General features: G+C 47.0%; 2 protein-coding genes across 6 annotated transcripts; one reads left to right on the top strand and one right to left on the bottom strand.

The window, feature by feature from the left end:
• Window positions 1-31975: 31975 nt before the first annotated feature.
• Window positions 31976-34009, bottom strand: LOC138772165 (E3 ubiquitin/ISG15 ligase TRIM25-like). The gene has a single exon (XM_069952361.1). It carries the CDS (start codon window positions 34004-34006, stop codon window positions 32420-32422), a length of 1587 nt encoding a protein of 528 aa, XP_069808462.1. The 5' UTR covers window positions 34007-34009; the 3' UTR covers window positions 31976-32419.
• A 13768-nt stretch (window positions 34010-47777) lies between these two features.
• LOC138789091 (DENN domain-containing protein 5B-like) lies at window positions 47778-136368 on the top strand. Of its 5 annotated transcripts, XM_069967654.1 has the most exons (27): window positions 47778-47966; window positions 65169-65234; window positions 69243-69352; window positions 71616-72282; window positions 74856-75043; window positions 79932-80468; window positions 81433-81664; window positions 83564-83714; window positions 85772-85865; window positions 94582-94713; window positions 96241-96393; window positions 97033-97111; window positions 97650-97731; window positions 101211-101339; window positions 102786-102907; window positions 103245-103390; window positions 105218-105336; window positions 106953-107140; window positions 108711-108793; window positions 109288-109414; window positions 113855-114029; window positions 114307-114403; window positions 133104-133255; window positions 133591-133690; window positions 133897-134017; window positions 134703-134853; window positions 135219-136368. In XM_069967654.1, exons 1-27 carry the CDS (start codon window positions 47852-47854, stop codon window positions 135334-135336), a joined length of 4434 nt encoding a protein of 1477 aa, XP_069823755.1. In that variant the 5' UTR covers window positions 47778-47851; the 3' UTR covers window positions 135337-136368. The 5 variants fall into 5 exon arrangements, 3 of the variants coding, with proteins under 3 accessions (XP_069823755.1, XP_069823764.1, XP_069823784.1); XM_069967663.1 differs by lacking the exon at window positions 65169-65234; XR_011362695.1 differs by lacking the exons at window positions 114307-114403; window positions 133104-133255; window positions 133591-133690; ... (1 more) ...; window positions 134703-134853; window positions 135219-136368 and adding an exon at window positions 111095-111183 and having other exon boundaries at window positions 113855-113939.
• Window positions 136369-144179: the final 7811 nt, after the last annotated feature.

The raw sequence follows: 144179 nt of genomic DNA, 5'->3' as shown, positions 1-144179 counted from the left end.
CCTCCGGTGGGAGACCGCGGCATGGAGGCGGAGGGAGACGGCGTAGCGGACACAGGCAGGCAAGGAGCCGAGGAATGAGGATGGTGACGGGAAGTGGTGATTCGGGAGGTCCCCGGAGCTCCACGGACGGAGCTCCACGGACGGCGCGGCTTTTGGAGATTACTCCGCGGCACTGACGACAAAAGGCCCTCCTCCTCTTGCATAAGTGTAGTGGCCTGCTGAGACGCCACAGATGAACAGCGCGCGCTTACAACCCACATGTTTTTCAACTCAATAAGCTCCTGACTTACGGGGGGGCATATGAATGGGCGAACGGAATTTCGAGGTTCCCTGAACATCGCTCCGACACTGCTGCACTAACACCGGTAGAGGATATCAGCCACCAGAGAAATCACTTAAGAAAGAGTAAGACCACCACAGAGTTAACATGGGCCCTAAAGCTCAACAACGGAGGTCTGGAGGGAACTCAGACCATAACCAACCACAAAAAATTAAGTACTTAAATTCACCATTGCCTAATGCTAAAAATCGTACAAATAGGAGCCCGGTTGCAGGACTTGGTAAAGAGCAACATAAGGGGGCCAGATATGTAACCCAGGAGCAAGATGATTGTGTAATTGAGGAGGAGGGTGAAGAAGAGGGTCCATCTAAGCTGGTCTTGGACCAAATTCTGTTGGAGGTTAAAAAATGTAACGCCGGGCTCCTTGAGGTTAAAACACAAGTGGGGGGGCTGGCAACAGATATGTCACTTATCCGGGAGGATCTCAATAAGATACGGAGCAGGATTAAGGAGATTGAAACGAGAGTTCCTCAAATACAATCTTATATTAAGGAGTCCACAGGCACAACTGAGCTGCTCCAAAAGCAGATAGTGGAGCTGCAGAACAGAATGACGGACTTTGAGGACCGTTCACGAAGGTCCAACATTAGAGTAGTTGGCCTCCCCAAAGGGTTCGGAAGGGGATAATCCTTCAAAGTTTTCCTCTGAGTGGCTTAGGGAGGTGGTGGGAGTAGAAAATCTTTCCCCTTTGTTTGATGTGGAACGTGCCCATCGGGTACCGTTTAAAAAGCCACAACCTGGTGCCCCGCCTAGAACATTCTTACTGAAGACTACACTCTCAAGGGACCGGGATGTAATTTTAGCTAAGGCAAGGGAAAAAAAGGATTTAAAATATAATGGAGAAAGAGTAGCCCTTTTTCCGGATTATTCTAAAACCACTAAGAGGAAAAGAGAGAGTCGTTCAGAGAGGTCAAAAAACGAATGTATAACTTGAATATTTCTTTTTCTTTGCTGTTTCCCTCTAAGATGAGAGTGATGTATGATAATATAGTTTGGTTTTTTAATTCTGCACAAGAAGTAACGGTCTGGTTGGACAATAAGGGAATGTAATGTTAAAATAAATTAGGTAACCATTATACAAGTTGACAGTAAGTACACCGATCGCGGCTAATCTTGCTGCCACCCATGTATAGGGTTGGACGTGCTTATTCGCAATCGGTTTCGAATGTGGTGGCCTTTCGGGAAGGAAGACATGGGGGGGGGGTGGATGGGAGTTTGTGGGAAGGAAGAGTCTGGAGCAGGGAAGGTTAACCCTTTTTCAGACAAATGATGGGGATAAGGGGAGGGGGGGTTTGGGGAGGGGGGAAGGGGTCAAGTGGACTGACTTTAGGTGTTTTTTTTGTTTTTGTTTTTTTTCTCTTTAAAATATGACAAAACTTTCTAGTTTGGAATGTGAGAGGAACTGGAGACAGAGCGAAGCGGAAAGCAATTTTTGATTTAGTTACTCGCCATCTCCCTGCTATAGTATGTATTTTGGAAACTCATACAACTTTAGAAACTTACGGACGCTTAAGTAGATCTTGGGTAATACAAGAATTTCATGTTGGTAACTCAGTATACAGTGGAGGGGTATCGATCTTAATTCATCGCCAGATTAAGTTCATCCTGAAAAGTAAGAGATTGGATCAAAGGGGTAGATTCATATTCTTGTACTGCAATATTTGTGAAGAAGATATTGTTTTGGCAGTGGTATATGTGCCTCCACCCTTCACATTAGATGTTCTGGTTGAATTAGTGGACTTTGTAAAAGACAAACAAGGAGTCCAGATTATGGTAATGGGTGATTTTAATACAACTATGGATGCTGAACAGGATAGAGCTGGTTGTGTTGGAAGAGCCTCCTCCCAACCCTCCTCCCTAGCGAGTTTTGCTTGGGAGTTGGGTTGGGAGGATGTCTGGCGGTCACTATACGGGTCGAGAAAGGCTTACTCCTGTTTTAGCTCCTCATATCCTACCGCTTCTAGAATTGATCTAATTTTGTGTGATAGGTTAGGTGATAAAAATGAAATATGAACCCCTAGCAATATCGGATCATACGCCAATGTTTTTATCTCTCAGATGTGGTGGGGAGCAATTATCGGGGGAAAATTTTAACTGCAGTATGAAAATTAACGCACACTGGTTGACTATTATGGACCCGGACAACAAAATAGCAAAAGAAATAGACTCATTTTGGCAAATTAATAAGGGCTCAGCATCTATTCAAATAGTCTGGGATACGCTGAAAGCATATACTAGAGGATTAATTATAAAAGAAATAGCGCTTCTTAAAAAAATGTTCTGTCAGAAAGAAGCGGAATGTAAAGAGAACAGTGGAAAAATGGGAGGTAATTTTTGGTGCTTCTCAATGTTCTGGGAATCTAAAAGATCTCAGAGAGGCACAAGATAAGTATTCGGCATATCTAATAGAGAAAGCACAGCATAAATTATTTTTTCAAAAACAGAAGTATTTTTGTGAAGGGGGTAGATCTGGGAAACTTCTGGCCGCCATAATTAGAGCGCAAGACGGTAAGAGAGATATTTCGGCTCTCAGAAAGAGAGACGGTAAAGTGATTAATGATGCAAGGGGAATAGAGAGTATGATGGTGGAGTATTTTTCTGAACTATATAAGACAGAAGGTACAGCACCAATGAGTCAGATAACCGAGTTTTTAAGTTCAATTAATTTGCCAAGGATAGACGATGAAAGGAAGAGTGAACTTGAGGTGCCCTTTACAATGGAAGAGCTAAAAGTGATTTTTAAATCACTGCCAAATAATTCGACACCGGGTCTGGACGGACTGCCGTTCGAATTTTATAAAAAGTATGCCAGTGTATTGCTTCCTAAAATAATGGAAGTTATTAATGAATCCTGTGCCGCTGGAATATTGCCCCGATCCATGTCAGAGGCCTCTATTATTATTATTCCTAAGAAAAACAAGGACCCTCTAGATATTTCATCATACCGTCCTATATCACTCCTAAATTCAGATACAAAAATCTTCTCTAAATTAGTGGCAAATAGAATTAAACTGAATATTACATCTGTAGTTGGCATTGACCAGAACGGCTTTGTGCCGGGACGCTCCACATTTACTAATATAGAGCGCGTATTTACCAACATGCAGCTCGAGAATGGGGTCCCCCGTTCCATCCTGTCGATTGACGCAACAAAGGCCTTCGACAGGGTGGAATGGGGATACCTCTGGCAGGTATTAAGGGCATTTGGATTTGGGGACTCTCTGATTAGCTGGATTAAAATGTTGTATGCTAACCCTAATGCTAGGGTGGTAATTAATGGGAAAGCCTCTAGAGAGTTTGGGTTGTCAAGGGGTACACAACAGGGTTGCCCGTTGTCCCCTCTTCTATTCGCCTTGTATGTGGAACCACTAGCCCGTATGGTAAAAGAGGATAGGGCAATTAATGGGTTCGGGATGAGAGGCAAAGAAGATAAAATAGCACTTTATGCGGACGATGTCCTATTGTTTGTCCGGGATCCAGAAATAGGAGTCCCTAGAATTATGGATAGGTTGGACTACTTTGGAAAGTTAACTGGTTTTAGGATAAACTGGACAAAATCTATTATATTTCCATTGGAGTCACAGGGGGAAAGTCTAGTGGATTTTGGACTTAAAAGGGAAGATCAAGCCTTTGAATATCTGGGGATTAAGATAACTGGAAATCCGGAGAAATATATAGAGTACAATATTAAACCCTTATTGGCCAAAATAAAAAAAAAGATTAACATCTGGAATAGGCTGCCTATTACTATGGCAGACAGAGCAGCACTGACAAAGATGGTGGTATATCCACAAGTGGCTTATTATTTAGCAGCATCACCGGTCTGGATCCCGGATAAATATTTTAAAGAATTAGAGAGGATGATGAATAACTTAGTGTGGGGAAATAAAAAGCCAAGGACTAGCTATAAGACCTATACACCGTGTAGGGTAGATGGTGGGCTTGCACTGCCTGACTTTAGGGTTTATTTTTTTGCATTAACCCTATTACAGATTAGGGATCCAAACTCACTGGTGGGGGAGTATATATTAAAACACAGTAACACAAAGTTAGATTCACTAATGGAATTAATGGAGATAGCAGTAAGACCACTGCACGGGAGGATAAATATTTCAAAAATGAAGCAATGGACTAACACATGGAATAAAGTCAAAGGTTTATGTGATATACATTATAGCACTAAGTTCACGCCATTGTGGGGTAATCACAAATTTGATGAAAGGAAACACTTAGATTATAGTTTTTGGACCCGTAAAGGATTGAAGCTAGTATCGCAGATGTTCTATGGGGGACAGCTTGTCTCCCTGGAACGGTTATGTGCGGACTATAACATTGGAAGAGGGTCCGACTTTTATTATGCCCAGCTTAGTCAAGCGGTGAAGCACACTGATAATAAGGATTTGTTTCATGTGGAAAAATATGTAATAATGGAAACGTTAGATAAGTGCACAGATAGAAAGAGGGGAGAGCTAAGAAAAATATATCACTGTTTATTAAAACACTGAGAGATTCTAGAAATAGGAAAAAACACATTTGGGAGAAAGATATAGGTAGGATCACTGATGAAGAATGGGACAATGTGTTAGAGAATATGTCTCAGGCTTCGGTTAATAAAATTCACCAGTTAATTCAATTTAGAATAAATAATAGATTACACTACCCCCCATCTATTCTTTTTAAAATGGGATATTGGGATAATGATAGATGTCCTAAATGCAGGCAGAATGGAGCGGATTATATCCATATGCTCTGGCGGTGTAAATATTCGCAAGAGTTCTGGTATAGGGTCCTGAGGACAATGTCTGAGAGATTAAACATATGTGTGCCATATAATGGACTATATGTAATATTGGGGTGTACACTGGCTTTTGGAAAATATACATCCATCGTGAGTAGATTACTGCTGCTGGCTAAAGTAGTGATTCTTCGCAACTGGATAAATGTAAATCCCCCTCCATTTGGGAACTGGGAACAACTGGTAGTTAAAGTGCAAAATTACGAGAAAATATATTTTGCTAATAGTCCTAATGGGACGAAAAAATATAAAAAGATATGGGGGTACTGGAAAATTGATTAATTGTCATTTAATTAATGGTTTTTGTTTTTTTTTTGTTTTTTGTTCCAATGGAAGTCAGTCCACTCGATTGGGGGGGAGGGGGTTGGAGGGGCTGTGGGTTATGAGGGAGGGGGGTAGGTAGGGGGTTATGGGGAGAGTTTCTGTTTATTGAATTATGATAGCATACTGGAATGTGACTCCTGTGACATTATTTCTAATACTGTGAATTATATAAGTATGTTATGGTTGTTATATGTACTTTTTGCTTTTTAAAAGGAAGAAAAAAAAAAAAAAAAAAGATGCCCAAAGGTCCATGCCAACCTCGTTGAGGTGCATCCCATCACTGTCCATGAATCCCCAGCCGGGAACTTCAAACTCACGGTGCCGGACCACAATCCCCCCGTTGCGCACCACAAAGCGCGACACTTCCCTATTGACCCACCCCCTAGCACTATTGATCCGGTCAACAGAGCGGGCGTGCCGCCAAACAAAGCGGGCTGCAATCTCGGACCACACCACTATGATCCCGGGAAACAGCGACCAGAGCCGGAGCAAATCAAATTTAATATCACGGATCAGGTCCCTGGAGGAACGGACTCCCATGTCATTCCCACCCACATGCAATACTAAAATATCCGGGGCCCGATCCAACCTTGTATAAAAATGAAGCTCAGGCAGCACCCCACTCCACAGCATGCCCGGCACCCCGATCCACCGTATATGCACCGAGCTCCGTGGAAAGCCCAATTGCCGTCCCTCAGCTCTAACTTCCGCTCGCCGGGCGCCCTGACGGACATATGAGTCCCGAAAATCCAAACCAAGCAAGCCCCACCTAGGAAAACAAAAACACAAACAAAACAAAAGGGGTAAAACAGTTACAGCAAGCCCAAACGCACGTATGAACGGAACCGTGCGGATTCCCATCTCCCAATCTGACGCACCACACCCTCATCCAAGCCACATCTAACGGCCTCAGTAGCCTCCCCGATCCGAAAGGAATGGGAAGCAAACTCACGGGGCGGCAAACCCAAACGCTCCAGGCCTTTGCGGAACACCGCTATGAACTGAAAGCAGGACAACGCCCTCCCATCCTGATGGACAGGATGGAAGGAATTGCCCCGCCCCTCAGGCCTCAACACCAAGTAGTCACCCACACACCTCACCGGGCAAGCTGGAGAGCCAGCGACCGTGTACAACACCACACTCTTTTCCCTCCCCAGCCGGTCAGTCTTCGACCAGCGTAGCAAGCAAGACACCCGATCAACCGACCAACACACATCCCCGCACAACATACCATCATCAGACAAACAAGACCGACTAATGAGCTTGCTAATTCTAAAGGCTCCAAAGAAGGCCAAAGAAAAAGCAGCTTCAAAACCATCCGTACACAAACCGTCCAACACTCCCAACAGTCTTGACAATATCCCAAAAGACACCGTCCGGCAACCATCCTTGGATACTCTCGACTTCCTGTATCCCGCAACAGACTGACGAACCAAAAACTCTTTCGTGGCATCATGCACACCCAGCATTCGCAACCAGTAAGAGATCCCGGCCAATTTCCTAACCAACCCAGCTGCCGAAACACCACCATTAAAAGCATCCCCCACAAACAGAAGCAGAAGCGGAGCGAGGTCCCCACTTAAACCATCCGACCCTACATTACCACAGAAGCACAACCACTCCTGCCAAGCAGCCGCCCGACCTCTCCAAGTAGAGCTGTTCACAGCACCCTCCATCAGGCGGAAGGCAGTTCAGAGACCAGGTTCCACAGACTGGCCGGGCAGGTCCTCCCTTGCTGATCCGCTTCCGGGGCCAACTCTCGAAAACGATCCCACTGTAAACGAGAAAGCGAATCAGCAATGGAGTTCCGAACACCCGGCAGGTGACGTGCAGACAGCCACGCATTCAGCTCAAGCCCACGCAAAACAAGGTGTCGTAGCAAATTAACGACCAGGGGAGGAAGCAGACAAGCTGTTAATCGCCTGCACTACCGATAGGTTGTCGCAGCAAAAGCGCACCTTCTTACAGCGAAACCGGGACCCCCACACCTTCACAGCCCCCACTATGGGGAAAAGCTCAAGCAACGTCAAATTCCGCACCAGGCCATTCACCCGCCAACATTCCGGACACTCCCCTGCAAACCATTCACCTGCAAAATACGCACCAAAACCGACAGACCCTGAAGCTCGAAAACCGTAAACAGCTCGATGTCCACGTTCTCCACTCAATCCTCTAGCCACAGTGACTGGCCATTATACCGACCCAGGAACTCGGCCCACACCCTAAGGTCAGCCCGATGTTCAGCGGTCAGCCAGATGAAATGAAGAGGGGAACGGACGCCCGCCGTCGCGGAAGCCAGGCGACGACAAAAAAATTTGCCCCATCGGCATGATGCGGCAGGCAAAATTAAATTTGCCCAACAATGACTGAAGCTGGCGCAGCCGCACCTTGCGTAAACCCAAAAAACAACCCACCAACGACCGTAAATCCTGCAACTTGTCCAGGGGGAGACGGCATTCCATTGCCACCGAATCGATGGCCAAGAAGCGAACTAACGTCGCCGGGCCCTCCGTCTTCTCCGGTGCCAACGGAATGCCGAGCCTATCCGCCACCCGTTCAACCGTATGCAACAGAACAGAACAGCAGACCTTGCTGGGCCAACACACAAGAAATCATCCAGGTAGTGCAGAATCGACTGCAAACCTGATTCCTCGCGCACGACCCACTCGATAAATGTGCTAAATGTTTCAAAATAGGCACATGAAATCGAGCAGCCCATGGGCAAGCAACAGTCCACATAATACTGCCCATCCCACATACAGCCCAACAAATGGAAACACTCCGGGTGTACTGGTAGCAACCGAAAGGCCGCCTCGATGTCCGTCTTGGCCATCAGCGCCCCCGGTCCACATCTCCGAACCCAGGCAACCGCCCGATCAAAGGACACGTATGAAACCGAACAAGTCTCAGGATCAATGCCATCATTAACAGACTCACCAGCCGGGTAGGACAGATGATGGATCAACCGAAATTTGTTGGGTTCCTTTTTGGGGACCAAACCCAGAGGAGAGACCCGCAGGTGAGGCCACGGTGGGTCCGCAAAGGGGCCCGCCATGCGCCCCAGAGCCACCTCCCTCCCCAATTTCTCGCCAACCAACTCGGGTCGAACCCTGGCCGACTTCAGATTAGGTGGGCGAAATATTGGGGCCTCGGGGGAAAAAGGAATATGGAAGCCGAACTGAAAACCCTTACGCAAGAGACGGGCCGCCTCTTGATCAGGGTACCTACTTAGGAGAGGCAACATCGCCTCGAGTTTCACCGGTGTCCGGCCCTTTGCGTGAAGACTCAGCGGGGCGTCCCTTTGACTTCCTGAAGCAGCGAGATTGGGGGTGAGTGCCGCTGCAGGTGCTGCACTCGTGCTTAAATTTGCAATCCGAGCCGAATCGGCAGCGTCTCTCATTGAACTGCCAACAACACCCGGGGCGCTGGGAGGCCGAGTTCCCGGCCGATGTAGCCAATCCCCCGACCCCGAGCGAAACGGCTGCGACGGCGCTCGTGCCGCTGCCATCCGCATCCATAAAGCAATGTCTTTATGGTCCCAGCGCAGCGACGGTCTCAAAGCCTTTCGCTGCCGAAATTGCTCATCATACCTGAGCCAAGCAGTACCTTCATAGACTCGATAGGCCTCGCCTATCGAGTCCATGTAACAGAAAAGGGCCGAGCAATTCTGAGGGGCCCTTTCACCAACAACACTGGCAAGGATGGCGAAAGCCTGTAACCAATTAGAGAACGTGCGGGGTATCAGCCGATACCGCCGCTTCTCCTCCTTTTTGCTTTCATCAACCTTGCCCTTGTCGATGTTAAATTTTTCCAGCGGCAGGAGGGAGAATATCTCGACGTATTCGTCGCGCCAGATCTTATCACGCACTTCCTGCTTCAAATGGGCTCCCAATGGGCCATCGAAGCAGACGTACACTTCACCCCTGGCTGAATCATCCAGCCGGACCGAAGCGTCCCCCACTGTAGCACCAGCTGTAGGAGCAGCTGAAACTACCGGAGCCTGCACCGCGCGACTCCCCAGCCATGCAGCAACCGGCAAAACCTGACCCACCTGCGCACCCGAACCCACCAATGCCTGCACAACAGACCCTAGAACTGCCTGCACACCAGCACTCGGCTGCAAACCGGGAACCTGCTGCGCACCTGCACTCGCTTGCCCACCAGAACTCGCTTGCACACCGGAACTCGCCTGCACACCAAAACTCGCCTGCACACCAGAACTCGCCTGCACACCAGAACTCGCCTGCACACCAGAACTCGCTTGCACACCAGAACCCGCCTGTACACCAGAACCCGCCTGCACACCAGAACTCACCTGAGACACCAAATCATGCATGCATGCTAAGAACTGCACAACAGCCTCACCCACACCAGGCAACACCGCATGCCCCATAACACTCCGACCACTCACAACATCCCCAGCACTCATACCGGAAACAGGAGCAAGCAAGACAGAGGGGGACACAGACACAGAAGAGGACTTACCAGGCTGACTCTGGGCGGACGCCGGAACAGCCGTGACTGCAGAATCCAGTAGTGGAGCAGGTATAGCTGGGATTTCACCCTCTTCTGGGCTCCCTGAAGCATCCTCGTCCGAATAGGGCCCCACGATGTCCTCGTTGTCAAGCGCGCCAAGGGAAGGAGGAGAGCTCCCCCCTTGCGCCTGTACCACTGCTGGGCGCACGTCGTCATTAGGGCAGGCTGCATCGGGCTGACTGCGGTCTGTCTGGGATGTAGCCCGCCGAGCCCCCCCTCGAGCAGGACCAGCTGATAAGGGCAGGGTAGAAGCCCCCCTGGAGACAGATGCCAGCACAGGGGAGCCAGCAGCAGCAGGAGTCCGGCCCCTACCCCATCTCCCCTGCCTGTGCTGCTTCCGGGAGCCCGCCTCCCTGCGAGTCACATGACGGGCTGCCCCCTGGTGGTGCCGACGGGAGGGGCCAGCCGTTACAGGTCCGGAAGGAGAAGCCGGCTCAGAAGAGGAGGGGGGAGCAGAGAGAGCCTCCTCCTGCAGTCCGGAGCCCGGACGCGCTGCAGGATTCCTCCCAGCTCTCCCTAGTGACCCAGGAGCTGCAGGTCGGGCAGAGGAGGCTGGACGGTCCTGCTGAGGGCTCCCTACACGCCGGGCGCGGCGGGGCACTTCTGGGCTGAGCCGCTCCAGCGGGTGGCGGCGGCATGCGGGAGGACGGCTCCCCGGGGGTCCCGAGCCTCCCCCCGCTTCCCTAATCACCTTACTGAGCTGCTCCTGCAGCCAGTCGGCCCCATGGCGCGCCGCAGCATCCCTGAGGGAAGCCATGAGGGTATGTTCCGCGTCGGACGGCCGTGACATGCTCTCTGCTTCTCGTCAGACGCTGGAGAATGAGGTAAGCCCTCCCCCTAGCCTTTTCTACTAATTGCTGGCCACCCCCCCCCCCCCCCCACGCTCCAACTGCCCCTTCTATTGGCCCAGTGCTCCCGCCTGAAATCCCTAACATACCGCCCCCAGCCTAGCTAATTAACCCCTTACTGCCCCCTGTCATGTATGGGCTGCACTAGCTGCGCCCGTTTCGCCCTCCCTGAATAGTAGCAGCACAGGGAACTGCAGCCTCTTCTCCTATAGAATAGAAGTTGTGGCTGCAGTATCTGGCATCTCCGCTACTTAGCGTATGGAGCCAACTGCTTCTGGTTCTGTACTCTGTGTAGTGCGAGGGGATAGGTGCTAATCTCCTTTTTGGGCACATATAATATATTTGCCGTGGGCCACAGCGCAGGTTGCAGGTGTTGTGTGTGCAGCTGGGCTCTGGTGTTTTGGGGCAAGGAGTGCCAGGAGAGCCAATACCCACCCCCAGGGCCGGATTAAGGTTGGTGGAGGCCCCGGGCGACAATTTTGTTGGAGGCTCCCCCCCCCCCCCCCAAAAAAACCCAACAATATCACAATCTATATAGATGTCAGCTTACTGTAGGCGACTTAACACAGATCCCTCCTCGCTCCTGGCTGTATGGCTCAGCATCCTCCTCTGTTGTGCACGTGATGGTCACTAGAGGCTGCAGTGCAGAGGAAGATGCACAGCCCTAGAGACAGGTGCAGGAAGGGGTGAGTATCAGGGTGTGTTCTCACATTGTGTTTGTGTTAATAACGCAATGTGAGAACCCAGCACTTTCTGTGTGCTCTTAGCCACTGTGTTAGTGCCATATTACATAGTCTGATATCCTGGGTAAGCAGCGCCGTTCTGCTAGATTGGCGCTCACTTACAGAGCCTATGATAAGGCTAGATCAGCCATCAGCCGCACATCACTTCTAAACGTAGCGATGCATGGCCGGTGGCCAATGATTTTTGCTAGCGAGAAGCAGTGATGGTATTATGGCTTAGAGCAATATAGCCTAACTTTTTTTTTTTTTTTAATAAACTCGAGGCACCCCTACCGAATAATGTTCTAAAAAATACAAAAGAAATGTCATCCAGTGACTTACAGGTGATGTCTTCTTTGATCTGAGGCATCACTTTCCGTTTCCTCTCCATCCGGCCCGGATCACCAGGAAGATTTCTTGACCTGCCAGACAAACATCTTAGGCTCCGCACTTTTACAACAACTTCCCTCCCTTTTTCCAACCCATAAGGTCCCAAACAGTATTAATTCCACTTTTTGGTGTGATTTCCAGTAAAGTGAGTAGATATGTGGGTTGCCCCCTGTATGTCCCTTGCTGTTCCCCAAATAGTTTTAAAGTCCCTATGTCCCCATATAGTAATAATGTCCCCTGCTATGTCCACATATATAAATAATGTCCCTGCTGTACACCCCATATAGTAATAATGCTTCCTGTTGTGCCTCTATATAGTAATAATGCCTCCTGCTGTGTTCCCATATAGTACTATTGCTCCCTGCTGTGCCTCCATATAGTAATAATGTCCCCTGCTGTGCCCTCCATATAGTAATGTCCCCTGCTGTGCCCCCATATAGTAATAATGCCCCTGGTGGCTGTAGTCAACCCCTAGTGGTGCCCTGGTAGCTGTAATTGCCCTCCCCCCATCCCCAGTGGTGTCCTGGTAGCTGTAGTTCTCCGCGGGACCCTGCCATAGATGCAGGCCATATTTAGAATTCATGCTGCCCTAGGCACTTTACATGCTGAGGCGAACCCCCCCCCCCCCCCCCCCGGCACCCCAGCGTGGTGTATGCATGGTGTATACCCCGACACGGCTGGCACCCCAGCACCGAATACTCAGCACCCAGTACTACTGAGCGCCCACCCCCCCGCCCCCCCCCCCGGCTCTCAGTAGTGCTGGGTACTGTGGTGCCGCTCTGCTTGATGCCCGCTCTTCTCATCAAACAGACGTGAAGAAGGAAGGAAGGTGGCCGGGGACGTCTTAGTTTGGGGTCCGCTTCTGTCTAGTATCGGACTGGGGTACCTGGGGCCCACCAGAGGAAATGATCCTTGGTGCCCACCAATATAGAACCAGTGAGACACGACAGGCCGCTGTAGGTCCAGCAATACATCTGTCCACACTGTACTACAACTCCCAGCATATCCTGAGGGCTGCAGACTGTCAGTACATGCTGGGAGTTTTAGCGTCTGCAGCTGTTGTATTTGGGTCCTAGGTGCATTATACAGTGAATGCTTTCTGGAATATAGGAATACATAGATCTGTGGGGGCTCAGTGTAGGGAAATGACCCCAGAACATCACTAATAAGGGATAGGGGGAGATGTTTTGTTCTATCCCCTATTAGTGATGTTCTGGGGTCACTTCCCTGCACTGAGCCCCCACAGATCTATGTATTCTTATATGTCACAAAGCATCCAGTGTATAATGCACCTAGGACCCAACTACAACAGCTTCAGGCACTACAACTCCCAGCATGTACTGACAGTCTGCAGCCCTCAGGATATGCTGGGAGTTGTAGTGCCTGCAGCTGTTGTAGTTGGGTCCTAGGTGCATTATACACTGGATGCTTTGTGGCATATAAGAATACATAGATCTGTGGGGGCTCAGTGTAGGGAAGTGACCCCAGAACATCACTAATAGGGGATAGAACAAAAACATCTCCCCTTATCCCTATTAGTGATGTTCTGGGGTCACTTCCCTGCACTGAGCCCCCACAGATCTATGTTTTCTGATCTCCCACAAAGCACCCAGTGTATAGGACCCAACTACAAGAGCTGCAGGCACTATAACTCCCAGCATATCCTGAGGGCTGCAGACTGTCAGTACATGCTGGGAGTTGTAGTGCCTGCAGCTCTTGTAGTTGGGTCCTAGGTGCATTATACACTGGAGGCTTTGTGGGGGATCAGAATACAGAGATCTGTGGGGGATCAGTGTAGGGAAGTGACCCCAGAACAGCACTAATAGGGGATAGAACAAATACATCTCCCCCTATCCCCTATTAGTGATGTTCTGGGGTCACGTCCCTGCACTGAGCCCCCACAGATCTATGTATTCTGATCTCCCACAACGCCTCCAGGACCCAACTACAACAGCTGCAGGCACTACAACTCCCAGAACAGTCTGCAGCCCTCAGGATATGCTGGGAGTTGTAGTGCCTGCAGCTGCTGTAGTTGGGTCCTAGGTGCATTATACACTGGATGCTTTGTGACATATAAGAATACATAGATCTGTGGGGGCTCAGTGTAGGGAAGTGACCCCAGAACATCACTAATAGGGGATAGAACAAAAACATCTACCCCTATCCCCTATTAGTGGTGTTCTGGGGTCACTTCCCTACACTGAGCCCCCACAAATCTATGTATTCTTATATGCCACAAAGCATCCAGTGTATAATGCACCTAGGACCCAACTACAATAGCTGCAGGCACTACAACTCCCAGCATTTACTGACAGTCTGCAGCCCTCAGGATATGCTGGGAGTTGTAGTGCCTGCAGCTGTTGTAGTTGGATTCTAGTTTAAAAGTTTGCGCGAGTGTACTGTGACCGCGGGGCTGTGTTAGTACACTACTGCAAACCATTCACTGACCTATTTAGACCCCAATGGTACACAGGCTCTGCACACTATAGAAGTGATTACAGTGCAGTTACTAATGACTCACGGGTGACGTCTTCTCCCATTGCTGTCGCTCACTCTTTGCTTTCATCTGGCGCAGCCATCATGAAGACTTCTCCGACCACAACTCAACGGCAGAGGGGTGGGCTGGCTGGCAGGGAGAGAAGCTGGGGGGCAGGGAGAGAAGCTGGGGGGGGGGGGCAGGGGGAGAAGCTGATGGGAGCAGGGGGATTGACAGAGGGGCGGGCTGGCTGGCAGGGAGAGAAGCTGGGGGGCAGGGGGATCGGCAGAGGGGCGGGCTGGCAGAGAGAGAAGCTGGGGGGCATAGAGAGAAGCTGGGGGACAGGGAGAGAGGCTGGGGGGCAGGGGGATCACCGAGGGGCGGGCTGGCAGGGAGAGAAGCTGGGGGGAAGAGGGATCGGCAGGGAGAGAAGCTGGGGGGGCAGAGAGAGAAGCTGATGGGGGCAGGGGGGAACGTCAGAGGGGCGGGCTGGCAGGGAGAGAAGCTGGGGGGTAGGGGGATCGGCAGAGGAGCGGGCTGGCTGGCAGGGAGAGAAGCTTGGGGGCTGGGAGAGAAGCTGGGGGGCGGGCTGGCAGGGAGAGAAGCTGGGGGGCAGGAAGAGAAGCTGATGGGGGCAGGGGAATCAGCAGAGGGGCGGGCTGGCTGGCAGGGAGAGAAGCTGGGGGGCAGGGGGATCGGCAGAGGGGTGAGCTGGCAGGGAGAGAAGCTGGGGGGCAGGGAGAGAAGCTGGGGGCAGGGAGAAAAGCTGGGGGGCAGGGGAATCGGCAGAGGGGCGGCCTGGCTGGCAGGGAGAGAAGCTGGGGGGCAGGGAGAGAAGCTGGGGGCCAGAGAGAGAAGCTGGGGGGCGGGCTAGCAGGGAGAGAAGCTGGGGGGCAGGGAGAGAAGCTGAGGGGGCAGGGAGAGAGGCTGATGGGGGCAGGGGGATCAGCAGAGGGGCAGGCTGGCTGGCAGGGAGAGAAGCTGGGGAGCAGGGAGAGAAGGTGGGGGGCAGGGGGATTGACCGAGGGGTGGGCTGGCAGGGAGAGAAGCTGGGGGGCAGGGAGAGAAGCTGGGGGGCAGGGGGATCGGCCTGAGGGGCGGCCTGGCAGGGAGAGAAGCTGGGGGAGCAGGAAGAGAAGCTGGGGGACAGGGGGATCAGCCGAGGGGCTGGAGGGGCAGGCTGGTCAGGCTCCGGATCCCCCCACCCCCCGTTCACTTGCCGGCCAGGTGAGCTTCCAGCAGACAGCCTGTTACACACAGGCACGGAAGCTCACCGCAGCAGGCCGCGGTGGCCGAACTTCCTGCTCGGCGCGATGACGTCACTGTGCGCCGCTGCCGAACAGGAAGTCCGGGAACTGCGGGCTGCTGCTGTGAGCTTCCGTGCCTGTGTGTAACAGGCTGTCTGCTGGAAGCTCACCTGGCCCCGAAGGTGACACCGCTACCAACCCCCCCCCCCCCGGCCGCAGACATAACCGGTGGGGGGCGGCAGAGGGGGGTTGAAGAAAAAAAATGCACCAACCTGAACCCGGAACCCTGCTTCCGGGTTCGGGTTGGTGGGGGCCCCTTTGTGGTGGGGGCCCCGGGGCACGTGCCCCGGGTGTCCACTCTTTAATCCGGCCCTGCCCACCCCCAGACCAGCAGGCACCGGACCTTGGTAGAACTGGTGTAAGGTGCAGGGTGCGGCGCAAAAGATGACAGAGTTCAGCACATAAACAGGAGTTAAAGGGATTATCCAGCACTACAAAACCATGGCCACTTTTCCCCCTACTGTTGTCTCCAGTTCAGGTGCAGTTTGCAATTAAAGGGGTATTCCCCCCAAAATCTTTTTTACACTATGTAAAAGCCCACCCCCAGCTTAACATATGGGCCAATACAAGTTATTATGTGTTCTGTGTCCTTTTGCTGCTTTCTCTGCCTACTCACCCCCCTGGCATGCAGAGAATGAGCTCAGTCCAGTCCACCCCGACACGCTCCCTCTCCTGGCCCCCACCCTCGGAGTCGGCTGTCACGTTTCCTCCCTCCCTTCAATAGGCTGAAGTGAGGACACCTGACAGCCCCTGCTGCAAAGTCTGTCTCCACCTCCCTCAGTCTTCTCACTGTGTCGCCTGGTCTGGTCTTGTGCTGATCCCGTTCCCTGGCAGCTGTCACTCCCTCCACTGTTTCTTTAGTCTCCTCACTGTGTGTAGCTCCGTCCTCAGCAGCTCTCCCCCTCCTCCCCCCATGCTAATAACTTTCTTCCTCACTGTGAAGCTCGGTCCCGGGCAGCTCCCCCCCCTCCCCCTGGCTTTTATCTCTCATTCTTTAAGCTCAATTTACTTCAATGGAACTGAGTTTCAAAACCCCACCCAAACTGAAGACAACAGTAGGGGAAGAGTGGCTATGTTTTTGTAGCGCTGAATAACCCCTTTAAGGTTTACTTGGAATAACCTCAGTGCAATACACAGTATATAAAAAAAAATGCTCACAGGTGCTAGTGCAAAAAATACGGACTTTAGTTAAACTTTTGCGGTAGACTTTCTGGAGATGGTTGAAAGAAGGAAAAGACTGTTGTGCGAGGGTAGGGTAGGGGCCGATAGGAGACCTTGCCTAATTAGAAACAGTACTTTGCTGGGATGTGAGTTGAAGGATACTTAAAGAAGAACTTCTCGTACTCATGTATATATATATTCATATATGTTCATATATGCCTTCTACCTACACAAGTTCTAAAACCGCCATGTGAGTTAGTACGAGTCCTAGGTCTTTGTCTCTAGGTCGAGCTCCCACTGAAGGTTTCCTGAAGTGGATGAGCATGCGTCAGTAAGGTGCTTCGGCCTGTAGCATCTTTGCCTTACTGGGGATCAGTCCCTCTGCCTTTCCTTAGTCGGTGACAGTCCTGACTGAAGAATCCTCGGTATAGGAAAGGGTTGGTCCTAGTCTTCCAGTTATGCCACATCTGAAGCTAAGCACTGCATAGTAGCTACAAGTCTAGCCTAGACTGAACACTCCTCTCCTTTCTCTGGCTAGGCTACTGGAGAGTAAGAGAGTCCAAGCAGAGTAGAATGGGAGCACCTATGATTGGTCAAACATAGCTAAACCTTATAAGACTGCAGCTTTGCACAGGGGAGAGTGAGACAGCTAGTGGCTGGATTGCAAAACACAGCTGCCAGCACTTTATGTGTGATAAGGCCAGGATATGCAATTTTACCTACCTGCACCGTACCTATATGACTACACATATATATAGGCCTCTTGCTCAGAAGCTCCAGTACATTAGAGAGTCCCTGATAGGGTTAACTTATAGTTGGACCATTTCTTACCTTGGAAAACTTCTGATATGACACTAGAAAGAATGTTTTGTCTCAAGAACTATTTCCCTCAGAGACATGTTTATCAGCGTTCAAGGACAGAGGAAAGTTGACTGTCTGTTACAGTGGGAATAATGTGAAAGTATCATTGCAAAGAATGTATTGTTCTAACCTTTTTGAATAATAATAATGAATACTAATATAGATGCCATTGCGCATGACTGAATATCTAAATCACTAGCACCGCCTCATCTATGCCTTATTAGCATTTGTTACCACCCTATATTTTATCTGTCTATAAAATGTGATTACCATAATAAAACTTGGGCCATTTTCTCCAGGCTTATAATCATGATACATTGTCTTATCTGTGTCCATGACGTATAAGTAACGAGCTGGTAATACTGCAGGATTCCAACTCTAGATATAATTATAAAACCATCCTTTACCTGGGTTTTTGGCTTCTCTCCATAGAGAGAGGTCAACATATAAATTTAACCTTAACAATGTGACACCAGAGAGTTATGCTGTGTTTACACGGAACGATTATCGTGCGAATTCGCACGATAACGATTGAATTCGGACGATGATCGTACGTGTAAACGCTGCGAACGATCAAACGACGAACGAGAAATCGTTCATTTTGATCTTACATGTTCTAAAATCGCCGTTCGTCGTTCGCAAAAAATTCGCAGATTGTTCCGTGTAAACAGTTGTTTGCCGATTTAACCAATGTGTGAGATACGCTTAAGTGATCACAAAAGGATCGCAAAACGAATTTCCGTACGATATATCGTACCATCTAAACGCTGATCGTTATGAAAAAAAAAATCGTTACTCCGGCATCGTTAATCGTACGATCGGGCCAATTATTGTTTCGTGTAAACGCAGCATAACATTCTGACAAGTGGTAAAAAGCTTAGTGACCCATGTACTGGGACACTAAATTTTGACTGACATTTATTAACCCCTTAACGGCATTCACCATACATGTACAGGGGATGTATGCTCTAGAGGTTTTAAAGCAAGCTCAGGAACTGAGCTCGCTTCATACTCAGTGAGCTACTATCAGCAGCCACTGACCTGTCTGGGAGGTGTAACGATTGGGGATGTGGATCCCCTGGACCACAGCATGCAATGGAGTAAGTCACGCCAGGGAGTGGAGTCTAGGTGGCCGCTGGTCTTTACCAGAGCCCATCACAAGACAGGATCATTATGCTGGGGCAGGCAACCCCCAGGTCGCTAACCCAGGTTAGGCTTGCTTGCGGTGGCAGGCAAGATTAAACAGGAAGCAACATAGGCAGGACACACTTTCTTGGGACAGGGACGCAGGCTAAGACCACTATGCTAGGGTAAACACACAGAGGCTCAAACAAAGGAGCCATGACTTAACAGGCTTATATACATCTTCTTCTTTCTGGCTTATATAGGCAGAAGCGGCAGATTGCAGCCAACTACAGCTGGACTGGCTCTTTAAATAATTAATATTATTTATTTATAAAGCACCCTTAATTCCAGAGCGCTATACAAGCGATACGGGTTAACAAACAGAAACATTACAATATCAAAACACATTACATTAAAAAGTAAATGGCAGACTGGTACATGGGGAAAGAGGTCCCTGCCCGCTTACAATCTATAAGGGGTAGGGAAAGAGACATACGGTAAAGTGCAGCCAGTCAAAGTGTGATGCAGAATTGTTATAGGTTGTAGCCTAGTTTAAAGAGATGGGTTTTCAGGTTACTTTTGAAGGACTTGATGGTGGATGAGAGCCGGATGTGTCGGGGTTCCAGAGTATGGGGAAGGCTCGGGCTAAGTCTTGGAGGTTGTTGTGTGAGGTAGGAACAAGGGGGGAGCGCAGACGGAGGTCACTGGAGGATCGGAGGGTGTGTGAGGGACGGTAGCAGGATATCAGGTCAGAGATATATGGAGGGTCAGTTTAAAATAAATGCTTTGGGCAATGGGGAGCCAGTGGAGGGACTGGCAGAGGGGAGAGGCAGAGCAAGGGGAGAAGTGAATTAGTCTTGCAGCAGAGTTAAGTATAAACTGGAGGGGAGCAAGGGTGTTAGATGGAAGGCCAGAGAGGAGGATGGTGCAGTAGTCTAAGGGTCCTATTCCACGGGCCGAGGAGGGCCCGATCAACGATGTAAACAAGCGGTGATCTGCTAGATCGCCGCTCGTTTACTGGGCCTATTCCACGGCCCGATGATCGTTGAGCGAGGGCTGCAAGGACATTGTTACCGATGTCCTTGCAGCCCTTGCAGCATCATACATTACGTGGCTGCAGGGCTTGTCCTCCGCTCCGTCTCCTCCCCGGGTCCCCGGCGCTCTATCTTCTGAATGGCCGGTCAGCTGACAGGCCACACTCAGCCAATCACAGGCCGCGGCGGTCCTGGCCTGTGATTGGCTGAGTGCTCCGTCAGCTGACTGGCCATTCAGAAGATAGAACGCGCGGGACCCGGGGATGAAGACAGCGCAGAGAAGAAGCCCTGCAGCCAGGTAATGTATGATGATGCTGCTGCTGTTTCTTCTCAAATCGTCGGTCGCCCGCCGCGCACCACTAATCAACCGTATCGATGCGCGGTGGGGGAACGATGATTTTAGGTCTGGCCCTAAATGAACGATCAGCCGATGACACAATCATCGGCTGATCGTTCTCTCTATTTCACCGAACGATAATCGGCCGAATCGGCCCAAATGGGCCCGATCCGGCCGATTATCGTTACTGTGGAATAGGGCCCTAAGGGTCCATTTACACAGAAAGATTATCTCACAGATTATCTGCCAAAGATTTGAAGCCAAAGCCAGGAACAGACTATAAACAGATCAGGTCATAAAGTAAAGCCTAAGATTTTTCCTCTTTTCAAATCCATTTCTGGCATTGGCTTCAAATCTTTGGCAGATAATCTGTCAGATAATCTTTCCGTGTAAATGGACCCTAATGCTGGGTTTACACGGAGCGATAATTCACCCGATCGTACGATTAACGATTTCGAAGTAACAATTTTTTTTTTATAACGATCAGCGTTTAGACGGTACGATATATCGCACAGAAAATTCGTTTTGCGATCACTTAAGCCTATCTCACACATAGGTAAAATCAGTGAACGACTGTTTACACGGAACGATTTTTTGCGAACGACGAACGACGATTTAAGAACATGTTAAAAGATCAAAATTAACGATTTTTCGATCGTTCGCCGCGTTTACACGTACGATTATCATTCGAATTCGATCGTTATCGCGAAAATTCGCCCGATAATCGTTCCGTGTAAACCCAGCATAAGCGAGAGATAATAAGAGCATGTACCAGCAGTTTTGTGGAGTCAAGGGTGGGATTCTGGAAATGTTTTTGAGGTGAAGGTGGCAGGATGGGGTCAGGGTCTGAAGGTGCATTTTAAAAGTAAGGGTAGAGTCAAGGGTGACCCCAAGGCAGTGGACCTTAGGGACAAGGGACAGAGTGCAGCCATTGATTGTTATTGAGAGATTAGATGGAGGGGTGGAGCAAGATGGGATAAAGTTCTGTTTTGTCCGTGTTGAGTTTTAGAAGGCGGGAGGAGAAGGAAGAAAGATATGGCTGATAGACACTCTGGGACTCTGGATAGCAGAGAGTTGACATCCAGACTGGAGAGGTACATCTGAGTGTCATCAGCGTAGAGGTGGTACTTAAAGGGAACCTGTCACCCCCCGTACCGGGGTGACAGGCTCCCGACCCCCGTTAGAGACCCCTATACTTACCTCATCCCGCCGGGTCCCGCTTCTGGATTCGGTCGGGTCCCGGAGATCTCAGCCGCTGCAGCCCGGCGCGCGCGCTGAGAGATGAGTCCAACACCCATAGAGAATGACAGGAGAGTCCAGCGCTCCGTCATTCTCTATGGGTGTTGGACTCATCTCTCAGCGCGCGCGCCGGGCTGCAGCGGCTGAGATCTCCGGGACCCGACCGAATCCAGAAGCGGGACCCGGCGGGATGAGGTAAGTATAGGGGTCTCTAACGGGGTGTCGGGAGCCTGTCACCCCGGCACGGGGGGTGACAGGTTCCCTTTAAAGCCATGGGATTCTATGATGTGTCCCAGGCCAAAGGTATAGATGGAAAAGAGAAGAGGCCTGAGTACAGAGCCTTGTGGGATACCAACAGTGAGGGGACAAGGGAGAGGGAGAGGAGTGGCAGGAGGGAGTCAGAGAGTGTGTAAATGTTAAGGTGTTAAAGGTTTCTGCGCGGGTATGGAAGACTCTGGACTGGGGGGGGGGGGGGGGGGGGGGGGGGCATTGGAAGAAAAGATAGATGAGAATGTTAAGAGGTTGTGTTCAGAGATGTGTAGAGGTGTGCTAGTGAGGTCAGATATGGGACAGAGACGGTGTGTGACCCGTTATGTGAGTGGCCATTAAGGACCACTGTGTGAGGCCAAAGGAGGAGGTTAGTGATAGGAGTTTGGAGGCAGCTCTCAAGGAAAGTGTGTATACCTATATGTGATCCAAATATATAAACAGGTCCTCTTGCAAACCCTATATACCAAACCAAAAAGAAGGTGCAATGATACCACCAAAAAACAAATGCAGGACCAAATGTAGGAAAATACATAATTTATCTTTTATTCACATATATGTAGAAAAATAATATACAAAATACTTTAAAAACAGTATAGGAGCTGATACATGAACAGATTCCCAGGAATTGGTAGTAGTAGATATACAAACACAATAAATATCCACAATACAAAAATGTATAAAGTAAATGGTGTTATTAATCTACATAAACAGAGCACTGGGCATTGGGCATATAGCTAAGTAATGTTATATGAAGTGATATGCAAAACAAATACAAATACAAAACCAATATCCCAAACCATAAAAACTACCCATAGAAGTTGTCCTTAGTGCAATGACCACCATACCACTCACCCGACACACGTTTTGCGTATTAGCTTTATCGAGGGTGATGTCACAAGTGGCAAGCTCTCCTTATTTATATCACAGTCAACCAATCATGTACATACCCCACATGTGTTATATATAGATATAATCAATCACCATTATGTGTCTGCCTTGGCAACCCACGTCTGCAGACTCTCCTTCATCCTGCAGACGCGGCGGGGAGCAGCAGGAGGAAGTGGCTAAGGAGCTGATGAGCGAGCCGCGGGCAGAACAGCAGATGCGTGCGGCTGCGGGGGGACACATACAGGAAGAGCTCCGGGCCGGCGGGGGGGACGTGGAGTGTCAGGTTAGTGCGGCCGGCTTCAGGGCGTCCCCCAGTGAGAGGCAGGAGCGGGCGGCTATTTAAACTTGCCGCCGTGCTCCTGCTCCTCTCAGCTGCCGGGGACACCCTGTAAAGAAGTGGGGAACCCAATCATAATGAGGGGAATCCCCGCTTCTTTACAGGGTGTCCCCCGCAGCTGATTGGAGCAGGAGCACGGCGAACACCTCTAACTGTCAGCTGAACATCAGTTCAGCTGACAGTTATCCCCCTGGTTTTGTTCGGATACCGAGCAATGATCGGATACCGAGCAAAACATCAGGGGGAAATTTAGTTCGAAAACCGAATTGTTCGAATACCAAGGTGTTCGGAAACCGAGGTTCTACTGTATTATATATAATATTTTGCACTATGAGGCTAGGTTCACACTAAGTAAAAATGACAGCTGTCTTTCATAACAGCAGCAATTGTGCAAATAACATCCATTATTTTAAAAATAACATGTTATTTGCGAAATGACGGCCGTTGTTATAAAAGTCAGATGTTTACATAATGTGAACCTAGCATCACTCTGTACCAGTGTACCTGGCAGGCAGAGAATGGGTTACAGGCTGTTACACACACAAACACCTCACTGCTTAGGAAACAGTGCCACCTACTGACTTACTTACATTACTGCTGCTGTTGGACATTACAGCAAAATTCCCAGGAAGTCAGTTGAGTTGGGTATGGGTATGTGCAGTCAGTTGAGTTAGGGTATGTGCACACTGAGGAAATTTGACGGAAAATCCATTGCAAAATTTGCCGATCGTGGACTGTGGCGGGGGCACGTCTCCACCCGTGTCATAGACTCCATTCTATGCACGAGCAGATTCTGTCTTCCGTCCAAAGAATGAACTTTGAAGTCCAAAGAAGGCAGAATCCGCCAGTGCATAGAATGGAGTCTAGGACACGGGCGGAGACGTGCGCCCCCCCCCCCCCCCCCCCCCCGCAGTCCGCTAGCGGTTAATTCCACAACGAATTTTCCGTCAAATTTCCTCAGTGTGCACATGCCCATACAGAGGTGTGACTGAGGGGAGAACAGCTAGAGGTGAGTCAGAAGAGAGAGATATCAACTACATCTCTACAGGGGAATAGGCCATAGTAACATTTGAACAGTAGTCGAGGCCCTGAGATGACAGGCGTGGGCTTTTCCGTCAGTTGAGATAACCTAGCCTCATTTCCTTATCCTTCCCGTTACTGCTGTCTGTGGCTACAGCTCTGGTTCCAGCCATGAGTCCTGCTATGATCCTGTTTGCCTACGTGTCTCCAGCTGCACCTCGCCTACCGCGCTAGCAAGCCAGACCAGGGGTAATAATCTGCAGGTTGCCTGCCACAGCAAGTCCAACCCACCTTGTGGTGGGTTCTGGTAAAAGCCTGTGGCCCCTTCATCCAGCCATCTTGTTAGCCCAGAGCTCCAGTATTGTTGCCAGCTCTCGCTCCTGTTTCCTCACTCTGTTCACGTTACTGCTTTTCTGCTCCCTCACACATTTACCATAGTCAGTACCACCAACCACCATAGGTGTCACTGCTGAACACAGTCATATACATGAGATTGAATTAGATTCTCCAGATCTCCTGGTTCATATAGTTCATAGGTCACCAAGTAAGCTAGACTCTCCTGATTCAATCTCCTGGCATATAGTTTAGTAGGTCACTGATCTGCTACCTCATACATTCACTATGGGTCAGTACCTGTAACTACCACATGTATCACTGCTGAGCTCAGTCATATATATGTTATTGAATCTCCTGGCTCATAAAGTTCATAACTTATTGAGTGAATTAGATTCTTCTGTAGAACACTACTTCATAGGTAACATGATGATCTGTGGTGACCCAGGTGGACTTAGCTAGAGCAAGATGGTGGCGTACTACTGAGACACTTGTCAAAGTGGCCAGGAGCGGTATGCACCCACCCCTGGGTATATCAACACACACTTTTTGGATAGAACAGTCTGTAGGTGTAATGTGGGGAACTACAGAGTCCAGCAATCTCTTAAACAAAGGCAAAACTGGCAGCAGAGTTCCCTACTATAACTGTACATATCTGACTGCTGACTCTTGTAGTACCTCCTGCAGACTCCTGATAGGGTTTCATAGAGAACAATCTGATAGCCCCCCAGTGTGGAATAGGTGTTCCCCTATCTCTTGGTGGCCTCACTAAGTGTTTTCTAGCCAGGCATGGCTAGCTATGGAACTCTTTTCACATAGCAAATTGACTACCTCGCTGACTAGCCTATACTCTCCTCCTTCTCCTCAGGCTAGATTCTACTACACTGGTTTTACCTCACCACTTAAGGAGCTCTGTGATTGGAGGAAACACACCCTGTGACACAAAATAAGGCCACTGATAGGCTGGGAGCTGAAGGAGAGCTTTGCATGAGGTATCCTCAACAGGGATTGGTCTCAGTCTGCTTACAAACCACAACATCCGATTGGATAACACATGCAGTCAATCAAAGAAACAGTTAACCCTTTGTAAAGAATATCCTTTGGCTGTGCCATCCAGTACATAAGATACAGTAAGACATCTGGTGGTGGGAGTGCAGAATACACTGTTACAAGCCACAGAATGCTTTAATAGCAGATACCTTTGTGCTGAACTACATATAACATAGCAATGGCACAACTGTTCTGGGACATTCCATGATCCATCACCCTTAAAGGGAACCAATCACCGGAAAAACGCAGATAGAGCTTTTGAAATGTGCTGTTAGAGCACACAGCACACTTGCCACACGTGTTTCCATAGCCTCCGTGCCTTCCCCGTGTAAGCCGCAAAGTAACTTTATAAAACTGGCGCCCTGTATGCTAATTACCTGAGGTAGTCACCTGGGCGGTGTTCGGCTAGCAGGTAGTCACGGTCCCCTGGGCGTTCTACCGCTGTAATCACGCCCCTCTGGGCGTGATTCAAATGGCCGAGCAGCTGTGACATTCTGATGCCGGACGCCGCCGCACATGCGCAGTGCAGCCGCTTCCATTCCGGCGGTACTGCGCCTGTGCAGAATAGCCTCGAATAGCCTGTTAGCCGGAGTTCGAGGCTATTCTGCACAGGCGCAGTCCAACCGGAATGGAAGCGGCTGCACTGCGCATGTGCGGCGGCGTCCGGCATCAGTACGTAAGCGCGCCGACGTTGGGCACGGCGCGCTGCCGAGTGACGCCACAGCCACTCTGCCATTTGAATCACGCCCAGAGGGGCGTGATTACAGCGGAAGAACGCCCAGGGGACCGTGACTACCTGCTAGCCGAACACCGCCCAGGTGACTACCTCAGGTAATTAGCATACAGGGCGCCAGTTTTATAAAGTTACTTTGCGGCTTACACGGGGAAGGCACGGAGGCTATGGAAACACGTGTGGCAAGTGTGCTGTGTGCTCTAACAGCACATTTCAAAAGCTCTATATGCTTTTTTCCAGTGATTGGTTCCCTTTAAGGCTTCCCAGGACACAGAGCTTTAGGCTATGTTCACACTACGTATATTTGAGGCTGTATGTTTGAGGCTGTATAGCAACCAAAACAAGGAGTGGATTGAAAACACAGAAAGGCTCTGTTCACATAATGTGCTGTTATTTTAAAACAACGGCTGTTGTATTGAAATAATGGAAGTTATTTACCGTTATATGGCGGCCATCCACTCAATTTCAACATTGTGTGGACAGAGCCTTTCTGTGTTTTCAATCCACTCCTGGTTTTGGTTGCTATGAGGACCTGACATGAGGACCAAATACTGCCTCAAATATACATAGTGTGAACCCAGCTTAAGGTGCAGCCATGTAGGAGTCTATACTGTACTTCTCTATGCTCTACCGTGTATCTCCATCATTTATGAGGCTTCCCAGGACACAGAGCTTTAAGGTGCAGCCATGTAGGAGTCTATACTGTACTTCTCTATGCTCTACCGTGTATCTCCATCATTGATGAGGCTTCCCAGGACACAGAGCTTTAAGGTGCAGCCATGTTGGAGTCTATACTGTACTTCTCTATGCTCTACCATGTATCTCCATCACTTATGAGGCTCCTCAGGGCACAGAGCTGGAAGCTGTAGTTCTCTTTACTCCACCAGGTATCTTCATCTTATTACTATCTTTAAGCAATGTTTGTTCTGACATTTTGCAGCCTATAGAGGATCTTGAAAAGAAATTTTATACTCAGAGCAGGGAATTATTCTGTAAAACTATCACTGTGCGAAAAGATGCCAAAAAACACTATGTGGGTATGTATGTGGGTACGACATCTTATATTACTCTATTAACTCCCAGCTGATTTATAGCCTCTGTGTTTTTGGACAAAAAAAATGCAATAAAGTTTTAAAAGCAGAAAAAAAACATTAAAGAGGACCTGTCACCCCCCGTGCTGGTGTGACAGGCTCCTGACCCCCTGCTAGACCCCCCTATACTTACCTGATTGCGCCGGGTCCCATTTCTTGACCCGGTCCAGTGACGGAGATTTCAGCACCCGAAGCCCGGCGCGCCCGCTCCTGAGATGAGTCCGATGCCCATAGAGAATGAACGATGAGTCCGACGCACCATTCATTCTCTATTAGCGTCAGACTCATCTCATGAGCACGATCAGGTAAGTATAGGGGGCTCTAGCGGGGGTCGTGAGCCTGTCACCCCGGCATGGGGGGTGACAGGTTCCCTTTAAAGTCATTTGTATATAAGGCCCTGTTCACACCCACAGTTGGTTCCGAGTGCGCGTGGAGGAGTTCCACCCAGAATCTCAGTACCCAACCAAACTGGTTGCATATAGAAAAACATATGCTTAAATTCACCTCAGACTCTGATGCATGCTTATTTATGGCATATCCCAACCCCTAAGATTTCCTCACCCTCACCTACGATTATGGCAGGACTAAAAGCTTGGATTATTGCACATAGCTCATCAAGAGCTAGATGTAATATATTTCTCCCAAGGACTTTATTGGACCTACTTCATGTAGCAATACCCATTGTAGCCTTACATTAAAGGGGTATTCCACCCTAAATATATTTAAGGAAAAGTCCGGCGAAAATTTTTATTAAAGTATTGTATTGCCCCCCAAAAGTTATACAAATCACCAATATACACTTATTACGGGAAATGCTTATAAAGTGCTTTTTTTCCCCTGCACTTACTACTGCATTAAGGCTTCACTTCCTGGATAACATGGTGATGTCACTTCCTGGATAACATGGTGATGTCACTTCCTGGATAACAGGGTGTCACTTCCTGGATAAAATGGTTATGTCACGACTTGACTCCCAGAGCTGTGCAGGCTGTGGCTGCTGGAGAGGATGATGGCAGGGAGACACTGAGGGATACAGGGCACTGAGCATCCCTCTGCCATCATCCTCTCCAGCAGCCACAGCAGTAAGTGCAGGGAAAAAGCACTTTATAAGCATTTCCCATAATAAGTGTATATTGGTGATTTGTATACCTTTTTGGGGGCAATGCAATACTTTAATAAAAATTTTCGCAGCACGTTTCCTTTAACTAATAGTCCACCCATAGCTTTATATCTTTCTAAAATAATCCTGTTATGGCTTCTGCACCGTTTCCTGCTTTCTAGGTGGACTCACCCCCTCTGGACACATAAAATTAACTAAACTGAGTCTTCTCCAACATGCTCCTTCCTCCTGGTCCCCACCTTCTGTGTCAGGGATCACGTGTCCTCCTCTCTTTAATGGTAAGGGTTTAACCCTGCCCCTGAAGAGAGGGAGGATGCGTTATCCACTGACATCCCATTAACATAGACTCAAAACAGACATACCCTCCGTGCTTTGTTGTGAAAAATCTGCCATGATGAGCACAAATCAGGGCAAAACAGCAGCAGGGAGACTGTTCAGTAACTATGAAGGACCAGGGGCGGTCTTGGCATTTCTGGGGCCCCAAGGAAAGTCATGTCTGGGGCCCCCCCATGCCCCCCCCCTCCTCAACATGCGCTGCCCCCCCCCCAGTAGTCCTCTTATAACCCTCCTACCACCATACAGAGATTACATATCACCTCAAAACTGCTCTGAACAAAACAGGAAGATATTACCAATGATGCCATAACATAATACTGCCACACCATGACCCCTATCACTACAAACCCTATAACAGAGTGCAGTTACATCCAGTGACTTACAGGAGGCCTCTTCTCTGATCAGCGTCTTTTACTTTTTTTCCTTTCTCTCTCCATCCAGCCTGGGCCACCTTGAAGTCTTCTCCCGGCTGGTAATCTTCCCTCCAGAATCTGTCAGAGAAATATTTTAGGCTCCAACACATCCAGTAGTTAGGTCCCCTCTATGTCTATATAGTAGTTACGCCCCTCTGTGCCCCCACAGATTAAAGGTGTCCCTGTGCTCCCACTTAATAATTAGGTATGTTCTGTGCCCCAGTATAGTAGTGAGGCATATAGGCACTTCTGTGCAGTCCCAATGTAATTAAGACCGCTGTGTGCTGCCCCCAGTTATATAGACCCCTTGTGCGCTGCCGACAGTAGTAAATACCACTTGTGTGCTGCCCCCAGTAGTATATACCTCTTGTGTGCTGTCCCCAGTGGTATATAGACCCCCCTGTGTGCTCCCGCAGTTATATATAGACCTGTGTGATCCCCCAGTTATACATAGCCCCCCTGTGTGCTCCCCCAGTATACTATATAGACCCCCTGTGTGCTTCTCCCAGTCGTATATACCCCGTGTGCTCCCCCCAGTTGTATATACCCCCCGTGTGCTGCCCCCAGTTGTATATACCCCGTGTGCTGCCCCCAGTTTTATATACCCCCTGTGTGCTCCCCCACTTGTATATAGCCTCCCTGTGAGCTCCCCCACTTGTATATAGCCCCCTGTGTGCTCCCCCTTATATAGCCCCCCTGTGAGCTCCCCCACTTGTATATAGCCCCCTGTGAGCTCCCCCACTTGTATATAGCCCCCTGTGTGCTCCCGTTTATATAGCCCCCCTGTGCACTCCCCCGTTTATATAGCCCCACTGTGCGCTCCCCCCGTTTATATAGCCCCCCTGTGCGCTCCCCCCGTTTATATAGCCCCCCTGTGCGCTCCCCCCGTTTATATAGCCCCCCTGTGCGCTCCCCCCGTTTATATAGCCCCACTGTGCGCTCCCCCCGTTTATATAGCCCCACTGTGCGCTCCCCCCATTTATATAGCCCCCCTGTGCGCTCCCCCCGTTTATATAGCCCCCCTGTGCGCTCCCCCCGTTTATATAGCCCCCCTGTGCACTCCCCCCGTTTATATAGCCCCCTGTGCGCTCCCCCCGTTTATATAGCCCCCCTGTGCGCTCCTCCCGTTTTATATAGGCCCCCAATATATAACACACAAAAAAAAAACAAAAAAAAAACATTTTTACTCACCTGGGTCCGGCGTCTCCTCTTCTCGTCTCTTCCCTCTTGTGGCCGCGGGAAGTGTTTTCCCTGCGGTCACAAGAAGCCGCTCTCCCGTTGTCATGGCACCGGCGCTCCAGTGACGCCTCGAGCGCCGGCACCAGAGACACAGAGCAGCCTCTTGTGACCGCAGGGAAAACACTTCCTGCGGCCACAAGAGTAACTGACAGGGAGGGAGCCAATGGCTCCTGCCCTGTCAGTGCCGCTGCTGCCTGTAACTATGTGCGCTCGTTACGAGCGCACATAGTTAGCCGCAGCGGTCTTGGGCACCAGAGCGGGGCCCCCCTGGATGTCGGGGGCCCCACGCAATTGCGTAGTATGCGTGGTGCCCAAGACCGCTACTGTGAAGGACCCAGATGTCACCACTTCTGCTCTGGCAGGGCTGCTCTCTTTCAGTTGCAGTTTCAGTTGCATAGTAAACACAGTGCTGTGTCATGATGGAAAATGTAGTTTCTCAGCTGGCACCATCTTGGATATAGACCGGCTTTTAGAAAAACGTGTAACCCAGCTAGAAAGACGGGAGATGGCTCAAAATATTCAAGGGGACATAGTGAGTAAGACCAGCTAGGTTTGGAAGCATTTAATTTTTAAGCTTATCGGTGGGATACCCCTTTAATAAATTATGTTTTTCAATTCCATATCCTCTATCCCCATATTTACAGAAGTTACCCAGATTAATAATACCTACAAGTAGGAAAAAGCCATAGCAAATGGGAAAAACTCTATTACTTCCTTCCAAAAAATATGGCATGGTGGACACTGAGCCCATGCTATACTTTTTCGCAATTTTCTTTATACATTTTTACACAAGATTAGTGCCTGTTATATACTTTTTCTTATTCTTGTTTTCTTTTTACTTTAATTATTACCATGTACCATGCCAATGAACACTAGTTTAGATATATAGATTTCATGCTATTCTATATACAGTGGTGCCTTGGATTACGAGCATAATTCGTTACGGGACCGTGCTTGTAATCCAAATCCACTCTTAAACCAAAGCAAATTTTCCCATAAGAAATCATAGAAATGCAGAAAATTGGTTCCACACCCCAAAAATAATGATTTATTATTGAGAATAACATGTAAGACAAATGAAATAAACATTCAGAAACAGCAGAATATGTGATATTATAAGTTACTGTACAGTAATGGAGAGAATGGGAAACACAAGGGCGGACAGAGACTGCAGGGAGCATGAAGGAATGAGCAGGGCAGATGTGGGCACATACATGCAGCACTGTCTGTCCAGGGAGAGAGGGGTTACAGCTATGAGAAGATTACCTCCACAGTCCTGTCCTCTGATGTAAGCCCCAACCTGAAGTGGATCTGCTATGATTTGGAAGGTGAGGGAGACTTCCTGGGTCAGAGTACAGGGCCCTAGACCCCGCTATGCAGACCATGCCCCTCCTCCACTCGGGCTCCCACCCAGCACAGGGAGCTCTTAAACCAAAGCAATGCTCTTAAACCAAGTCACAATTTTGAAAAACTAAGTTCTTAAACCAAAATGCTCTTAAACCAAGTTACTCTTAAACCGAGGTACCACTGTATGTTGTTTCTCACATGTTTTGTCTATGGTACAGCTCAAATATTTTTAATGCAACGTTAATATGATGTAATTCTGACATTTATTATATAAAAATTAATAAAAAGATTGAAACAGAACAGTACTAATAAACAGGAAAATATCTTTATTATATATGGATTGTTATATCAGCTACTAAACAGTAGGACCGCCATCAGGAATTACTCGACCACTTACAGATAAACAGACTGGGCCCCCTTTATCAGAAGACATAACCCAACAAAAACCTCTCTTTCAATAGGATATATTTTTGGTCACTTACAGCCTAAAATACATGCCAAATTACAAGCAAAAATATAAGAAAACAGACGGACAGTTACAATGTACCTCAACTTTCTACTTTCTACTCAACTTCTTCCATGACCCATGTTGTTGGTGGAGGAGAGAAACAATAATGTTATCAGGTGCAGCACAGAGAGAGCTCAGCTATAACCTGACCTATTCTGTTATTCTATCCATCCACTAGATGGCGCTCTCTGTGATGTCACTGCTCTCTGGTCACATGTATTATGGTATTATAGGTTTTCCTAAAATATGCTGCTCCCTCCCCCCAATATCTTTACAGAACCTTCCCCTAAACATAATGCAGCATGAAGGGGCTCGGTGAAGGTTGCGGTGAAGGTGTGTAAGTGTCTGATGGGGTCACACAGCTCATAAAAGGACAGCTGCCCGGCCTCATAATCCAGACAGATCCTGAATCTATCACTGGAGATATTGTCAGGTAACTGGATCTCTTTCCAGTCATGTATCACTAAATACTGATTATTACACCTCTCCATACACCAGGACTTGTTATTATCTCCAATGTATGACTGATCTCCCCTCCTGTCTATACTGGGATAACACATCCCCACACTCCATCTCCCTGATCTACTGATCTCCACATCCCAGTAATGTCGCCCTGAGGAGAATCTCCTGCTGCCCATCACCTGAGGATAATAACCCTGGAATCTCTCTGCTGTTTCTGGACGATTCTGCATCTCTTCTGTCTTGGTTGCAGTTTTCAGGTCGTCTGATATAAGGAGATTTTTACCAGCTGTGTTTACATCCAGTAATATGTCTGCAGGACCCTCCCCAAAGACCCTTATACCTGATATTATGTCACATAATGTGTGAAATGTGTCTGAGATCACAGCCACATCCAGATTATCTACATCATGGAGCTGTCTATCATGTCCCCCTGTATCCTCATCACCTCCCCCCTCCTCAGGATCACCTGAGTCTGGTTCCTGTAAGACAGTCAGTGGATCCGCCATGTTACACAGCTCCTCAATGTGTCTCATCTTCCTAGACAGCTTGTTCTTCTTTATTTCTAGCTGCTGGATCAGAGTAGACAGTGACAGCGTCTCTTCCTTTTCCTGCCTGGAGATCTCGCTCAAGACCCTCTTCTCCAGGTCGTCCAGCCGTCTCCTGATGTCTGTAAACAGGGCAGTGACTCTCTCGGCTTCTCCAGCTGCTTTTTCTTGAGTTTTTCTCCTGCGCTCCTCCACACTCCGGACTCTTTCCTCAGTCTCCTCTCTCTTAGTCATCAGTTTTTGGAGAACATTTCTCAGGTTCCTCTTCTTCATCTCAGAGGCCTCATCTAGCATCTCTACCCGGTGTCCCCGGTGTTCTCCGGCCAAACTGCAGGACACGCAGATAAAAGAAGTGTCCTCCGTGCAGTAATATTCCAGGACCTTCTTGTGAACAGAACATTTCCTCTTCTCCAAGGAAGTTCTGGGCTCAGATAAAACATGTTCTGGTGACTTGCTGTGAGCTCTCAGGTGTTTATCACACAGAGAAGCCTCACAGTGCAGACAGGATCTCACAGCAGGTACAGCAGAGTCCACACAGTAAGTGCAGCAGATCCCGGTGATCTCCGCTTGTTCTGGCTGAGTAACCAGGAAACGTTCTGCTACATTATGGAGATTTATGTTCCTCATTGGTGCAGGCCGCTGCTGAAACCTTTTTCTGCATTCAGGACAGGAATAAATTCCTGACTCATCCTGTGTATCCAGCACACCATCAATACAGACCCGGCAGAAGTTGTGTCCACATCTGAGCATTACAGGATCCTTAAATACAGATAAACAGATGGAGCAGCGCAGCTCGTCTCTCAGAATAGCCGACGCCATGGCTGACGGAGGAAGGAAGTAAGGAAGCTACATGTGACTGACACTGAATAACCAGCAGAGCTGTGGTCACGCCCATTCAGTTAACCTCTTGAGGGTTTCCAGGATAAAACTATTGGTAGGCGGCTCTGTACACTGAGTAGTAGCAGCACAGGGTACTGCAGCCTCTGCTTCTATATAAGTAAATAGAAGTTGTGGCTCCAGAACTCTGGCCACAACTTACGTATGAAGCTTTGCTGCAGATGTATTCTGATGTAGGCAACATGGCTACAATCTCTGGAACTTCATTGAGAGGGTGTAGCGTTCTGTAGAAGATCAATGGAGCAAGATGCGGAGGTAACGTTTCAGATTGCCTTAATGAAAAACATCCATGAATTTCTGATACTGAGCTGGAAGACCAGACAAAGGCTTAAAGGAGTCCCAAAGTGGGAAGAGGGCGTACCAAGAGGGGTTTGCAGACAGCAGTTGAAGCAGTCTGGGCTCCAACATACGATCTTCCCGGTCTTCCATTCAAGGTTAGGAGCGTCCCAATAGAATCGCCAAAGAAAAATGAAGTAATACGTAAAAAGCAATCTTATTTTTATGTAGCATGCCCACTTGAAGAGTCACTGGTTCAGTATGGAACAGGACAACTACAGGGATACACCTGTAACAAAGGAAATGGTCAGAGATTTCGCTAGCTGGACCACTGGGAGTTGCCACTTTTGAACCACAGAGGCATTAATGAAGTTGCCTAATGACCCGGAATTCAGGAAGGGGGTGGACTGACATTGCTGTCCAGATGGGGCAGAAATCAAGACGGTCAAGGACAAAGGACAAACGTTGAAAAGATGCGTTCACACCTAGGAACACTGGTGTGAACAGTCTCCAACACTGCCTAGGTGCGGGAGTTTCTCGGACACTGTGGATACTGAGGGCAATGCAGGTACCAAGCGTAATGTACAGCCATGATGGGCCAATTCGTGCTCCTGGTAGGCCTCCTCCTCTCTCTCAGAGAAGCGAACATCAATCCGAGTAGCCAGATGGATTGCATCGTTCAAGGAGGAGTGAAGATCTTAGTTGGAAAGCACTTCCTTCACATGACTCTAGAGACCCTTTTTGAAGGTGGCGACTAGAGCAGCATTGTTCCAGACAAACTCAGCTGACAGAAAACAGAATTGCACTGGATACTCCCCGACGAAAAAGTTCCCATACTGCAGATGGAGTAAAGCGGTCTCTGCAGAAGACACACATGCAGGGGCGTAACTAGAAATGGCTGGGCCCCATAGCAAACTTTTGATTGGGGCCCCCCGCCCGCCCCCTCTCGATCGACCACTACGCCATCAACACACTCAGCTCTACACAGGTCCTGTACACCATATAAATTACAGTACAGTTATATCAGGTGACTTACAGGGGACGTCTTCTCTGATCGGAGTTCTTCCCTTTTCATTTTCTTCTCCATCTCCTTCTTCGAGCCACAAATCCACCGAATCTGCCAGAAAAACTTATTAGTCTCCTCACACTGGCACCATCCTCATCTCTCTATACTGCACATCTGCATTGGCCCCTTTACACCCTCATTTAGTGGGAAGGCTGACTCTATGTGATCCCATTTTATTATATGGCCCTCCTCTCTGTCGCCCCTCCTTATAAATAGCCCCCTTATGTTGCCCCCCATGCTGTCCCCCTTGTAGATGCCCCCCATGTTGTCCCCTAATAGATGGTCCCCTATGTTGCCCCCCCTATAGATGGCCCCTCCTATGTTGTCCTCTTATAGATGGCCCCCTCTCCCCCTGTATTGTCCCTTTATAGATGTTCCCCTCTCCCCCAATGTTGTCCCTTTATAATATCCCTCTCCCCTATGTTGTGCTCCTCTCCCCTATGTTGTCCCCTTATAGATGGCCCCCTCTCCCCCTATGTTGCCCCCCCCCTTATAGATGTCCCTCTCCCCCCCTTCCTTATAGATGTCTCCCTCTCCCCCCTTCCTTATAGATGTCCCCCTCTCCCCCCCTTATTTCTAGATGGCCCTCTCTCCCCCCTCCCTTATAGATGCCCCCTTCTCCCCCCTTCCTTATAGATGTCCCCCTCTCCCCCCTTCCTTATAGATGCCCCCTTCTCCCTCCCTTATAGATGTCCCCCTCTCCCCCCTTCCTTATAGATGTCTCCCTCTCCCCCCCTTCCTTATAGATGTCCCCCTCTCCCCCCTTATAGATGTCCCCCTCTCCCCCCTTATAGATGTCTCCCTCTCCCCCCCTTCCTTATAGATGTCCCCCTCTCCCCCCCTTCCTTATAGATGCCCCCTTCTCCCTCCCTTATAGATGTCCCCCTCTCCCCCCTTCCTTATAGATGTCTCCCTCTCCCCCCCCTTCCTTATAGATGTCCCCCTCTCCCCCCTTATAGATGTCCCCCTCTCCCCCCCTTCCTTATAGATGCCCCCTTCTCCCTCCCTTATAGATGTCTTCCTCTCCCCCCTTCCTTATAGATGTCCCCCTCTCCCCCCTTATAGATGTCTCCCTCTCCCCCCCTTCCTTATAGATGGCCCTCTCTCCCCCCTCCCTTCTCCCTCCCTTATAGATGTCCCCCTCTCCCCCCTCATAGATGTCTCCCTCTCCCCCCTCCCTTATAGATGTCTCCCTCTCCCCCCCTTCCTTATAGATGTCCCCCTCTCCCCCCTTATAGATGTCTCCCTCTCCCCCCCCCTTCCTTATAGATGTCCCCCTCTCCCCCCTTATAGATGTCCCCCTCTCCCCCCCTTCCTTATAGATGCCCCCTTCTCCCTCCCTTATAGATGTCTTCCTCTCCCCCCTTCCTTATAGATGTCCCCCTCTCCCCCCTTATAGATGTCTCCCTCTCCCCCCCCTTCCTTATAGATGGCCCTCTCTCCCCCCTCCCTTCTCCCTCCCTTATAGATGTCCCCCTCTCCCCCCTCATAGATGTCTCCCTCTCCCCCCTCCCTTATAGATGTCTCCCTCTCCCCCCCTTCCTTATAGATGTCCCCCTCTCCCCCCTTATAGATGTCCCCCTCTCCCCCCCTTCCTTATAGATGCCCCCTTCTCCCTCCCTTATAGATGTCCCCCTCTCCCCCCTTCCTTATAGATGTCTTCCTCTCCCCCCTTCCTTATAGATGTCTCCCTCTCCCCCCCTTCCTTATAGATGTCCCCCTCTCCCCCCCTTCCTTATAGATGCCCTCTTCTCCCCATCCCCCTTATAGATGCCCCCTTCTCTCTCTCCCCCCCCCCCCCGGAAAGCAGGTTTAAAAAAAACAAACAAACTCACCTTACAATGCGCTCCCCTGTCGAGCCTTTTTCCTGTCAGTCCCCCGTCTGATGCGCGGCTGCCGGAGATGTCGCGTCCTATCCCCGGCAGCGCGCGGATCATAGAGCTCTCTGTGGGCTTGTGCTGCGGCCGCGACTTCCGGCACACACAGAGCTCTATGATACGCGCGCTGCCGGGGATAGGACGCGACACCCCCGGCAGCCGCGCATTAAACGGGTGACTGACAGGAGCGCTGTCGGTCGGTCCCATGCTCCTCCTGGCCCAGTGACTCCTTTTCCCTATGGTTGGGGAAAGGAGTCGCCGGGTCAGGAGGAGCACGGGACCCGCGTCACGGGCCCCCTGATGCGGCGGGGCCCCGTAGCAGCCATAGCGGCTGCTACGGGGCCCCGCCGCATCAGGGGGCCCGTGCACACATGCAAGCTCCTCGAACACACACCAGAACTCTGACAGAAAGGCTTGGAAGGGATGACTGGATCATCATGGTCCCTCAGAGGTATATCCCAGGCCAATGTCATGGACGCGGCGGCGTCCCATGCTCCAGGCCGCCGCCGCAAACTCCTCCTGCCCCATGCAGCCGCCGGGGTCCATGTGCAGGGACCCGGCGCTGCTACTAGTTCGGCCGCCTCACCTCCTCTGCCCCTGTCTCTCGCTGTGCTGGCCGGCGCGCGCATCCCCGTCTCCTAGGCCGCGCGCGCCGGCTGTCTCAGATTTAAAGGGCCAGTCCGCCCCTAATTGGAAGTTGCACTATTCACTCCCTATAAATCCCAGTATGCCCTGTCCCTCGTGTTGGAGCCTCTACATGCTTCCCTTAGCGTTTGGCCCAGCCCCCTGTTGTTCCTGACCTCAGTCCTTGTTCCCAGTTCCTGTCCGCTGTCCCGGTCCCTAGCTCCTGCCCGCTGCTTAACCCGTTGTTTCCTGAGTACTGTCTGCCACCTGCGGTTACGCCTACAGACCTCTGCCTACACTATCTCCTGCCTACTGCTCCTGCCACGCCTCGCCTGCCGTCACTAGCAACCAAGCCAGGGGTAGCGACCTTGCGGCGGGCTCTGGTGAAAACCAGCGTCCCCTTAGACTCCGCTCCCTGGTGAGGTTAGTGCCATCGCTAGTGACTGTTCAGCAGATCCACGACTCCAGGCATTACAGTAGGCTCCAACCATGGATCCTGGCGAGGTGCCTGATATCCGTGACGTAGCCAGAGTGGTCGCCCAACAGGCGCAACAAATCCAGCAACTGACTGCCGCCTTACAGCAGCATACTACAGAACTCACCACCTTCTGCAGCCTCTTCGAGACTTCGACTGGCTCTCCCGAGTAAATACGGAGGCGATCCCAAGTTGTGCAGAGAATTCCTGACTCAATGCACCATGCATATTGAACTCTTAAGTAGTCAGTTTCCCACCGAGCGCTCTAAAGTGGCTTTCATCATCAGCCTATTGGAGGGTAGATCTCTGGCTTGGGCCACGCCGCTGTGGGACCGAGATGACCCTGCTGCTGCCAATCTCCCAACCTTCCTGGCCGAGTTTCCCTCCGTCTTTGAGGAACCTGCCCGTGCGTCTTCGGCTGAGACTGCTCTCCTCAATCTCTCACAAGGGAGTTCCTCCGTTGGCGACTATGCCATCCAATTCCGCACGCTGGCAGCAGAGCTAGACTGGAATGAGGCCGCTCTAGTAGCCACCTTCAAGAAGGGCCTGTTCAGGTGAGAGACATGCTTTCCACCCGAGACCTACCTACCTCCCTGAACGAACTCATCCTACTGGCCACCGGGGTCGATACTCGTTTTTCTGAGAGAGAGGAGGAGGTCCGGCATAAACGGCGACTAAGCCTGTCCCGTCGCCATCACCAGCTGGCGCCGGTCTTCCAGAATCCTGTTGTTCCGGTGTCCCAGCCGACTCCTGAGGTTCCTATGCAGGTGGAACGAGCTCGCCTGACGCCTGATGAGAGAATTCGTCGTCTGGAGCTGAATCTCTGCCTCTACTGCGGTGACCCTTATCACTTCCAGCAGAGATGTCCCCAACTCCCTAAAGCATCCGGGAAACGCTCGCACCTAGGTCCAGTGGGAGAGGTCTCCCTAGGTGTGAATGCCACCTCTCCAAGGTTGTCTATGCCAGTCTCCATCCAGACACCCACGGGACAAAATCACCAAACTACTGCCTTTCTCGATTCTGGGTCAGCAGGCAGTTTTATTGCAGCAACATTGGTCCAAAGATGGCGGCTACCCGTGACCCCACTAGCCAGATCCCTGACTATCTCCTCGGTCACGAGATTCTTACCGACCATGTGCACTACCAGACCGCACCTCTAGTCCTCCAGGTGGGCACTTCACATCTGGAAAAGATCTCCTTCTACGTCCTGCCCCATTCTTCTTCCGCCATCCTCCTGGGACTCCCTTGGCTGCAATTACATGCCCCTAAGCTGGACTGGAGTACCGGGGAGATTCTCAGTTGGGGTCAGGACTGTTCCAACCGGTGTCTTAAGTCACCTCAGCCGAAGTACACTATGTCGTCACCTGACCCCGCCAAGCCTCTATCTGGCCTACCAGCGGAATACCAAGACTTGGCTGATGCCTTCTCTGCCAAGGAGGCGGACTCTCTACCACCTCACCGGGCGTACGATTGTCCCATAGACGTCCTTCCTGGAACTTCTCCTCCACGAGGTCGGGTGTACCCTCTCTCCGTACCCGAGACTGAGGCCATGTCCTCCTATATCCGGGAGAACTTACAGAAGGGTTTCATCCGCAAATCCACATCCCCTCGCCACATTATACCTCCCGATCGCCTAGTGCCAGTCGCCACCTCTACTCTTCAGAGAGTACCCCCCAGAAAGACCTATGTGCGCCCTGCACTTCGAATACGAATTTTAAAGTGGGGTCATTCCTCTTTTGTGGCCGGCGGTCTCAGATTTAAAGGGCCAGTCCGCCCCTAATTGGAAGTTGCACTATTCACTCCCTATAAATCCCAGTATGCCCTGTCCCTCGTGTTGGAGCCTCTACATGCTTCCCTTAGCGTTTGGCCCAGCCCCCTGTTGTTCCTGACCTCAGTCCTTGTTCCCAGTTCCTGTCCGCTGTCCCGGTCCCTAGCTCCTGCCCGCTGCTTAACCCGTTGTTTCCTGAATACTGTCTGCCACCTGCGGTTACGCCTACAGACCTCTGCCTGCACTATCTCTTGCCTACTGCTCCTGCCACGCCTTGCCTGCCGTCACTAGCAACCAAGCCAGGGGTAGCGACCTGGGGGTCGCCTGCCGCAGCAAGTCCATCCCGCCTTGCGGCGGGCTCTGGTGGAAACCAGCAGCCCCTTAGACTCCGCTCCCTGGTGAGGTTAGTGCCATCGATAGTGACGGTTTAGTCGATCCACGACTCCAGGCGTTACAGCCAAAGCCTTCCCAGAAAGCAGGCTTATGACATATGCCACTTTGGAGTGGTCCGTGTGAATTGATTGGCTATGAGCTTTATGTGCATGGTGCACTGTTAGACAAAGCCCCTGCATATTTTAGGATCCCCATCATACTTGGACGTAAATTCAGTCCAAGGGGTGATGATTCAGGCAGCATAGGTGAAGGAGGCACAGGTGGGGGCTTGTTGAGCCGTGATGAGGTGCTGCAACATGGCGGACAACTTTGCCGGGATTCATGGTTGGAGCCTACTGTAACGACTAGAGTCGTGGATCCATGGATCGCTGCTAGGGATGGTGTAAGCCGCACAAAGAGTCTAAGGGGCCGTTGGTCTTCATCAGAGCTTGCTAGCCATTGCAGGTGAGGTGAAACAATAAACACTCCGACAGATAAGCAGCTAGGCCGTCAGGAACACAGCAGGGAACAGTGGCAGAACTCACGGGTAGGAACCACGGGCAGGAATCACAGGTAGGCAAACAGGCTGGGACCACAGTACTTTGGGTTAATCATGTAGAGGCTCCAACAAGGGAGCCATGAGATAGTTGGGCCTTATAGGGAGAGGGTGCAGGCTACAGCCAGTTAAGTGCGCACTGGCCATCCAATCTGGATGAGGCGGCACGAGCGCCTTCTAGGTCAGGAAGAAGCAGGATTTGGGAGAGGTGAGGTGTCCCAAGGGGCTGAAAAGAGAACAGTGCAGCGCAGCACATGGACTGCAGCAGCAGCTGGAGGGGCAGATGCGGTGGCGGCCCAGGGTACAGGTCGCTACCACAGATGTAACACTGCTTGGGCAACAGTGCTACCTACTGACTTTCTTAAATTACTGCTGCTGTTGGACATGGGAAGTTTCCAGAAAGTCAGTTTAGTTGGAGGAGACAAAGTCATAGTTGCCAGTATTTGAGAATTCTTTTCCAGGGACACTTTAGCGTTGACAAGGGTTGTGACTTATTGTGGGTGTGATTTTGGTGGGTCTTGTCTCCAGTGTTTTGGGTTTTTTTCCCCAGAATTTTCCAGTTAGAACTTTACAGTCACAACAACACAAATGGAGTAGTAGTAGTAGTAGTAGTAGTAGTAGTAGTACAGGAATACATGAGGGATGTAGCAGTACAGGAATAGATGAGGGGTGTAGTAGTAGTACAGGAACGGATAAGGGGTGTAGTAGTAGTACAGGAACGGATGAGGGGTGTAGCAGTACGGGAATAGATGAGGGGTGTAGTAGTAGTACAGGAACGGATGAGGGGTGTAGTAGTACAGGAACAAATATGGGGCTAGGAGTCATGGGGCTCCATGAAACCTTGGTGACTGGGGCAGACTAGGGGGGAGGGGTGACTGGAGCAGACTGGAGGGGTGACTGGGGGTAGCTGGGGCAGACTGGGGATGACTGGAGCAGACTGGGGGTAGCTGGGGCAGACTGGAGCAGACTGAGGGTGGCTAGGGAAGACTGGGGGTAGCTGTGGCAGACTGGGGGTGACTGGAGCAGACTGGGGAAGACTGGGGGTAGCTGGGGCAGACTGGGGGTGACTGGAGCAGACTGGGGGGTAGCTTGGGCAGACTGGGGGTGACTGAAGCAGACTGGGGGGGGTGACTGGCGGTAGCTGGGGAAGACTGGGGGTAGCTGGGGCAGACAGGGGGTGACTGGAGCAGACTGGGAGGTGGCTGGAGCAGACTGGGGGTGGCTGATGTAGACTGGGGGGGAGACTGGAGCAGACTGGGGGGGGTGACTCAGGCAGACTGGGGTTAGCTGGGGCAGACTGGGGCTTTACCTCCTTGAGCATCATCCCCCTCATATGGGCCCCTCATTATACCACCAGTATAATACAGTGTGGTGTGTGACTGCTGGTATACTGAGGAGCCCACATGAGGGAAAGATATATAGCTATATACATTGGTGTGAGAGACTAGGAGACTGGTAAACAGTGTATACCAGTCACAGCTCTGATCACTATTCTCATGGTCTCTCACACTAGTGTATATAGTATTTCCTTCTTCACCATTATCCCCCTCATGTGGGCACCTCAGTACCTGTCTCCCTGCAGCACAAGACCATCTTCCCTTTCTTCAGGCTCTTCTAGCTTCCCTGCCAGGCCCTGTAGCTGGGAGGAGAGAGCGGCATCTAGTGGCTGGAGGCAGAATATACAGGGAAAAGTGCGGAGCCTGAGATGTTTGTCTAGCACAGGGGTGGGGAACCTCTGGCCCGCGAGCCGCATCCGGCCCCTGAGACCTCCTGATGTGGCCCGCTGCTCTCCTGTGATGTGCGCCTCTCTGGTGGGGCAGGAGCTGGCATACACAGCATCATCCTGTGTCTATGAGGGCTGCCAGACACAGGAGGATGCTGTGCGCGCCGGCTCCTTCCCCACCAGAGCAGTGCAGTCATTTCATTGCCGCCTGCAGGAGAAGATGGGCACCGGCTAGAGGGGAGAGAAGAGGACCTGGGCAGTGTGGGAGCGGAGGAAAGATGAGTGGGATGTTTTTTATTTGAGAAAGACTCTGGGGGTTAACTAGAGCCACCAGGGGCATGACTGTGGGGAAGGGTTAACTAGAGCTACCAGGGACATAACTGGGGCTGGGGAGGGGGGGTGTTAACTAGAGCCACCAGGGGCATGACTGGGGGGGTTAACTAGAGCCACCAGGGGCATGACTGGGAGGGTTACCTAGAGCTACCAGGGGCAGGACTGGGGGTTAACTAGAGGGGCATCAATAAGGGGTGAACTAGAGCTACCAGGAGCATCAATAAGGGGTTAACTAGAGCTACCAGGGACATGACCGGGGGGGGGGGGGGTGTTAACTAGAGCCACCAGGGGCATCAATAAGGGGTTAGTTAGAGCTACCAGGGGCATCAATAAGGGGTTAACTAGAGCTAACGGGGCATGACTGGGGGGGGGGGGGGGGGGTACCTAGAGCTACCAGGGGCATGATTGGGGGGTTAACTAGAGCTACCAGGGGAATCAATAAGGGGTTAACTAGAGCTACCAGGAGCATCAATAAAGGCTTAACTAGAGCTACCAGGGGCATGACTGGGGGGTTTACCTATAGCTAGCAGGGGCATGACTGGGAGGTTAACTAGAGCATGCCCAACTGGCCCTTGACAGGGAAAAGGTTCCCCACCCCTGGCCTAGAAGGTTTAGAAGAGATGAATTGTAGCAGCAAGAAAACATAATGGTGGTCTGGGCCGGATGGAGAGGAAAAGGGAAAGTGATGCCTCAGACGTCACCTGTGACGTCACTAAATTACTTTTTTGTGTGTTTTGCTGGGGTTCCACAAGTAGAGAAAGGTTGGGCAACACTTCTCTCTGCCATAATACACATGCTGCTTCTTCTTAGCACCAGTGCACCAAACTGTATTAATTTAACACAAGATTTAATGAAAAATGCGATGAGGATAGAGGTTTCACCGACTCTATGGGACCATAACAGCAGGGTAGAGTCTTCTAACTTGCTGTCAGTTTCCCTGCCTAAAATACTCATTTGTAGCTTTACTGCAGGACGGCGCAGATTCTGTCTAAATTTATTTAAATATATTAATAAATGCCCCATGTAGTTATATTGTCCCCCCCTCTATTGTTATAATGCCTTTTATAGATATTATCCTATGCCCCCCTCTAATATCTCCTTATATAGTTATAATATATTGTCTCATGCTCTGTCCCCATATAGTTATAACATCCCCTGCTGTGCCCTCATATAGGGGTAATGCCCTTTTCTGTTGCCTTGATATAGTTATAATAAGGTGGCCAGGGGTAGGTGAGTATAATTTTTTTTTTCCTTTTCATTACAATTGGAAGTTTCCTTCAACAATTGAATCCCTCCTACAGGTTATATTGGCTGCAGTTCACCTTTTCACCACCAGATGACACTGTTGCTTTAAAAAGTGATTGACGTGATCTACTGTCTTGTCCGTATCTGCTGCACTTATCCTGTGTATGGCTGGTGGATACAGGGGGGCATTGAATGCATTTGAATAATCCAATAAAATCAGATGAGATCCATTGTCAGCCCCTCGGTGCCGTCTGCTTACAATATGACTACAATAAGCTGCGCACAGATACCAGATGTCTATGGGTCTCCGGACCCTCACCTGTGGACTCTATGGGGGGTGTTAGAGTAGATAGTTCCTATCTGACCCTATTGTTTCTCCTGAGATAAGCGAGGCGTCTGGCAGCCATTTATCTCCCCCATGGATATAGCATGTATACACAGCTCTGGGTGTTTGTTGTTGTTGTCCGCCATCTTTGATTGAATCGTAATACAATTTTTTTTTTAAGTCTTAATTTTTTTGGTATGGCTGTAATGACTGACCCAGAGAATAATAGTACGATGTTATTGTTACCGCGCGGCGGATGGCGTATTTTTAAAAGGCAAATAAAAATACACAAAAATCATTTTTTTCATGATAAAATGAAAATTATATCAATCCGAAAATGGCGCCTTTAAAAAGTACAAGTTATCCCATAAAAAAATGAGACCTCATACGGCTACATGGAGGAAAAAGTGAAAAGGTTATAACTCTAAGGGTACTATTACACCAAGCAATTTTCCGACGATAAACGATCTAAACGCTAAGGTAAACGACCCGAAATCGTTCGCCCAAGTACACGAAACGATAATCGTTATTAATGATCGTTCTTGCGGTCGTTTAGTCGTCGCTATTGCGTACGTTTCAGCTGTGAATTCTTATTCCACCGAACGATGTGCGAACGATGAGCGAACGATCAAACGATAAAAATAGGTCCGGATCCTATTAAACGATCAACGATTTCTCGTTGGTCGTTTAATCGTTGCCTGCTATTACACGAAATGATTATTGTTCAAATCCGAACGATTTAACGATTTTTCGAACGGTAATCGTTCCGTGTAATACCACCCTTAGAATGAGACAATGAAAAAAAAATTCCAAAGTTGGTTCCTAATTCACAAAATTATTTCTTTTTCATTTTTTTTTTTTTTTTTACAAAAAATTTACAATAATCATAATAATTGTTAAAGGGCTAGTGCCGGGCTACACATTTATACACTAAATAACACACATTACAAAGTTATACAACAGCATGAGGGAGGGCTGGAGCGGTCCGGCCGGCCTCCTGAAGATTACGTTATCGTCTTAAGATGGCGGCCTGGGTCGACAGTAATTCGGTGAGTATAATACACCACACTTCTGGGGGTGGGGGGAACGCGGGGAAGGGGGCCATTCACTTAAATAACACACATTACAAAGTTTGTGTTACAAAGTAATGTGTGTTATTTAGTGAATAAATGTGTAGCACCGCACTACCCCTGAATGAATGTAAAAAATGGCCGAAAGTACCAGAAGGTTGGCATAAAAAACAGGCATCAAAGTGGAAACACAAAATTATATATATATTTTTTTAAATGTAAAGATTTCATTAAAAAAAAAATAAATAAATAAATAAATTGTGGGAGATTTATCAAACATGGTGTAAAGTGAAACTGGCTCAGTTGCCCCTAGCAACCAATCAGATTCTACCTTTCATTCCTCACAGACTCTTTGGAAAATGAAAGGTGGAATCTGATTGGTTGCTAGGGGCAACTGAGCCAGTTTCACTTTACACCATGTTTGATAAATCTCCCTCATTGACTTTGGGCGACTGATGTCCCATGGCTAATCTACAGAGAACGACGGCCAGTGTCACACCCATAGGAGTCCAGCCTGGCCCAGAGTGGTTCTGGGTGTAAAAACTGGCATCACACTGGGCAGACGGGCATTTTTGGCTGATTTGAATACATGTGTTTTTGACCATGTTCCCGCAATGTAAATATAACGGTAAATAACGGGCGTCGTTCGTTAAATTGTGGGGGAATATCGGGGAAGGCGGCCATTTTGTTAAATCATCATCATTATTAGCAACCGTCTATTTAACAAGATGGCCGCCTTTCTTTGATATTATTACAAAGCAGGAACATTTCCTTAGGGTTCTATTACACGGCCGATCATAAAGTGTAAGTGAAGGCTGATCTGCTAGATGGCCGTCATTTTCTGAGCTATTACTCGGCCGACTATCAGGCAGCAACGGCTATATATATATATATATATATATATATATATATATACAGTATGTGTCTGTGCAGCCCTTGCCTTTAGTGTAAAATAATGAAGTATTACCTTACCATGTTACCCGGTGTCCTCTATTTAAAAAGTCGTCTTCCAGTACTTGTCAGCTGCTGTATGTCCTGCAGGAAGTGGTGTATTCTTTCCAGTCTGACACAGTGCTCTCTCCTGCCACCTCTGTCCATGTCAGGAACTGTCCAGAGCAGCAGCAAATCCCCATAGAAAACCTCTACTGCTCTCCAGACTGGAGAAAATACACCACTTCCTGCAGGACATACAGCAGCTGATAAGTACTGGAAGACTGGAGATTATCCGCATGGATTCCGTAGTGTGAACCTACACTTACACGTAACATTACATGTAGCAACGCGCACCTGGCGCCCAATGATTTTAGGTCGGAACCTAAAGAAACGATCATCGTCTGATCGTTCTCTCTATTACACGGAATGGTAATCGCCCTGATTTGGTAATCGCCCTGATTTGATAATCGCCCTGATTTGGTAATCGCCCTGATTTGGTAATCGCCCCCTGACTTACTGGTAAATTATGACCAATATAGATTTTCTATAGGAAAATTGCCTAAAAAAAATTAAAAATTAAAAAGGGTTAAAGCTCTTAGAACGATATGATCACGTGATCAGTTGCTGCGGTAATTAGCACCTAGTGTGAACTACTGTGCGGTACATTAGACAGTGGACTCTACCCTACTTGTCAATCACAGCTGGTGGGCGGGGTTATTGTGGTAACGCGCAACGTGGTAGGCGTGGCTTTAGTAGAGTGATTGGCAGGCTCTTATATTTCGCTGTTTACAGTGTGGGCGGGGTCACAGTAAGCGGATCTCTTTATAGGCGTGGCTTTATCGCAGTGATTGGCAGCTTCTTATCCTCAGCTCCTGGATATGGGCGGGGTTAGAGCTGCGGTTAGGGGGCGGGCTTTGCTCCGCACTGATTTCTTTCCCTTGCTCCCGGCTGTGGGCGGTGTTGTTGGGCGGCAGCGCCATCTAGCGGGCAGACAGTGATTGCAGCTCCGGGGACGCGCACTCTCATTCAGGTGTCGCTCGGTGCCGGAGGACATGGGTTGTGGACGGGGCCGGTGCTGAGCGGGCCCGGGGGATACGGACACTCGGTGGACACCGGCAGTCAGGATGAGCGGGGGCAGCTCGGCTTCGGGCTCGGCCGCCCCTCCTTGTCGCTTCGCCCATTACTTCGTGATCTGCGGGACGGATGCCGACAGCGGGCTGGAGCCTGACGAGCTGGCCGGTAAGATGGGAGACCGGAGGCCCGGGGGGGCTACGGGGGAGCGAGGAAGTGCCGGGCACCAGAGGGGGGACTGGGGGGTATCGGGGAGCCGACTATGGGGTTGACAGCATAGCGGGGATAAGAAAGGGGGGTGACGGGGGGGGTATGTGAGGTGGCAGGCAGGGGGGTATGTGTGTGTGTGTGGGGGGGGGGTGCCAGGCTGGGGCAGGGGGGGTATGTGTGTGTGTGGGGGGGGGGGGGGTGCCAGGCTGGGGCAGGGGGGGTATGTGTGGGGGGGGGGGGTGCCAGGTGCCAGGCTGGGGCAGGGGGGGTGCCAGGCTGGGGCAGGGGGGGTATGTGTGTGTGTGTGGGGGGGGGTGCCAGGCTGGGGCAGGGGGGGTATGTGTGTGGGGGGTTGCCAGGCTTGGGCAGGGGGGGTAGGTGGGTGGGGGGGGGGGGGGCAGGGGGGGTATGTGTGTGTGTGGGGGGGGGGGCAGGGGGGGTATGTGAGGTGGCAGGCAGGGGGGTATGTATGTGTGTGTGTGTGTGTGTGTGTGGGGGGGGGTATGTGAGGTGGCAGGCAGGGGGGTATGTGTGTGTGTGTGTGTGGGGGGGGGGGGGGGGGGGTGCCAGGCTGGGGCAGGGGGGGTATGTGTGTGTGTGTGTGGGGGGGGGGTGCCAGGCTGGGGCAGGGGGGGGTATGTGTGTGTGTGTGGGGGGGGGGTGCCAGGCTGGGGCAGGGGGGGTATGTGTGTGTGTGTGGGGGGGGGGTGCCAGGCTGGGGCAGGGGGGGTATGTGTGTGTGTGTGGGGGGGGGGGGGTGCCAGGCTGGGGCAGGGGGGGTATGTGTGTGGGGGGGTGCCAGGTGCCAGGCTGGGGCAGGGGGGGTGCCAGGCTGGGGCAGGGGGGGTATGTGTGTGTGTGTGGGGGGGGGGGGGGGGTGCCAGGCGGGGGCAGGGGGGGTATGTGTGTGTGTGTGTGGGGGGGTGCCAGGCTGGGGCAGGGGGGGTATGTGTGTGTGTGTGTGGGGGGGGGTGCCAGGCTGGGGCAGGGGGGGTATGTGTGTGGGGGGTTGCCAGGCTTGGGCAGGGGGGGTATGTGTGTGGGGGGGGGGGGGCAGGGGGGGTATGTGAGGTGGCAGGCAGGGGGGTATGTGTGTGTGTGTGTGGGGGGGGGGGGGGGGGGTATGTGAGGTGGCAGGCAGGGGGGTATGTGTGTGTGTGTGTGTGTGTGTGTGGGGGGGGGGGGGGTGCCAGGCTGGAGCAGGGGGGGTATGTGTGTGTGTGTGGGGGGGGGAGTGCCAGGCTGGGGCAGGGGGGGTATGTGTGTGTGTGTGGGGGGGGGTGCCAGGCTGGGGCAGGGGGGGTATGTGTGGGGGGGGGGGGGGTGCCAGGTGCCAGGCTGGGGCAGGGGGGGTGCCAGGCTGGGGCAGGGGGGGTATGTGTGTGTGTGTGTGGGGGGGGGGGGGGGTGCCAGGCTGGGGCAGGGGGGGTATGTGTGTGTGTGTGTGGGGGGGTGCCAGGCTGGGGCAGGGGGGGTATGTGTGTGGGGGGTTGCCAGGCTTGGGCAGGGGGGGTATGTGTGTGGGGGGGGGGGGTATGTGAGGTGGCAGGCAGGGGGGTATGTGTGTGTGTGTGGGGGGGGGGGTATGTGAGGTGGCAGGCAGGGGGGTATGTGTGTGTGTGTGTGGGGGGGGGGGGGGGGTGGCCGGCTGGGGCAGGGGGGGGTATGTGTGTGTGTGGGGGGGGGTGGCCGGGCAGGGGGGTATGTGTGTGGGGTGCCAGGCTGGGGGTGTGTGTGTAGGTTGGCAGGCTGGGGCAGGGGGGTATGTGCATGGGGTGGTAGGCTGGGGCAGGGGGGTATGTGCATGGGGTGGTAGGCTGGGGCAGGGGGGTATGTGCATGGGGTGGTAGGCTGGGGCAGGGGGGTATGTGTGTGGGGTGCCAGGCTGGAGCAGGGGGGTATGTGTGTGGGGTGCCAGGCTGGAGCAGGGGCGTATGTGTGTGGGGTGCCAGGCTGGAGCAGGGGGGTATGTGTGTGGGGTGCCAGGCTGGAGCAGGGGGGTATGTGTGTGGGGTGCCAGGCTGGAGCAGGGGGGTCTGTGTGGGGGGTGCCAGGCTGGAGCAGGGGGGTATGTGTGTGGGGTGCCAGGCTGGAGCAGGGGGGTATGTGTGTGGGGTGCCAGGCTGGAGCAGGGGGGTATGTGTGTGGGGTGCCAGGCTGGAGCAGGGGGTATGTGTGTGGGGTGCCAGGCTGGAGCAGGGGGGTATGTGTGTGGGGTGCCAGGCTGGAGCAGGGGGGTATGTGTGTGGGGTGCCAGGCTGGAGCAGGGGGGTATGTGTGTGGGGTGCCAGGCTGGAGCAGGGGGGTATGTGTGTGGGGTGGTAGGCTGGAGCAGGGGGGTATGTGTGTGGGGTGGTAGGCTGGAGCAGGGGGGTATGTGTGTGGGTTGGCAGGCTGGGGCAGGGGGGTATGTGTGTGGGGTGCCAGGCTGGAGCAGGGGGCATTGCTGGGTGACAGCTACAGGACTGATAATTTTCCAGGTTGGAGCAGTGACTATTGGGGTGCCAGCTGTGATGCCAGGCTGGAGCAGGGTTGGAGCACATTGTGGCACCTGACATATATATATATATTATAGGGGGGATATATGTGTGTGTGTGGTCGCCATCCTTATACCATACATCATACCCTGCTACCCGCCTGCAGCACCAGGTGCCCGGACACTATCTGTGGATTATACCCTCTGTGCCAGTTCTGGTGATATTAGATGCCACACTGACTGACTCAATTTTTGGCGATGTAAAACTTCCAAGCTCCGTCTCAAGCTCCACCCCCCAGACCAGTCCTATAGACTCCTTCCATACACAGTGGCGCTGTTGCCATAGCAACCAGTGAGGACCCTTCCACCTATGTAGCCTGGGATCCCCCTCTAAACCCCTCCAGGGAGAGCTGAACGTCGGCCGGTGTGATTGTCACCCATCTTTTCCAGAGCCCTGAGTGTCTGATCCTGCTACTCGCCATCAGGGGGGGGGGAGGTGGCGGCCATAAGTATGTAATCTGTGTCCGTCCTATTCTTCCCATCCCAGCCCCCCACGTCCTTCTTCTTCTTCCCCGGCAGCACAGCTGGTCTAATCCTCCACTACAGGAGACGTTGTTGTGACGTGTTACATAGGACTGCAGCTTTGTGCGCTCTTTACCATCTGTGTGTATGGAGATGTAGCAGAATGGACTTTGTTGCGAAACTCGGCTCTGCTACATCTGTGTATTCTGGATGTGGAGCTGACGCGGCAGGACCGGTGACGTATTGTTGTCACTGCGCAGCAGTTCTGGGTGATGGGCTTCGAGGAATTGTCTATGTTTGCACAAGTGAAGATGTTTGCTCTTCTTCCTCACCCTTATTGCTTATTGATCGCAGAGGGCTATAGGGCCAGTAAACCCCCCCCCCCCCCCCCCCCCCCATCACCACCTGCGGTTCACCAACGGCCGTTGTAGTTTTGCAGCCGGTTGGCCGCCGTCCCGTATTGGTATGCTGCCGCTCCATCAAAGCCTTGTCTCGGGGATATCCGTCAGCCGCTGTCCTGCCCTCGGCGGCGCCGTCCTCCTTCTTCTGCCACTTAATATGTCATTTGCATCGCTTGCTCTAGAAAGGAAGATTAATGAAGCGATAAATGAATGATGATGAGGTCCGTTCCCGTGGCGATGCGGGACTGATCAGAGTCTTGCATGATCTGATGACTTGGGGGAGGGGGGGGGTTTGTCCGCCATGTTTGCCTAATTATTGACAGACGTGAGAACGATTATGTGAAGATCGGACAAGGAAAGAGACACTGACCCCCTCATGTTATCTGTAGGGTCATTGTATTAGAGGACTGTGATAAGACTGAAGGATATATCTACTGTGCTGCGGGAGACTAGATAGGCAGGAATATACCCCTGGCAAGTCTGTATAAGCTTAACTGCTAGATCAACTGTGCTATGGGAGACTAGATAGGCACGAATATACTGACAAATGTGTAAAGGCTTGACTGCTAGATCGTCTGTGCTGCGGGAGACTAGATAGGCAGGAATATACTCCTGACAAATGTGTAAAGGCTTGAATGCTAGATCGTCTTTCCTTCGGGAGACTAGATAGGCAGAAATATACCACTGACAAGTTTGTGTATAAGCTTGAATGCTAGATCATCTGTGCTGCGCGAGACTAGATAGGCAGGAATATACTCCTGACTTGTGTATAAGCTTGAATGCTAGATCGTCTGTCTGTGCTGCGGGAGACTAGATGGGCAGCAATATACCCTGGCAAGTGTGTATAAGCTCAAATGCTAGATAGTCTGTGCTGCGGGAGACTAGATAAGCAGGAATATATCCCTGACGTGTGTATAAGCTTAAATGCTAAATCGTCTGTGCTAGGGGAGACTAAATAGGCAGGAATACACCCCTGACAAGTTTGTGTATAAGCTTGTATGCTAGATAGACTGTGCTGCAGGAGACTAGATGGGCAGGAATATACCCTCACACATAAATGTATATAAGCCTGGGTGCCAGCGTTGTCAGGAACATATTTCTGCCCTTCTGGCCTCCCACAGCTCAGTAGATCTGGCATCCAGTCTCCGGCAGTAATATACCCCTTACAAGTCTGTATGAGACTGGATATCAGATCTCTTGTGCTGTGGGAGACTAGATGGGCAGGAATATACAAGTCTGTATATGAAGTCTCCTGACTCCTCAAATCTGGCAACCAGACGTATACACACCCATGGCTATATTTTTCCCCAACTCTAGTTGCTTGATTACCTGTGCTGCACGAGACTAGATATACAGACTTGTCAGAGGTGTATTCCTGCCTATCTTGTCTCTAACAGCTTAGATAAGGCATTCAGTCTTTTACAGGCCTACTGGGCCTATTCCACGGCCCGACAATCGTTTAACGAGGGCTGCAGGGACATTGTTACCGATGTCTTTGCAGCCCTGGTTTCATACTTTACCTGTCCAGGCTGCAGGTCTTCTCCTTCTCTCGGTCCCGCGCCGCAGAAGCTTCGGAGCGGCCTGTCTGAACTGACAGACTGCTCAGCCAATCACTGGCCGCGGCGGTCTAGGCCAGTGATTGGCTGAGCGCTCTGTCAGTTGAGATGGGCCGCTTCGAGGCTGCTGTGGCGCGGGATCGGGAGAAGACGACCTGCAGCCTGGACAGGTAAAGTATTGTGTCTGTGAAATCGTCGGTCAGCGACCGATGATTTTAGGTTTTAACCTAAATGAACGATCAGCAGATGACACTATCATCGGCTGATTGTTCTCTTTATTCCACGGAGCGATAATCGGCCGATTATCGCTCCGTGGAATAGGCCCACAAGACTGGATGTCAGATCTACTGTATGGTGGGGCACTATAAGCCTGGATCTCCAGTGCTGCAAGAGACTGGATAGGCAGGAAAATGCTGCTGACAAGTCAGTGTAATGCTGCGTTTACATGTAACGATTATCGTGCGAATTTGCGCGACAACGATCGAATTTGAACGATAATCGTACGTGTAAATGCCGCCCCCGCTCCGATCGCCACCAAACCCCCGACCCCTCCCCCCCCCCCCCCCCCCCCCCCCCCCCCCCCCACCCCATACGTTACCTGCTCCGCGCAGCAGGTCTTCCGACATCCCCGGTTCCGGTTCCAATTGAGCCGCTGCGGGGGGTCGGGCTGGGCTACGGGCGCGCAATCGCAAAACGATTTTTCCGTACGATATATATCGTACCGTCTAAACGCTGATCGTTATGAAAAAAAAATCGTTACTCAGACATCGTTAGTCGTACGGTCGGGCCAATTATCGTTTCGTGTAAACGCACCAAAAGGCTGGATCAGACCAGACCAGATAGGCAGGAATACACCAACGTCAAGATACAGTCTGCTCTGATTGCCGTGTCCAGTTACCATGTTGTTTGTTGGTGGGGTTAGGAGTAACCCTCCTTTTGATCATGGGGCCACGAAATTGCACTCCATTCTTTGCAGCTGCCATAAAGCATGCATATCCTATCTCCACAGTAAGAAGTAGTTTACAAAAAACATGCCTGTACTTGTCGTTCTTCTGCCAATGGGGCTTGCTTTACGGTCAGAGAAGTTTCCAGGCCACACCAAAGCGGCAACACCGTGCTTACCCCCATTCACTTCAGAGAAACTGATTTAATTTCAGAGTACAGTTGCCCTTTAAGCCTGCAGGACTGATAATAGGGATGAATCTCCCTGACGTCTTATATGATGTTTACGTAGTCCTTGTTTATTGCCCCGGCTGCCGTGTCACCACGGCAGTGATTCCTCGTGTCGGGGTCATGGACGTGCAAACATAGGGAGAAGTCACAAACATGGCTGTGTACGCAATACGACAAGCTCTGCAGCGGGGGGGACATAGTCCGCTCCGTCCACCGAGGCACTCTAAGTACTTTCCACTGGATTGTCCAAGATACAGTCGATAATAGACAATGGTCAGGAGCAAGCCGTACGTGGTAGTCACGGCCTGTCACCCAGCTTTTTGATGCTAGCTGATGATACATCCCTTTCGGGTGATCACTGTAGAACGTGTACCATAAAACGAGAGAACCAGGTGCGAAGGAAACGCCACCCTGCAGGTGATAGAAACCGGTTACTGTTCTGCTCAGCGAGGCTTGACCTGTGGTTCGTGCTCAGAATAGATTCCTATCGGGGCCAGGCTGTAGTGTATATACAGTAGCTATAGGTAACCTATATACCCCTGTTCCCCAACCTTATATTGCTCTGGCAAATATGGAAACCAGACGCTAACCTCGTGGGGTTTTTTAGGAGGAACATGGGAATTGTAGAAGGTTTTTTTCTATCCTGGCTCGAGCCTGGTTTGTGGGGTTCCCCAGGAGGAACATTTAGTCAGTTTGAGAACTATGGGAGGTATTATCCACTCCGACATGGTGCCGGTTCTCACTGCCGTACAGATATCAATATAGGATTAGCGGAGGAGGTAAAACTGGATATAGGCCAACAAGGCGAGTACTCAACACCTGCTCTGTAACCTGGAGCGGTCCGTTAGGAATCCTCATTACCTACCCAGCTAATTGTCTCACGGAGGGTAAAGTGTGATCATTCTCCATGTGAGGAGGCCCGGTCAACATAACTGTTAAAGCGAATGTACCATAAGGTACTTTTCGCTTTAATATGACCCATGTATAGAATGGAGCCGCAGCCGCGGTCCGTTTTTTTTGAACCGCAGCACAGTTCCCGTGTATGGCACCGTTCTATCCATGAGTACAGTGCCCCCAGTGGGAGGAAATCCCCACTCCTCTATGACGCGGCTCCATTGATTCTAAGACTAGAAAAATAGACTGATTAGTTACCTACAGGATACCCCCTTTAAATAGGTTTTCCAGTAAAACCAAGTACTAAGACCAGTGCCTCCCTGAACTGCCTGTACCCCCAGTTGCCACTCCTGTTCTCTTTCTCTTAGAAACCATATCGATGTAAGAATAACACAGCTTGTGTTTCTGTGCTCCCTCAGGGGCGGAGTCTGTATGGTCATATAACCCCACCCCTGAGGAAAGCTGCATTCTCTTCTTATGAGAGCACACCTTTAGTGCTCTACTTTCTTATTTCAAATTGATGTGCACTTCTCCCCATCCATATCATTTTAACCATTTAAAGGGGATGTCCAGATATTAGGTATCCTTGGAACCCATATAAAAAAGTACTTTCTTAGATACAGTATTTAATGCTGGAATTTTTATTTTTTTGTCTCGTGATGTTGTTTTCTTAGTGCAGCTTAGTCATCATCTCACACTTTATTAAGGCTCCTTGGCTTTTTGGCTTGAAGGGATTTTTTTGTCAGTGTTTTTTTCCCTTCATTGACGTTAGTGGAGTCGGTGGATTTCTTCCTTCAGTAGCTGGAATGTAATAAAGAATTTAATAGCCAGTGAATGTAATAGAAATTCCTGGAGCGCCCCCGGGCCTTGCCTAGCTGACCATTGTTGCTCCTCGTCTTCTCGTTACATACTGATTTATGAGGTGTTGACTTCCTGCACAATGCTGATCTGATTTATATATGGTGGGGAGGGGGTGTAGCCTGCGGTCAGTGAATGGCAGGGAGACCTTCAACTACTCCCAGCATGCCCTGAGAGCTACAGGTTGGGGATCACTGGTGCATAGGACATTAAGGGCATGCTGGGAGTTGTAGTTTTGCAGCAGCTGTAAAGGAATTTGTGGAGGAGCACTTCTACAGGGCAGTGAGGGCACGTTGGGAGTTGTAGTTTTGCAGCAGCTGGAAAGGAACTTGTGAAGGAGCACTTGGTCAGGGCATGCTGGGAGTTGTAGTTGTGCAGCAGCTGGAGGGCGGATCAGCGCTTTCAATGGTAGCGGCTCAGTGACAGTAGTAATCCAGTGCTGCCTCGTTGGCATCTATTTTCATCTGGTAATTGTATGGGGCTTCCTTCCTCCCTCCTCCAGCTAAATCTGGATTCTAAATTGTACATAGTCTATTCTCTTTTATCAACCACATTGCTTGGTATACTGACTTGTGTTGCCCAGTGTCCCTCAAAAATAGTTGTGTTTTTTTTTTTTGTTTTGTTTTTTTAAACCCCTGCATTATTGGTACACAGCCCTTATGCAGAATGATGCGTCCCCAAGGTGGCACTACAATGGTCAGTCGGCAACTGAAGTCATAGGGTCGCATTACAACAAAACGTGTGGTAAGGGGACGTGCGGGCCATGTTTGTTTTGTCAATCAAAGAATCAGACTACATTTTTTTTTTGTAGTCTGTTGCCATGGAGATGCATAAGAGCTGTAGATGCAAAACTTTAAATGGCATGTATATACTCCATGTTTGAGTTTAGGATCCCTCACTGTTTCTTTGCCACTGCCAAGGCTTTTGCCGTGTCTGTGTTTCCAGCACGCACTGGTGACATCACCATGGATGACTGGTCAACTGGTGCCAGAAAGTGCCACTGATTTGTAATTTACTTTTATTAAAAAATCTCCAGTCTCCCAGTACTTATCAGCTGCTGTATATCCTGCAGGAAGTGGTGTATTCTTTCCAGTCTGACACAGTGCTCTCTGCTGCCACCTCTGTCCATGTCAGGAACTGTCCAGAGCAGCAGCAAATCCCCATAGAAAACCTCTCCTGCTCTGGACAATTCCTGACATGGACAGAGGTGGCGGCAGAGAGCACTGTGTCAGACTGGAGAGAATACACCACTTCCTGCAGGACATACAGCAGCTGAGAAGTAATGGAAGACTGGAGATTTTTTTAATAGACAGAAATTACGAATCTCCGACACCAGTCTATGAAATAATTTTTTTTCTGAACTACCCCTTTAACAGGAGGCTCAGAAGGTGAACAGCCCTAAATGTTAGTACCCCTGCTTGCTGTGTGCGGTGAGGGAGGCGTTGAGCTCTTGTCCTGTGTCGGGGTGGTAGAGATTTTTTTTCTTTTTTTTTCTGGCTGGTAGAGAAGCGCCGGATAATGGATGTGTGCGGGTCAGCGCATCACAATGAGACAGCTGACAGTGACGGGCAGGGCCACCGCCATCCCGCCATCTCACACAATGGCAGCGCACAACTTCCAAGTCACCATCTGTTCTAGAAGCAGATGTGTGCAGTCAACGCTTCTGATGGCCGCCCCCCGCTTTGTTTTAGACATTCCCCCCCCCCCCCCCTTTTTTTTTTTTTTTTTTTTTTTTTACTTTTTCTTGTTTTACTTAAAATTTAAATTTAACCCCCAACATTCGCCGCTCCATGAACTTACATGACTATCCAACTTGAGAGAAGCTCCAAGAGTAGCCCCATAGGGACATATAGGGCTACTTTACTAGACTCCTGAATGGTCAGTCCATGCGGTGATATAGATATATGCAGGGACACCTGTTTATTCTATAAGCAGTTTTATCATTCAGGAATCTGGGAAAGCTGAGTGGCTCCCATATATGTTCCTGCAAGGGTTTGCACTTCACCTCCCTCGGACTCGGCGAATGGCATAGCTATGCAGTGATACCTATTTACACTCAAAAGGTTTACCATTCAGGGCTCTGGGAAAGCTGAGTGACAGCCCATAGGCCTGACATTACAGCTCCCTCATAGACCTCTGAATGGTAAATCCTTGCAATGATCTGAAGATTGACGTGGGCTGCCGCAAATCGAGATGGTGGATTTGCTATTCGGGAATCTAGGAAAGCTGGGTGATCCGGGTGGCTTTTATTATAGCTTTCTCAGGGGCCTGACAGCTCAGTTTTACAGTAGTTTATATATATAATGTATAGGTGTATCACTGCATGGTTACCTTTCAGGAATCAGGGAAAGCTGAGTCCTATGGCTGAAATTACAGCCGTGTGGTAACTCCTGAATGGTGCATGCTGGAGGGTTAGGTGTTAGGTTTGTCATTCAGGAATCTGGGAAAGCTGCGTGGCAACTCATGGCTTCTATTACAGCTGCCACAGGGGGCTTGTAGACTCCTGAATAGCAAATTCTCACATATATATATATATATCTCTATCAGGGGTCTGGAAAAGCTGGGTGGCAACCCATATGGCTGATATTCTAGCTCCCAGTGTGTAAGTGGTCTTTAATGGCAAATAGTGGCAGATTTGTTATTTAGGAGTCTGGGAAAGTTGGGTGACAACCCATATGGTTGACATTACATCTCCCTTAGGGCGATTTATGTTGGGCTATAGTCAGGAACCTGGAAAAGCTGGGTGGTAACTTATGTCTTCTCATATAACTCCCTCATGGGCTTTGATGTATTGAATACACATGTAGGCCGGTTTACCATTTAGGAACCTGGGAAAGATGGGTGGCAACCGATATGGCCTAAAGACTGTTTCCCTCTGGGTTTTCCATGTAGTTTCTTAGACCTCTGAATGGTAAATCCGTTTCGTTATATAGAAGTAAATGAATCTAGATTGCAGGAGTGTGGGAAAGCTGGGTGACAACCCATTTGACTACTTATACAGATCCCTGAGAACCTTGTCGGGCACTTTCTTAGACTCCTGAATGGCAGACCCACTTAGTGATGTGTATCACTGCCTGATTTAGCAGGTTTGCCATTCAGGGTTATAGGAAAGCTGGGTGACAACCTTTTTGACTTCTGATCCCTGAGAACTTTGTCATTGCCCTTCAGGGATATAGGAAAGCAGGATGACGACTCTGGATTGAAACTTCCAGAAGTCAATTCCTGAATAACAGATCCTCACTGTGATGTATAAGAGTGTGTGTGTGTGTGTGCAGTGATAGTAATATATAGAGCTGATAACTAGCTTTGCCATTCAGGAATCTGGGGAAGCTGGATGACGCGTGCGGTTTCCATTGTGTAATTGACCCGAGCAATAACCAATATGGCCTCTATTATGTGGTAAGTCAGCTCACTTTCTTAGGCTCCTGAATGGAATATTCGTTCAGGGATATGGATACATTACTGCATAACCAGGCAAGTGTGCTGGGCAGGAGTCTGGAAAAGCTGGGTGATGAGCCATATATCTGAATAACCAGCTGCCTGGGGGTGGATATTACTTTGCCTGCTCCCATTACTGAATGGCAAATCCATACAGCGGTCTAGATTTAGCGTATACATGCATCACTAGGCATCTTTGCCATTCAGGATTCTGGGAAAGTTGGGTAATACCAGATTTGAGTGTATTGGGGAAGGGTAATCGTTTCCCAGTCTCTGACTACTATATAAAGAAGCAAGAATCCATGTAGCTTGGGGTAACCCCCGCCATCACCCTGCATTGCAGCACCGTGTTTGCCTCTTGACGTGCCCTCCGCTCCCCGCAGAGACTCCATATAATGAGGAGAGCCGGATGAGCCCTGCACACACTCAGCTCTGCGTAACCTGCGCTACTAGCAGATGCCGAGCAGCTGAGACTGACAGCAGCGGCAGCAAGTGTTGTCTGAGGTCACAGGTGTCGGAGGTGAAACTTCCTACACGCTTGGTATCGGGCAGTTGTCTTAAAGGGGCCACGATCTATAGTCAGGAGATATGGAACATAAAGGGCATGGGGGAGGAGGAAGGGAGCATGTTGAAGGGGGAGGAGGAAGGGAGCATGTTGAAGTGGCTGATAACGGAGAACAATGGCCACACGTCCGCAGACATCATATTGTTCTACCTCCTGCTGTCATCTTAGAATTCAATATCCTCCCATCTCCTGCCCCCCGGCCTCCAACTTATTATAGCGGCCATGTTTATACCCATCAATAATTCACACCGGCCACCGCCATCAGCTACAGGTCTATAGTACAGCAGAATAGTGAGTGCAGCTCCGGAGTATAATACAAGATTTAACTTTGGGTCACTCTGTACATACATTGCATTGCTGATCATGAGTTATATCCTCTATTATACTCCAGAGCTGCACTCACTATTCTGCTGGTGGGGTCACTGTGTACATACATTACTGATCCTACCAGCAGAATAGTGAGTGCAGCTCTGGGGTATAATACAGGATATAACTCCGGATCAGTAATGTAATGTATGTACACAGTGACCCCACCAGCAGAATAGTGAGTGCAGCTCTGGAGTATAATACAGGATGTAACTCAGGATCAGTAAAATAATATATGTACACAGTGACCCCACCAGCAGAATAGTGATTGCAGTTCTGGAGTATAATACAGGATCAGTAATGTAATGTATGTACACAGTGACCCCGCCAGCAGAATAGTGAGTGCATCTCTGGGGTATAATACAGGATATAACTCAGGATCAGTAATGTAATGTATGTACACAGTGACCCCGCCAGCAGAATAGTGAGTGCAGCTCTGGAGTATAATACAGGATCAGTAATGTATGTACACAGTGACCCCACCAGCAGAATAGTGAGTGCAGCTCTGGGGTATAATACAGGATGTAACTCAGAATAAGTAATGTATGTACACTGTGACCTCACCAGCAGAATAGTGAGTGCAGCTCTTGCTGTAACTACATAATGGAGGATCAGTGTAGTGTAATGCCTCAGCTGTCTCCTAGCAGATTATAATACCTCCAGGTTATATTATCAGATGTCTCTTCCCGATAAGCAGGCGTCCTGCCCCGGTCACCGCCGCCCGGCGAGCGCATTAGCATAGAAATTGCGCTCTCTCCGTCCCGGTCTTGCGCTGCGCTAATTTGCCCTAATCTGGGGAAGAGGCTGTAATAAAAGAGAGATCTTCGCGGCTGAGCCTGTTCTTGTTCGCCCCCGTGGTCACATTGATCTCCTCCATCCTCCCTCCTGGCAGAGAACCTAAGCTGGAATTGTCAGGAGTGATCAGCCATAAGCCGTCATAAAGACTCTGCCCGGCGGCGCCGTGATCCGAGCGGCGGTGGGCACTGATGTAAATACATGGCCGACACTTCTATAGAGACTGGGATCAGGCACTGACAACCGTTCACTGTCAGGGCATCCTCACTGGTATCGCTTTCCAGCTGCTGGAAAGCTGCAGATTAAAGGAGCCATCCAGGCTTAAACAATATGGCCGCTTTCTTCCAGAAACTGCGCCTCTCTTGTTTGGGTGTGGTATTGCAACCTGGAGAATGAAATTAAATTGTAATACTACAGTCAACCAGCTGAAGAAGGCGAGAGGGGGCTTGGAAGCCTTTGGGCTAAGGTGGGAGTACCCATTTGTGACTAAAATAGGTTCCTTAAAGGGGTTGTCCAGGATTAGTAAAACATTGCTGCTTTCTTTCAAAAACAGCGCCATGCCTGTTCTCAGGTTGTGTGTGGTATTACAGCTCCGTACCGTTCACTTTAATGATACTGAGCTGCAGTACCACAAACAAACAAGTGTAGCGCTGTTTCTATTAGAAAGTAGACATGGTTTTTCTAATCCTGAACCCCTTTAAGAAGTGAACGCTAAGCTCTGATTGGTTGCTAAGGGCAACAGAGTCAGGTTTGCGGTTCAGTTCTGTGTAGGCCCAGTTGTCTGACAGTGATACTGGCTTTGTTGCCCTTGGCAACCAATCGGAGCTCTGCTTTCATTTTACCAGAGCAGTTTGAAAAAGTGAAAGCTGGGCTGTGATTGGTTGCTAAGGACAACTAAGTCAGGTTTACTGTGTATTCAGCTCTGTTTAGGCCCAGTTGACAGGGAGCCTGGCTTTGTTGCCCTTGGCAACCAATAAGAGCTCTGCTTTCATTTTACCACAGACGTTTGACAAAGTGAAAGCTGAGCTGTGATTGGTTGCTATGGGCAACAAGGACTGATTTTCCTTTGGTTTTCCTAAATGAAAATATGCTTGTTTCCCTTAGCAACCAGTCAGGACTTTCATTTTGAATCCCATGGTTGGAAACTGAAAGCTGTGCTGTGATTGGTTGCTATGGGCAACCGCTTATCTTTTAGCGCCAGTTTGTGTGTAGTCCTGGAGGAACCCTTTAAGGAGTTAAAGGGGAGGGAAGGGGGGTGAACAAATCAAACATTAGACGCCAGTTGAAGCGTGAATATTAAGACTAATCTTCTAATCATCGGATCCGGAAAAAAAAAACCTGAATAATTTAGCGGCAGGGTAAACGTGTTAGCTTTTCTAAAGGCCTGACCTACTTTACGCAGTCAGAAATGTGAAATATTCAATTAAAGACGGAGCCGCGCGCCTCGTGCACGGATCTGGAGCGGACAGGGTTAATAGAATAGTCGCAGTTTATAAAACTGAGGAGAATTTACATCTTTCACTTCTTTTCTCGGTTACTTATTGTTTCAGGAGTCACGACCTGCGTTTTTTTTTTTTTTTTTTTTTTAATCGTTTTTTTAGTCAGAATTGCCTATAGCATGGAGGGTCGGGGTGGTCACCCGTGTGCTGTGGCATTTGTTGACAAGCTGTGGTCTTGTTGTAGATCCTGGTGTATACCAGTAATCTCCAGCCTGTTGCAAGACTACAACTCCCAGCATGCCCTGACCGCTGATGGATTATGTTCATTTTAGAATAGCGCCCCTCCTGTCCGCAAGTTGTATAGCTGCACTGAAGTCAATTGAGTTGAGCCATAATACCACACTCCATCTGCAGCCATGTTTTTATAATCCTGGACAACCCCTTTAAGTGGGTGCAGTGACAGGATATAGAGATCTATCGGAGAAAGCGATGTGGCAGCCAGTATAGCTGTTGTTATAGAGCCCATAGAGGGTTTCATCCAGCTTTTCTAGGCTCCTGAATAGACTGTCTCTACATATGTAGAAATATACCCAAGCACTGGCAAATTGTTTTCCCCGCATCTATAAAAATACATCCCAGCTCTTTCTTGTTGCAAGAGTGGGCAGATTTTGCCATTCAGTAGTCTGGGAAAGCTGTGTGACAGCCAAGATGGCAGCTCCCGCAGATACCGTTTTAGAGGTTTTCATCCTCCTTTTCTGGACTCCTGAACGGACCATGTGTTCCTCTATGTAATACATATATGAAATATACCCTAGCTCTTTTTATGATGTATGAATGGACTGACTTCCATTCAGTGGTCTGGGAAAGCTGAGTAACAGCCCATATGACTACTGTGACAGATCCCCTATTAGTTATCTTTCTACTTTTCTGGACTTCTGAGTAGACAATGGGTCTCTATTTGTAGAAATATTACCCTAGCTGCTGTTCTATAGGCTAATTTTTTTTTCCATTCAGGTGTCAGGGAAAGCTGGGTGACATCCAATATGGCTGCCGTGAGAGATCCCTTTTGGAGGTTTTCATTCTTCTGTTCTACACTCCTGAAACGACAACATGCCTATATATAAAATCCTTCCTATGTCTTTTTATGTTATATTATTAGGCTAACTTTTTCCAATCAGCAGTCTGGGAAAGCTGGGTAACTGACTAATCCCTTTTTAGTCGCCGTCCTTCTTTTCTATGTCTTTATATAGACAGATTTTTATTCCTTTCAGGGGTCCGGGAAAGCTGGGTTTTCACTACCCTTCATAGGCATTTCAGGAACAATAGATTCAGGGAACCTGGGTGACGGTCCGCTTGTGTCGGCCATATTGGTATTTTATTTCCCGGATCTCCTTACTGCGCACTTTTCCAGCGAGGATCTCATAAAGCTTTTACGGCCGCACATCCCCTAACAACGACCGGCGGCTGAAAATAGCCTCCGACTCCCTGGTTTTATTTTACTTTCACCATGAATTATTCATGCCGCGCTTTCCGCCGCCGGGATACTTCGCCTCAATCAGCCTCCTGCCCCGAAATCCTCGCAGTGTATTTTTTATTTCCCTCCCACAGGAGACATTGACCCTTTACTTGGCGCATCAGATTTTCGCAAAGTCCATAATCGCTACTTATTGTTCTCCGCCGAAGCCGTACGTAAATGTATGAATTATTTGCCGCGGCTATTTTAAGATGCTGACACGGTCGGCCAGGGCTTCTAAAATTACACCGCAGATAAGATTCCACCCCGGCAAGGTCACAATCCGCTGTTTGTTTGTTGCATTGGGGGAGATTGTGTCGCATTTTTCTCGCATTCCAATCGTGGTTGGGCCTGGGTGGCATATGATGAGCCGCCATATGTCGGGAATTTTCTAGGGGTCTGCGTGTGTGGGGAAGTTACAGAGATATAGATATATATAGATAGCTATGCATTACGTGTTATGTGAATAGAATTCCTGAATGTAAAGTAAAGACTGACACATAGACACAGCACTAGAAGGGGGGGGGGAAGCATTATGGGGACATAGAAAAGCACCTTTTTGTATTCTTTCCATCCAGTGAGGTTGCACATGTACACCACCTCTCCACCTTCCATTATTTGTCACGTTCTAGACCACCCTTTAAAGCGGGCCTTTAAGGGGCTTCCTCCTGCCCTGTGAGGAAAGTAGGATGTGATAGAGGAAGAGAAGCTGAGCTCTTTGATATATAGGTTTCTATGATTTGGTGCAGAATTTCTTAGTAATAACTGAGAAAACTTTGTTAGTGAGAGTTCTGTTGACTCCACCCACATAAGTGATTGATAGGTTTCCTCTTTGGAGGCGGGTTCAACAGGACTTTTACTCATTTCTCATCTTTTTTGCTAGAAATTTTGATCTAAATCATATTAAGTTATATATCCCCGAGCTCAGCTTTTCTTCCTCTATCTTATCCAGCCCTCAAATTAAATAAATCACCTGACACTTTAAGTGGTAAGAACGTACCGCCAATGTTTATGTAGCATCTTTAGTGTTTTACGCCACATGCTCCATGTCTGTCCTATTTGCCTGTTCATGTTGTGTCTCTCCATGTTACTAACATTGCTGTTTTGCCTTCCATTCAGGACGCTCATTGCTCTATTCACACGTCCATTTTTTTGTTCATTTAGTTTTATACCAATGGCTAGAAGCAGAACGACATGGCAGGAGCCAAGACGGTGAGAATAAAGCCGCAGGTAACCTAGGCTCCGCACCATAAGTCCTCTCTGCACTTCACCCACTTTCAATCCCCTCTCTCTACGAATCACGATTGTTCACTTATTTTGATCTGTCACTTCCTTCACCCCTCTTCGCCCCCCACCCCCAATCCTCCGAGGCCGCCTTACCGCAGCCATGACTCTGTCTTGTCAGGCGTAATTGCCACTTTTGTAGAAATGAGCTAAAGCATCTTGTAAACATTGCCGACCGTAGCGTTTCCAACATTTTAAAGGAATTTTCCATCTGGAAGAGAAGTGCAGTGAATCAGGTTTCCTGATTTGATCAAAACTGACAGAAGCTGGCCTTGTTATCCATAGCAACCAGTGAGAGCTCTGTTGCCCTTAGCAACCTGTGAGCGTGGCTTTCTTTAAACTGTGATGTAATTGGTTGCTATAGGCAACAAGGACAATGTCTTCGTGAACATTTTGATTCTTAAAGCCCTGTAGTCTCTACCTGACAACAAAATCTTGTTCTCCATGGCAACCAACCACTTGACGTTGATTACCAAAGCTGCTCTTAGATTGGTTGCTATGGGCAAAAAGACAACTTCCCTGTTTTGATGCCCATGGCCTACTAGGCTCTCATTTGTCAAATCTGTGTGGTTGCTATGGGCAACAAGGCCTTATGAGGTCAACCTTCATTTGATAAACTGCTCTAAGGTAATGAAAGCCGCTTTGTGATTGGTTGCTATTCCTTTGGATAGTTTTGGTAAATGAGAGCCTAACAGGCCATATTGCTCATAGTAGCCAATCACAGAGCAGCTTTCGTTTTTACCAAGCATAAAAGCTGACTTCTGATTGGACGCTATGGGCAGCAAGGCAGGTTGTCAGTATGGAAGCCCAATTTCTCTCATACAGTAGTCCGTACCCACAGTTATTGAGTTAGACCATCAACACTAAAGTTTTGGTATCTTTTGTGCCACCTATAATAGTCCCTTGATATCCGATCAGTAGGAGTCCCACTCCCAGGCATGTGACTCAGGAAAGCGTTGATTTCCAGAATCGGCGCCACACCTGACCGTAGGTGGTTTCTGTTATTGCAGTTCACAACCACTCAAAAGATTATTTTTTTTTTTTTTTAATTGTGTAAAAAAAATTTATTTTTCTAATCCTGGACATCCCCTTTAAGAGTATGTTATCACTTGCCAGTTTAATTTTCATTTTAATTTATATGTTATACCCTTAAATGGCATGTCTAGGATTTAAAAAAAAATAGTTTTCTTACATATATTTTTTTCCTTCACTATTTTTTTGTCCTTAGTAAGTAACTTTACTTACCAGCAGGTTGTTCCCTATCTGTGCCAATGGACAGGCTCCTCCTAATATGTGTCAAGATGTTTTGCTCAGTTGTCTCCCGTGGATTTTAATAAGACTTTCAGTAATCATTTTCCTCTTCCTCCTCCTCCTTGTCTCGTCTTTGGTGTTTGGTAGTCCGTTGATTTGGGCCGGTTCCGGTCTCCGTTCTTATGCTAGCCACACATGAAATGATATTCAGCATGGTGCAACGGCTTAAGTTGCCGTTCCATCAGCTCTGCCGTTTTTGCTGTGGGCGGAGTTTACACACTGTGGGTGGAGCTTAAAAGGAGAGTGCAAAGCTGAAGTGGGCCACATTTGTATACGTTGGGGGCAGCGTTGTCCTCCACTTCTCCCTGGCGATACTTTATAAGACTGCATGTTGGTCACTAACAGAGTCCCTTTCGGTGTGGCTATCATTACTAGTAATCTGATGGTGATGGTAGCTGGTGGTGGTGTATAGATGGTGTCAACTAAATGTCTGTTAGCCGTCATTTTGTTAGAATATTTACTCTGTAAAGAAAAGACTCCCATTGTGAACCGGAAACTATCAGCAAGCAGGGACATTTGAATACAAGTAGATCGGCCTGCTTGCTTATGGTATCCAGGTGGTAAACCAGATGTGTTAAGAGTGAATCGCACACTTTTTAGTACATTGGTGATGGTTATTGGGGTGTTAATATTTATTAGATGCTTTTTATATAAACAAAGGTCTATAGAAATTTAGTAGTTTGCGTAATTTTTAGGTATTGTTCTTTCATTGACTTTATTCCCTCATGTAGCGATGCTTTACAAATGACTCACGCTGATGGTTTGCGAATTAAAATACGTGACTTTATTGTGCTAAACAGCCCACACTTTCACAGCCTGGCTCTACATAAAAGATTAAGTAACACTTTGCCTTAATTTTTGCTCTCTTTTGAAGTTATTTCAGATCTTCTCCATTCAGATTGCAGAAGGTTTCAAAATTCTGCTGGTCGCCCTTGGTAACAGACAGCAGTTTGGCTAAGGCCGTAGTCAGACATGAGAAATGAAGGTGGTCAAAACATTACAGGAAAACCAGACTAACAGCAAGGCTGGTGTAAAAGCTAATGTGTATGGGGGTGTGCAAGTACATCACTTGGTTATCTCTGGCAGTCCTACAAACTTTGGCTAGAGTAGCACCTACTTGACCACCACTCTTACTAAATAGGGGCACTTGGGACTCCAGTTCTTATGAACGGTGGAGACTCTGAGGTCGGAACCTTGCGTGTCCGACCCTTATTGTAAATCCTGCGAATAGGTAATAAGTATAGGATAGGAATGGGATCTAAGCTCCCTCAGTGCCCTGCTTTGTGATTAAAGAAAGTAGCAGAATTCTGAATATTAATGTTAAGAAGAAAATATTATGTAACTCTGCCTAATTTTATAAGCAGAGTCTCCCTTTGAATTACGAATCATGGTCACCAGAATTAGTGTCCAGCCTTAACTGTGTGAATAGGATCTAAGCTCCCTTAGTGCCCTGGTTTAAAACAAAAAACAGCAGAATTTAGCTTCAATAAAAAATATATAGCTCCACCTAGTTTTAGAAGCAGAGTCTGCCTTTAATTCTACTGGCCAGGATATATGTATAGGCCTAACTGCGTGAATAGGATCTAAGCTCCTTCAATGCCCTGCTCCTTGGTTAAGGAAACCAGAAGTATTCTTAATTCAGATTTGAATAGAAAACATGATTTCATGTAACTCCACATAGTTTTACCAGCAGAGTTGGCAGCCAGGATATGTAATTACTTCACCCTCCATCTCTGCCGTCGCTCTCTCGCTGTTCTTTGATGGGAGATTTATTGGCGCACTTACGGTTTATTGACCATGTTACCATTCATGTAATGTGTAATATTGTGGCCGGCATCCAGCGGGTTTTTATGAATTAATAATGTGATCGGTGCTGAGAGGCAGGACACAGTATGGGGTGGGTTGGCTAGGGTATATTGACCCATTTTTTGTAGCTTTTTTTTATTTTATTTATATATATATATATATATATATATAATATCTTATGTTTTGTTTTTTTGTTTTTTTATTTTACGTTTTAAAATTTTTCTATTATATATTTTCTTATTTTTTATTTTATTTCATTCTTATATATTTACTTTATATTCTTAGGCTGGGTTCACACTACATTTCTTTTATTTATTTCTTTTCCCCGCGTCCATTATAAAAAAAACCCCACAAAATTGATCAAATCGCATAGTTTTTTTTAAAACTTACACTAAAATGTGGTTGACCATGTTTTTGTGAACGTTAAAAAAAGGATGCTTTTTTATTTTTTTTATTTTTTTCTCCATATGGATAACAAAATCAAACTGCGCAGCAGCTCCGCGTGTACGGACAGGCAGCTCTGGTCTGGCCGTGGAGACGTCTTATCAGATCATTATGGGAGTGGAGCCCATAGACTTCCGATGATATAGAGAATTCTATGGAACTCCCCTTTTTAAGTGTGATTATTTTAGCCTATCAAATCCCACTGTAGTCACATGGAGTCTGTAACGCTGACTCTTCACGCCTGGTCCTGCAGTGAGTCTGAGGTTGCACAATACTAATAAATGGAGCACTTTTTTGGACACATGGAAAGTTTTTGTTTTTGTAGCTTTTGGCTCGGTCCACCCCCTTCCTCGCCCTGTTCTGTACTTTTATATGATTTGTCTTGTGATTTAGGTGAAAACTTTGACCAGAGTCCTGTGAGAAGGACCTTCAAGTCTAAAGTCCTCGCCCACTACCCCCAGAACGTGGAGTGGAATCCCTTCGATCAAGATGCCGTCAATATGGTAAGACCCAAGTGATGGCCGACCGGATCTTGGTGGTCAGAAATCCGCCCTTACTGTGTGTACGTAAAGCCTGTATGTGCTAAGCTCTGGGCAGTTTCTCTTGATCGCCTACAGCGAGATGGGGAACCATCGGCCCTCTAGCTGTCGCAAAACTACAATTCCCATCATGCCTGGACAGCCAAATCTAAAGCTTTGGCTGTCCAGGCATGATGGGAATTGTAGTTTTGCAACAGCCAGAGGGCCGATGGTTCCCCATCCTTGGCCTACAGAGTAAGGCTAGGGCTACACGACACGTCACAGTCAAGTGACTAGGAACCAGTGTGTTGTGCAAGTCAATCGGTCAAAAAAGTAAACAGGGCTGTGTTGTGACCCATATGTGATCGCGACCTTGCAGTCCAAAAAAAATCCATCCTGAATAAGACATGCCCCCATGAGTGATGGAGTTAGGTGACCAGGCAATGTTACACGATGGTTCCTGGCCGTGTGACTGTAAATCACTATGTAGCCCAGCTCACCAAATAGTGGATGACAACCATTAGTATGTTCATACGGGTTTGTCCCCTATATCAGCAGAGCAGGCCGTCTGGGGAGGATGGATACTCTGGGGGTGGTAGTCCCACCCCCAGTGCACCCAAATGTCGAATTAGCATACGGTTAAGACTCCTTAAAGCACCAAAACAATGAAGGAAAAAAACTTGCCGACATCCTCTGTGCGGTGTGGGGATATGAGCAGATTAGGTTCTTCTCTTTAAAGAGGTATTACCATTTCATAATGTTGGCATTACCATTTCATAATGTTGGCATAATCCTTATGATGTGTCGTGAAGGTCTGACCTTCAAGACAAGAAAGTCTGGGCTTTTTCTAATCCTGGATAATCCCTTTTAATATCCTTAGCTAGTGTCCAGGAGGCGGGTTCATTCTTAGCTAGTGTCCAGCAGGCGGGTTCATTCTTAGCTAGTGTCCAGGAGGCGGGTTCATTCTTAGCTAGTGTCCAGGAGGCGGGTTCATTCTTAGCTAGTGTCCAGGAGGCGGGTTCATTCTTAGCTAGTGTCCAGCAAGCTGGTTCATTCTTAGCTAGTGTCCAGCAAGCTGGTTCATTCTTAGCTAGTGTCCAGCAAGCTGGTTCATTCCAAGCTAGTGTCCAGGAGGCGGGTTCATTCTTAGCTAGTGTCCAGGAAGCTGGTTCATTCCAAGCTAGTGTCCAGGAGGCGGGTTCATTCCAGGCTAGTGTCCAGGAGGCGGGTTCATTCCAGGCTAGTGTCCAGGAGGCGGGTTCATTCCAGGCTAGTGTCCAGGAGGCGGGTTCATTCCAAGCTAGTGTCCAGGAGGCGGGTTCATTCTTAGCTAGTGTCCAGGAAGCTGGTTCATTCCAAGCTAGTGTCCAGGAGGCGGGTTCATTCCAGGCTAGTGTCCAGGAGGCGGGTTCATTCCAGGCTAGTGTCCAGGAGGCGGGTTCATTCCAGGCTAGTGTCCAGGAGGCGGGTTCATTCCAAGCTAGTGTCCAGGAGGCGGGTTCATCCGTAGCTAGTGTCCAGGAGGCGGGTTCATCTCCTTAGGTGCCCAGAGCTTTTGTAGAGAGCCGTTTCCCAGCCCCTCCTCTTAGTTCGGATTGACAGCTCCAGTAGTCTCCTGATTTGGGCAGAAGCTGATAAAAGGGGGCGGGGAAAACCGAGTTCAAATAGCTTCATGCACCTAACTGTTAGAACCCGCCTCCAGGGCACTTCTGTATAAATCTGTCAGCAGCTTTATTGGCTCGGTACTGCTGACAGATCTGTATGCAGAGCGCTGGGTGACATCCGCTGCCATGGTCACCCGGACACCATAATAACCGAGACCCCCGCAGCCCCGAATACTCCCGATTCCTCAGAATAAGAATACATTTTTCCTTTTCAGTCCTTGTAGAATCTGTAGATTTGTCACCTTCAGTTCCCAGGTGTTAAAGTCGTTGGCAGGCGCCGGCTGCAATAGTCTCAATTATCGCTCGGATTTCAACAGCGCTAATTACACCTCGTAACGTCCCTAAGATTCCACCAAACGCGGGCAGAGAAGCCGCAGAACTAATCTCCTTAATGTATTCGCCTTCTGATGACTTGTTTTACCTCCGGGTAATGATGTTACGGGGGGGAGGGGGGATCCAATTGCAAACATTGCGCGGAGATCATTGCTTCTCTCCGGAGAGTCGGAATTAGATGTATAATACTAATTATAAGGGGCGCGATGCTCTGCAGATCCTCACAGGCCGTCTCTTCTTGTATCCCGCAGCTCTGCATGCCCAAAGGCCTCTCGTTCAGGACGCAGGCCGACAACCGGGACCCCCAGTTCCACTCGTTCATCATCACCCGGGAGGACGGCTCCAGGACCTACGGCTTTGTCCTGACGTTCTTCGAGGAGGTGACCAGCAAGCAGATATGCACGGCCATGCAGACTCTCTACCAGATGCACAACGCCGAGCAGTGCAACAGCGTCTACGCCTCCTCCTCGTGCAGCATGGACTCCTTAGCCAGCAGTGTGGACGACGGCGACGCCACCTCCCTGGCCAAACTCCAGCGCTACAACTCGTACGACATCAACAGGGACACGTTATACGTATCCAAGAGTATCTGCCTCATCACCCCGCTCCCGTTCATGCAGTCCTGCAAGAAGTTCCTGACGCAGCTCTATAGAGCCGTGACTGCCCCCCAGCCCCCGCCGTTACCGCTGGAAAGTTACATCCATAATATACTGTATGAAGTGCCGCTACCCCCGCCGGGGAGGTCGCTGAAGTTTTACGGGGTGTACGAGCCGATTGTGTGTCAGAGGCCGGGACCCAATGAACTGCCCCTGTCTGACTACCCCATGAGGGAGGCCTTCGAGTTACTGGGACTGGAGAACCTGGTCCAGCTCTTCACATGTGTGTTACTGGAGATGCAGATCCTGCTGTACTCGCAAGGTGAGGCGTCCGCCACGGGGGGCCGTCCTATATATGTATTATAATCTGTCCTATGGATAAGGGAGGGAGTGGCGGGCTTGTGCTTGTACTCTGCAGCCGAACAGAGCGTGCAGAGCTGCAGTGTGAAGTGTGTTTAGAATATATTATACATACATCAGCTGCTGCAGAACCTCATACTACACCTCAGCTGCTGCAGAACCTCATACTACACCTCAGCTGCTGCAGAACCTCCTACTACACCTCAGCTGCTGCAGAACCTCATACTACACCTCAGCTGCTGCAGAACCTCATACTACACATCAGCTGCTGCAGAACCTCATACTACACATCAGCTGCTGCAGAACCTCATACTACACCTCAGCTGCTGCTGCAGAACCTCATACTACACCTCAGCTGCTGCTGCAGAACCTCATAATACACCTCAGCTGCCGCAGAACCTCATACTACACCTCAGCTGCTGCAGAACCTCATACTACACCTCAGCTGCCGCAGAACCTTTATAATACACCTCAGCTGCTACACAACCTCATAATACACCTCGGCTGCTGCAGAACATCATAATACACCTCAGCTGCTGCAGAACCTCATACTACACCTCAGCTGCTGCAGAACCTCATACTACACCTCAGCTGCTGCAGAACCTCATACTACACCTCAGCTGCCGCAGAACCTCATACTACACCTCAGCTGCTGCAGAACCTCATACTACACCTCAGCTGCTGCAGAACCTCATAATACACCTCAGCTGCCGCAGAACCTCATACTACACCTCAGCTGCTGCAGAACCTCATACTACACCTCAGCTGCTGCAGAACCTCATACTACACATCAGCTGCTGCAGAACCTCCTACTACACATCAGCTGCTGCAGAACCTCCTACTACACATCAGCTGCTGCAGAACCTCATACTACACATCAGCTGCTGCAGAACCTCATACTACACCTCAGCTGCTGCAGAACCTCCTACTACACCTCAGCTGCTGCAGAACCTCCTACTACACCTCAGCTGCCGCAGAACCTCATAATCTGTACCTCAGCTGCTGCAGAACCTCATAATCTGTACCTCAGCTGCCGCAGAACCTCATAATACACCTCAGCTGCCGCAGAACCTCATAATCTGTACCTCAGCTGCAGAACCTCATAATACACGGCTGCTGCAGAACCTCATACTACACCTCAGCTGCCGCAGAACCTCATAATCTGTACCTCAGCTGCTGCAGAACCTCATAATACACGGCTGCTGCAGAACCTCATACTACTCCTCATCTTTTGAATGCTGGGAGTTGTATTCTCTCACCAGTGTGCAGTAAGCGGATGACTTATGTCTTATTCATGCAGGACGACATTACGGAGGCCTAAGCCGCGGCTCAGTAAGGAATCTGGGCCACGCTGTTCCATCGTTCAGCAGAGTTAGAGCTTAACCTCTTCTGTCTGACACACCGGCTCGCACTGTGGTGACACTACAACTCCCAGAATGCTCTAACCGCACTATAACAGTGCTGCTTAAAGGGGTTATCCAGCGCTACAAAAACATGGCCACTTTCTTCCAGAGACAGCACCGCTCTTGTCTCCAGGTCAGGTGCGGTTTGCAATTAAGCTCCATTCACTTTAATTGAACTGAGTTAGGGTGCGTTTACACAGAAAGATTTATCTGACAGATTTTGGAAGCCAAAGCCAGGAATGGATTTGAAGAGGATAGATCCCAGTCTTTCCTTAATAACCTGATCCCTGTTTATAGTCTGTTCCTGGTTTTGGCTTCAAAGATCTGTCTGATAAATCTGTCTGTGTGAACGCACCATTAGAAAAAACCCGCAGCCAAGCTGGAGACAAGAGCGGTGCTGTCTCTGGAAGAAAGTGGCCATGTTTTTGTAGCGCTGGATAACCCCTACACCTCTTGAGTAAGGAAATAAAAGCACAAAAAGTTTTAAACCTTGTGTCTATTTAAAGTTTTTTTTTGCCAGTATTTAAAGGGATCTCTGTAGGATGTAGTTTGACTTTATATTCATTGGCGGGGGTCCGACCTCCGGGGCCTCTGCTGATTTGGGATAAAGATGAGGAAAAAGTTTTGTGTCCTCTTCAGTGTTTTTTTTCCTGCACAACATTGGACCATGATACAATACCCCACATGGCCTCCAAACAGAAGTGGCGCTATTTCATTAAGGAAGCCGCCATGTTTTTTTTTTTTTTTTTTTTTTTTTTTTTTATCCGCCTTAAAGGGGGTTATCAGGGATTAGTAAAATATGGTTACTTTCTACCAAAAGCAACGCCACCCCTGCTCTGAGGTTGTGTGTGGTATTACAACTCCATTCACTAACTCCATGTTACTTAGCTGCAATACCGCACCCAACCTGAGGAGGAGAGTGGTGCTGTTTCTGTATATGTTACATAGCCGCTTGGCGCTGTGTGAATCCCCACGGCCGTGCCTCATCTGCTTCCTTCACCCGCCATGATCTATATACATGACAGCTCCTCCGTAATCCCAGATGTCTATCCGCGGTGAGCAGACAGCCGCCGCCATAACTCATCGCTGTCGGTGTCTTTTCTTCAGTTTAACCCCTTGTGTTCCCTTCCAGATTACCAGCGGCTGATGACGGTGGCGGAGGGGATAACCTCGCTCCTCTTCCCCTTCCAGTGGCAGCACGTCTACGTCCCCATCCTGCCGGCCTCCCTGCACCACTTCCTGGACGCCCCGGTGCCGTACCTGATGGGCCTGCAGTCCAAAGAGGGCACCGACCGCTCCAAGCTGGAGCTGCCGCAGGAGGTGAGCGCTTCCTACACACTCACACCACACCTGGCAATGGCAGACATTCCTGGTTATATGGCATCTGATGGCCGTGGTCATATTGCTTCATAGCCATGCAGGAGTCTGGGAAAGCTGGGTGACAGCTTCCTTTATCTTGTGACCTGTCCTGATCTCTGCCTAAGGAGAAGGAAATGATTGACAAAGCGAAATCTTGCTGAGTAACGGTCAGGTGACGGCGGCGTCCTAAGCCTTCGTGGTGACCTCTCCCCTACATGTCCTGTGGACGTTGAACCTGGGATATAAAGCATATACCGATACAATGGGGGAGACTCTTAAAGGGGTAGTTCAGCAAAAATGTTTTACTTTCAAATCAGCTGGTGTCAGAAAATTATATAGATTTGTAATTTGCTTCTATGAAAAAAAAAAAAATCTCCTGTCTTCCAGTACTTATCAGCTGCTTTATGTCCTGCAGGAAGTGGTGTATTCTTTCCAGTCTGACACAGTGCTCTCTGCTGCCACCTCTGTCCATGTCAGGAACTGTCCAGAGCGGTAGCAAGTCCCCATAGAAAACCATGATTGCCGAGCATGATGGGAGTTGTAGTTGTAGAGTCACAGACTGATGAACACTTCACTATAACACACTTGTCTATATGCAGCAGGTGAGAGTCAATGACTACAGTCTGATGGCTACTTTCTTTCAAATACAGCGCCCCTCTTATCCACAGGTCGTGTGCGGTATTGCAGCTCAGTCACATTCAGGTCATTGGAGCTGAGCTGCAATACCAGATACAGCCTCCCCCCCCCCCCCCCCCCCCCCCCCCCCCCCCCCCCCCCCCCCCCCCTCGGTCCTCAGTGCTGTAGGTGGCAGCATCTTCTCCTCAGTCAGTCCTATGTGGGCACCGGCAGCAGTGAGTCACGCCGCTGCTGGGATGATGCCGTATACTGTATGCAGATTATGTAAGAGGAGACATTGGTATTCTGGTGGGATTCAGCCTGAACGGCTGCCATCTCCGCTCCCTGCCAGCTCCGCTCCTTGTTCCTCGCAGGAAGTGGGTTTTAAAGGGACAGGAAGATGATTTGTTCATAGACTGCTCTCCTGACCTGACATAGGTCTATTCACTGACAGCAAGCTATCCCCTACCCATACAACTATCACAGGGGTCGGGAACCTTGGCTTCCCAGGTAGTGCAAAACTACAACTCCCATCATGTCAGCATTTCCTACCCCTGCACTAGCTGATCTGTGGGGGGGGGGGGGGGATTCACACTCTCGATTTTTTTTTTTTTTTTTTTTTTTTTTTTTTTTTTTTTTTTTCTTCTTCGATTGACATCTGTTCTCTAATTTCATGGGGCATACCATTCGATATCCCTTCTTATACTCTGCGGACCCCAATGTCATGCTATACGAACTCCTTAAAGGGGTATTTCATGACAAAGGTGCCTCAATGATCCAGAGGCGGGAGGAATGGGGGTCCTATTTACCCCTTTTCTCTCATGAATAGCTATCTCATGAAGGCAGCCCTTGTCCATATGCCTTAAAGGGGAACTCTGACAATCCCCCCCCCCTTTCAAATCAACTGGTGTTAGAAGTAAATTACAAATCTGTATGACTTTCTATTTATAAATCTCCAGTCTTCCCATACTATATCCTGCAGGCAGTAGTGTATTCTTTCCAGTCTGACACCGTGCTCTCTGCTGCCATCTCTGTCCATGTCAGGAACTGTCCAGACCGGTAGCAAATCCCCGTAGAAAATCTCTCCTGCTCTGGAAAGTCCCTGACATGGACAGAGGTGGCAGCAGAGAGCATTGGAAAGAATACACCACTTCCTGCAGGACATACAGCAGCTGATAAGTACTGGAAGACGGGAGATTTTTAAATAGAAGTAAATTACAAATCTGTGTAACTTTCTGACACCAGTTGATTTGGAGGTGGGGGGTGGGGGGATCGGGAATTCTCTATAGCAGTGCTTCTCAATTCCAGTCCTCAGGCCTCCCCAACAGGTCATGTTTTGAGGATTTCCCATACAAAGAACCCCTGTGATAATACCTGATGGACTGAGTATAATTATATCACCTGTGATAATACTAAGGACTTCCAAAACATGACCTGTTGGTGAGGACTGAGAATTGAGAAGCGCTGCTCTAGAGTTCCCCTTTAATGGGACATCAAGGGGCTTCTACTTCAAAGCCTCCTGTGAGCCAGAATAGAGAGTTTCTTTGGGTTACAAGGAGAGGGCCCTGTAACCAGCTGCATGGTGTGACCCCCGTCTGAGACCCCTTAGCTCATCCGGCTGATATCGGGTATGGCTGCTGTTGACGGATCCTGCCAGTGCCTGCTGTCTCCTGGCTTTCCATGTCCTCCTGGCTCCTGAGATGCCTCTGTGTCTGTAGCCGCCCATTGATTTTATGAGCAGCATGCCGGCCATGTGTCAGCACTGATGGTGGTCTCTGTGTCTGGACCCCCCCCCCTCTCGCTGTGACTCTTATGATTCACTCATCTTTAAAGTGGATTCTGGGAAAGCAGAGGATGAGCCTCCATTATCTCGTCTCACAATATAGGTCAAAGGTCAGCGTCGCATCACAGAGCTAAATATAGCCGGCCGTCCATTAGCCCCCAGCTGCTTCCTATGGCGCCCTCTACAGGCACAGTGCAGGATATTACTCCCATCCCCGAGCGTGTCACCAGCGCCATACTGGGACCAGATGCTGGATGCATTATTGATGCTGGGAGCAGATGGGGGACTGGTGACAATGCGGCCGCTCCCGTCATAGCCAGGGTTCGGTTACCGTGCGGCAGAGCCGAGCGTGCGCAGCATGGCGGACACATGGTGTTAAACTGTACTCACATTCTAATATACCTGGTGATTCCGGATGATGTGATGGAGAACGCTCTGTACACAGTTATACAATGCTCTGTGAGCTAAACTCATCAGTTTGCTACCATGTACCAATGTTCCCACTGAGAACAGGAATATGTACAGTGTATATGTCTGGCGTCCTGACTGTTCAGCACACAGAGCATTGTCCAAATCTGACTTGTGTACAGTGTATCAGTCCGGAATCCAGGCTGTTTAGCTCTTTGAGCATTGTCTAGGCTGGATACATTTTACATAGCCAGTCTTGCTCTCACTGGCTGGAGTCCACAGATGTTTTGCTCACAGAGCGTTGCCTAGATTCATTGTATACAGTTGTATTCTTTACTTGGTTCAGGGCAGGACTATGTATGTACAATGTACTAATGTGCAGTTCAGGCTGTTTAGCTCGTAGAGTATTGTCTAGATTATGTACAATTATGTGCAGTGTATGTGTCTGGAGTCCTGGTTGTTGAGCTCACAGAGCATTGTCCTGAAGTGGAAACGTATCCGATTCAGACACACGTATGTGGATCAGTCTGGAATTTGGGATGTTTAGCACACAGAGCATTGTCCTGAATTCAGACACACGTATGTGGATCAGTCTGGAATTTGGGATGTTTAGCACACAGAGCATTGTCCTGAATTCAGACACACGTATGTGGATCAGTCTGGAATTTGGGATGTTTAGCACACAGAGCATTGTCCTGAATTCAGACACGCGTATGTGGATCAGTCTGGAATTTGGGATGTTTAGCACACAGAGCATTGTCCTGCTCTTAGCTGAGGGGCAGTTACAGTTGTATTAGGGTCATATTATGCCGAGCGATTTTTAACGACTAACGATAAACAAGATTGTTTATCGTTAACCTGAAATCGCTCAGCATATTACACAGGACGACGGTCGTTACCATCGTTATTATGATCGTTTTATTCCTTCTGATCCCAGCAAAACAATGAACAATGCTCAATTACACTGAGCGATTAGCGAACAGATTCAGAATTACAGCGAACGATTAACGATAATTTTAGGTTCAGATCTAAATCAACGACATACGAACGATTTTTGTTGATCATTGCTTGCAATTACGCAGAACGACTATCGTTTAAATTCGAACAATATAACTATTTTTTTGCACGATAATCATCCCTTAGTCTGGAGTCCAGGCTGTCTAGCTCACAGAGCATTGTCTAGACTTGATACGATTGTCTCGCCTTCTTGGCTTAGGCCAGGACTGGCTATGTACAACGTTCTATCGGTAATGTGGAGTTCAAGCTGTTAAGCTTACAGAGCATTGTATAGACTGTATACAGGTGTATCTATTGAGGACAGGACTGGCTATGGGCAGTGTATCAGTCTGGTGAGCTCTCAGAGCATTGTCTACAGCGGGACTAGCTTGCCAGACGTGCCCACGGGCTGGGTCTGGTATTGCACCTTTATTAGGACCGAGCTGCAATGCCGCAGACAGCCTGTGGTCAAGCGTGGCGCTGTTTAGAGGAACGCTGATGTTCTGTTCTTGTACAACCCTTTTAAAGGGATTGTCCAGCGAAAATCTTTTTCTTTCAAATCAACTGGTGTTAGAAAGTTATATAGATTTGTAATTTACTTCTATAAAAAAAAAAGTCTTCCCATACTTATCAGCTGCTGTATGTCCTGCAGGAAATGTTTTATTTTCATTTACACACAGTGCTCTCTGCTGACATCTCTGGCCAAGACAGGAACTCTCTCGGTTTTCTATGAAAGTTCCTGTCTCGGCCAGAGATGTCAGCAGAGAGCGCTGTCAGACTGAAAATGAAACACCATTCCCTGCAGGACATACAGCAGCTGAAAGGTATGGGAAGACGTGAGATTTTTTTTTTTAGAAGTAAACTATAAATCTATATAACTTTCTGATATCAGTTGATTTGAAAGAAAAAAGATTTTCGCTGGACAACCCCTTTAAGATAATGTTTTCCCCAGATCACGGAAGCTGAGATCTAGGCTGCTGTAGGCAGGATCTAGCACAGAGACTGTATACAGTGCAGATAGTCATGGTTGTCACCCTCTCCTCGCAGGCTAACCTCTGCTTCGTGGACATCGACAACCACTTCATTGAGCTCCCCGAGGAGTTCCCCCAGTTCCCGAACAAGCTGGAATTCATCCAGGAGATCTCTGAGGTTCTGCTGAACTATGGGATCCCCCCCGAGGGGAACCTACACTGCAGCGAGAGCGCCACCAAGCTGAAGAGCCTGATGCTGGACGAGCTGGTCAACGACAAGAAGAACGGCAACCTGTCCGGCCCCAACATCAACATGTACGAGCTGCTGAAGGGCAACGAGACCATGGCCCGGCTGGAGGCCCTGACCAAGAGGACCGGCATCAAGATGGCCAAGATCAGCATCAGCATGCCCCTGAGCCAGGCCGAGGACGCCCACAAGCTCCAGTGCACCGACGGCGAGCTGAGGGACTACAAGCTCAACGTGCAGATCCGGGAGGTGTTCGCCAATCGCTTCACGCAGATGTTCAACGACTACGAGGCCTTCGTCATCCAAGCCGCACACGATATGGAGTCCTGGCTGACCAACCGCGAGCAGATGCAGAACTTCGACAAGGTGAGGGCTATAGTCGCTTTTATGGTGCTCCAGGGCGGCATTCATAATACTGCTGGTTGTCATTGGAAACGGTCAAACTATAGTGGGGATGTAACTCAGGATCAGTAATGTATACACACAGTGACCGCACCAGCAGAATAGTGAGTGCTGCTCTGGGGTATAATACATGATGTAACTCAGGATCAGTAATGTAATGTATGTACACAGTGACCTCACCAGCAGAATAGTGAGTGCAGCTCTGGAGTATAATACAGGATGTAACTCAGGATCAGTACAGGATCAGTAATGTAATGTATGTACACAGTGACCCCAGCAGCAGAATAGTGAGTGCAGCTCCGGAGGATAATACAGGATGTAACTCAGGATCAGTAATGTATGTACACAGTGACCCCACCAACAGAATAGTGAGCGCTGCTCTGATGCATCAGTAATGTATGTACACAGTGACCCCACCAACAGAATAGTGAGTGCAGCTCTGGAGTATAATGCAGGATGTAACTCAGGATCAGTAATGTAATGTATGTACACAGTGACCCCAGCAGCAGAATAGTGAGTGCAGCTCTGGAGTATAATGCAGGATGTAACTCAGGATCAGTAATGTAATGTATGTACACAGTGACCCCAGCAGCAGAATAGTGAGTGCAGCTCTGGATTATAATACAGGATGTAACTCAGGATCAGTAATGTATGTACACAGTGACCCCACCAGCAGAATAGTGAGTGCAGCTCTGGAGTATAATACAGGATGTAACTCAGGATCAGTATTGTATATACACAGTGACCCCACCAGCAGAATAGTGAGTGCAGCTCTGGAGTATAATACAGGATGTAACTCAGGATCAGTTATGTATGTACACAGTGACCCCACCAGCAGAATAGTGAGTGCAGCTCTGGAGTATAATACAGGATGTAACTCTGTAATACACATCTATGAATGATCATAATCCCTGTCCATCTCCTCTAGGCCTCGTTCCTGTCCGATCAGCCGGAGCCGTACCTCCCCTTCCTCTCCCGGTTTATAGAGACACAGATGTTCGCCACGTTTATCGACAATAAGATCATGTCTCTGTGGGAGGAGAAGGATCCGTTGCTGCGAGTGTTTGATTCACGTATAGAGAAGATCCGACTTTACAATGTGCGGGCGCCGGCTATTCGCACCTCCACCTACCAGTCGTGCACCACCTTGAAGGAAGCCGGTACGTGACCACAAACCTGCGCTGGTGACCAGAACATATGGGCTGTACACGTATACATTGCACAATACAGATCTAGAATTGCTGCCTTACCTGTGTCGGTCTTAAAGTGTCACTGTCGTTTTTTTTGTTTTTTTTTTGTTTTTGTAGAAATCAATAGTACTGGAGATTTTAAGAAACTTTGTAATTGGGTTTATTAGGCAAATCTGCCATTATCTGCATTCAGAAAGCCTTTCCCCAGGTCCCCCCCCTCTTCTCTCTCAATCACTGCTCATTATCAGGAAATCTCAACTCTTTTACATCAGTCGGGCTCTGTGTAACCTATGGAGAGGGGAGGGGGGTGGAGGGAGATTAGTTGCCAGCAGAGAACAAAGGATTACACAGCGGGACCTGTGTGAAAGCCCGTATTCAGAGGTCAGTGCTGACTTCAGAGGAGAGAGCCCAGTGATGTAGCTGTAAATTAACTCTTTGTTGTCCTGTGTTGGTGCCTCATCTCCCTCCTCCCCTCCTCTCTCCATAAGAGAACCATAAAGACAGGGAGGGGAGCTTCACACTGCTTTGTCATGATAAAAATGCATTTTTCGGCTAATAAACTCAATTACAAAGTTTCTTAAAATCGCCAGTACTATTGATTTCTTATATATAAAAAAAAAAAAAAAAAAAAAAATTAAATGACAGTGACACTTTAACTGTAGCTCTAGAATTCTATTCATAAACCAGGAAGCTCAGGATGGGTAAGGCAGCAATCTTACATGGGTTTTGTCCTTTATCATAAAGCTGTTTGTCAGAGCATCCGCTACATTACTCCTCACGCTCCAGTGGAAATCGGGATAAGTGCGGGATCCGCGGCCCTTCACACACAGCAGATTGGCTCCGTAAGCAGCTTGGACAAGTTGACACATTGACTTGCAGTGAAGCGTTCGTCGGCTTGGAATCCTCTGTAGCTGGAGGGGCCGCATACTATCGCCCTAGCTGTTAGGGAGGAGACGCTCCTTGTTTATGCAACAACTTGTTTGTCAGCTGTCGCTTGGCTGGCGGCTACGCTCTTGCCCTTTAACGCTACGCGTAATGCTTACCTTTAGGTTGCTTGGCTCTCCAGAGATTGGCTGCCGCTGACATTGAAGCCCCAAAGCCACATGTTTTGTGCTCAGAGGAAAACCAGACTGGTCGTAAATGTGTTTTTTTTTATTTTATTTTTTTTTAATTTTATTATTTTTGTTTACTTTTTATTCTCCCATACACAGATATTAACATCACGCTTCCCTTGCTTGGTTTCTTTCCACGTCACTGCGTTGCATAAGCTTCACACAGACGTCTAATAACACAGAAAGTGCACTGTACATGGTGTAAAGCAAAGCTTCACCTGCTCGGCAGTCTGTTTATATAGAGAGTCTCTTCATAGTACATTATAAATGTGAAAACAGTTTTCTGATATCTGTCATCTTGGCTGAGATATGATCGTTTGAAGTTTCAGGCCCGAAGCCTGAGGCTGCACTACTGAGACATTTTGAGGACATCGTATCTTTTATTCCTGCCAAGTGATGCAATAGATACAATGCTACCAGTAGAGATAATGAGGATCACATGACCTCTGTGGACCTGACACATCATGAGAGCACATGTTGTCATAAGAATTTCAGTAGTGCAGCCTCTGGCTTTGGGCCTATAACTTCAATCAGTCATATCTCTGTATAGGAGAAAGATATCAGGAAGCTGTTTTTAAATTTTTGAAATACAACGAATGGCCTGTATCGTTGATATGTTTTTGATAGTTTCCTACTATAACTATTGCTGCTGTTAGAGGGGCTTTTCAGTCAGTGTTATATTTGACACCCCTGATATCACTATGTGGCGGCGCTTCTTCATTGTCTAGATTGTTGACTCGCTTTTCTATTGTTCAAGCTCTGTCCATCGAGCAGCGTCTGACAAAGATGGATCACACGGCCATCCACCCTCACCTGCTGGACATGAAGATCGGACAGGGGAAGTACGAGCAGGGGTTCTTCCCTAAGCTGCAGTCGGATGTTCTGATGAATGGGCCGATCAACAACAAGTAAGAGCCTGTGCTGCGCAGCAGAGGATTTCACGGCTTAGAATTCCTACAATGCTTTCATGTCCGGATTAACCTGTTAAGTAAAAAAAAAAAACAACATATAAATATATAATGGCCCAATATTGTTGGTGAGCTTGTTACCACCTGCAGAGGGGGCAGCAGCCAGCGCTATAATAGTGCAGCTTACATACAAAATATCTGTTAATATACTGCCCCCTATGTACAAGAATATAACTACTATAATACTGCTCCTATATACAGGAATATAACTACTATAATACTGCTCCTATATACAAGAATATATAACTACTATAATACTGCTCCCTATATACAAGAATATAACTACTATAATACTGCCCCCTATGTACAAGAATATAACTACTATAATACTGCTCCTATATACAGGAATATAACTACTATAATACTGCCCCTATATACAGGAATATAACTACTATAATACTGCTCCTATATACAGGAATATAACTACTATAATACTGCTCCTATATAAAGGAATATAACTACTATAATACTGCTCCTATATAAAGGAATATAACTACTATAATACTGCTCCTATATACAGGAATAAAACTACTATAATACTGCTCCTATATACAGGAATATAACTACTATAATACTGCTCCCTATATACAGGAATATAATTACTATAATACTGCTCCTATATACAGGAATATAACTACTATAATACTGCCCCCTATATACAAGAATATAACTACTATAATACTGCTCCTATATACAGGAATAAAACTACTATAATACTGCTCCTATATACAAGAATATACTATAATACTGCCCCTATATACAGGGATATAACTACTATAATACTGCCCCTATATACAGGGATATAACTACTATAATACTGCTCCTATATACAGGAATATAACTACTATAATACTGCTCTATATACAGGAATATAACTACTATAATACTGCTCCTATATACAGGAATATAACTACTATAATACTGCCCCCTATATACAAGAATATAACTACTATAATACTGCTCCTATATACAGGAATAAAACTACTATAATACTGCTCCTATATACAAGAATATACTATAATACTGCCCCTATATACAGGGATATAACTACTATAATACTGCCCCTATATACAGGGATATAACTACTATAATACTGCTCCTATATACAGGAATATAACTACTATAATACTGCTCTATATACAGGAATATAACTACTATAATACTGCTCCTATATACAGGAATATAACTACTATAATACTGCTCCTATATACAGGAATATAACTACTATAATACTGCTCCTATATACAGGAATAAAACTACTATAATACTGCTCCTATATACAAGAATATACTATAATACTGCCCCTATATACAGGGATATAACTACTATAATACTGCCCCTATATACAGGGATATAACTACTATAATACTGCTCCTATATACAGGAATATAACTACTATAATACTGCTCTATATACAGGAATATAACTACTATAATACTGCTCCTATATACAGGAATATAACTACTATAATACTGCTCCTATATACAGGAATATAACTACTATAATACTGCTCCCTATATACAAGAATATAACTACTATAATACTGCCCCCTATGTACAAGAATATAACTACTATAATACTGCCCCTATATACAGGGATATAACTACTATAATACTGCTCCTATATATATAAGAATATAACTACTATAATACTGCCACCTTTGGGTGAGATTGCAGTACTACGCCCTGTAGATGAATGGGCTTCCCTGATATGAGATTACATACTCGGCAGGGCACTGATTAGTATTATGTTGCGGTGATGACTTGGCGGCACTTTATATGTAAATAAGCTTTACCATTATGAATATTAATGATCCCTGTAAAATTTGTGACCCCCGTATTCCTCGAAAATTGATGCTTTTTAATTTGTCGATCCCCTGCCGCTCTGTGCCTGCGGTGTGGTATAGCCGCCGTCTGGTGGTGATGATGCTGCCTGGCAGTGTATAATGGCTATATACCCAGCGCGGCCTCCCGTCATCCCCTCTCTTGTATCCACAGTCGCTGGGTCAGCCGGAACGCCACGGCGCAGCGCAGGAAGGATCGCCAGCGGCAGCACTCGGAGCACCTCGGGTTAGACAACGACTTGAGGGAGGTACGTAGCCGCGGCAGAGGGCCTGCCAACACTAGACGGAGCAGCAGATGGCAAACTGCTCCGCGCTCATTTATTTTCTGACATAATTGGTTCGCCCTCCCACATCCTGAATTAACCCTTTACCTTCCCCCAAAATGAAAGGGGGGAAAATCCTTGTTTGTATCCGACTCCAGGAAAGTTGGGTGCCGACCAATATGAAGGTATCCAAAGATTGATAGTTATTTAATGGGTGAACACGCACTTTATAACTGGGCCTTTTGGAAACTTAAAGGGGTACTCCTGCGTAATAAAAAAAAAAAAAAAAAAAAAAAAAAAAATTCCAGTACTTACCAGCTGCTGTATGTCCTGCAGGAAGTGGTGTATTCTCTCCAGTCTGACACAGGGCTCTCTGCTGCCACCTCTGTCCATGTCAGGAACTGTCCAGAGTAGGAGAGGTTTTCTATGGGGATTTGCTCCTGCTCTGGACAGAGGTGGCAGCAGAGAGCACTCTGTCAGACTGGAGAGAATACACCACTTCCTGCAGGACATACAGCAGCTGGTAAGTACTAGGAGATTTTTTTTAAAACAGAAGTAAATTACTAAACTATATAACTTTCTGAAACCAGTTGATTTGAAATGAAACAATTTTAGCTGGAGTTCCCCTTTTTAAAAAAATTAAGTTGAGTAATGGCGGCCATATTGTGTGCTACCCAACTTTCCCAGAAGCTGATCGGCCTCTGCTTACTGAGCTTTTTTGTGTGCTTTGTGGGGGAATTGCATGATCGGTCACTGCAGTGATTTGTGCAAGGTGTTGAGCTCTGCTATATCTGTGCACACTAACCTGCTTTATGGATCCTACTTTGTAGTGTTTAGTGGGGAATTACTTAATAATCCTGTGATCTACACGTCTGCCCCCTGCTGGCCGACACAGACAGAGTACAAAGGATTGTGTCTTCCTATATCTTTCCATATAATGTGGTAAGCGGCGCCCCTCTTCTCAGCAGGTTGCCTCTCGTATTGCATCTCAGATCAATAAAATAAATGAGGATGCAGTACCAGATATAACCTATGGACAGAAGGGGTGCTGTTCACACAAACACATGAAGTGCATATTGTAGGGCACAGGTATCAAATCATCAGCTGTTGAAAAACTACAATTCCCATGATGCCTGGACTGCCTTTTGGCAGTCCAGGCATCATGGGAATTGTAGTTTTGCAACAGCTGAAGTGTTGCAGGTTTCACGCTTTTTAGGGGTGAAATAATATGCCAGATTAAAGGAATTTTATTGTTTTGAAAATACTTGATCTGGATTTTCTTAAAGGGGTTATCTAGGATTAGAAAAACATGGCTGCTTTAGTCTAGAAACAGCGCCACTCTTGTGTTTACTTTGTGTGCAGTATTGCAGCTCCGTTCCATTGAAGTGAATGGAGATAAATTGTAATACCACACACAGCCTAAGGACAGGAGTGGCGCTGTTTTTCATAAGAAGATTGTTTTTTGTTTTTTTTTCTATCCCTTGATAACCATTTATAATATAAAGAATTATATACCAGATTAAAGGGGTTGTCCGGCGATAAAAAATTATTCACAGAATAACACACATTACAAAGTTATACAACTTTGTAATGTATGTTATGTCTGTGAATGGCCCCCTTCCCCGTGTTTCCCCCCACCCACGCTAGACCCGGAAGTGTGGTGCATTATACTCGCCGCATCTCGTGTCGTCCACGGTCTCCGATCGTCAGCAGTGACGTCTTCTTCGGGAGGCCGGCGGATCTTCCCGAGTGCCGGCAACCCTCTGCAGCGTCATCCGAAGCTCAGCCGCGATTGGCTGAGCATAACTGTGCTCAGCCAATCGCGGCTGAGCGGCTGATGACGCGGCCACGTCATCAGCTGCTCAGCCGCGATTGGCTGAGCACAGTTATGCTCAGCCAATCGCGGCTGAGGTTCGGATGACGCTGCAGAGGGCGGCCGGCACTCGGGAAGATCCGCCGGCCTCCCGAAGAAGACGTCACTGCTGAGAATCGGAGACCGTGGTCGGCACGTGACAGGTAATGTATAGCGCACCACACTTCCGGGTACACGGGTGGGGGTGGTGGGACACGGGGAAGGGGGCCATTCACAGACATAACATACATTACAAAGTTGTATAACTTTGTAATGTGTGTTATTCTGTGAATAATTTTTTATCGCCGGACAACCCCTTTAAAGGAATTTTACATATGATTTTAAAGGGGGTTATTAAGGATTTAAAAAAAAAACATAATCTTTCTTGCTTAAACAGCGCCACCCCTGTGCTCAGATTGTGTGTGGTATTACAATCTGGCCCCATTCACTTCAATGGAACTGAGCTGCAATACCCACACCCAAACTGAATAGAAGAGTGGCGCTGTTTCTAAATGAAAGCAGCCATGTTTTTCTAACTTAAAAAAAAAACTCGAAACTAGTCAAAACTTGAAAATTCCTGAGGATTTAGGAAAATTCCATTAATCTGTCAACTGATCTGTTTTATGCCGGATTAAAGGGATTTTCCAAAATACTTTTTTAAGTTTTAAAAATGCTTGTTCCGGATTTCCTTAAGGGGACGTTCACACTTACCGGATCCGCAGCTTATTTTCTGCTGCAGATCCGCAGCAGATTTCATTTAAATAACTGAACACAGCATCAAATCTGCTGCAGATCCTGTAGGTGTGAACACACCCTTAAAGGGGTAGTGACCAAAAAAAATTCTTTCAAATCAACTGCTGCCATGAAGTGCCAGAGATTTGTAATTTACTTATATTAAAAAATCTCAAGCCTTCCAGTACTTATCAGCTGCTGTATGCCCAACAGGAAGTTGTATTATTTCCAGTCTGGACAGCAGGAGAGGTTTTCTATGAGGATTTGCTCCTGTTTTGGACAGTTCCTGACAAGGACAGAGGAGGCAGCAGAGAGCACTGTGTCAGACAGGAATGAAAACACCACTTCCTGCTGGACACACAGCAGCTGATAAGTACTGGAAGACTTGAGATTTTTTAATAGAAGTGAATTACAAATCTCTGGCACTTTATGGCACCAGTTGATTTGAAAGAAAACATTTTTTGGTGGACTACCCCTTTAAGGAGTTTTTCCCGGAACAAGTATTTTCAAAACTTGAAAATTTCTTTTAATCAGCATAAAACAGATCGGATGCCAATTTAAAGGAATTTTCTCAAATCCTTATACTTGTCCATATTAGCCCTTACTAGCACGGAGGTCCGTAGCCTCTCTCTGACTTGTTTTCCCACCTGGGTGACAGCCGGGTCCCCCTCCCGGGACGTTAGAGCCATCTGCCCCTGCGTCTTAGCAGGAGAAGCCCCCTTTGTCTGGGGAGGTTGAGGTCACGGCTGTTGCAGTCTGGCGCCGGCTCCACATCCCCGGACGCCGATTGAATGATTAATGCGGCCCGTCCGTTCCCTATAACCAGCACATAATATCATTTGCTTCTCCTCGCTAATGAAATCATTGCCGAGCCGCGTGTTTAATGAGCTGAGGACGGTTTACGAGGCTCTTAAAGGCACGGTTCACTGTTTTATTACCTCATGCACACAAATAGAGGCCGCAGACTGCATGTGGACCGTACCATTTAGCTATAGAGCGGGGGAGGCTTATATCCTCCCGTGTAATCGTGGACGAGTGTCACACACCACCCAGCGGAGATTTTGTCATTGATCTGAGCGGATTGAGGGGGAGGGGGGGAGTTGTTTTCATCCCGACCAAGTCACTTAGGACCACATGCGAGGCAACAATGGCGTCCATTATCTCGGTCAGATGTGGGCATGCTTCAGATTCCTGCCTGGCCACATAATCCGTCCTCTCAGCTGGTGACATTTGTCTCCGCACTTCTCCCGCTTCCATTTCCTTCCTCTGAGGGGTTATTACAACACGATAGGGGAGATTTATCAAACATGTAGTAAAGTGAGACTGGCCCAGTTGCCCCTAGCAACCAATCAGATTTCACCTTTAATTTTCCAAAGAGTCTGTGAGGAATGAAAGGTGGAATCTGATTGGTTGCTAGGGGCAACTGAGCCAGTTTTACTTTACTCCATGTTTGATAAATCTCCCCCGATATGTATATAAAGAGCAGTTCCCTCTAAGAACATGGCCGCCATTACCGCTTTCCTACAATCCTGGAGTTTGTGGCGTTCAGGTGCTTGGGAAAGATGTGTGACGACTAATTTCACCATTGTTTAGCGCATGGCGTTCATCTGTTCTCGGGCAGACGTGTCTGGAATATAGAAACGGCTAAATCCTGCTTGATAGGAGATCAGCGAGGAAATTGCCGCCTGAGACAGTGTGACTCCGCGCGAGTAGCTTAGCGAAGTGTACGTGTCACCCGGCGCCGGCAGACAGGGCTCAGACTATTAACACCTTGAGGGGAGCGCCATAGTGACCTTCATTTCCTATGGCAGGGATAGGGAATTCTAAAGAGGGGATGCCATGTTCTTCTGAGAGTTTGCTATTAATTGGATATGAGCGATTACTTGGGGATATATACAGATTCCAATATGATCATTGCAGGGTGTAAGGTATTTAAATGGGGTTGTTTGCCAAATGTTTTGTTCCTTTCAAATAAACTGGTGCCAGAGATTTGTAATTTATTCTATTAAAAAAAAAAATCTCAAGTCTTCCAGTACTTATCAGCAGCAGTATGTCCTGCAGGAAGTGGAGAGCAGGATAGGCTTTCTATGGGGATTTGCTACTGCTCTGGATAGTGCCTGACATGGACAGAGATGGCAGCATAGAGCACTCTGTCAGACTGGAAAGAATACACCACTTCCTGCAGGACATACAGCAGCTGATAAGTACTGGAAGACTTGAGATTTTTTATTTATTTTTTGTTACAAACTTTGCCCCATTCTGGCACCAATTGACTTGAAAGAAAACATTTTTCTTGAACAATCCCTTTAACAATATCTGTGATTCCCCAGCTTTGATAGTATAGTGTTAAAACAAAGTGGCTGCAATTCCAGTTCTGACCTGAGTGGTGCTGTTCCCCAAAATAAAGTTAAAAAGGTTGCTGCTTTACTGCTTGCTGCAATATATGTGCATTAAGCATTCTCGGCACCCCAGTGCTTGCTGGACGACTACTGATCGAACATTGGTTATATATCTATATCATCTTAGTTTTTGTAGAAAAGGCACAATAAATAAAATAACAGGAAACACCTGTAGGTATCTAGATTCTATTCAGCCATCCGGAAAAGCTGGGTGACAACTAACATGATGAGTAAAGGATGATCTGCAGATCAGGATATAATAACCGCTATTACAGCTCTGTCTCCCAGCTTACCCGGACTCCTGAATATTCAGTCTAGTTGTGCCCTAGAAGGAGAACGCTTTGTGGCTGCTGCAATATTTGTTGTCACCCAGCTTTCCTATCTGCCTAGTTATGTACCGATCCATCATCGCTGTATGACTAGGCCTGATTTTCTTGGATTGCCCATAGTGAAGTAGTAATGGCGGCCATGTAAGTTGTCACCCAGTTTTTCAAGAAACAGAAAAGTTAAAGGGGAACTTTTTTTTTGTATCAGTTATACAGATTTGTAAATTATTTTTAAAACTCCAGTCTTCGAGTACTTATCAGCTGCTGTATGTCCTGCATGAAGTGGTGTATTCTTTCTATTCTGACACAGCGCTCTCTGCTGACACCTCTGTCCATATCAGGAACTGTCCAGAGCAGCAGCAAATCTCCATAGAGAAAACCTCTCCTGCACTCCAGACTGTAAAGAATACACCACTTCCTGCAGGACATACAGCAGTAGTGGAAGACTGGAGATTTTTAAATAGAAGTCATTTACAAATCTGACACCAGTTGATTCGGCAAAATTATGTTTCTCTTGGAGTATCCCTTTAAATTGAGGGGGGAAAATATGAAATAAAATAAAAAAAAAATTATATATATATATTTAGTTATAGTGTGTGTGTGTAGATATATATATATATATATATATTAAACTTTTTCTTTAAAAAAAATTTGTTTAGTGGGATCTGCTCTTGTCCTGTGATGTCACGTTGTCTTTTATTTGCTTCATCTCATTGTGTTCTTTATGTTGCTGTTCTGTATTTACTTTGTCTTCTCTTTTCTTTTGCTGGGGTCATGTGCATGCCTGCCCGACTCTTCTTCTTCTCGTGTTTTTTTTTGTTTTGTTTTTTTTGCTTTCTGCCCCCGTATCGGCCGTCTCCTCATAAGCCGTCAGAGGAGAACTTACTGCGCCAGAACTCTATGGCATTCTGGGAGTGGGATCAGGGCTTCCCCGCTCCAGTACGGCCGCCCAAAAAATCCTTCTCTGAGTGCTGCCTGGTACGTCCGTCTGTCTGTTTGCTCACAGCTGCTTTTGCACCTTTGTTGGCCGTCCGTGACCCCTCATAGAGGCGCTCCCGACGCTTTGTAGTGTTGTTGGCTTTGAACCTGCCGCTCCTCTTCCCGTAACCCCCACCACTGTGCTTTGATGCTTTTGTCGATCACAGCTGAGCATTTGATTCCTTTGTTTAATTTACTGTCTCGTTTTTTTTATATCTTTTATGTTCTCACGCACACAAGTGTTCATCATGGCCGAATTTCTCCTCACTGTATACACATCACGCTCACTTGGAATCCATGCCAGCAAATCTGGCCATAGACATAAGAGAGGGGCAGAGCGTTGGCAGTGCCAGCTAAGATTGGGATCTGATGGCTGTAGTGGTCATACCCATGCTGGTGCCCATTGAGTGATCTCTGACCACCCATCGTGTCTATAGACACCACTGTATGAGGTCTTGTGCACACCTGCCATCATGGGGGAGAGTCAAGATGCGTCTATAGACTGTAGGATTGAATGTGTGTGAGGATGCCCCAACTCCCTTTGAGGATGGGAATGTAGAATTTTATCCCTTTTAAAGAAGTTGTCCAGGTGTGGAAAAACATGGCCACCTTCTTCCAGAAACTGTACCATGTCCTCAATTTGGATGTGGTTTTTATAGCTCGGTTCCATTGAAGTGAATAAGGTGTATTGTAATACCACACACAACCTGGGGGCAGGGGTGGCGCTCTATTTGCAAAAAAAGTAGCTTGGCTTTTTCAAATCTTGGATAATCTCTTTAAGGCGCCATTACAAAATAGTCATAAGCCAGAACCTACACAACTCAATTGGTCAACCATCTAACGTATATGGAGGCTTCCTGATAACTGTAGATGTCCGAGGAAGAGGTGGTTCAAGCAGTCGACTTCAACGTGACCGATACTTTGTTCTAGAGAGAGAGAAGCTGCCACTAGAGGAGGAGAGAAAAGAGGCTTTCAGCTGAATGAATGCATGGTCACTTAAGGATTAAGAGCAGATGCTCCTATAATAAGTTGGATCTGTCATTGATTTGCAAACCCTCTTGTGTCTATGGCCAGCTTAGTAGTAGTGCTGAGCAAACTTGCTGAGAGTTGGGGTTCGGCAACATCCGTCTGAATATCGCTGACTCCGAACACTCTGCTTTTGACTTCTGGAGAAGTTGGATGCATCCCTCGGGAGGCCTTGAAACCATGGATACAGTCATAAGCCGTATCCATATTTTCCTGGCAGTCCTAGGGCTGCATCCAACTTCTCTAGACTCAGGGAGTCTCATGCCGGGTTTTCAGCAAACATTGGCAAACCCAAATTATCGGCAAGTTCGCTCAACAATCCTATAATTTTGCAATTCAAACACTATGGGGGAGATTTATCAAACATGGTGTTAAGTAGAAATGTCTTAGTTGCCCCTAGCAACCAATCAGATTCCACCATTCATTTTTCAAAGAATCTGTGAGGAATGAAAGGTGGAATCTGATTGGTTGCTAGGGGCAGCTAAGACAGTTCTACTTTACGTCAGTTTGATAAATCTCCCCCTATGATTTCAAAATTTCTCCTGTTTAGAATTATGTCTCCATGGTAACAGACTACAAATCTATCTTGTGTAGTCTGATCCTGGAATCGTTCTCCCTATCATCATCTTCTACTTTCTGGACGAATGACAGGGCAGTGAGACATGAGTGTAGGCAGACTATGACTGGAATTGTACACAAGTCATAGCGATAGTCCGAAGACTAAATAAGTATATGTGTATATGTGTATATATAATATATAATATATATATATATATTAATAATATATATATTAATAATATATAAATGTGTATATATAATATACAATACACGTGTGAAACTACCACCCAGTGCTTTGCACTTGAAGTGTAACATGTTGTATAGAAGTACATACAGATTCATGTAGGAGTAACAACCATGGAGCTGTAGCGCTATCCTAGTCCATGGGTTGTGCCTGGTATTGCAGGATAAGTGGAGAATATGATATCATAGCGTTGCTCACACTTTGTAGTGTCCCTTTAAGAAGGAGACCTGGCCCAGATGATGGGGAGAAGAGAATAAAGGAGGCCGCTCTCTTCTTCCCATTCACTTTCATTATGGAACAATGGCGCGTCCTTCTGCTGTATTGTCCTTTAATGAAAGGCCGCTAACAATCACCCGCCTGCTCTTTAGTCACCCCCCATAAACCAATGATGGATGACTGCGGAGGTCAGAACCGCTACCCTGTATAGGGCTCTGTGCCAAGTCATGTGATCTAGCCTGCGCAGAGGATTTGGAGCTCTGTATCAGTAGAAAGTGACAAAAATGTGTGTTTACCCCTCGAAATTTTAGAGCTTTACTACACAAAACAAATCTCTTTATTTACGGCTTTTGTCTTCTTCCCATCACAGAAGTACATGCAGGAGGCCCGGAGCTTGGGGAAAACCGTGCGGCAGCCCAAGCTGTCAGATCTGTCCCCGGCGGTGATCGCTCAGACTAATTCAAAGTTTGTGGAAGGATTACTGAAGGAATGCCGGATGAAGGTGAGTGCCGCCGCCGCTGCTGCCGCCATCCGCTCGGGGAACCTAACCCAGATACAGGGTGGAGGGGAACTCTGTGTGGTGTGGATAAGAAGAGGGAGCGGTGTAGGTGAAGCACACACTATGGGTGGGGAGAAAGTGAGCGGGTGCATGCTCTATAGGGGCTGAACGAGTAAGGGTGAGAGGGTATGGGTGCTGAGAGAATAGGTGGAGAGAGAGAGAGGGTGCTCTGTAGGTACTTACCTAACATGCATGTGCTCTATAGGTGCAGAGAGCAAGACAGTATGTACTGTATAGAGGGCGAGGCAGTATGTACTGTATAGAGGGCGAGGCAGTATGTACTGTATGGAGGGCGAGGCAGTATGTACTGTATGGAGGGCGAGGCAGTATGTACTGTATGGAGGGCGAGGCAGTATGTACTGTATGGAGGGCGAGGCAGTATGTACTGTATGGAGGGCGAGGCAGTATGTACTGTATGGAGGGCGAGGCAGTATGTACTGTATGGAGGGCGAGGCAGTATGTACTGTATGGAGGGCGAGGCAGTATGTACTGTATGGAGGGCGAGGCAGTATGTACTGTATGGAGGGCGAGGCAGTATGTACTGTATGGAGGGCGAGGCAGTATGTACTGTATGGAGGGCGAGGCAGTATGTACTGTATGGAGGGCGAGGCAGTATGTACTGTATGGAGGGCGAGGCAGCATGTACTGTATGGAGGGCGAGGGGGAGGCAGCATGTACTGTATGGAGGGCGAGGGGGAGGCAGCATGTACTGTATGGAGGGCGAGGGGGAGGCAGCATGCACTGTATGGAGGGCGAGGGGGAGGCAGCATGCACTGTATGGAGGGCGAGGCAGCATGCACTGTATGGAGGGCGAGGCAGCATGCACTGTATGGAGGGCGAGGCAGCATGCACTGTATGGAGGGCGAGGCAGCATGCACTGTATGGAGGGCGAGGCAGCATGCACTGTATGGAGGGCGAGGCAGCATGCACTGTATGGAGGGCGAGGCAGCATGCACTGTATGGAGGGCGAGGCAGCATGCACTGTATGGAGGGCGAGGCAGCATGCACTGTATGGAGGGCGAGGCAGCATGCACTGTATGGAGGGCGAGGCAGCATGCACTGTATGGAGGGCGAGGCAGCATGCACTGTATGGAGGGCGAGGCAGCATGCACTGTATGGAGGGCGAGGCAGCATGCACTGTATGGAGGGCGAGGCAGCATGCACTGTATGGAGGGCGAGGGGGAGGGAGCATGCACTGTATGGAGGGCGAGGGGGAGGGAGCATGCACTGTATGGAGGGCGAGGCAGCATGGACTGTATGGGTGCCTAGGGGGAGGGAGCATGTGCTGTATGGCGGGTGGTTCCGGCCTATAAAGTCTAATAAATGACGCCGCCAAATTAGCCCGCTGTCTCTTTGGGTCACGCCACAAGTAGTCGTCGGCAAGTCCTCCGCAGAGCAGAATGGGTTTTGTCCTTGGTGGAGCTGAAGGGGTTAAGTGGCGTGACGCTGATGACGCTTCTATTTGATTAGACAAAGCGGATGCTGGTGGAGAAGATGGGACACGAGGCGGTGGAGCTGGGACACGCCGACGCAAATATAACCGGGTTAGAGGAGAACACGCTGATCGCCAGCCTGTGCGACCTGCTGGAGAGAATCTGGAGCCACGGCCTGCAGGTCAAACAGGTAAGCCAGACTGATGGGGACGCCATGACACCTCCCACAGGTCATGTGGGACTCATATAGTCCGGCCGCCTCCAAGGTCCTGATCGGTGGAGTTTTTCTTTTTACATTAGCCGATTGGCGCCAGCGGAGGATCCTGGAGTTTTCTTGTATTAAAAAAATCTCCAGTCTTCCAGTATGTATCAGCTGCTGTATGCCCTGCATGTCAGGAACTGTCTAGAGCAGGAGAAGTTTTCTATGGCGATTTACTACTGCTCTGGACAGTTCCTGACATGGACAGAGGTGGCAGCAGAGAGCACTCTGTCAGACTGGAAAGAATACACCACTTCCTGCAGGACATACAGCAGCTGATAAGTACTAGAAGACGAGAATATTTTGTAATAGAAGTAAATTACAAATCTCTGGCACTTTCTGGCACCAGTTCAGTTAAAAGAAAAAAAAAAAATTGGTAAACTACCCTTTTAAGGATATTATTTGTATGTGTATAGCACAGTTGTCTTCAATGAGTTCCCCCTAGTGGCCACTACAAGCATTCAAAATGTTATCGAGATTCAGATATTCACTTTGAGGCGTGGTTTATGAGAAAAACACTTAAAATTATTAAAAAAAAATTATAAAATGTGACATTTTTGTCTGTTACAGGGGAAATCTGCTTTATGGTCTCATCTTGTGCAGTATCAGGAGAGGGAGGAGAGGCACGAGCACAATCTGGAGTCTCCAAGTAAGTAGAGGAGTCTTCCTGGAGTGCCAGTAATAGGAAGTGGTGTATTCTTTCCAGTCTGACAGTGCTCTCTGCTGCCACCTCTGTCCATTTCAGGAACTGTCCAGAGCAGCATCAATTCCCCATAGTAAACCTCTACTCCTATAGACAGAGTTGGCAGCAGAGAGCACTGTGTCATACTGGAAAGAATACACCACCCCCTGCAGGACATACAGCAGCTGATAAGTACTGGAAGACTGGAGATTTTTAAATAGAAATAAATTACAAATCTGTATAACTTTTTTACACCAGTCGATTTGAAAGAAAAATATTTTTGCCGTTGTACCCCTTTAATGTGAACATATGGCATTGCAAAATGGCAGCAGACTGTCATGCCCCTCTTTACTGCTGCTACTTCTTTAATAAAGATATAGAACTAAGTTATAACGTTGTTAAAAAAAAAAATATATATTGCCAAACTACCGCTTTAAGATTTAACCACCTGAACTTTAAAATGTATTTTTATTTTATTTTTTTTTCCCTCCGCACTTAATTTTAGTTGCACTGGCCCCTGAGCGGAGGAAGTCTGACACTGGCGTTCCGATGCCGTCTTTACGTGTGTCACTGATACAGGACATGAGGTACGTTGTGTGGCCGTACAGCTGGTAAACAGGACTATTGCTGGGACTGTTAGGGTCATTTACACAGAAAGATTATCTGACAAAGATTTGAAGCCAAAGCCAGAAACAGACTATAAACAGAGAACAGGTCATAAAGGAAAGCCTGAGATTTTTCTGCTTTTCAAATAATTTCCTGGCTTTGGCTTCAAATCTTTGGCAGATAATCTGTCAGATAATCTTTCTGTGTAAATGGACCCTAATGCTAAGTTTACACGAGGCGATTATTGGCCCGATCGTAGGATTAACAAATTTTTTTTTTATAACGATCAGCGTTTAGACGATCCGATATATCGTACGGAAAAATCGTTTTGCGATTGTGCGCCCGCAGCCCGGCCCGCCCGCAGCTTGATTGGCTGAAGGGGAGCCGTTTGAAATTCCCGGCTCATCTCTTCAGCCAATCAGTGCGCTGAAGAGGGGAGCCGGGGATGTCCGAAGACCTGCTGCGTGGAGCAGGTAACGTATGTTCTTGGCCGCGGCGGTAGGGGCGATCGGAGCGGCGGCGGGGGGGGGGGGGCGGCAATCTGAGCGGCGGCGGGTGGGGGTGGCGATCGGAGCAGGGGTGGCGATCGGAGCTGCGGCGGGGGTGGCGATCGAGCCGGCGCAGGGGGCTGCGGATGAGCGGGGCGGGGGGCGGCCGGACTATCGCGCGACGACTGTTTACACGGAACGATCGGCGAATTTTTTGCGATCGTCGATTTATGAACATGTTAAAAGATCAAAATGAATGGTTTTTTTCGATCGTTCGCTGCGTTTACACGTACTATTATCGTTCGAATTCAATCGTTATCGCGAAAATTCACCCGATAATCGTTTCGTGTAAACTTAGCATTAGTCTCGTCCATGTTTATTAGATCCTATATTCTCTGTGTAATTTCCTATGTGTCAGAGCTTCTTTTGTCCGATACAAAGCTCCAGATCCCCTGCATGGGTAGTAATAGTAGATAAGCTGTCTGCAAATGTCTTACTGGAAATACATAGAGCTCAACAGTTAATCAGTATACGGTATGCTCCCCCTAGTGGTGGCTGCAGGCATGTGGAATTTATAATCCATGAAAGTACAGCCCCCATGATGCCCTGAGAGCCAACAATTGGACAGCAACATATTGGAGAACGCTGGCCTAGCAGGCCTAGAATAAACAGATACTTTCTTGCCTAAACAGTGCCACATGTGTCCTCGGGTTGTTTGTGGTATTACAACATCATTCCCTTCAATAGAACTGAGCTGCAATACCACACTCAAACAGAAGACAAGTGTGATGCTTTTTCTGGGGAAAAAAAGCAGCCGTGTTTTCAGGATTTAAACTATGTTTTCGCAATCGTTTTTTTTTTTTTTTTTTTTTTTTAATATATATAAGTTTTTAAAAAAAAAAACACAATGGAAAAACTGATACATTTGTGTGCATCCATTTTGATCCGCTTTTCTGTTGACTTCCATTATAAAAAAGGATCAAAACACGTTTTTTTTTTTTTTTATACGTACAAAAAAGCATAGACGACCGAATTTTTGTGTTTTTGTTGTTAACGAAGCATAATCAAAAACAGATGCACACAGATGTATTGATTTTTCTTTTACAGCTTTTTTTTTTTTCATTAGTTCTTTTGCAAAAATGTTGTGTGAACACAGCCTAAGCCTGAATAACCCCTTTAAGGAGGGTATTCTACCTCCATCTCTACTGGGGATAGCTGCTGTAGTTGGGTGATGGGATATCACTCTAAATTTTATCTCCCGGTATGAATAGTAATTAGCTTTAGGGTTTTTTTCTCAAGTGTAGATTTTTTTTTTAACTTAAAGGGGTAGTGCGGCGCTAAAAAATTATTCACTGAATAAAACACATTACAAAGTTATACAACTTTGTAATGTATTTTATGTCTGTGAATCGCCCCCTTCCCCATATCCCACCACCCCCACCCGGGTACCCGAAAATGTGGTGCATTATACATTACCTGATCCGTGTCGAGGCCGTCCGCCATCTTGTGCCAAACGTCATCTTCGGACGGCCAGCCGAATCCCTGCCGCCATTCCCCCTCCGCCGCGTCACAACTGTGCTCAGCCGCGATTGGCTTAGCATAACTGCTCAGCCAATCGCGGCGGCAGGGAGTCGGCCGTCCGTCCGAAGATGACGTTTGGCACAAGATGGCGGACGGCCTCGACACGGATCAGGTAATATATAATGCACATCACACTTCCGGGTACACGGGTGGGGGTGGTGGGACACGGGGAAGGGGGCCATTCACAGACATAACATACATTACAAAGTTGTATAACTTTGTAATATGTGTTGTTCTGTGAATAATTGTTTACCGCCGCACTACCCCTTTAAGTCAACACTAGGGGGAGCTCACTGAAGACAGGTTTATCTATTAAGTACAATGGGAATTGTATGACTCATTCTTAAAGAGTCACTGTCGTATTTTTTTTTTTTGCAGAAATCAATAGTCCAGGCGATTTTAAGAAACTTTGTAATTGGGTTTATTAGCCAAATCTGCCATTATCTGCATGTAAAAAGCCTTTTCCCAGGTCCCCCCCTCCTTCCTCTTTTTCATCCACTCTGAAAAATCTGAAAATTGTGACTTGTTGCAGGAGACGTCCCCAGTCTACTCTAGGGAGAGGGGAGGGGGGAGGAGGAAGGAGGGAGTTAGCCTGCAGCAGAAAGCAGATAACAGAGGATTACAGGCACAGAGCTGGGTGACAGCTGTAATCTGAGCTCAGACAGGTCACTGGTGATGGTCAGAACAGATAACGGGTGAGGGATTTGTAGATTAACTCTTTGTTGTCCTGTTTTGGTCTTTTCTTTAGCTCTCTCCATAGGAGAACAATGAAGACGGGGGGAGAGCTTCAAACTGCTTTTTCATGATAAAAATGCATTTTTCGGATAATAAACCCAATTACAAAGTTTCTTAAAATCGCCTGTACTATTGATTTCTGCAAAAAAAAAATTCACGACAGTGACACTTTAAGTCATTTCCTTATTGACTGACTGCTTTCTCAATCTCCCCTCTCAGTGGAGAGTCGGGAGACCCCCATACACTTAAGGTTGTCGGCCAATCCTACGGATATTGGCAAGTTTGGCCAATACACTTCTATTATATATGGGGACCATTACAGTAAAGTGAGACTGGGGTTAACCCAAGGTGCTCCCTCCCGTACAGGCTTGTTTCTGCTGCACTTCACGTTTTTCACTAAATCAGGGGATGAATAATTTATTTGGCCGTGCTCTGACATCAAATATTTACCACCTCGCTATTGAACATTGATCAGTAAGCTAAGAGTTTAGATGGTTTTTGCGACCTACAGTATGCTGTTCTTAAAGGGACAGAACATCCGTGTGTAAAGGAGCGCAGGACGGAGGGAGGTTACTACCAGACGTATGTGGTGCCGCTTTATTTGACCGTATTGTTCTGCGTCCGTCCGTATTGACGTCTACGATCTTCATTTTCAGACATATCCAGAACCTGAGCGTTATAAAGACTGATGTGGGCAGAGCCCGGGGCTGGATACGGCTGTCCCTGGAGAAGAAGCTGCTCTCCCAGCATCTCAAGCAGCTGCTGACCAACCAGATGCTCACCAAGTAAGTGGCTGCCAACATGGCAAGAGAGCGGCGTATACCATGCTGGGGAGCGCTGCGACACCGGGACACAAAGTAACATGTTCCTAGGCTGTTGGATTTTCCATATGGCAAGCTGAATACAGGTGCCAACCAATTATGGCCAGTCTGCACGTAACGTCCATGTGGTCCTGGCTCTGCTGCCTGCCTGGGCTGAGGTCATGTGGTCCTGGCTCTGCTGCCTGCCGGGGCTGAGGTCATGTGGTCCTGGCTCTGCTGCCTGCCTGGGCTGAGGTCATGTGGTCCCGGCTCTGCTGCCTGCCAGGGCTTAGGTCACGTGGTCCTGGCTCTGCTGCCTGCCGGGGCTGAGGTCATGTGGTCCTGGCTCTGCTGCCTGCCGGGGCTGAGGTTATGTGGTCCTGGCTCTGCTGCCTTCCGGGGCTGAGGTCATGTGGTCCTGGCTCTGCTGCCTGCCTGGGCTGAGGTCATGTGGTCCCGGCTCTGCTGCCTGCCGGGGCTGGGGTCATGTGGTCCTGGCTCTGCTGCCTGCCGGGGCTGGGGTCATGTGGTCCTGGCTCTGCTGCCTGCCGGGGCTGGGGTCATGTGGTCCTGGCTCTGCTGCCTGCCTGGGCTGGGGTCATGTGGTCCTGGCTCTGCTGCCTGCCAGGGCTGAGGTCATGTGGTCCTGGCTCTGCTGCCTGCCAGGGCTGGGGTCATGTGGTCCTGGCTCTGCTGCCTGCCTGGGCTGAGGTCATGTGGTCCTAGCTGTGCTGCCTGTCTTGGCTGAGGTCCTAATCCTATCTACGCTGCTTGCATCAGGGGCTCATGGGTCCTAGCTGTGCTGCCTGCCTGGGCTGAGGTCATGTGGTCCCGGCTCTGCTGCCTGCCTGGGCTGAGGTCACGTGGTCCCGGCTCTGCTGCCTGCCTGGGCTGAGGTCACGTGGTCCCGGCTCTGCTGCCTGCCTGGGCTGAGGTCACGTGGTCCCGGCTCTGCTGCCTGCCTGGGCTGAGGTCACGTGGTCCTGGCTGTGCTGCCTGCCTGGGCTGAGGTCACGTGGTCCCGTCTCTGCTGCCTGTCTGGGCTGAGGTCACGTGGTCCCGGCTCTGCTGCCTGTCTGGGCTGAGGTCACGTGGTCCCGGCTCTGCTGCCTGCCTGGGCTGAGGTCACGTGGTCCCGGCTGTGCTGCCTGCCTGGGCTGAGGTCACGTGGTCCCGGCTGTGCTGCCTGCCTGGGCTGAGGTCACGTGGTCCCGGCTCTGCTGCCTGCCTGGGCTGAGGTCACGTGGTCCCGGCTCTGCTGCCTGCCTGGGCTGAGGTCACGTGGTCCCGGCAGCGCAGCCTATACTGACGCTGAGCTTGTAGGAGTATATGCAGTTCCAAGTCTACATACTTCTGGTTCGGCTGATCCTTTGTTCTAGCTTGTATAAGGCTATACTGCTCTGGGTGCACTGACAGTCATTTCCCTTGCAGGAAGTTATACAAGCGTTACGCCTTCCTGCGCTGCGAGGAGGAGAAGGAGCAGTTCCTCTACCATCTCCTGTCCCTGAATGCTGTGGACTACTTCTGCTTCACCAGTGTGTTCACCACAATCCGTGAGTTCACCTGAACCTTAGAGGAACACTCCATGCTTATCCCGTATTATCCTATGCCTAATGCAGGGCCGGAGCATGACACAGGGATTCTCTGGGGATATTTGTATCGCTCCGCCCCTGCATTAGGCATAACATAATGGACTGTTCCTTTAATCATCCCCTCAGATTTCATTGTGTAACCCCCCCCCCCCCCCCCCCATAGACCAGTGACGACTCCATGAAAGAATTTTTCGTGTAATCTCCAGGCGCTAGAGCCGCGTTATCTGCCAGGACACTGACCCACTTTTTATGCGCTCGATGTGAGAATGTGACACAATGAATCTTCTCTCGTCCCCAGTGATTCCGTACCGAGCGCTGATCATCCCCATCAAGAAGCTGAGCAACGCCATCACCACATCCAACCCGTGGGTGTGCGTCTCCGGGGAGCTGGGGGACACCGGCGTCATGCAGATCCCCAAGAACTTGCTGGAGATGACATTTGAGGTTTGTTTAGCACAACGGTTGCTGATCGTATCTTAATGCTGCCTCTGGGGTTCTTGACTCTCTTTTTTTTAATTTTTAAGGATCTTCAAGGAGTTTCCCACCTGAATTATTAAAGGGGTTGTCCAGGCTTACAACAACATGGCTGCTTTCTTTCAGAAACAGCACCACACTTGTCCTATGTTTTAGTTCCTTTGACGTCAATAGAGCCGGACTGCAGTACCACTCACAACCTGAGGACAAGGGTGGCGCTGTTTTTGCAAGAAAGTAGCTGCTTTTTTTTTTTTTCTTATCTTTTTTAAACCACTTTTATTTATAATCACTCTACAGAAAGTCAAACGTCCGGATTGAGTATATCATCCATCGCTAGTCAAGGTCTGTGCGATCTTTGTTTAGGAACATCTTAAAGGGATTATCCAGTGTTAGGGTCCTATTACATGGAAGGACTAACGATAAAACGATCGCAAACGAGATTTTGTTAACCTGAAATCGTTCACCATATTACACAGAACGATGGTCGTTAGTTACGATCGTTACTATAATCGTTCATTCCTTCTGATCCAGGCAGAACAATGTGCAATTACACTGAACGATTAGTGAAAAAATGCGGAACTTGAGCGAACGAATGTGGAATTATGGCGAACGATTAATGATAATTCTAGGTTCAGATAGAAATCAACGATGAACAACACACACGATTTTTCGATTGTTGCCTGCAGTTATACAGAACGATTATCGTTTAAATTCGAACGATATAACGATTTTTCGCACGATAATCGTCCCGTGTCATAGGGCCCTTAGAAAAACATGTCCGCTTTCTTCCAGAGACAAAGACTCTTGTCTCCAGGTCAGCGGTAGTTTGCATTTAAACATTTTGAGTTGCAAAACCCGCACCCAAACTGGAGACAAGAGTCGAGCTGTCTCTGGAAGAAAGTGGCCATGTTTTTCTAACGCTGGATTATCCCTTTAAAGCGACACCCCTACTTGAGTCAAATAGACAATTGCTGGTTATTTAGGGCTCTAATAATTCTGTCGTCATTTGCTAAAAGGCCAATATTATCCTGTATATTAGGACCAGCGATCAAGAAATCATTGGCTGTCAGCTACACATCTTCTTGTGTAATAGGGGGGAGGTGCAGCTGACAGCTGATTGTACCAAGAGCCGCACAAATAGTTCATGCATGACTTCCCATGGCCAGTTAGCCCCACCTAGTGGCAGCCTTTAAATCTGGATGCTGAGACCCTTTACTGATCCCTAGAACAGGCCGACCACTTTTCTGCTCCTTCACTCTAGTGGGGTGTCTCAGCATCTGGACCACAACCAGAGGATTTTTTTTTTCTTTTTTCTTTTTCCAAATTAACTGGTGTCAGAAAGTTTTATATAGATATGAAATTTAAAAATTTTCAGTACTTATCCGCTGCTGTATGTCCTGCAGGAGGTGGTGTATTCTTTCCAGTCTGACACAGTGCTCTCTGCTGCCACCTCTGTCCATGTCAGGAACTGTCCAGGTTTTCTATGGGGATTTGCTGCTGCTCTTGACAATTTCTGACATGGACAGCAGGTGTCAGCAGAGAGCACAGAGTCAGACTGGAAAGAATACACCACTTCCTGCAGGACATACATCAGCTGATAAGTACTGGAAGACTGGAGATTTTTAAATAGAAGCAAATTACAACTCCTGTATAACTTTCTGATGCTCTTTTGATTTGATAGAAGAAAAAAAATTGCCTGGTTTCACCTTTAAAGTTCAGAAACACTTTAAGAAACAAATGCAGGTTATACAGGGATGCATATATTGTTCTCACCTTCCCATGTCCCTTATCCATCAGTGTCAGAATCTGGGCAAGCTCACCACAGTCCAGCTGGGACACGACAACTCAGGACTCCTGGCCAAGTGGCTGGTCGACTGCGTCATGGTCAGGAACGAAATAACTGGGCACACGTACAAGTAAGCCATTTGCCGAATTGGATTTATTATAATTTGATGTGAAGTTTTTGTAAGAGAAGACTGAATGTTCCCAAGCGACAAGATTATGTCCTGTAGTATGAAGCCTTGGGCGACCTTTACTGCTTAAAGAAGTCGTCCAGTGAAAATTTTTATTAAAGTATTGTATTGTCCCCCAAAAGTTATACAAATCACTAATATGCACTTATTACGGGGAATGCTTATAAAGGGCTTTTTTTTCCCTGCACTCACCACAGCATCAAGGCTTCACTTCCTGGATGACGTGGTGATGTCACTTCCTGGATAACATGGTGATGTCACGTCCCGACTCCCAGAGCTGTGGCTGCTGGAGAGGATGATGGCAGGGGGACACTGAGGGACACGGGGCACTGGAGGGACACTGAGCACCCCCCTGCCATCATACTCTCCAGCAGCCACAGCCCACACAGCTCTGGGAGTCGGGTCATGACATCACCATGTTATCCAGGAAGTGACATCGCCATGTTATCCAGGAAGTGACATCGCCATGTTATCCAGGAAGTGACATCGCCATGTTATCCAGGAAGTGACATCACCATGTTATCCAGGAAGTGACATCCCCATGTTATCCAGGAAGTGACATCACCATGTTATCCAAGAAGTGACATCCCCATGTTATCCAGGAAGTGACATCACCATGTTATCCAGGAAGCGAAGCCTTGATGCAGTAGTAAGTGCAGGGAAAAAAACACTTTATAAGCATTTCCTGTAATAAGTGTATATTGGGGATTTGTATAATTTTTGGAGGGCAAAACAATAGTTTAATAAATTTTTTGCCAGACTTCTCCTTTAAAGGTGTTCTCACGATTGGTGGTGGTGAGGGGGGGGGGGGGTTAGTTATAACCTATCCTTAATATGGGTCTCTATGTAAGACAGATGCCGCTATGTATTATTATCTACCATATACATCTAATAATCTGTGACCCTGGCCTGATTCCGTCCCCGGACGCTTCATCTCTCCAGCGTGTCACATACTGTATATGAAGTGGCGGCAATCATGGTCATGCGGATATTGTAGCTCAGTCTCCTCGTGATACACGGACTATTTTTAGCCTCTTCTGAGAATGGCGGATATGCCCTTGTTCTGTAATTGTCTCACGGATCGGGCCTGACATATTGGTGCAAGGCAGAAAAGTGGTGAATAAGCTCCCCTCCTCCTCCTCTTCCTCCTCCTCCTCCTCCTCAGATTAGTGTCGCTTTGGGGGCGGCTCGGATCTAGGGCATTAGTTTCTGCGTTCCAGGTGCCGTTGTCTGTAGGGACCCGTAGTCCTTCTCATCTGTTTATCGCGGCTGTAACACTGAGCTGCAGTAGAGATTCTCCAGCTCCCTGTGAGGCGCAGTGCGATGCGTTGCATTGTGGTAGATGTAGCGGATACACCGGATACAGCACAGCATAAGAAGATGTCGCCTCCGTCTAAGAGCCGGGGATGGGGAACCCAGCTGTTGCAAAACTACAATTCCCATCATGCCTGGACAGCCGAAGCATGATGGGAATTGTAGTTCTGTAACGACTAAAGAACCTGACTTTGACTCCTGTGGTTCAGGCAGATGTAAGAATTCTTCTTTGTATTTGGTTGTAGGTTCCCGTGCGGACGTTGGTTGGGGAAGGGAGTGGACGATGGAAGCCTGGAGAGGGTCCTGATCGGAGAGCTCATCACACCCGTGTCTGACGATGAGCTTGGAAAGCAAAGTCGGACCCCCCCTCTGCAGAAATCGCCCACCATGGCCCGCCGGCTGAGCATACCCTCCCTAACAGGGAAGAACCCCAGTAAGTGTATGGGTTGGGGGCCTGGGGCCGCACAACAGTGGACTCTATCATGTGCTGTATCCTTATGTATACACTGATCAACCATAGCAAAAAGCCAAGTGATGCAAATAACATGGAGGATCTGGTGACTGTGACACGGCCGAAAAGCCATAGGTCAGAGCATCTCTATTCTGGCGGGGTTGTGGGGTGTCGTCCATATTGACAGAGGGTGCTCCAAGGAAGGACACCCATGGACCAGGGATAGGGAGATGGGCACCAGAGGTATATTGATGTATGGGGAGTGAAGGTCCGATCCCACAGAAGAGATACTGTAGAGCAAACAAGTCCCATCCATGGAGGCCGCACTGTACAGGACACATCACAGGGATATGGAGGCCGCACTGTACAGGACACATCACAGGGATATGGAGGCCGCACTGTACAGGACACATCACAGGGATATGGAGGCCGCACTGTACAGGACACATCACAGGGATATGGAGGCCGCACTGTACAGGACACATCACAGGGATATGGAGGCCGCACTGTACAGGACACATCACAGGGATATGGAGGCCGCACTGTACAGGACACATCACAGGGATATGGAGGCCGCACTGTACAGGACACATCACAGGGATATGGAGGCCGCACTGTACAGGACACATCACAGGGATATGGAGGCCGCACTGTACAGGACACATCACAGGGATATGGAGGCCGCACTGTACAGGACACATCACAGGGATATGGAGGCCGCACTGTACAGGACACATCACAGGGATATGGAGGCCGCACTGTACAGGACACATCACAGGGATATGGAGGCCGCACTGTACAGGACACATCACAGGGATATGGAGGCCGCACTGTACAGGACACATCACAGGGATATGGAGGCCGCACTAGACAGGACACATCACAGGGATATGGAGGCCGCACTAGACAGGACACATCACAGGGATATGGAGGCCGCACTGTACAGGACACATCACAGGGATATGGAGGCCGCACTGTACAGGACACATCACAGGGATATGGAGGCCGCACTGTACAGGACACATCACAGGGATATGGAGGCCGCACTGTACAGGACACATCACAGGGATATGGAGGCCGCACTGTACAGGACACATCACAGGGATATGGAGGCCGCACTGTACAGGACACATCACAGGGATATGGAGGCCGCACTGTACAGGACACATCACAGGGATATGGAGGCCGCACTGTACAGGACACATCACAGGGATATGGAGGCCGCACTGTACAGGACACATCACAGGGATATGGAGGCCGCACTGTATAGGACACATCACAGGGATATGGAGGCCGCACTGTACAGGACACATCACAGGGATATGGAGGCCGCACTGTACAGGACACATCACAGGGATATGGAGGCCGCACTGTACAGGACACATCACAGGGATATGGAGGCCGCACTGTACAGGACACATCACAGGGATATGGAGGCCGGGCCTCAGTGGGTCAGAACATGAAGGGGACGGACCCCATGTTTGATGATGAGGCTGATCAGTCTTCTCCATCCTGTAACTATAATACTTACTGGACTTATGATCTTTTACAGAACCGAACGCCGGACAGATCCAAGAAGGAATCGGAGAAGCTGTGAACAATATCGTCAAACACTTTCACAAGCCAGAAAAAGAGGTAACCCCTCCCCCCCAGAGAGGCCGCGGTCCGCCATCATCCCCGGCTCACGCAGCGGCTTTCTCTCTGACCTGAAACGCCATCTTACTCCAGTAGGATTAACCTACTTTCCAGCCCATCGGTTGTAGCTGTAACCCTCCGTGTCCCAAACTTCAGAGCTCTGTTCTAGACATCTTAGACTTCTGTGTCCAAAACTAGAAGTCCCAGCATGCCCTGGGACTGGGGAACAGCGAGTGGTTCACATAATAGAAATAGAAACACATTGACCTGACACCTTTCTATGACATCATTAGAGTCCTTGGGCCTCCCATAGCCTCAGGTATGAGATGGTGCTCCTTATAGGGGTGCAGCCTCCCCTCCCCCAGCCCTGTAGATTTGTCATTACCGTGTCATTGCTGAGCTGGTTGAGTCCCCTCGGCTGTTATTATTCAGCGCTAATCCACATGAGCGGCGGCGTCTCTGTAAAGCCTCTTACACGATTTGTTTCCCTGCAGAGAGGCAGCCTAACCATCCTGCTCTGCGGAGAAAATGGCCTCGTCTCAGCCTTGGAGCAAGTCTTTCATCACGGCTTTAAAACCGCCCGCATTTTCCACAAGAGCGTCTTCATCTGGGACTTCATAGGTAAAGTATAAAGCACCGGGGTCCTCATCATCCTCCCCGGTTTCGGCTCAGGCGTGCAGTTTGGAACGGTCTTTTACTGTAACCTTGCATAGGCGCAGTCAAGGTGATCATCCAGGGGTTCATTGACAGTCGTCTGACCTGAGCAAAGAGAAAATACACCCTGCTCCAGCATTAGAGGAAGCTTACTGCATATGGTTCATAGAGTTTGCATTCGGCTCCCTCTAGTGGTGACACAGGCAGACAGAATTTTAAATATTATCATTGAGCTTCGTGTACACGGCTCTAAAGGCCTTATTACACAGAGCGATTATTGTTTGAAAAATCGTTAGATTGTTCGGATTTGAAAGATAATTGTTTAGTGTAATAGCAGATAACGATTAAACGACCAACGAGAAATCGTTAGTTGTTTGATAGAGTTTGGACCTATTTTTATCGTTGATTAAGATGTCGGTCACAGTAGCAGCGAACGCAATAGAGACGACCGCAAGAACGATCGTAAATAACGATTATCGTTCCGTGTAATTGGGCGAACGATTTCAGGTCATTCGCAATAGCGGTCTTTTGAGATCGTTAATCGTTGAAAAATCGCTTCGTGTAATAGTACCCTAACGCCAGCTAAAAAAACCAAAAACTTCCTAATCAACTGGTGCCAGAGATTTGTAATTTACTTATATTTAAAAATCTCCAGTTTTCCAGTACTTATCAGCTGCTGTATGCCCTGCATAAAGTGGTGTATTCTTTCCATTCTGGAGAGCAGAAGAGTTTTTCTATGGGGATTTACTACTGCTCTGGACGGTTCCTGATATGGACAGAGGTGGCAGCAGAGAGCAGTGTGTCAGATTGGAAAGAATACATCCCTTCGAGCAGGACATACATCAGCTAATAAGTACTGGAAGACTTGAGATTTTTAAACAGAAGTAAATTACAAATCTATGTAACGTTCTGAAACAAATTGATTTGAAAGAAAACAATTTTCACTGGAGTACCCCTTTAAAATTCTGTCTGCCTGTGCCATCACTAGGGGGCACTTATTGTATACTAAAAATGAACAGTGTTTTGTATATTTACAATATGCAGTAAGCCTTCTTTTAGTGACTGGATAGAAAGATTCTAATTTTCATCATTGATCTTTATGTGTACGCAGATCTCATATTAACTGTGAAAACCCTCAGCAGCATACACAGTGCGCCTGCACCACCACTAGAGGGAGTTTATGGCATACTGTTCAATGTACGTTCAGTATACAGGAAGCTCCCCCTAGTGGTTGCACAGGCAAACAGAATTTTATCATTGAACTCCGTGCATGCAGCCCTGATAATTAAAAAAACAAACAAACTCTGATTTATATACACATAAAGATCTCTGACAAATGTCTGTCTGTCTACACTACCACCAGAGGGAGCTAACTGCATACTGTGAATACATTGAACTCATTACATTGAATAGTATGCAGGAAGCCTCATCTAGCGCTGGTGCAGAATTGTAGCATCTATGCCAGGCACTTTCTATATCAGAAATTTTGGCACCTACCTTTCTTAAATGGACAGTGTCATCAGAAATTGACCCTGTTTAAGTCAAGTTTTAATCAATTTGTGGTGATTTTATTTTTCTAGTTTTCTATTTTACTATATATAGTATATAATAATCCTGAAATCTTGCAGTTTTCATTCTCACCACTAGGTCTAAAACTAAGCTGAGACTTCCTGTTGTGATAAGGAGGAGGCTGCTGTAAGGTGATCTGTACAGAATTACAGCGTCAGGTGACACTAGTAGGTAGATAGCATCAGTATAAGACATTAGCAGCTCCCTGTGGTCAGAGCATGCTTAGTATTGCTTCTCATTCATCTCAAGGGGACAGACTCTGTCTATTGTCGTCTATGTCCATGAGACTTGCCATAAAGCATCAAGTGAAAAGCCCAACAGCAACGTTCGGCCTTCAAGCTGTTGCAAAACTACAATTCCCATCAGCCAAAGCTAAAGCATGATGGGAATTGTAGTTTTGCTACAGCTGGACAGGCAAAGGTTCCGATCCCTGCCTTAAATCATAGAAAATATCCACAGCATCAATAGTGGTAAAGCTTTCACAGAAATATATTGTGCGACCAGGTACAAACACAACGGGGGAGATTTATTAAACATAGTGTAAAGTGAAACTGCCTCAGTTGCCCCTAGCAACCAATCAGATTCCACCTTTCATTCCTCACAGACTCTTTGGAAAATGAAAGGTGGAATCTGGTTGCTAGGGGCAACTGAGCCAGTTTCACTTTACACCATGTTTGATAAATACCCCCCGTTGTGTTTGTACCTGGTCGCACAATATATTTCTGTGAAAGCTTTACCACCATTGATGCTGTTTAATTTCTTCTATTGCCATAAAGCATGTTACTAAATGCTGTTAAAACAGCTTAGGCAAGATGTCTGCTTCCATAACAATGTATCAATTAAAAGTTAAAAAAAAAAAAAAAAAACATGTTTAGTATATGGTTCGAATCGGTAAAAGACAATCTAGGCGATACTTTCCCTTTTAAAAATATATTAGGTCATATAAACAACTTGTGTTCAGGGGTGGTCACTTACCGCCACAGAGGGGTAGTGGAGAGAGAATCCTGGCAGTCCAGCACTCGTCATAGTGAGACCATCCACATGACTGCGCTGCCCCCTCCAGCCATCCTGTGGCCATTACACTGTATAAAATCTACCCTTTCACAGCTAAAATGTCAGCTATGTCACATTGTCTGCCTGTTGCCCATGACTAATGCCAAGTTTCAGCTTTTGACATTTTATTAAATGTCACAATCTTCCAAAATGCATTGAAAACGTCTTGTTTTATTGGCGCCCGATACCGTGAAGGTTTGTGCAGGCAACACGTGAAGGCCTCTTATGTCTATACCCCTCGGGGTCATTGTAGACAGCTTTATAAACAAGGCACATAGGGTCGTAATAGTGGCGCACTGGTAGTTTATGGTAGTTATTCATCGTTGTGTAATGTTACTTTACTTACTGTATATTATTCTGAACTTGACGCCCATTATGCCAGATCTGCATTCAGAACGTTACTTGGCTGCATTACCGGATACAGGCTCCAAGCCAGGGATGGGGAACCTTTGTCTCTTTAGCTGTTGTGAAACTACAATTCCCATCATGTTTGGACAGCCAAAGCGAAGCTTTGGCTGTCCAAACATGATGGGAATTGTAGTTTCACAACAGCCGGAGGGACGAAGGTTCCCCATCCCTGCTTTAGGTAATGGTGCGCCACTTTGTCTTTCTGCTCTAGGCAATGGTAGCGCCACTTTGTCTTTCTGCTCTAGGCAATGGTAGCGCCACTTTGTCTTTCTGCTCTTGGCAATGGTAGCGCCACTTTGTCTTTCTGCTCTTGGCAATGGTAGCGCCACTTTGTCTTTCTGCTCTAGGCAATGGTAGCGCCACTTTGTCTTTTTTTTTTTTTTTTTTTTAGAGGTATTCCTGGCAATCCGCCCCATGTCCTTTTTGTGTTGTGTCTTTTATTCTTAATGGATTTCATAACCATTGCACATTTGCTGGCCTCTTCTATAATCTTTGTCAGGGTTTTTGGGAGCGTGGACAATAGCTCCTGACCTGGTCATAGAGCGGCCTAATAGCCAAGGAACCATCCTATTTACACATCCTCTTCTGTCTGAGTAATGTAGCAGACACCATAGCGAGATGAGACCACATCCTGCTGTCTCCCATAGGTCAGCAGGGACCCTCAGCACTGTGCATTATGAAACAGAGCGTACTGCCCTGTGCCTGCCTCTTACCTTACCGCCTATAGTGATGGGAGGCACCGAAATGGAACAAAATGCAGAGTTTCTAGGGTTCTTACGGTTTTGGCTTTTTACTGTGCCCAAAAGACATGAAACCCTGAAATGCAGAAAATATTGCTGTGGGCAGTGGTGGCAGATACTGGTAGAACTGAAAGTATGCCATAGATATATTTTAAAGGGATAGTTCCACAAAAAAAAAAACTTAAATCAACCAGATTTTGTGATTTACTTCTATAAAAAAAAAAAAAATCTCCAGTCTCCCAATACGTATGAGCTGCTGTATGTCCTGCAGGAAGTGGTGTATTCTTTCCAGTCTGACACAGTGCTCTCTGCTGCCACCTCTGTCCATGCCACGAACTGTCCAGAGCAGGAAAGGTTTTCAATAGGGATTTGTTGCTGCTCTGGACAGTTCCTGACATGGACAGAGGTGGTAGCAGAGAGCACTGTGTCAGACTGGTAAGAATACACCACTTCCTGCAGGACATACAGCAGCTGATAAGTACTGGAAGACTAGAGATTTTGTTAATAGAAGTAATTTACAAATCTGGCACTAGTTGATAGAAACTACCCTTTTTAAAGCATCAGATATGTGAAAGAATGACCTGGGGAAATGGGGATAAGTAACAGATCTGCTCAGAGATCCTGTGCTCCTCCGCAGAAAAGGCTGTGGTTTACTTCGAAACCACCGATCAGGTCGGAGACGGTGAGGAAAACCAGCTGCTGCAGAGGTCGTCCTGTAAAACCTTCTGCCACTATGTCAACAGCATCGTAGCCGCTCCCAGAAACATTGGCAAGGACGGGAAGTTCCAGCTCCTCGTGTGCCTCGGAGCAAGGTGAGCCGCTTCCCGTTAAGAACGAATTCTGTCCAACCATCCAGCTGGGTCATGACTAGTGTATCGCCAAAATTACTGAGTGACCCAACCATTATGTCAGCGCATATAAAATAAAAAGTTATCAAATCTTAATTTGTGTTCACAGCTGTTATACAGAGCAGTGTGTCTCCATGGTGACAGACTACAAACTGTGTAGTCTGAAGTGGATAGGGTGCAAGGGTTTTGTTTAGTTTTTTTAACTTTTTTTTTTTTTTTTTATCTTTTTTTTTCTTTTCAGGGATCACTTACTGGCCCAGTGGATCCCACTTCTGGCCGAGTGTCCGGCCATCACTCGGATGTATGAAGAGACTGCTCTTCTAAGGGACAAAATGATGGTAAATTCTCTCGTCCGAGTCTTGCAAACTCTCCAAGATTTCAACATAGTTCTGGAAGGGTCACTTACTAAAGGAGTGGATGTTTAGGACTGCGTTCGGGACACTGTACAGTAATAGATTTCACTTTTTTTCTGGAATTTTAAATTTTTTTTTCCATTTCAGAGTTTTACTCTGAATCCTTTATAATGTGCCACAGAGTTCTGTGACGCAATACACTGAATCGTAGCAAGTCACTGGAAGCCGCTGTCAGCGTCCAGCCGGCCGGACTCCGGGCGTCTCTCTACACTGTTGCTTAGTAAATTTGAATCAGATATTTAGTACAATAGAATATTTTCCTGTTGTATCTGTAAATATGGCTTTAGGTTTGTTTGTTTTTTTTTTTTTTGTTTTTTTTAAGAGGCAGAATATATTCCAGGTGGATTTATCTTCTACTTGTTTCTAATCATGATTGATTGATTGATTGATTTATTTTTTTTTTTTCTCTTCCTGGATGGCGGAATTATTGCAAGAATCCCTAATATGGTGCTTTCAGTGTTTGTACGGCAGGCGCTGATCTGATTCCGTTATGTAGAACGTTCTGAGCCACGATCTATTGGGCATTGTATACGGTATTTGCACTCGTTTTGTGGGCTTTGTCTTGGGTTTTTTTGTTTTTTACTTAGTCATTGAAATGACCGAGGTTTGATCACTGAGCACGCAGCCTGTCCTTTCCCTAGAGATGATGATGTCACTGAATATTCAGATTCCACTTTCATTAGAACTGGTCCTTCCGTCTCTAGAACCAGTGATGTCGCTGTATATGCAATCTATGCTGTACAGGATAAGTGACATCACCTAATTAGGACCAGTGATGTCACTAAACATTCTCTCTGTCTAGTACCGGTAACTATCACTGAGAATTTAGGCTACCCCTTCACTAGAACCAATGATGTCATTGTTTAGCCAGGCCCGTACCAGGATCAGTGATGTCACGGAGTATTCCGTCTATCCCTTCACCAGGATCAGTGTTGTCACGGAGTATTCCGTCTATCCCTTCACCAGGATCATTGATGTCACTGAGTATTCCGTCTATCCCTTCACTAGGACCGGTAATGTAACTGATTGTTCAGCCTGGCCCTTACTTGGGCCTGTGATGTCACTTTGTATTCAGTTTATCCCGCACTAGGACCTAATTGTTACCGATTCAGAGTATCTCTCACTAGGACCGGTGATGTCATTAAGCATCCAGCCTATCCTTTAAAAGGACTGATGATGTCGCTGAGTATCCAGCCTATCACTTGCTAGGACCTGTGATGTCACTGAGTGGTCCAGCCTATTTCTTAAAGGACTGATGATGTCATTGAGTATCCAGCCTATCCCTTGCTAGGACCTGTGATGTCACTAGTCATCCAGCCTATCCCTCACTAGGACTATTGATGTCACTAAACATCCAGCCTTTCCCTTACAAGGACTGGTGATGTCACTGAGCATTTACTCTATCCCTAACTAGGACCGATGATGTCACTCCACTACCAGTGATGTCACCAAGTATACAATTTTTCACCATTTTAACTATCGGCATTCGATAGGTATCAATCAATCTAATCCTCAAACTGGCTGCTTTAAACATATCAGTAATATATTTTCACAATCATATCTCCAGCCCCCCAAAACGGCTGCAACTACCGTGTACGGATCTCCCACGTCCTGCTATGTGCTACCAACCCGACCGACCTTAAAGCATGCTTGAAGAAATCCCGCAAGTTGTAAATACCTCGAGAATCCTAAAAGTAACTATTTTCCTAAGTTATATCGCAAGAAACCACTGCAAGTATTAAGACGCGGCCATCCCCAGTCTCCGTCTTCTATATTGTGAATGTAAATCCTATGCGTGGGACCTAGAACATTCCCGCTTCCCTTGTCCTGACTCTTCGGAATTTTTTTTTTTTTTTTTTTTACACATCTCAGTATACGTTTAATGGGGGGAGACTGGCAGGAATTTTTATTCCGATTTCTCTGGAAGAATCTAGAAGCTGTGATATTATGCATTTATTGCATAGTTTACTTATTCTATAGCAACTACTCCGAGTCTCATCATTGTGTGATTCTACTTGTCAACTTTTTTTTTTTTTTTTTTTTTGTGTGCGTGTATTATCACTTTAAGGGGAATATCATGTCAATCAAATGATTTTATTAGATTTTGGTTCCATATACATTATTTTAGTGTACCTATTTATTCGCATACACTGGGATGTTTTTTGGGGGGAAAGGGGTTGAATAAGATATTTTGCACTACTTGTTACATTTGATAAGGGGGTTGTACTGTGTAAAAGTAAAACTTCCAGTAACTGTATATGTTGGTCCACTTCTTTTTTTTTTTTTTTTTTTTTTTTTTTTTTTTTGTGCATTGTTTAGTCAAACCTGAAACGCGTTGTCATATTTTCTTAAGATTTGCTAGACTGGGCAACAGATTTTTTTTTTTTTTTGATTTTTTTTTGGTTATACTCTGTTGTATTATGTTGCTCTTTATTTTATATTAGAATATAATAATAATGGCAGGTAAGACTCGCTGGGACTTGTAGTTCATAAACACGTCAGAGCCACAACGTTGCAATAGGCAGATGCTGGATACCCTCAAGAAGCAGCGTTTTCACCCCCTTAAAGGATTCCTCTACCGTCAAACCACTTGGACTCGAGACGACTAAAATGTCTTTGCCTCAGCAATACGATAATGCATATGCTGAACTCTGACTACTCAGTATGTGTTATTAGTGCATTACATGGACATCAGGACCCGTCACAGTCTTTTGTGTTTTATTATCTTTTTTTATTTTTTAATTCAGTAAATGTATCTGTATCATGGAACTGTTGGTTTACTTGTCTCCTCCGTAACCAGGGAATGTGGCTTTTGGGTAATGCTGCTTTTGTTTCCACATCAGTATTAACTTCCCTGTACTGTATGATTTTATTACATCACTGTCACTGTTATGTTTTTTTTTTTTTTTCAGTATTAAAATGTTTTATCTCAACATTGTTGTACTACTTTGTAAAACATTTCAAATTTATTTTGTATTCTTTCATTTTGATTCATATATATATATATATATATACAGTCGCACCTTGGTTCAAGAGTAACTTGGATTAAGAGCGTTTTGCAGGAAGAGCTCACAGTTTTTCATAATTGTAACTTGGTGTAAGAGCATTGCTTTGGTTTAAGAGCTCCCTGTACTGGGTGGGAGGGGGGGTGGGGGAGGGGCATGGTCTGCATAGCTGGGTCTACAGCCCTGTACTCTGACCTAGGAAGTCTCCATCACTTTCCAAATCATGGCAGATCCACTTCAGGCTGGAGCTTACATCAGGGGACAGGACTGTGGCGGTAATCTCTCCATACCTGTAACCCCTCTCTCCTCGGACAGAGAGCGCTGCTATACTGTGCCCACATCTGCCCTACTTATTCCTTCATGCTCCCTGTTGTCTGTCATTCCTTGTGTTTCTCATCCTCTCCATTCCTGCTATAATGTGCCTGCACTCACACTCAGCTATACACACTGCTGCTATAATGTGCCTGCACTTACTGTCAGCCATTCACACTGCTGTATAGAAAAGCTTCTGTCACTGTCCTCCTGCACAGCTCTGTGATACTCACTTCCTGATTGGTCCAGGCTGAACACATGCCCCTTCCCCATTGCTGTCATGTGACCACACAGACTTCTGACAGCAGCCCTGCTTCTCTATTCAAGCCTGTTGTACTACGCTACTGCATTATGGGGATCTACAGTTCCATCCTGTATCTACAATCTGCTGCAGTGTTATCAGGGTTATACAGTTACTATACATTATACACCACATGCTGATTGCTATACTGTACAGTAACTTATAATATCACATATTCAGCTGTTTCTGAATGTTTGTTTCATCAGTTCTACATGTTCAGAATGTAAAATCATTATTTTTGGGGTGTGGAACCAATTGTCATTGATTTTCTTATGGGAAAATTTGCTTTGGTTTAAAAGTGGATTTGGATTACAAGCACAGTCCCAGAATACGTGTGTGTGTATGTATGTATGTGTATATATATATATATATATATATATATATATATATATATATATATATATATATATATTAAACTTTTCAATTTATAGTTTTATTGTTTTTGTATCGTTAACAATGTAAACAAAAGACATTTTTGTGTCACGTTGTATATGGGCAAAAAAAATTCAAAAATTAATGAAAAAAAATTCTAAAATTTCCATCTACGCCAATATGGTACAGATAAAAACTATAGATCGTGGCACGAAAAATCAGCCCCATAGGTGAAAAAAAGGGGTTATGGCTCTTAGAAGACGAGGAGGTGAGCACTACTTCACTCTCTCCTTTTATAGCCTATTCTCTGTTTATAGTCTGTTCCTGGCTTTGGCTTCAAAAATCTGTCAGATAAATCTCTCTGTGTAAAGGTGCCCTATGATCGTGGCTGGATGCTTCAGAACAACAAAACTGTCAAAACTTCTGCCTTTTTTATAGAAGTGATCAAACTTGTCCTAATTAGTTAATTAAAGGGGTAGTGCGGTGCGCGACATTTATTCACTAAATAACACAAATAACACACATTACAAAGTTGTATAACTTTGTAATGTGTGTTATTTAGTGAATAAATGTCGCGCACCGCACTACCCCTTTTAAGGGGAAGTCCGGCCAAAATTATTTTTTGATGTTATTACTTATGGAAAGTTATACAAATTTCTAATGTACATTAATTATGGGAAATGCACATTAGAATTCTCAAAAACAGTGATGTCACGACGAAAGGTGTAATTCCTATGGAGTGTCCAGCAGGGGGCGCTCTATATGTAGAAGTCTATAGGACTTTATTGTTTCTATGGATGTCTATGCAAAGTAATGGAATGTAGTGGTCAGTGTGCTTTATTGAATGAATCCATCTATGGAATACTATGGGGAACAAGTGTCCTTGCTCCCCAAAGTATTCCACAAATGAACTCAATCAGTACATTTGGATATCCATCACAGTAAGGCTGCCACCGCCGCACTTGTCTATATACACTGAACTACTACTCCTATCACCTGCTCATAGTATGAGCAGATGATGGGAGTAGGAGCTGGGTTATGCCTATGACATGCTTGCTTCTGCTGATGCCGCCGGGCGCAGCCGCTCATCACACAGGAGCCATCATGCCCCCTCCGCTCACCTCCTCCTTCTTCCACTATCCCACAGCTGACTCCCCGCCTGGCCGCCGCTCTCCCCGGTGTCCGCACTGACTGTCCTCTCCCACACATGACGGCCAGGGGCACCGGGAGCCGGTATGTGTGGGGGGGGAGCTGCGGGGAGTAGCTGTGGGAAGTGGAAGTAGCCGTGGGATAGTGGAAGAAAGAGGAGGAGGGGAGCGGAGGGGGCATGATGGCTCCTGTGTGATGAGCGGCTGCGCCCGGCGGCATCAGCAGAAGCAAGCATGTCATAGGCATAACCCAGTTACTACTCCCATCACCTGCTCATACAATGAGCAGGTGATGGGAGTAGTAGTTCAGTGTAGGCGGCGGTTCGGCGGGCTTACTGTGATGGATATCCAAATGTACTGATTGAATTCATTTATGGAATACTTTGGGGAGCAAGGACACTTGTTCCCCATAGTATTCCATAGATGGATTCATTCAATAAAGCACACTGATCACTACATTCCATTCCATTACTTTGCATAGACATCCATAGAAACAATAAAGTCCCATAGACTTCTACATGGAGAGCGCCCCCTACTGGACACTCCATAGGAATTACACCCTTCGTTGTGACTTCACTGTTTGAGAAAATTCTAATGGTGCGTTTACACAGAGAGATTTATCTGACAGATTTTTGAAGCCAAAGCCAGGAACAGACTATAAACAGAGAACAGGTCTTAAAGGAAGGACTGAGATTTCTCCGTTTTTCAAATCAATTCCTGGTTTTGGCTTCCAAAATCTGTCAGATAAATCTCTGTGTAAATGTACCATAACACTCCATGATCTACTAAATTAAGGGAAATAGCCCTATATATGCATTTCCCATAATTAATGTACATTAGAAATTTGTCTAACTTTCCATAAGTAATAACCTATCAAAAAATAATAATAATAATTTTGGCCAGACTTCTCCTTTAACCTCTTAAGGACATATGACGTACCCGTGTTTAAAACCATTGAATTCATTCGGTTTAAAAAAAAAAAAAAAAAAGAAAAAGAAAACTCGTGCAGCGTGAATTATTAACATAGATGTCTGATCCTCTACAAATGTAAACAATATGGAAATAGAAGTTGGATTTCTGTCCAGCACCCAGCTGACACCCGGTATTGATATTGGTCTCTTCATAATGTCAACATATCTGTGTTATCCCCCATCAGATAGCATCCATACCTGTTTAATGTATAAATGTGCACTGGTGTTAAAGGGGTGCTCCAGCAAAAAATGTTTTCTTTCATATTAACTGGTGCCAGAAAATGGCAAAGATTTGTAATTTACTTCTATTTAAAAAAAAAAAAAAAAAAAAGTTTTCCATTACTTATCCACTGCTGTATGTCCTGCAGTAAGTCTGATGCAGTGCTCTCTGCTGCCCCCACTGTCAAGAGCAGGAGAGGTTTTCTATGGGGATTTGCTACTGCTCTAGACAGTTCCTGACGTGGACAGAGGTGGCAGCAGAGAGCACTGTCAGACTGGAAAGAATACACCATTTCCTGCAGGACATACAGCAGCTGATAAGTATCGGAAGACTGGAGATTTTTTTCATAGAAGTAAATTACAAATCTCTGGCACTTTCTGACACCAGTTGATCTCGGCATACATACCCCCTTAAGCCCCTTGTTAGCTTTTCTTGGGAAGTAGAACACATTTCTTCATTACCGTAATTACACGCCAATTGCAAAACGTATTCATCCCTGTTCCTAAGAGGCCGGGATCCTCTCTGGTGGTTACACTGTACACACAGACCTCTCTACATTATGCATTTTGTGGTAGTTTTGGCTGCTTTTTCCTTTTTATCTGCTTAGATGGTTTGTCCTGAAATATCCACGTGGGACTCCTCCGCTCCGGAGTAACACCAGAGGCGGAATTCTTCACATTCTTGTCTGGGAATGGTGAGTGACTCAGGTGAGGAGAGCAGAATTCAGGGCCTTGTGATCCCTCCACACGGCGGCCATGTTTTCTTCAGCATTTCTTCTTTTGTAGCTCTGGGTATGACACTCTGGTTTTCACTGAAAGTCCAGATGGTGCGTGGAGTCGTACGGGCAATATTCCATGAGAACAAATGCGTGCAATATGTTTCTAGTTATCTAGCGCCCCTATAGGTAGCTGTCCTGTATACCAATGTCTGACCCAGGGAATTCTTGAGATTGTAGCACAAGTCTGAGCCCCATATGGAAACCCTGAGGTCTGCTGCAGCCAGTGATTAAAAGGGCATTTTATTTCTGACAATGTTTACATATTCTACAGGTTGCGGTGTCACTGTGTACATACATTACTGATCCTGAGTTATATCCTGTATTATACTCCAGAGCTGCACTCACTATTCTGCTGGTGGGGTCACTGTGTACATACATTACTGATCCTGAGTTACATCCTTTATTATACTCCAGAGCTGCACTCACTATTCTGCTTGTGAGGTTACTGTGTACATACATTACTGATCCTGAGTTACATCCTGTATTATACTGCAGAGCTGCACTCACTATTCTGCTGGTGGGGTCACTGTGTACATACATTACTGATCCTGAGTTACATCCTGTATTATACTCCAGAGCTGCACTCACTATTCTGCTGACGGGGTCACTGTGTACATACATTACTGATCCTGAGTTACATCCTGTATTATACCCCAGAGCTGCACTCACTATTCTGCTGGTGGGGTCACTGTGTACATACATTACATTACTGATCCTGAGTTACAACCTGTATTATACCCCAGAGCTGCACTCACTATAGTAAGAACCATTATAAACAGTTTATAGTTCCCACACACAGTTATCTCCAATCATACTTTCCCCATTGATAATAAGAGACCTTTCCTTTCCCTGATGTGATTCTGTGTGTAGTTCTTAAGTTTAACAGGACTCTAGCGCCATCTGCTGGCCAGTAATGCTGTGTGCATGAACAGTCAGGAATAACTATAAGGGGAAAATTCAGTTGCTTTTTAATATATGTTGTATGTTATATGAAAGACTGTGACTGGCATATCCAATGTGGGGGTGTAGAACGGACTCTCCTACACTGAACACAGATTATAGAAAGCTATGGCTTGTGCATATTCCATAAGGTTCCATTGGCTTAAAGGGGTTATCCAGTGCTACAAAAACATGGCCACTTTTCCCCCTACTGTTGTCTCCAGGTCAGGTGCGGTTTGCAATTAAGCTCCATTTACTTAAATGGAACTGAGTTTCAAAACCCCACCCAAACTGGAGACAACAGTAGGGGGAAAGTGGCCATGTTTTTGTAGCACTGGATAACCCCTTTAAATGGAGTGTATGTTCATGGAAAAATAGGTATCAGAGGGTGTTATGTAATAGAATGTATTGTGAGCAGAGACTGGTTACATGTGGTGGCCACAAGGGTCTGTTCTGTTTTGTTTTTTTTTTATTTATTTTTAATAGGCTTGTAAGGGACATAGGAGGTTTGGGAGACCAGGCTTGTCTCTTTGCTGGTGAGTGCAATAGGGTTAATATTCCTGGAGGAGTCTGTGGTATGAAGAATGATTTAAGTTTTACTAGATAAGTGGTCAAAACCTTGAAAACTGTAAAATAATGCACTTGGACTTCAGAAGAGAAGGATTTAGGGTTAGTGATTTCTGACAGCCTTAAAGGGGTACTCCAGCGGGGGGGCACTTTTTTGCTGGGACTGGGGAGGAGGTGGCCGAGGGAAAAGACGTCCACTCACCTCCCTGGTTCCAGCGGTGGGTTGCGTATCGCGGCGCTCTGGTGCCCGGTCCCCAGCCGCTTCCGGGTGTCTTGACGCGGCCCGAGACGTGACGTCTCAGGTCCGCTCAGCCACTCAGTGAAGGAGGCGGGATGAGTTTCAAGTCCGCTCAGATCTCTCCTCCTTCACTGAGTGGCTGAGCGGACCTGAGACCTGAGTCTTGGGCCCGGGTCCGACACCAGGAAGTGGCCGGGAATGGGAGCGCCGTGAAGCGGGACCCGCTGCTGGAACCGGGGAGGTGAGTGGACGTCTTTTCCTTTGGCCGCCTCCTCCCCGGTCCCAGCACAAAAGTATACTATATATATATATATATATATATATATATATATATATATATATATATATATATATATATATATATATTTGGATAAATTACAACCGGTGCAAAGACGGGCTACAAAAATGGTAGATGGTCAAGTATAAGATCGTGGAGAGTCCAATCTCCGTATCGGACTCGGCTTCTTTGTTATGAATACAGGCCCTATTCAATGCTATGGAGCCGCCGGAAAGAGCAGAGTAAGCATTTTCGGCTTATTTAGCTCTTTTAGTTGGCTCTATAGGAATGAATAGAGCCGTAGGTCATGTGCCGTGCCCGCGGCTGTATTCATTACAAAGAAGCCAGGGGTACGGAGGTTGAACCCTCTGCAATCTCTTACAGGGATAGCGGACAAGTTCGTTTTCTCTGGAAAAACTCTTTTAAGGGTCTAAATCTGTATAGTCTGGAGGAAAGAAGGGAAAATGGGGGACAAGATTAAAACCTTATATTAGTTAAGGGACTAAATAAGGTTGGGGGGAGACAATGCAAGAACAGGGGGGCACATTGGGGGAGGAAAGCTCAGAAGCGACATGAGAAAATATTACTTTACTGAAAGAGTAGTAGATGTGGTTGATAAATCTACAGTAAGCAAATGTAAACATGTCTGAGATAAACTGAGCAGAGCAAACGAGCGTTATTAGCGCTCGTTTGCTCCTCGTTCCCCGCTCACTGGCGCCGCTATTCCATGCGGCAGCAGCGAGCGGGCGAGTCCGCGGGGGGGGCTGCCCGGGTGATCGCTAGATTGTCTGGGCAGCCCATAGCATACAGAAGCGATCTGCTGCAGCCCCTCCTATTCCGCGGACCGACTGCAGGATATCGTTGCTGTATCAGTCATTTGTCTTTCAACATGTTTGAAAGACAAAAAACGCAACGATCAGCCAACATGAACTATGTCTGCTGATCGTTGCCTTCTATTCCACGGGACGATTATCGGCCGAATACGGACTTTTAGGATTCTGTTTTTAATTCCCGTGTCCATTGTTCCGGCAGAATACATGTCAGTAATATTAACTTGTACACTGAAATGCTATGTGTGAGCATCACATAGCTGATCTATTGTTACATATAGATCGGGATAAGTTGGAAACTTTGGGAGAAAAGTGGTAGAGGAGGATTTAGGCTTATTTAGGTGAGCCTAATACTGCCATTTTTTTGGTGTCTGTATTATAGCTGCAAGTCCCTTTCCGACCACGAGTCCGATGACCAGAATGGACATCATCATAGTCGTATAACGTTGGGTTCAGACTTCTTTTAGCGGAATACGCCGGCCCATAGAATGGTGTCTATGGAGCCGGAGGAAAAGCGCGTGCCCGTGTGGGCGGACAGCTGACGGAATTCCGCGGACATTTTCCGCGAGAATTCCTCAGTCTGAACCCACCCTAACACTGTCCTAATCCTGGTAATGTTATGTTCGTGAGAGAGTCGAAATTACTAACTTAATGGGAAAACACTGACATGGTTCAGGACTTTTAGTTGACAGAAAATGTAACTGTAGCAACCAGTGTCAGGCAGCTGCTGCCAAGGCAAATAAGGTCATGGAATACATCAAAAGGGGCATAGATCAACATGATGAGAACCGTGTCATATTAGTGTACATGGAATATTTTGTATAGTTTTTGGCTCCAGTGTATAAGATACAAAGCAGAGCTAAAGAGGGTTAAAGGTCCAACGAGGGCAACCAGAGTAGGGTTTCATTCACACGTCTCACGTTCTGTCCTTAAAACACAGTTGACACGGACGTTGAATGCAAGTCCTAGACTGTTTACCCGGATGGCAGGATATAACAACATCATGCCAGCAGCGGGGAAACTCTGAATTGCCGCGGCTATCATTACTGTGATGCGGCGATTCAAAGAGTTTCCCCGCTACCGGCATAATGTTACATCATGCCGTCAGGGAAACTGTCCAAAACTTGCATTCAACGTCCTTGTCGCCCGTGTTTAACGGACAGAACTCAAGACATGTAAATGCAGCCTAAGGATTTAAGTAACGAGAGATTACTGAGGGGGTGACCTCATAACTGTATAGAATTATCAAGGTCCTCTTTTATGATTTATGTATGAGTGCATCTATGACAAAGGACTAATCTATGTTGTGTGGAATGAGTTTCTACACCAACAAGAAGGGGATTCTTTACAGTAAGAGCAGTTAGACTATGAAACACAAGTTTCTAGGTAATTTTATGGAGTGCAAAAATATAACGGCTTATACTTGCTCAGCTTATACTCATTAAAGGGGTAGTGCGGCGCTAAAAAATTATTCACAGAATAACACACATTACAGTTATACAACTTTGTAATGTATGTTATGTCTGTGAATCGCCCCCTTCCCGTGTCCCACCACCCCCACCCGTGTACCCGGAAGTGTGTGGTGCATTATACATTACCTGATGGCGTCCGCGTCATCAGCTGCTCAGCCGCGATTGGCTGAGCATAACCGAGCATTGTCGGAGGGGGGGCGGCGGCAGCAGCGATTCGGCCGTCCATCCGAAGATGACGTTTGGCACAAGATGGCGGGCGGGCTCGACACGGATCAGGTAATGTATAATGCACCACACTTCCGGGTACACGGGCGGGGGTGGTGGGACACGGGGAAGGGGGCGTTTCACAGACATAACATACATTACAAAGTTGTATAACTTTGTAATGTGTGTTATTCTGTGAATAATTTTTTAGCTCCGCACTACCCCTTGAAATTCTGAAGGTGGTTTGTTGATTTTAGCGATTTATTCTAATTGCCAAATTTGAATTTGGGAAGAATTTTCTTAACCTAAGGTGATGAGAACTGGCATCTAATTCAATGCTTTTGTTTACTTCCTTACGATGTTTATTTTTGAAATCCTGTACTCAGGAGGTGTCTTTATTATGTTAATTGTGTACATTTATGATGATAATTACACTCCTGCTATGTTGTAACTTACCGCCCGGGCGGGGTGTGTTATGCCTCACATGAATAGGTTTGGTGTCTATCTCTATATGGTCTTTCAATGACCCATGTCTTTAGAACCATGATTAGAAGCCTGCTGTAGGGCTAGAAATGCATTGGTTTATTTTATTTATATTTTTTACTTGTGCCCACTGAAAATGTTTTAATGGGCAGAATTTTTTTTTAATGTTTTTAATTTAAAAAAAAAAAATTGTGGTGCTTTGTACACTTGTAACTGAGACCTGATCTAGCTTTTTTTGCTGTGCACCTACGCAGATCTTTGTGCCGGTCCTATGGGTACAACCCAATCATATATTAATCATGAGCATAGGCCATCCATTTTATTACCTGGTTGATTCTGCCAGTAATATATGTTTGTGAATAGCTCCTCATGGTTATGGTTCCAACTAATTTTCTTGATTACTGTGGTAATTTTAGGCTGGATATTCTCCTTTTAGGCTATGTTCTCACACAATGTTTTGGTCAGTATTTTTCAACCAAAACTAGGACTGGATTGGAAACACAGAAAGGCTATGTGCACACACGCTTGAAATTTAGTGGATGCCCGCCATTTAATGGCAAATAATTGCTGTTATTTGCCATTAAATGGCGGCTATCCACTAAAATTCAAAGTGTATGAACAAAGCCTTTTGGATTTCCAATCCACTCCTGGGTTTGGTTGCAAAATACTGAGCAAAAATACTGTGTGAGAACATAGCCTTCAAGTGTACCTGCCATTATAAAAAATCTTTTTAGATGTCAAAAGTTTTTATTGGGACAAAACAGACCAACTTTCTGGAATGAGTGGAGAGAAAAGCCGGCAGCCATGTGTTTCTCCCCTGAGAACGATAACCAATGATTTTGAGGTCGGCTCAAAAAATGGCATTGACATATGAACAAATTTTTGTTCATAGTTTGATCATTGCCACGCTTACACCAGAAGATTATAGGTTAAATATGAACAATTTAACGATTTATTTTTTTGCACAATAATCGGCCTGTGTAAAAGGCCCTTTACTCTCCGACCAATAAAAACTTTTAATGTATGAAAAAGTTTTCTTTTATAATGACAGTCCATTTATTTGGTATTTATTACTTGGTTGATCCTGCCAGTAGTGTATTCTTGTCTCAAAGGTTAAACCATACACGTGTATGGTTTAACACACGGCCAGTACAGTAAAACTGTGAATGGCTCATTGAATCAGTTATGGTTCCTTTGATTGCTTCATCCCATTTTCCTGGATAACTGTGGTAATGCTAGCACTAATACATCCATTTTATAAGGTTGTACAAGGCTGTGAAGGTTAATAATAGCAAATACTTTTTATAGCACCAATGTATTCTGCGGCGCTGTACAGGGATTGTAATTAATTTTGATCCCTGTACAGTATCTATATCCTAACTCCAAATTCACCTATCTGTATTTTAACGTTTCTCATTCATTAGGGCATGCTGAGCGTTGTACTTTTGCACCAGCTAAAGCTCGCTCTTGGGTCCCTGAAACTTCCTCCCAATGCCAATTTTTCATATATATGAGGTAATACTTGATCATAGATGAGGCCACAGTTCAGATATTTTTGGTATCCTTGAGGGAATTATCATAGCAGTCATCTTTCCCTTAAACAGATATAGCCACCTCATGATGATTTTTTTAAGCAGTTTTAAAAAAAATTTTGTAATTGAAAGTGAATCATTAACAACCAGTCGTCATCAATATACATATAATATACAGCGACATGTTGTATGTCATTTATTACATGTCACAGCATATTATGATGACTGCTTGTTAATAATGCACTTAATAATATAAAATAAATATATAACAATATAAAATAATATAACAATAAAATAAATACTATAAAAAACAGCTTAAAAAATGATTGTGAGGTAATTATATCTGTTTATGGAAAAGACCTCTGCTATGATAAACCTCCCTCAGGGATACCACGCAATACCTGAGTGGTGGTCTAATCTATGACATGTATTACCTCATAAATATAAAAAAAAAAAAAAAAATAGGGACCCAAAAAAGATATATAACATACATTATATTACACTACACACAGACCACCCTGTCAGCCATGGCCTGGTATAACCAGCTGGCCACAGTCCCTGGCCTGGACCAACCACAGCTTTTGTTATGAAGCCCCTGGTGCCCTCCTCCTTGTTTGTGGCGATGACAATGTCTGCCCCTTCACCCCTCCTCTGTCGTTTTCCCGCCCAGACCCGCTCCCATAAAAGGACAATAGAGAAGCGGGAAGAGTGACGTCACCGCCCTCATGCAAATGAGCTTGATTGAAGAGAATATGAGCGTGGGAACCGCGCAGGCGCATTAGTCGCGGGATCTCTCTCGTAAGAGTTTTGATTTCTACAACGTTGTGACCCGGGGGGGAGACTGCGCCAGGAGAAAAGTTTCCAAGTAAGTGTAATGTCGCTTGTGTGTCCGTGCCTGGTGTGTCGCGACATAGCGTGCGATAGACCCGGGCTGTGCGTGTGTCCTCCCGTGCATCGTGTCTCTCCTGCCTTGTCACTTGTCAGCGCTTTTATTCACGTCCCTAATATTGTCGCACTGAGCAGAAGTCGCACAAAGTGTCCGAGGGTGCAGCAGGGCTGCTGGGGTGGCATGATGCGGTGCCGGTGCCATGTGTCAGCCCCTCCATCCCTGCTCTGCACGTTTCCTCCATTGTTCAGTGTCACTGGAAGGGCCTCATGTCTCCTGATGGGTGCAGTTGGCGCAGATTGTAGTCATTCTCACGGTGCACGTTTTTTGTGGGGGCGGTTGCACTTGTGTCGCCCCAGTTCTGGGTTATCAATCGTCCATTGGTCGCAGTGCAACAGATGTCATCATTGTCTGCGCTGCTGCGACTGATGGCTTTCCTCTGGAAACATGTGCGCCCTTTTAAAAAAAAAGGGCATCTTGCAAACTTGTCGCATGGGTGAGATGTCGCTTGGGAGTTAATGCGCTCTTTTTGGGGCTGTATTTGTTTGCAGAGATGCGGTTGTTTGTGGGTGATAGGTGGGGGTGGGGGGAGGCCCTGTGGGTGGCCAGGCTGCTTGGCTTGGGTTGCTGCACGTAGGCAAAACAAAGGCATGTAAAGAGTCCTGCAGTCACTGGCTCAGCATGTCATCCTGACTACCTGCCATGTACTGCAGGCCCTGCTGAGCCCCCCTCCACATATTGGGGGTCCCAGGTCCATGTCCTGGGTGCATAAAGCATCAGTGTTGTAACTGAGTTCAATGATCAACAATGTATCGGGCCCAGGATGCTGCAATGTACTACAAGCCCTGAACCCCTGTAAACTTAGTGCGCATATTGGGGGTACTTAGCCCCCCCCCAAAGTCTGTGTGCATAAAGCATGAGAGCTTTAATTTTAGTCCTTGTTGCAACTACAATGATATAAATAATATTGTTGCAACTATGTCTCAGCTCAGGAAGCTGCAGAGTATTGCAGGCCATGATCCCCCTCTAAACTAGGTGCTTGTATTGGGGGTCCTTATGGCTTCCCCCTGGTCTGTGAGCTGTACGTATAAATCATCAGGTCTTTAACTTAGTCCTTGTTGCAACAATGTATCAGTCCAGGAAAATCTTAAGTGTATTGCAATCCCATATATATATATATATATATATATATATATATATATATATATATATATATATAATATACACACACACACACGAACACAGTAGTTTGGAGGGGATCTAGATTTGCAAAACATTGACGTTTCCTGGGCTTGATACATTGTTTCAACAAGGACTTGGTTAAAGGTCTGATGCTTTAGGCATAGAGCACATGTACGTGGGGTCTTACCCCCTCCCCCAAGTATATATGCCCTATGCATAAGGCAATAGACCTTTAACTAAGTCCTTGTTGCAACAATGTATGTGGCCCTGATCCCCCTCCAAACTACTGTTTTTCTATTGGGGTCTTACCCCCTCCCCCAAGTCCATGTGCTCTGTGTACAAAGGGTCAGACCTTTAACTGCTGCAACAATGTATCAGGCCCAGGAAGCTGTAGTGTATTAGTTTGGTGGAGCTGTAGCAGTGTGTGTGTATGTGTGTATAATATCTCTATATATATATATATATATATATATATATATATATATATATATATATATATATATATATATATATATATATATATATATATATACTGAGAGTTGTGGTTGTGCAGCGGCATTTCGGATGTACTAGATTAGACGACATATGAGAGGGATGTTTGTCTGATGAGAAGTTAGGCATGAGAGAATTTTATTCGGCACAAATCTGAATTTTCAGTGAAAAACTAATCTGACGACGAGATTCACTCACACCTGAAACAAATTTTTAGGGAAATTTGCAATTTTTTTTTTTTTTTTGTTAAAGGGTTTAATTCATACACAAATATAAAATGAATTGTACAAAATATTTGTTAGGTATAAAATTGTTGCAGATTGATCATTGCCGCCATCTTCTGTGGCGTCTCGGCAGGGGGGTTTTGCTGGGTGTTGACACTCTTGCATTGTTCACATTCCTGGGGTTGTATGATACAATTGATCACCTTGTCTCTATGGGTTCAGCTTCTGTATGTGACCATCGTAGAGATCAGCTAGGATCTGCGGTGGGGTGGTAGTGATGGTGGTCACACTTCCAGCTGTTAGGTCATGACACTTGTGGTTATCTTAGTCAGATCTTCTCTCAGCGGTCACAGTGATCAACCAAACCACAAGTAAATCTTGGTCAGCTGATTGACAGCCAGTTCTCAGTGTCAGGAGGCTGATAGAAAAGGCACAGGTGAACCCAAGCTCGGCCATTTCACTGCACTAGACTCTTCTCTAGTTTAAAAATGACAAAGAAATATTCAGACTGTTCATTATACAGTGATTACTGTTTAAGTTTATGGGGAACTCACTTGTAGAGTTAGGAGCCTGTTTTTTTTTCAGTAATCTGTGTCATACCATGTCAGCTCCTGAATACATCGGGGAGATGACTAGTTCACAACTACTAACCATATGTGAATGTCACCAAGATCATTGTAGATTTTCTTATAGAAGTTTTTGTCTCTTAAAGAAGCATTCCCGAAAAAGAAAAAGGCTCACTTATCCAAGCTCTGCTGTATCCACACATCTGGGTCATGTGATCTTTGATCAGACACCATCTTGACTTTCAGATTGCAAACTGCACGCTCTTTCTTTTAAATCTAATGATGCAATAGCACAGCGTCATCCGGGCAGGACGGCGGTGTTTTTACCCTAATCGTTATATATCTCTAAGTAATATAAGAGACTATCGGGGAGATTTATCAAACATGGTGTAAAGTGAAACTGGCTCAGTTGCCCCTAGGACTATCGTTCCATCTATTATGGTGAATGATTCCAGGTTGTTCCAAAAGCGTTAGTTTTTCAATGGTTTATCGTTAAACGGTGGAAACGAAGAAAAACTCTTACTCTAATAGGACCATAACGGGAGCTTCTGTCTCCCCCTGTGTGGAGCAGTCCATGCAGTTTTATCATACAGAAGATTTCTGGAGACCACAGAAACACATATATTTTCCAGGGAGGTCACCACACCATGAGATCACATGACCCAACTGAAAGAAAATTTTAAAAATTATATGTTGACTAGCTGCATAATGAATGAAATAAAAATTAGCAGCAGCTTCTTTAAACGGAACCAGTCATCCCCCGACACCTCTGGAGAGCTGTCTGCAAGGTGCAGCTGTTCTGGGAGCCCAGTTGGTTCCCTTTAACTCTCTAATAACCAGGCTAATTTTAGCATCTAATGTTATACATGCTTTCTGTCCCCCTACCTCAGGGATGGGGAACCTTCAGCCCTCCAGCTGTTGCAAAACTTCAATTCCCAGTATGATTTGGCTCTCCAGGCATGATGGGAATTGTAGTTTTGCAACAACTGAAGGGCAGAAGGTTCCCCATCCCTGCCCTACATAGTTAATTTAAAAAAAAAATCCATTTGTTCCTCTTTTTCATGTAACTTTTAGTAACTATTTAGGGGTTTCATGATCAGTTTGTGTACATCCTATGGGGTGGCAGGTTCTCTGCACTCATTCCTCCACTGTCATCCTTTATTAACTCCAAACCATAGAAGCCCTCTAAGGCTCGGCAGCTCATCCAGCTCATCCTCTGATCCAGTGCTGTAGGCATGACGGAAGAGGCTTTGATCTCCTTCGGTGATGCTATATGGAGCCTTAACAGGATTACAACTCTCATTGTGTGATATTTTATATGTAATGAGAAGATCAAGTGACTACAAGAACCCATAATGCTAAAACACCTATATACCTGTATATCTAGGATCTATAGATTTTTAGGAACTAGTTTGATGACAGTTCTTTAGTTTCCAGGATGGGAAGTAGCTGTCTTACAACTACCATCATAAGCCATATTGGTTGTCAGTAGGTCACTCAAAATGCTCCATTCACTTCAATGGAAATAAGTTGCAATACCCATACACAAGTTGAGAACGGGGGTGGTGCTGTTTCTCATTCTTCGAATCCTGGGAAATTAACCCTTTCTGTTGGCTTCTTTTTCAGCTTGTCTGTTTTCAAGGATACAAAATGATTGGATTTTATAAACCAAAGACGTACCGAAGCTCCAGAGGCTGCTGCATCTGCAAAGCCAAATCATCGAGCAGCCGATTTACGGACAGCAAACGCTATGAAGGCGACTTCCAGAATTGCTTTGGGTAAGAACGCCCTGCTGGCCTGTATAGTCCTTTATGATGTTAGATAGTAGTAGAATAATGGCGAATGTAAGTGAGCATGTTGAGAGTGGTGCTCCTAGATGGGGAGTTACGTTTTTAGGTTAAAGAGGTTGTTCTAGAACCAGCACCACTCTTGCCCTCAGTTTGGGTGAGGTTTTGCAGCTCAGTTAATGGAACTGGATTGCAATACCACACACAACCTAAGGACAGAGTTGGCGTTGTTTTTGCAAGAAAGTGTTTGTTTGTTTTTTTTTCTAATCTTGGAATATCCAGTCAACGCTATATACATACAATGTTTGTCTGTTTTTGTTTTATAGACTTCATGAAACACGTACAGGAGATATCTGCAATGCCTGTGTCCTTCTGGTGAAAAGATGGAAGAAACTTCCTTCCGACTCCAAGAAAAACTGGAATCATGTATGTTCTAATTTATGATTGACGGGAACCCACTATTGTGGCACTGATTGTGATTGGGGGGGGGGGGGGGGCTCTCACTTTCTGTTTTCATAGAGGGAGAATTTTACAAGGAAAAAGATGCATCTGGTGTTTTATGTAGGCATGGTGCATTGCTAATTTGGGATATGGGAGTTGCAGTTTATTAACAGGTTTTGCCGTCTTTCTAGGTGGTAGATGCCCGTGGTGGACCTAACCTGAAAGCTCTACGGATCAGGCCCAAAAGGATCAGGTCCCTGGCAGCGCGGAGGCTGAAGAACAGACAGGTCTTGAAGATGAAGAAAAGCCTTTGTAAGTAATTTAAATGTGTAAAGCCTGTCCATTCCTCCATGCAGAATGATAGTGGGATTGGTCGGAGAGTTACTGAACTTCGCGAGATGGCGCTACTTTTTTCTGGTGGTACATCCTCTTTAATCTGACACCGGGATAGAACGGCGCCATCACGGGCGCCCTTTTATCCACTGGTCCAGGGCTGGTGCTCAGGCAATGGAGGCGGGCTGGCCCGCCCCCAGTGGGAGGAAATTTCCTCCCCTGTATGATGCGGCTCCATTAGAATCAATGGAGCCGCGTCATACAGGGGAGGGAATTCCCTCCCACTGGGGGCGGGCCGGCCCGCTTCCAGTGATTGAGCACCGGCCCGGGACCCGTGGATATAACAGCGCCATACACTGGAACCGGGCTGTGGATCGAAAAACGGACTGCGGCATCGGCTTCCCCGTGACTGCGCCATTCTATCCCTGTGTCAGTTTAAAGAGAATGTACCTGGTGGTACATACTCTTTAAAGGAAGTCCGGGGAAGGGGATGGGCGGAAGGTGGTGGTAACAATAATCAAGTTTTAAATGACCCATACTTGTGTGTGTGTGTGTGTGTCGTAATTGACAACAATTACGACATTCTTATACTTTTTGTATTATGATAACTTGCCATAGGTGATCTGATCCATCTTCCATTTTTTTTTTTTTTTTTTAAATACAGATTCTGGTGCTCACAGCACGGCTTCCAGCGCTTCACCTACCCACTCATCATCTTGTAGTAACCACTCCGATACAGACACCGACACAGAGCTCCGTACAGCTCCTAGCAGAAACTCCACTTTTTCTTTCCTGGATCCAACATACTGGAAAAGGTAGGTGTTTTTTTTTTATAATTGGGACTAAAGATATTGATCCCTCACCCTTAGGATAGGCTACCAATGCAGAGTCCAACATATCTTCATTGTTTCCCCCAGCAGTTTATTTGAATGTAACTGTGCTGCAGTACCAATCTCACCTCATATGTAAGGGAGGTGCTGTTTTATAGAAATAAGTGTTAATCCTGCTAATCTGGCTTCTGAATCCTCCAATGAGAAGCTCCCTCCTTGCCAGCATGCTGTATTACACACCAACAATCCAAATGAATAGTTACCCCCTTCAAAATAAAAAGGGAGAGTTTCAAGTCAAGATATCTTTCATATCCTAATGGTACTTTTTTTTTTTTTTCTTCTTCTTTTAGGCAGAAGGTTTGCTGTGGGATTATTTACAAAGGCCGATATGGCGAAATTCTCATCGACGCCCAACAATACAAACCGTGCTGCAGTAATAAGAAAATAGAGGAGACCGACACAAGATGATGGCCCCTTCCCAGCATGCATCACTACCTATTCCGGGGCAGGGACCTCTGCCATAAACTCTTAAAGCACCACTTTTTTATATTTGAATTTTTATGCAGTTTTGTGTATGTAGATATGAAATATATTTAATGTGTATGACATATGTATGAGGCCTTTGCCAAGTGCCCCCACCCCCATATTTTATTTTATGTAATATTTTTTGTATTTTATTATTACGGTTTGCCAGTTGCTGCAGATTAAGGTTATGTTCACATGTGGCTGATAATTTTTCAAGTTAGCTTCAAAATCTGCACATGTGAATATACCCTAATGCTAAATAACTGAAGGAACGTTACCTTCTACGGCTAGGTTCACGCATCGTCTTTTTTTTGTGGCTTTATGACATCGTCGTCTTTTGGAACATCCGTCAATCTCGGGGCAAATAACGTCTGTTGTTTTTAATTTGTTTTTCAAAATAGAGGACGTTATTTAGGCTCAAAATGACGGACGTCCAAAACAATGTCTGTCAAACTGCCAAAGAGACGGTGTGTTAACTTAGCCTACATTTGTACAATCTCCCGATTCATGTGGTGAATTGGAACTTGTGTATAAAAAAATCGCTAATTTTTTATTATTTTTTTTAATAATGCATTTCCTAGTTATAAAGGATTTTCTTTTTTATAACTTCTGATATTTACCACTGTAATTTTTTTTTTTTTTATTGGACTGTGATGCAAACCAAACTGGATGAGGTATATAGGAGCCAGGACCCTTTTATTGCCTGGACTGGATCTACTCACCGTGGAATCTCATTGGCGGTCGCCGTATGTTACAGTGTAACTTTGACTGAGCACCCGTCCTTCTATAGACAGGACTTCTCAGGACCACATTGGACGTGCCTTGCCCACATTGCCTTAGGCTGGCTACGCCTTCCTAATCTTTCACCACACTCTGTGAATGCAATGTTGTGCAGTGTTTTTGCACCATTTTGGACAACCAAAGTCTGGATTGTGGGCATTCGGGACTGCTTACCACTATCTGACTCCACATTTTGAATATTTTTTATTTTTTATTTTTGTTTTTTGTTTTTGGGGATATATACACTAGTACTGATATTTTTGTAGTTTTTTTTTTTTTATGTAATCGCTATCAACACACTGAAATTGTATTTGTTTATATGGGAAGGCAGGGACTGTGGTATACCTATAGCAATCATTACTATATGCAATACTTTACCTATAAGGGTATGTTCAGACCTGGCCGATTTGGTGCCCAACTCTGTTCCATACATGTGAGGGGATATTTCTCCAACATGTGCATATATATATATATATATATATAGAGATTATATATATATATATCTATCTACCTTTATGTATACATTTTTTTTTTTTGTCAATGTATCCTTAAAGGGGTTGTCTGGGGAAACAGTACTGCTGTGGGGGACATGTCAGTAGTGTATACTTACCTGTCCCGCTGCCAGTTTTCAGGCCACCCACTCTGCCCCACTGTCAGTGTTCTGGTAACATTCAATGACCTCCCTTTCCCATAGGAAATGTCCAGTCAGCATAGACTTTGTGCTAAATTGCTGATGTTTCCCTGGCAGCATGACAAAAGTATGTTTTTTTTTTTTCCCCCCGTGGACAATCCCTTTTAAATACGTAAAAAAATAAAATAAAAAACATAATACACTGTCATGTGTTTTGATTGATTGGTCAGGGTCTGGGTGTTCAGACCAAATATTGGAGTAGGAACGCCAGTTCCGGACAATTGGCCTGTGTAAAAGGGACCAGTGATCAGACAGGAAACAACCATTTTCACAGTTTTTTTTTTTTTTACACAGGTTGATTGATCGCACCCAATAAAATCACCCTTATTGATTGACTGAGTCATCTAAAGGTTCTGTAAGAGCAGGGAAAAAAGCTTAGCTAAGAGCTTCACTCCCCAACTTTCTCTTTTTTCCGTCTCCTGCAGCAAAACAGAGTCTCCCTCTACCTAACAATCGTGGGCGGTGAACCTTCAGATATCAATCAATCAGTTGATCAAAACCTTTGACATGCCAAGTTTTAGGGGGGGGGGGGGGTTATTTTATTTTTTAAACGCAATGCGTTTGGTGATTACATTTGACAGTCAAAGGCTGTCCAGGCATGATGGGAATTTTTTCTTCAACAGCTGGAGGGCCGTAGGTTTTTCTTCCTTGACGAAAATAGTTCTTTCCTTCTTTCAGAGAAAAAATGGAACAAATTTTTAGTCCCAACAAATCAGACTGATGTGAACATACCCTTATAGTATGATGATCTCACAACAGGAGCCATAGATTACTATTCTATACTTCCTGGTGGGGAGGAGCAACCAGTTGTTGCCTATAGCAACCAGTTTATGACTGGCCTCTATAAGTTACAGCACCTTTTATTATGCACCGGTTGTATTGATAGGATCTCAGATGGCTGGAATACAGCTGCAGTATTATGGCTGCAAGGCCCGGACCCCTCCCTCTATAGGGCTCTATGGTGACCGTGAGGGTGGGCCCCCGGGTCTTGTGGCCACATTACGGCCATTTGAGTGAACCGTTGTGTGTTCTTTGTATGTATTTTTATGTTTCCATATATTATAGTTTATTGTAGACAGGGACGGAGCTGATAATGGAATCCATTTTCCTTCTAATAATACGTATATACTGTATGTGTTGCTTTTGGTTTAACCCCCTGATGTTCAGTGGGAGCAATAATACGTTGACCTGCCTCAGGTCATGATGAAACTTATCCTTTACTGACGTTAATTTGCGCCACACCGACGCGGCGGCCATTTTGTATATCAAGCACTGCAAGGGTTAAGATGACTGCAAGTGGACTCAAATAAGATCCTATGCAGATTTGGTTAACAAAATGGCCGCCTCAGCTGTGTGACTGTCGCTTTGGGAGTCTGTAGGCCAGGAGCTGGCTAGGTACGGCCGTGGTCGGTGAACTCCCTCGGACAGACTGACTTTACTTAACCCTTTATCCTCTGATACCTCTAGCAAACTGTATAGTTTGTGGGCAGCTATTGTGAATAAGGCGAACTGGAAAAGCTGAATCTGTATTCCGACGTGATGCTTTCTGTATTTATAATAATTATAAGACCTGTAGCCTTTATTTGTATGTGTTTTTTTATATCCGGTTTTATATAATCATTGTAATAAATGTTTGATTTTTACTTAGACGTCTGTGGATTGATGGCGTTGGATTTTGTGCAGCATCGGAGAACTTGGGGTACATGGCGACTTTTGGTGGGTTGTTTGAGTGAATTTTTTTGCTTTAATAAAATCTTTTTTTTTTTTTTTTTTTTATAATGAGAAAGGAGGTTGCAGATAACTTTTTGACAATGGGAAAGTTGCCTGAGGTCACATCGCAATACCGAATACAGCCACACGGGGCAGAAAGGCTGCTGATTTTTCCTACTGAATTTTTTACCACATTTTTGTTTAGGCTTTGTTCACACAGTTTTTATAACAATTCTTTACGGCATCGTCTGTAGTTGTCTGCCCCAAAACATGGGCAAAAAAGTTTTAAACACTGTAACAATTGGCTATTTGTTCACACATATATTACATTTCGGCAATTAAATAAGAGGCGTATCCTGTTTACAAAAAAAATTTGCAACCTTTAACTCTTTTAAGAACCGGGCCAATTTTCGTTTTTGCGTTTTCATTTTTTCCTCCTTGTGTTTAAAGTGTCACTGTCGTGAAATTTTTTTTTGCAGAAATCAATAGTCCAGGCGATTTTAAGAAACTTTGTAATTGGGTTTATTATCCGAAAAATGCATTTTTATCATGAAAAATCAGTTTGAAGCTCTCCCCCCTGTCTTCATTGTTCTCCTATGGAGAGAGCTAAAGAAAAGACCAAAACAGGACAACAAAGAGTTAATCTACAAATCCCTCACCCGTTATCTGTTCTGACCATCACCAGTGACCTGTCTGAGCTCGGATTACAGCTGTCACCCAGCTCCGTGCCTGTAATCCTCTGTTATCTGCTTTCTGCTGCCGGCTAACTCCCTCCTTCCTCCTCCCCCCTCCCCTCTCTATAGAGCAGACAGGGGACGACTCCTGCAACAAGTCACAATTTTCAGATTTTTCAGAGTGGATGAAAAAGAGGAAGGAGGGGGGGACCTGGGAAAAGGCTTTTTACATGCAGATAATGGCAGATTTGGCTAATAAACCCAATTACAAAGTTTCTTAAAATCGCCTGGACTATTGATTTCTGCAAAAAAAAAAAATACGACAGTGACTCTTTAAAAGGCCATAGCACTTGCATTTTTACACCTACGGACCCACATGAGCCCTTATTTTTTGCGTCACTAATTGTACTTTGCAATGACAGGCTGAATTTTTGCATAAAGTACACTGCGAAACCAGAAAAAAGTTCAAAGTGTGGTGAAATTGAAAAAAATAAACGCATTTCTTTTATTTGGGGGTATTGTGTTTTTACGCCATTCGCCCTGGGGTAAAACTGACTTGTTATGCATGTTCCTCACGTCGTTACGATTACAACGATATGTAACATGTATAACTTTTATTGTATCTGATGGCCTGTAAAAAATTCAAACCATTGTAAACAAATATAGGTTCCTTAAAATCGCTCCATTCCCAGGCTTATAGCGCTTTTATCCTTTGGTCTATGGGGCTGTGTGAGGTGTCAGTTTTTGCGCCATGATGTTTACTTTCTATCGGTACCTTGATTGCGCATATACGACTTTTTGATCGCTTTTTATTACATTTTTTCTGGATTTGATGCGACCAAAAATGCGCAATTTTGCACTTTGGGATTTTTTTGCACTGACGCCGTTTACCGTGCGAGATCAATAATGTGATTAATTAATAGTTCGGGCGATTACGCACGCGGCGATAGCAAACATGTTTATTTATTTACTTTTATTTAAAACATGGTAAAAGGGGGGTGATTCAAACTTTTATTAGGGGAGGGGGCTTTTTACTAATAAGAATACTTTTTTTTTTTTTTTTTTACACATATACTAGAAGCCCCCCTGGGGTTAGGGTTATTCCCCCTGGGGTTGGGGTTATTCCCCCTGGGGTTGGGGTTATTTCCCCTGGGGTTGGGGTTATTTCCCCTGGGGTTGGGGTTATTTCCCCTGGGGTTGGGGTTATTTCCCCTGGGGGACTTCTAGTATATACATTTTGATCTCTCATTGAGATCTTTGCTGTATAGTTATACAGTAAAGATCAATGAGATCGGCACTCGTTTGCTTTCGGCTGCTGCAGCCAAAAACAAACGAGTGCCGAGCTGGGGACGGCGCCATCTTGGAGCGGACCCCGGCCGGCAGCAGGTACAGAGATCGCTCCTCCGGGACAACGTCACTAGACACCAGGGAAGTGCTGCATCCGGTAATCGGAGGCAGCTGTCAACTTTGACAGCTGCCTACGATTACCTGATTAGCGGGCACGGCGATCACACCGTGCCCGCTAATAGCCGCGGTCCTGGGCTACACGCGACACCCGGGATCGCGGCGGTTCAGAGCGGGGTCGCGGCGCGGCCCCCCTGTGAATACCTCCTGGGGACATATGACGTACGGGTACGTCATATGTCCCTAAGAGGTTAATCCCTTAATGACTAATGACGTATATGTACGTCATGGCTCCGCTAAGAGGATCCAGAGAGGTTTCACGGTGTGAGCCCTCTCTTTGTCATGCTGCTCCAAGACTGTGGCTAAAAGTTGGCGCGGTCCAATTGGCAGTGCCGGCTAAATAACCATTTAAAAGCTGCTCTCAAATGTGACAGTGGCGTTTAAACAAGATCTGCTTCCCATGATGTCATCGTGAGAAGCCAGTCTGTCATACTTGTTGAGCCTCAGCGATCACAATCAGTAGAGACTTCAGCAGCTTTTAGTAATTGAGAACCAATTACTTAGATTAATGAAATACATATGTACTGCATTGATCCCTATGAGCAATTTATATATTGTTCATAGATGTCCCCTAGGGGGACTATAAATTAGTGATGTCCTATTTTTAATAAAAAAAACACATTTGCTATCGCCGCAAGTAGAATCACCCGAGCTATTAAATTATCCCTTTTCTGATCTCTCACGGTACATGCCGAATTTTAGATTTTTTTAAAATTATATTTAGAAAAATTTGAATAAAAAGTGATCAACAAGTCCCATATACACAAGCAAGCTACCATAGGCGGATTATAATGAGGGCAATCTGGGCAACCGCCCGGGGCCCAAGGCTACGGGGGGCCCAGCAAGATTGCCCCCATTACAATCTTACCACCGCATACCTGTGCCCCTGTGCCGCTCTGCCCCCCAGGTCAGTCCCCACTGTGCACCAAAGGGCCGTTCTGCCCCCTTAAAACATCCTCCATTTGGATCAGACGTGCCGCGATGTCACTTCCGGCGCGGAGGAATGAGGAGCTGCTGCTGCAAATCAATGTGCCAGGTGAGTATATTTTATATTTTTTTGTTCTTCACATGGGACTAGTCATGGGGGATTCTACGGGGTGGGGGACTATTCATGGGGATGCTAGAGGGGGGGCTGGTGTCTTAGGGGATTCTACACATAGAGGGCGATGTTACGGGTAGGGGATTATTCATGGGGGATGCTACAGGGGGGCTATTCTATACAGAGGGGATGCTACAGGGGGGCTATTCTATATAGAGGGGATGCTACACAGAGGTGGCTTATTATATATGCAGGGGGCCTAACTACTATAGGGGAACAAAATAGAGTTGCTTAATACTATATGGGGACACAGCAAAGAAAAGGCCATTTACTATATGGGGATCAGAGGGACAGACTACAATTTGGAGGCATAAACTGGGGCTAACTGCTTATATGGGGCACAGAGGGAGCACGGTTACTGTGAGAAGCAGATGGAGAGTTTGTATATGAGATGAGGATGATGCTGGAGCAAAGAGCCTAAAATGTCTGTCTGACAGATCCTGTGGGGACGAATCATGGCCGGAGGAGTCTTTATGATGGGCTGAGCCAGGCGGAGAAGAAAAGAAAAAAAATGAACAACTTCGATTAGCGAGAAGTCCCTTGTAATTCGTGTAGAGAAGACGCCTCCTGTAAGTCACTGGATGAGTACATGAATACATTGCAGATATGATGATTTAATCAATGTAATTGGCTTTAAATCAATTGACTCATTGGCCACTGCTCAGTGCTGCCCCACAGGCTAAATTGTGCTAACCTGAGCAAATTGTGAGGGGACAAACAGAAAACATGGCCACAGCAAAGCCCTAGCCCTCATTTATAGGTCACAAAGCCTGAGGGGGCTATACACCATGTCCTCAGGCTATGTGGCCTCTAGGGCTTTTCTGTGGTAATTTATATGGTTAATGGCCACAGAAAATCGCGGGTGGACTTAGTTGGGGCGTGGTTATTGGATGGGGGCAGGGCTAGAGGGGGTGTGGTTACCGAAGGGCCCACAATTTCTGAACCGCCCGGGGCCCATGGTATCCTTAATCCACCTCTGCAAGCTACCGATAATACAGATCATGGCACAGAAAATGACGCCTCAGCTTTGTAGACCAAAAATAAAAGCATTCTAAGGATGAGAAAAAAGTGCAGAAATTTTTAAAAGCCGTAAAGCTGCGGACAGTGATGTATATCATTTAGCAGCCATTCTGTAAGTGTGTGATATTTGTGAATAATTTTCAGATATTAAACTTTTTGCTGACTGATCTGTAAGTAAATTTAAATAAATGAGTCAACAAGGAGTCATTGTTCAGAATTCTCCCTTCCCCCCTGCTGCAAGCACGCCTCCTGTTTGGTGACCCTCCCTGCTGTGACATCAGCTGTCAATCATCAGATAGGAGGCGTGCTTTCAACAGGGGGAGAGATAAATATAGGGCGTTGACTCAAAGCCTCTGTGTAACACCCAGTTAACTGCAGAAGAGCCTGCAACCTTGAGAACCTAAGGGCCCTATTACACGGGACGATTATCGTGTGAAAAATTGTTATCTCTTTCAAATTTAAACGATAGTCGTTCTGTGTAATTGCAGGCAATGATTGAAAAATCGTTTGTATGTCGCTGATCGTTGATTTAGATGTGAACCTAAAATTATCGTTAATCGTTCGCTGTAATTCCACGTTCGTTCGCTCAATTTCCGCATTTTTTCGCTAATCGTTCAGTGTAATTGCACATTGCCCATTGTTTTCCTGAGATCAGAAGGAATAAACGATCATAGTAACGATCACAATAACGATCGTAATAACGGTCGTATCTAACGACTATCGTTCTGTGTAATATGGTGAACGACTTCAGGTTAGCGATAAACAATCTCGTTTGCAATCGTTTATCGTTAGTCGTTAATCGTTAAAAATCACTCCGTGTAATAGGACGCTTAGTTTAATGTTAGGATGGAGCGGCAGGCAATGCGTGCGCATTGCCACTTTTTTATTATAATTTTTTTATGGGCTTCTAGGAGACAGCCCAAACGTTGTACTCGATCTTCATATCCTATTGAGAATGAATGGTACGTTGATGTGCATTCATGACCCACCACCCCAGGGAGACTCCGTCCAGTAATGTGTACAGATCAGGGAGAAGCAATGGTTAGCTGCATACTTTTGCATCCCCCCCTCCCCCATTCTAGGAATCAGTAATCGGACCCCCACTGATCCAAGATTTTTCGAAGGGACAGGTACACTAGCTGTACCGAAACCCAAGCTGATTGTCTGTCAGTCGTTACCACTCCTCACCACATGGTGGCGCTGTCTCCCCATACAACAAAACCGTAGAAATTTAAACAAGTAGCATGGATCATTTTTGTTTTGTTGCAGTCACATTGAGGATAATTTGTCATGTGTTCTGTGCAATAGTCAGCAACGTACGGAATGTTCTCAGTATCTATTATCCTAG

Source organism: Dendropsophus ebraccatus, chromosome 1, assembly GCF_027789765.1.
Source record: "Dendropsophus ebraccatus isolate aDenEbr1 chromosome 1, aDenEbr1.pat, whole genome shotgun sequence".
NCBI lineage: Eukaryota > Metazoa > Chordata > Amphibia > Anura > Hylidae > Dendropsophus > Dendropsophus ebraccatus.
Note: the sequence above shows the minus strand (reverse complement) of the source record. Positions and strands in the feature narration are given on the sequence as shown.

Coding starts and splice junctions, on each gene's coding strand:
- LOC138772165 (XM_069952361.1), bottom strand. CDS start 34,006: ATGGCGTCGGCTATTCTGAGAGACGAGCTGCGCTGCTCCATCTGTTTA.
- LOC138789091 (XM_069967654.1), top strand. CDS start 47,852: ATGAGCGGGGGCAGCTCGGCTTCGGGCTCGGCCGCCCCTCCTTGTCGC. Junction 94,714..96,240: donor TGAAGGAATGCCGGATGAAG/GTGAGTGCCGCC, acceptor CTATTTGATTAG/ACAAAGCGGATGCTGGTGGA. Junction 107,141..108,710: donor CCTAACAGGGAAGAACCCCA/GTAAGTGTATGG, acceptor GATCTTTTACAG/AACCGAACGCCGGACAGATC.